Source organism: Megalops cyprinoides, chromosome 7 (assembly GCF_013368585.1).
Source record: "Megalops cyprinoides isolate fMegCyp1 chromosome 7, fMegCyp1.pri, whole genome shotgun sequence".
Taxonomy (NCBI): Eukaryota; Metazoa; Chordata; class Actinopteri; order Elopiformes; family Megalopidae; genus Megalops; species Megalops cyprinoides.
The window spans coordinates 23745690-23888327 of NC_050589.1; the positions used below are offsets into that span (position 1 = coordinate 23745690).

A 142638-nucleotide genomic window follows, 5' to 3' on the forward strand; every position below is an offset into this window, starting at 1 on the left:
CCAGGTCTCAGGCACTGGGTTTTTGGGCTTCATCTGGATCTTTAAGGAAATCAGGTTTTGCTGAAAGGCTTTTTGTATTTGTGTACACAGATCTAACTTTTAAGCTCTTCGTGACTTACAGGCTATTAGGTTGGTTATGTGTTTGTGGCTGATGATTAAGGTGCACATATTGTACTCAAGCACTCTATAATATTGGCTATAATGAAAGACAAGACAGACAACATAAACTCCAAGGCAAAAATAAGTGAGTCAAGCAAAAACATGCAAGCCAAGGGCCTATCCTGCTGCTCAGTCCCAATAACGTGGTGTATATTTTGGACATCTTTTACCCACTCATGGAAAATGTGACCAACATTTGGTTACAGCTGGGAATAAAGCCCCCTGGCACTCAAACTGAGCTCACTGCGTGGGATCTTCCCTTCCGCTGATGCATAGGGTGGCTGAGAGGTTACCAACACCCTGTATCCTGCTGGAAGTGCTTCGGAAACAGTGAAAATGTCAGTTGGCCTTCACAGTTTGTATGTCATGTAATACTATGAATACTATGAATACTACAAAGAGCTGTACAGCCACGCGGAGAAGGGGAAGTGAGACTGCGCTGGTCTCTGTACAGCACAATTTCACCTCGCTGCCAGCAACCAAAACAGTGCTAAACAGGTCCTCTGAGAGAGACGATTCCTCTGTTCAATAAATGGTTCTGTTTTCTGCCTCTGGCAACGCAGGTGTCAGGTTTTGATTCACATGTTATTCATTTGCTTAGCGAATTCCCTTTGTCAGGGTACGTTGACGCCTCTTACTTTTGATGCAATATCCAGTATTACAGCTGGATAGTTACAATGGTTATGGCCCTTGGTTATGAAGTGTTGTCATAACTGAAGAGCTGACATTGCAAACACCCATATCAAACTGAATAAACACGGACTACTCACTATCATTGATCACAGACACACACACACACACACACACACACACACACACACACACACACACACACACAACAAGTCTGGTGATGATACATGTTTCAAAACTCTAGGCCACTCCTTCCTTAACAGCAAAAAGAGGAAGGAAATACAATGAACCACATTCCAATCTCCACTCTGTCTCAAATCAGCCAATGAAAATTCTTGTCTCCTTTATATCAGCCACAAAGAGCTCTGTGCTGTAGAAACCCCCCTCAAAGACAGCAATGAAGAGCTCTGTGATTTTCATACTTTTCCTCTCAGGTAACTATGTAGCTTTTTGTATTACAATCAATTGAATTGGTCCAATTTTATGAGCTGCAAGGTACCTGTGGGATAGAACTTCGTGTATGATTGTTATTTGTACCAATAGAGAAATACTAAATACCATTGAATAATAAGCCAGGGCCTTTTGCTGTGGAGTTGGAAGACTGGCTGATAAAAGGAAGCTATTCACGTTGCCCTGAATTAGGGTGTATAATACGTTGCTTTGTGTCTTCCAACTGTGTGGTTGTTTTCCACATGAAACTTCCAGTTTGTGAAACCATCTTGGGGTCTGCCATTGTGGCTCCACGTGTGGTGACTGGCACGTCGGCAGAGTCTGTCACGGTCCAGTGCCAGTATCAGCAGCGCTACAGGGGCAACACAAAGTACTGGTGCAGAGGGGACGTGTATGAGTTTTGCAAGATTGTGGTGAAGACCACAGGGCCCATCGAGACAGAGACGGCCTCTATCAGAGAGGACAAAGACGCTTGTGTGATCTCCGTGACAATCACTGCACTCCGGCGTGAGGACCAGGGCAAGTACTGGTGTGTCATCAGCAAACAGTGGAGGAATGAATACGCACCTGTGTACCTGCAGGTTCGATATACAGGTAACTCTAACCGGAGGTGCGGGACGTCACTGTATTTCTCTGCTATCAATTAAATATGATGCACACAGCTCAGCACCAAGCTCAGAAGTGATCTCATGTTATACCCATTTCTAAGATGGATACTGGAAGCTATTCAACAGGGGATGGAAACAGCAGTCCCACTGCATTGCAGTTTGAGATGTTCCAGGTCTTCTTTTGTCTACTGGCTGTAAATCGGCTCTGGAATAACTGCAATTAATTTTCATTTTCCAATAAAACCTGTATTGGATCAAACTGCTATGCATCGGGAGTGCTGTTTCCATTCCTGAAGTTCTGGCTGAGTTCCTTTCTCCTTGCCAAAAGGGGATTGAACCTGCAACATTCTGGTTACACGGCCGGCAATCACATCTTGCAACTGATCTTTCTGCTTAACAAATTCTACCAATCTTTGCATTTTGAAGCATTGACAGCTTATTGTCACAGAGGAGGTTGCCTACACAAGCTTAAAACCAGCAGTTTTTGTTTCACTTCAGCATTTTCCTCTCTAACAAAGAACTATAGGATACCTATAGGTTTATATTTCATTCACACATTTTTGGTCAGTATATTCAGTATGCTATTTATTCTGAGGATTAATTATTCACATTTTATTTGTTTTTCCCAATTGCAGTCAAGCTGAAAACAATAGTAGCTGCTTAAAAACATACCTGTCCTTAGTCAGGGACAGGTTGTTCTGTTGCTCTGTCAGAGACAGGTTGTTCTGGTGCTCTGAAGAGTGAAATAGGAATTGCTCTGGTTGTTTCATTGCCATTTTCTTTTCTTGTTGTTCATTTACCACAGCACGTCACCCCACTACCAGAAACAGCTCAGTTTCAAGTAAGTTCAAGATTGGTTATGGTGCATGCATGATACAAACAGCTACGAACACAGGTGGACAGAAACACTCGGCTTTGGGGGGGGGGGCGATGGGGTTATGAAGTTCCACCCAATAGTTGCTTTCAGCCTTGGCAAGCCCACCTCATCAGAACCCATCCCAACAAATACAGACTGCTCACAGGGGACTTGTGATTTGCCAGTTCTCAGCTGGAAAATGTTCTGGACCATTATAACTGCACAAAAAATAACCTGTAGACTAACTAATGTACCACTATTTATTATATATATTATTGTATATGTCAGTACATGGACATTCAAATAAAACTGTTGCAAAAATAAGCATTATCAAAAAATCTCTATATATAATTTACAGAGAAATGATATTAACTTGTTGTTAGACTTGGAGTTTCCTACACCAACCACTTTACCAGTGAGAACCTTTACCACAAGACCACAAGTGGACAGTGGAACACAGTAAGTCATGTGAAAACACCTTAGAAATGACGTAATGACTTTTTTCTATGTTCCCCTTTATTGTAATGTACCATAGAGTGTGGAATCATAGATATGATTATGATAATTATGATGATTAAATTGACAGATGCTTACTGTATGTATAAAAATTCACTGACATTGATATATGTATATGAATTGATACTTTTATCATCTGTTTGATTTGATAAAATATGAAAATTATGCAATTTAACCCTTTGCTGTGTTGCTGCACAAGCTGGTTCATCAATAACATGACACATCCTGTCCCCTCCCTCAGTTCTGATGCGTGGTCCACTCTGCGTTGGGTCCTGCTCTGTGTAATTGTGGTGTGTCCTATTGCTGCCTGTTTGTGGAAGCACTGCACTTGGCAAACCTGCAATACCCACAGAGCAGCCGATCCAGCATCACTACAGCCCCCTTTACCCCACAGAAGGTCTGATTATCCTTAACACACTGCCCAGATCAGAGTCCAGGTGCCCACCTTTTACACTTTGATTTTGTTCTGAGTTAACATGTAGTTGGTTAGTTGGTCAACACCAAGTGAAGGTACTGCCAGATTCAAACAAAATCACATGTGATGTAAGACTGCAACAAAATGACATATATGTATATATCAGTATAACAGGAAACTGTGATGTAAAAAATGCTATTGTCTAGCACACCTTACCTTTTGTGTATTTGTTTGTTCGTCCTTGTTGTGTTTATGGTCACGGTACCAAACCTCCGTTAAATTAAACCAAATCAACTGTATTTACGCTGTCCTGTGTTCATTGACAATAGTGGCACATCTGTGAAAATCTAGTGTTGAGTATTCAATCAAGTGCCAAATATTTCACATGAAATGACTGTGCATCACCTAAAAGCACACATGCTGTGCGTCTGCCTCAATTCAAACAGCTGCAACCACACAAGCAACATTAATAGCACGCTTCTAAATGAGTCAATAAATATTCCAATATTTTATTTAATATCTGCTACATATGTAACACAGAAGTCTAGAAGAACTACAAACAATTGTTTAGCTTTTCACATTGCTGCTGAAAACAAAACAATTAACAAAAAACACATAAATCATATACAAGGGTAGGAGCTGGTCTTCTTTATGTCTGTAGTTAACCCTCTATGACTGCCAGGGTTATGGGGAAGTTCACCATTTTTGACAGTGACTGATGTTGCTTTTCACCAATAACTATACTGAAAATGTGTCCATATGGCTGTACATTGATGCGCCATTTCATACCAATCTCAGTCACATGCCAAGATTACACAGATAACAATCTTGTTGTCAGATAAATAATAATGAATGGCTTTTATTAGAATAATCTGGGGGTTGTCCCTCTCTCTATTCGCAATTTGTCCATTAGAGGATTTGGCTACAAATGATTGCTGTAGTTGGAAAAAAAATACATAAGGAGAAAATCCGTGGCCTCAGGTGAATCCATGTTTTTCCACAGACAAACATCCTTGAAAAATATATAAGTGTACAGAATGAAGCCTTTTGAATTTTGAAGTTCATTCTGAGATTAGAAGCCCGGCTATGAATTTGAAAGACGAAAACATTAACCTCATGGAGCTGCCCAGGTGTTGGAATGAAATTGGTCCCGTGTTTCAGGCTGGCTAGCTCCTCTATGACATCACAATCCCTCTCTGTAGTCACTGAGCCCCTCTCTCCCTCTCTCCTGTGTCTCTCTGTCGCCTCCTTGTGGTCGTCTCCTGTCACAGCAGGCAATGCCTTCCTCACACACGTGAGTCCATGGCATATTTCTTCCCTGCTGCAGTTCTTCCATACTTATATATGGACCTGTGGTACTGTGAAGATCTGGCATCTGTGAAAATGACAGCAATTGAGAGAAATATTTGCCATTTTGGGTTCATCTGGATCTGTGATAGAAAAAGGCATACCGTAATGTGTCTGACATACTTGATCATTAAAATGTGTGACAGTCAACATGTTTCCTCACCTCTAAAAATATACAGGCAGCAAGTTAGTACTATGGAGGCCAGAAAGCATCCAGTAGAACCAGCCATTGCTAGCCAACAGGACCAGCCAAACTCGTAGTGCATTCCTAAATAGACATTCTTAAGAACGAGGGTCGCTCTCTCCACATACACATCAACTGCGTACCATACTGATCCAATCATCCCTGGAATCCCTGCGGGGAGAAAAGCCAAACATTTGTATCCAAACATTCATTTCCACTCAAGAACTAAACATCAAAAATGTATTTTTCATGTACAAGTACAATGCACTTATTAATTCTTTTAAACACACAACCAATCTATACTATAAAGTGTTTGGTGAGACCAGTGCATCAACTCGTCTTGTTCGCCAGCAATCTATAATTAAGTCCGCTGAACTCATTCCATACATTTATTGATAATTATGTAAAAAATACCTACTGATGTCATTTAAAATTTCCACTGATTTCCATCAGTGACCTTGAACTGTCCTCTTGGAATTTAAATTGAAAGTCTCACAGCCCATTGGTGACACTGTATGTTACAGCTTACATCTACATCCCTGAACAAACAGGACTGTACATCTATGAAAGTTAACAGGGCTGTATATCTGTATATATGTATATATTTAGTGCAAATATGTATTCTATGGTATATGTATTTCTTAAAATTGCACATATGGAAGTTTCCATAATTTAAACAATTGAAAATATGATCCATATATTTTGATACTAACTTTAAAATTTCCTATTGGGTGAAATGTTTTACCACACACCAACTGAAAGAAAGCTTTTCATGTCGGCAGCGTGGCAGGTCAGTGATCTTAAGGGAGGTTAAAGGCATCATATTTAATTGACAGAACCTCTCCTGTCTGATGTCTGCTTCACTGGCCATGTGGTATGGCAACCATCTTACCTCCCAGTCCGAAAATAAACCCTGCAAAATAGCATATCCTGAGCTTGATGTGCGGCTCCTCGCGGAGCAGCTTGATGACGTCCAGGCCCAGCACCAGAATGATGAGAGCAAAGCTGGCCAAGATGTCTGCCGTGATCATCAGGGCCCGGGTCAGTACAATCTTCACTGCAAGAGACCAAGAGAGGATCCTTACACAAAGTTCATGACAGCTCCTTCCAGTAACGGGAGGGTGAAGACTTCATAGGCCTTCACAGTATGATCCTTTCATCCATTCTGGGTTTCAAGAGACCTTATATTACCTCGGAGACCTGGAACTTGGAATGCTTATTTATAATTGTTTGTGTTACTGTATTACTGAGTAGAACACAGTAGAGATTTGGCCACATTTTTATTTATCATCGAGGCATGCATTTGAAAAAGTTTTCAAAATTTTGGCCCTCCTTTTTTACACAATTGCTCAGTGGCATTTGATTCTGAGCACTGTGTCAGTTTATATTGTACAAATTTTAAAAAGTGAACACTGAGTTAAAACCATTTTGGGGATAAATAGCTGTAGGCTATTTTTAGGTTTCTGACATTTTGACCACTGTTTCTACTTGGGTATATGCAAACTCCTGCAACAAAATTTGATTTCATTTCACATGAATGCCACTAGAGGATGCTAATGTACATGTTTAACAAACTCAGGGGTTCACTAACTTTCAAAAACCTTACATTCCACTCCATTCCATACCATTCTATTCCATTCCATTACATCACATTCCATCCCATTCCATTTAGTAGACAGTCTTATCCAGAGGGACCTACACAATGCATCTAATAAAGTGGCATGAAACGATGCATAAACTGGACACTATTGACCATACACTAACAGGCTTCAGTGTATAACGTAGTGCTGACGTCAGAAGTGTATGTATAATTTTACACTCCCTGCTGAAAGAAGAAAGAAGATCTAGAGAAGACCCTCCCAACCAACAATACAACTATACTGTACACAACACTAAATGGTTAGCAATGTAACGTGTATAATGTGTATATTACAGAGGCATCTGGCAACATACCAAAATTATTTCCTAAAACAGAAACCTATGCCCACATTTAGTCTAATGATGATGCACCTTATTCACAACTCTAAAGATAAAAATGTGTTACCTCTGTTCTGATTTTTACATAGCATTCTTTAACAACTGCCAAGCTCATGGCAATGCATAAAAATATTGAAATAAGTAACACTCATGCATTGTCTCAACTAAAATGAATAACAAAGGAACGCATTGTGGTAATATTGGTTAAAGCAAGTTGTGTAGTTTGCATATTTAATTTTTTTTTTTTAGAGAATGTAACAAAATGAGGTGCTCGTTATTTGGCTCTTTGTTTGTTGGTATATATGGGTGAGGGGGGAGTGGTGGCTCACATGGGTGTTCTGCAAGGATGGTCTCGTACTGGTCGCAGGTTCGAATGCCATCCTGTGTGTTGGTGACACATTCCCACCACAGTCCCCTGCACTTCTGACTCACCTGTGAGGACACAAAAAGCAGCTACTTGCTAACCTCAACCAATAAGAGTCCTCTCCTACGGAGAAGAATGTGTATTGATTGGTCAGTCTGTGACAGCCCCACCCATTAACAGGGTTGATGAAGCTTGCTGTTCTACCACTAGTAAAGATGTTGAGGATCTCTGTGAAGGTCTGCTCTTTCTCAAAAGAGAAACAGAGGGAGCCTGTTTATGAGATGACCCTTTTATTCTCTTGTGTTTTATAATAAGGGTGAAATGCTAACAATGGTCTTTGTTTTATGTTTTTATTAACCACAATATTACAGAAAATCTTTACAGAGCTATGTGCTTCTATAACCTGGGAAGTAATGTGAGAGCACTACATCACTCTTGTATGTCACAGTGTTGTCATTTGTTATCAATTTACATATATACTATATGCAACTATAGGTTATTTTCTATGACGGCTTAATAATGCACAACATGTATAATAGGTGGTTGCTGTCACTGAATCTAGTGTTGGGGCACCTTGTGAAGGTGTTAATTAATGAGACAGGACAAGCTGTGCCCTTCAGTTTTTAGAAAGAGGGCAGGTGAGCTCACCTCCAGGTCATCATCAGCGTTAACCATCCAGCAGTCTGTCCAGGTAGCCACGATGAGGAAGACTGTGGATACCAGCGCCAAGAGGAAAGCCATGAACTGAAGGACCACGATCATTCTGCACTCTGGAGGACTCCAAAAACAAAACATCTTTTTACCAAACTGTCCTAAACCCAAGATTCAGTTTGCTCATTCCAACTACTCTTGACTAATTTCCTGAGACCCATGGGGCTGCTTTAGCAGAACATCATGTTCCAAACAGACTTATAATACAACACTGGTTATAAATCCATATCATCAATAGAAAAGGCAAATAAATAAATTTTCTTATTGGATGTTAAGTCATGGGCAAAAGCCTTGCATTCTTCAATTTTTGGAGATCTTCCCTAATCCTTCTTAGTTTGTGTTGTTTTAATGTCTGTACAGCATCCGTGGCCTGACCAATACTTTCGATGTCATAGTTTCCTGTTGTGCAGAGTTGTGCCTTGTTTTGGTTGTTTTTGAATGTAAAGTCTATGGAGGAAGCGCAGACTAATCCCAAACATTCATCTCATGTCAATAACTATCATTCAGTGCAGCTGTAAAAATGAGATGGGTGTAAGATTATCCTATTGTGCAAAATCATGCTTTGTTTTGGTTTGGCTGTTTTTTTTTAAATGTAAAGCCTTAGGAGGAAGTGCAAACCACTCTCAAACATCCATTTCATGCCAATAAATATTATTCACTCCAGATGTGAACAACTGAATATTGAAAGATTTTATTATAATATATAAAATATTAAAATATTTCATTGTTTACTTGTAATTTATGATATCTTTACTTACAATAATAAGTAAATAATAATAAAACAAATAATTTATTTCAGCCCTCTGCTTTGTGACACATCAGTTTAATATACAGCCTAACACAAATATCAGCAAACATCTGATATGTTGCTTTTAGAGTGGTTCTCATACGTTTACGAGCTGTAATTTTATTACATGCAGAATTTAGCCTAACACTCTCTCAAATCTGAACTTGTCACAACCATGGTGGTTTTCAGCTGACAGAAATTAACTGAAGTTAAATTGCTTGTTTGTGGTTACATGTACAATATTTAATAGCTTTGGCTTAGGCAATCAGAAATGGTGTAAAGTATAATACAGTGATGACACAGTCAATGCAACATTTCCAAAACACAACATTATTGAGCTTGTTTAGCCAGATTTATTAAATAAAATGATATATGATATATTCAAACAGGTGTCTGATACATCAATTTTAGAAAAACAACCCTAAAATTTTCTCCTTCTAAAAAGATACTTGCTATGTACTATACTATGAAAATGGCATTTCACCACACTGAAAGCAGCCTACTGAACCAAAATGGCCATTCAGAAAACAATGTGACCAAAACAAAGCAAATGTCATTAACCTTCTCAATGTTCTAAAAGAACACAATACCTACACATCAATGACCTTCCCCTGTGAATCTCACGGCCTGTTTTTTGTCACAACATGCTAAAAACATTATGTAAGAGAGAAATCAGACTTACCTCCACTTTGAGCGGCCAGGACTCATGTTTGGATTCTACATGAAGGTTTGCCAATTGATAATTCTTGACCTTCGCGTGGTGAGAGAGGTGAGGAGCTGGAATGTTTCTCTTTTTTTTCTTGGGGGTGGGGGTGGTGGTAAAATGGTGTGGGGGTTCAGAATGTTCAAGCTGGACAGAGCCAAACTGATTCAGGACCTATGCATTCCGAATATGGAGACCTTTTGTGACACCAAGAAATCCAGTAAATAAACCTTGGTTTTTCCATGGCTATTTTTGAACCTCTAAGTGCAGGGGTGTGTGCGCTGAATGCTTATGAGGGTGCAGTTTCAGTGAAGCTAATGACATTAACACTTTCACAGACATGATTACGAAGTCAAGCTAGCATTGCCCGGGGCCTTGCATCCAAGCTCCGTCAACCATTGTTGGGTGGTAATTTTCCTCTGTCTAACATTTTGGAAGCTGTAAAGCAAAAAGCGTCACACAAGCTGCTGATATCTTGCCCAGCTCACAGTCAATGTTTCATAAGAGTTTGTGTTATTTGTCTTCTTTTGGGCAGGTACAGTCCAGGGAAAATAACTATAAATATTATTTATAATGGATTTTCTGTCTCCAATAAACACAAATATTCATACAGTCAAAATGCCATCCATATATACTGTTTTAAAAGCTTGCCTCCAGGAAACTACATTATGCTTAATTCTTTGCTTCTTTATTTTAAGAAAATGTTGTGTTATGTCACAGTTTTGACATAATGTGTACGCAGCTTAAAACACCATAACTTCAAAAGTCATAGAGAAAGACACCAGTAACCCACTTACCTACATCAGTCAAAGGGAGTCAGCAAGTAGTGACTTTGTCCTTTGTATTTTTGGTGTTTCACTTAAAAGACAGACACCGCTTGATCCTATAGGCATAAGGCCTACATTTCCCCAGTCCATTTAAAATCCTACTCTAACAAGACTGAACGGGACAATTTTCTGTCAAGTTTTACTTCAATGTCTGAGATTGCTTAGACACTTGATCAATTATTTCTGCTCCTGCAAGAGTAATTCATAACAGGGTATTGTATTGTGTAGTGTATATTGTTGAATAAACTGTTTTCAAATATTATGGAAGAGAAAGTAACTTTGTCTAATCGATTGCATCGTCATTGTGTATGTAGTCTTGTTTTACACTATTACTGTGGCATATGTATTAGAAATCATCATAACACCAAAGCTGCTTTGGCACCATGGCACTATGGTATATGGTATGAGGTAATGTAGCTCTCATAGATCAATGCCATACTCCGTGTATATTATTATCATGCAGGTATGTTGTTAATAGGGCACAGCGGTAAACACTTACGTCTGTGCTAAAACTAGTACTCACAATTTAGCACTGTCTTTCAGCCCACTGCTAAATCATAGTATCATTGGCTTTTCTGCAACTGTGTTCTTGTTAATCCCACAACACATACAGTACGTAATGTATCTTCCCATGATGGCCTAATGAGTGACTCTGGATACATGCAGCAAGTTATAATGACATTATATTTCAGCATCACTACTGTTTCTCATTTTTAGAATTATTTGTTAATTTTATTAAATGACAGAAAATTACAGACATGTCCCAACCACATTATTGTTTTTTTTTTTTCACAAGCAGCAAAACATTGCGAACAAACCCCATAAAAAAACAGAAGCCATTTGCACATTACATAAATTGGCAATGTAAGCTGTTCACAGATGGATCCATTCATCGAAGCAGGAAATCTATATACAGAAATTTTCATTTTGAATGAATTTGTGTTTTCTTCAGTTACCCAACTATTACATCACTGCATTTGAAAATAATATACAAGTCTTGTGCTGTAAAAGTTGAGTCAACATGGTGTTTAACACTGTATTACTAAGTTAAACTATTTGAAACAAACTAAATCACTAAATCACTGGTAAAGCAAAGTTTATCGCAAAACTTCAGTTCACTAATGAACTACCAACTGCAGTGAAGCTCTGCCTTTCTTGAAATGTACGTATGAAATATTGATATTGCCTGACAGTTTCTGCAGGGACATTTATTTGTATTTGGGTGTGTTGCCATGAATGAGTTTCTGGTCTGCAATAATTTCTAAACAGCTTGTGACCTAAAGACTTCTTTCCTGTATATCCAAAATGTCCTCAAATATCAATCTCCTTATGCCTGGAGGTACACTTAGTCTGTGACGTAAAGGAAAATAATGTGTATGTGGAAATATACAGCTGTGGTTTCAGAAAATAACGAAAACCACAGTGAGGACTAAAATAAAATCCTTTGCACTGTGGGATAAGTGAGAAATTACATACCCCAGGTTTTTTAGAGACATACGTACAACATACGGTGCGGCCAGGATAGTGCTGTCAGTGAAAGTGACTGCAAACCTGTTTCTACAGCCATTCCATTTTCAAACAGATGTCAAAGGGCACAGCAGTAACGTGGAGTGGAGAAACCTTGATCTTGACTCATGGTCTTGTATCAGATGCTGATAGGATACTGTACATCCATTTAAGGAGCAAAACAAAGGCCAAAGGACAGTGATAAGGGTCCACAGTATGAATCAGACTTGACACAGTGAGTTCAACTTGGACAATCCTCAAGACAAGGCTGGGAGTGGTCAGTCAGGGGAACTACTTTCAGTCAACAACTCAATCCTGAATTAGAGAGAGAGAAAAGAGAGAGAGAGAGAGCCAGAGAACAGCATTAGAAGAGAGGGGAATCACATTGATTTACACTTTACTGATTTCTTCTTTTTTAGTAGAATGACAATGGGATGCACACAGTGACACAGACAGAAAATAATGAGAGTGGTGTGAAAATAAAACAGTGTTAAGAGAGAGAGAATTGTGGGACAGTAGTGTGGATGAGGGGTGACAGGAGTGGGTTTTTAACCAGAAAGTTACAGGCTTGAATCCAGGGAGAGGCACCGCAGTTGTGTCCTTGCCAACAGTTCTCAACCTAAATTTATTCAGTAAATATCCAGCTATGTAAAGGCACAAACATGTGGAGAAAATGCTTTACCATGAATAAGGATGTCTGCTCAATAAAGATAGGTACCATATAATATCAGAGGTTTGTTTTTTCTTTTTAGTGTAAAGGTCGTGAAAATAATATTTTGAGAAGACTGAGAATTGTATTTTGAATTGTATTTATTTACCACCAGTCATCTGATTACAGTGGTTTGCAATAAGATTGGTCAGATGTTAAGATCTTAAACAAGCTTTGGCCTTTCTAATGAGCTGTGAACATACGTTTGCTTCTGAGTGAATCTTAAATGAAGTGTACCCTTTGTGTACAATGAAGGAAGTGCCATGTTGGCATGAATCTACTCACATATGTGGCTAACAATGCTCCATAGTACATCTATGATGTGACACCGAGAAGGTTTCGATTCGATTCAAAGAAGACTGGTTTAACTGACGTTACACACTGATTATTTAAAGCATGTGGGTGGTAATAACACAAAAATTCCTTAAATAAACTGTTAATGTTAATCAGCTCAGTCACTCCTTGTGTTTCACGACTCACCATTTTTAATTGAAATATAACTGATAAACAGATTAACTCAAAGGTGCAATCTTTAAATAGTTCTGTCACAAATGACAGGTGTGCCATTTTGATTTTCTGAGACATTGTGAAGGAGAATGCTGGTGTAAAAGTGGTGCATATAGAAATCCCATATTTAATATCATACATATCTTGTTATTTGATTAGAATTGCATTTTATACATAACAGCAAGCTAAGTGCTCAGAGATCCTTTATTTCTCATCATCTTTTCAGAAAACTTTTTCCAGTTGTGTCATGTCTCCATCTTCGTAGTTTACAATATATCTAACATACTGTACATTGGAAAATGACATTGAAACATTGAAAAGTGACCCATAATTCCTGGGTGCATATGGTATTTGCGTAGCATGCACAAAGTAGCTGCAACATTAAAGCAAAAACTACGCGGACAAATCATGAAAAAGGGATCTGAGGATGGGCACACAGAATTCAGTTGCATCACAAGAAATGAAATGTTATTTTCAACCAATTCAACACAATAAGCAGCTGAACACTGAAAATAAACAGACCTGCAACCACAGCTTCAACTGTGAACAGAGGCAAAAAAGGCGATAGCCACTCATTTTATTATTTGTGTCTGTTATCCAAATTTAGGCACTGACTGTCCTTCTGGTAATTACACCACAAGCAACTTCACTTTGCTGCCTGAAATCATGCTGTGCTGTGCTGTCTGTCCTGTACTTGAGATTTGCGGGTTGAGATGTGCGATCACAGATCTGTTTGAGATGTGTAGTTTTGTTTTCACCATTGACATGCTGAGCATCTCTTTATACATGGAGTGCACTCCTATGAAAAAAAATCATTGTTTAATCAACCATCTACAAAGGCATCAAACATGGGATTCAGACAAATCTCTCCTACAACAACTACATTAATGTATATTTGCTTCCCTTTTGAAAATTCCTCAGTAAAAGCTGTTCCTTTAGGAAGCTTTATGAATGTAATAATTGTGGCAAACGGTTAAAGGCTTCTGTTCTTCATGGTGTTTTTGTTGAAAGCAGTAGTGTTTTAACAATAGAAATTACCACATAGGTTAATTATTTGAGGTGAAGATCTCATTTTTTCCATAAAAGTGGCACAAATAATTAAGTGAAATCTAAGATTATGTGCCTTTTTTCTCAAAGAATAATAATAAAAACATTTGAAATGTAATTATGAATAGTATGAAATATCCTCACATTTTTTATTTATATTTAAACTATTTGATGCTGGTTGAACATGTTTACAACAGTAATGCGCATTCATTTGGACTGAAAAGGTATCAGTGGTGAACTGCATACCTAGATAGGAAACCTCATCCAGATGTTTCTGTCTTTATATCTTGCTGATGTCTCACATTACTACCTTAATTTTTATCCCTGCATTGTTTTTACAGTGTATGTGTTGGTTTGCCTGTGTGTGTGTGTTTGTATGTGTTTGTGTGTGTTTGTGGGCGTGAATGTGTGTGCATTCATGAGTGCCTATATGTGTTTGTTTGTGCTTGTGTGTGCATGCATGAATCACTGTCTGTCTGAATGTTTGTGTGCTTGCCCATGTCCGTGGGTACTTCTGTCAACGTGAGAGAGTGCATCAGTGTGTGGGTGTATGTGTGTCAGTGAGTTTGCATGGCACAGCACAAACAGAGTGAACTCCTGGTGAAAGCTGGGGTCTCTGGCTGCCAGTGCCCTCTGGTCTCTGTTTGTCTGGAGCAGACGGGCGTGGTGGAGGTTTACACGTACTCCCTGGTTGTAGAGGGCTGTGATTGGCTGTAGTACTGTTGCCCTCTTCTATCGTCGGTGGGGCAGGAACAACACAGGAAGGATCCCCCCAGCATAGTCAGGCTACCTGATGCCCACCCCACAAACAGAGCTGAGCCAAACTCGAACCTGCAACACAGCGTGACAAAGGGCCACGGGTCACGCGGGATTTCTCTCCTGCAAAGACTGCACAGGTCAATGGGCCTGTCTCATTAGGCCCTAGCGCCACAGTGCCCTCACTTTCCACATGGCTACGCAAATTTAAAATAAAACATTTTTAGACAGTCTTCTGTCATCATTCATCATCAGTGAATTTATCATCTCAAACATGTTTAAAACATTGAAATTTCAGCATGCACTGAGGATGAATATCACAATAACATCTTTTTAGAAGGAACAGAAGTCAGCTTTATTCTATAGATGTCAGAATGTCAGATTTGGTTAATTACACTTCAACCTGAATGAAACGCAGGTACCATTGTTTTTCATGAGTGTACTGGGTCTTTGCTGTTATCAGTATCACCAGGAATGTGCTGTCCATGATAGCAGCACCAAACAAAACCAGCCTATTCCTAATTATTCGTAACCATTATCATAGCTAAAATGGTCAATGAAAGGATATGACTCTTCCATAGTGAAATCAAATACAGTACTTGGCCATGTGTGATCTTAGTAGGCGGTGAGTAATGAGCGAAGAGAAAACAAGTGCTGACCTGGCTACTCTGTCCATCAACCATGAAATAGTTGATAGTTGACATTTAATTAATCATCTTCTCAATTGCCATTTACCCTTGTTCTTTTATGTATGTGTATGACTTCCTACTTCACACTAAATCAAAAAAAAAAAATCACACAGGCAAATGAGATGGAACATACGACTTACCTGGCGTTTACAGGTGTGTTGAGATTAAAGAACTGGTAGGACACCTGTGTGGCATACCAGGAGACAGAGACCAGTGTGCAGACCCCTACAGAGGAGGCAATTTTGAGACTTAGTTTTCCATCAAGCTGCTGAATAATTACTAGTCTGTCCATCTGTCTATCAGAGTAGAACATTATACGCCATCATTTTCATGCTCAGCTGACAGCCTTATCTTACATGTTATCTATTTATATGGATGGATATTTGCTAGAGCAGCTCAGGGTAAGTAGCTTCCCAAGGATACAACAGCAATGCCCCATCCTGAGATCCACATGTTATAGATCTCCAGTTTTCTTACCACTATACTCAAATTAAAGGATTTTAGCAGGAAAAAATACAATGGCATTATTTAAAGTTTTTGTTCTTATTCTCGTTAGCTGTAACCCAGAGCAGTTAGTTAATCTATAAAACACTACTGTGCTCTTATAAGATTTCATGTGTGAGGTCACATGTGGTGTGTGAGCTCATATTTGATGTGTGAGGTCATATTGAGTATGCGAGATCAGGGTTCTGATGTTTGAGGACCTCACCTGCAAGAAGGAAAAGGACGCCTCCAGACACGGCAATGCGGGCCTTGATCTGGGGGTTGTTGTCCCCCACTCTGGTGCACTTCATGCCCACCACACTGACGATGATGGAGATGAAGCCCATCAGCACCGACACCACCATCAGGGCACGGCATGTCTGGATGTGCACTGCAGAAAAAGACAGACCGTTCAGTACAGAGACTACCACGTGATGAGAGCACGTCTGGATGTGCAATGCAGAAAGGGACAGACTACCATCTAGGAGTGGCACATCTGGATGCAGAAAAGTAGACACACAGGTATGGATTCATGGGCACACTGGGTTCACCAAATGGGAAGTTTATTGATGTGCCTCTACTCTACTATATTCCTGTTTAGAGGGGTATAAAACATGGCCACAGCTGATCTGCACAGAAATGTGATTCTAACATTCTAACATGTCTATAAATCAAATCTGTAAATTTAAAGTTTTATTGAAAGTACACAGTACCTAGAACTAATGACTTTCCCATTTGTTCATTTACAAACCCTTGTTGCTTTTTCCCAGAAAATTAGAAATTTGAGTTCAATAAAGAGACATTTTTTTTTACTGCTTCAAAGCCATAAGTGGCTGCTAAAAGCAGCACTGACAGTAACATTTTTCTTTTTTATACCAAAAGTAAATAAATAAAATAAATTGAAATAGTCATTATTCTTGGATGTCTGCTGATAACATAGTTATGAAAGCAACCAATGATACCCAACAAGCTTCATTCTATTTACATGCATATGCCTTCCATGACAGAAACAACAGAACAATAAAATTAACACTTTTAGAAAAGGTGTACTTTGATGATTAGCTTTGACTGCAAGCCAATGCGCACAATGTTTGGTACATCAGCGTGACACTGACATAAATGGGATATGCTCTTGTAAATGTATTAAAGTCATGGCCCCATCCTTGATGTTTTGATTTATTTGATGGAATTGCCTTTGATGGGACATTAAACGGTTTGTAAGTGAATGCGGCCTTATCCTGGTCCCGGAGAATCTCTCTGTTGGTTCAAGTGAAGTCCAGCTTTTGTCCACCGGACTGACTCTCTGATCCTCCCTGTGAGAGACTCTGCAAAGGCAAAAGGTAGCTTGGGGGCACAGTGCCCAGTGTCGCACCCTCTTCAGCGCAGTGCCAACGCTGTCGGTGCCTGGCATGGGTCGGGGACGGACCCACAGGCATGCGCGGTCGCAGACGAGGGCACACTTCCATAGGCCACCCTTTGTGCTCTTAAAATGCAGGGGGCCATTGTTCATTGTGAGAACACTCTTAATGCTGAAACACAGCCTAGGCGTTTTACTGACTGGGTATCACTGTAAAATAAATGGTCCATCCAGAGTTTTGAACAGTAGAGCTACAAGTTTTTTCATGTGGCATTATTTGTGAAGCTCTTCACTCACACTCAGCGCAGTGCTATTAGTTGCTGTCTGCAACAGGCCAAAGGCATGTGGCTCACTGGAACAGCACAGAGCTGCAAACATTGTAACACAAGCAGATGGAAAGGATAACATATTTTTGTCATTACAGAGGGGATGGAGCCAGAGGGAAGACAAAAGAGATTGTGTCCTCTAATGTAGTGAATAATTTAAACAAATACTATCTGTGATGGTTTTGCAAATAAACATGTTATACAATATGCTATAAATCATTGGTTGAAAGATAATGTTTTGCAGATGTGTTTTAAACTGTATTATAAAGAGCTGTGGTTTCAATAATAATCTTGGGAAACATGGTTTGTAGATGTTTGTGCCCTGGCGCATTTCGCTCAGAATAAGCTGTATTGTTGTTTTCCCCATCCATTCCAGATTCCTGCTTTTTTGTCACTCTGAGTTGTCAATGCACAAAAAACAGAAAGACAAACCTCCCTCAGACCACAGCTGGACGCGCTGCCCGGCGCGCTGCCAAAGCCAAAGCCCGAACCCTCAGCGCGCTGCTCAAAGCTCAGCTGGCAGCGCACACAACAATAACTAATCCAGAAAAGACGTCCCGGCTCTCTCCGCGGGGAAACAATGCGGGCTTTGGTGTGTGCCAATACGTAGTACGGGCGAGAACATTGATGGTACTGTCGCAACTGATGACCTTACACGGAGCAACAGAAGCGTAGGGGGAAGAGAACGGCAGGCTCCCGTCACTCTCTTTAAGGGGCTGGGTGGGGTGGGGGTTTCAAATTCCTCCCTCAGAAGAGCTGTCAGAAAGCCTTGTTACCATGGTGACTTTTTTTTTTGATGCCAGTGTGTAAAATGTACAGTTTAAACAGCTGGGATATGTGTTTCACAGCCAAAGACGTATCACAGAGAGTTATACAGATAGTGTAACGAGTGACCTGATCGGGCTTACTTAGCGTAAATCAGCGACTGCAACATGTTTTCCAGGAATGATTGTAGATCATTCCATCCAAGGAAAGAATATTGAGTTCATAATGAACACTCTTCTGCCTCTTACGACGTCTTGCCCTCTTCTCCATGATTCTTGGTTACTTACGTAAATGATAGTAAAAGATTAGCTAGCTTGTGTTCGGAACAAAAGTACAATACAGTACAGGCACTGCACATTGCTGACAGCGTAGTTACACATTCGGGTAAGAACTGTTCATTCAGCACCACAAGTCCAAAGTAAATGAAGGGTGTCATTCTCTGTTCAGGTCGCAATATACGAATATGGAAGAGGTGAATATGCAATAGGACGAATCACAAGATGACACTCAATGAGGAAACAATAATGCTTCAGGTATTTACCCACATGCGTAGTATAACTACCGTATTCAATCAACAGGACTACTACGTTCTAACTGATGTCATTTGGAAAACTTTTTTAATGTTTGGCCCAACGTGTATTTTCAAAGAGGCTGTCATTTTATTGGTGTGGCCTTTTAGTTTATGATGAATTTTCCCGGAAAAAAGGCATTTCTTAACAGGACAATCTTAAATAACAAGATATGAAAACTCGAGAGTAGGACTGATCCAGAGGTTTGAGTTTAAATCGTTTAAATTGCTCAACAGTCTATTATGTTGAAGGGTTCTTAAGAGTCAGGTTTTTTGAGGTGGAGTTCCAAGGACATACTGAAAATTTGGAACTGAAAATATATGTAGTCAATTGTTGATTGTAGGAATACTGTTACAACTATTACTACTAAAACCACTACTAATAATAACAACTGCAGCTACTATTAGAACTAAAACCATTACTACTAATGATAACACCCAGCTCATTTGATGGAAGGCACTACCTCTCCCTTATCCAAAGCGTTGGCCATTTAAACTGTCCTTACAATAATGGAAAATCAAGCAGACAATGGAACACTCAGCAGATGTGATATGAATGGACATAGCAACACTAAGAGATGGCAAAAGAATGTATGAGGAAATACATTTTAAATTCTCTGTGAGGCTTTTCCTCTGCAGGCAACTCCCTCTAATGACTTGAGATAAAGCACTGAACGCCTGAAGCATACTACTGTTGGAGAAACCAGATCCATTCCCCTCAGAGACAGGCAACCATTGAATGATTATGAAAACACATTAAACACTGCCAAGTATTATGTGTTTTTGGAAAAAGCGACTGTGAAACACCAGCAATATTGGGGCACTACAAACAGGCGACTTCATCATGGCTTAAATATTTATTAATTTGATAAATCCAGATGATAATTGAATAATCAGTCTCTTTTTCTCTTCTATATTTTCTAAGAATTTTGGCTGGGTGGGATCATGTCTTCGAAATAAGAGAAAAGATCGATAGCTGCTTTTGAGAAAAATCAAAGAGAGACTACCCACAACACAGGAACGCAGATGAGAGCACCAGCAGAGTTTTATGTGCAGAGGGAAACATTACTGTGAGGCATTACTCCAGAGAGGAAAAACCCAGATAATTATCACTCACTGCGCTTCAGTGTGGTTTGAGAGATTACAGTTAAACATCTGGCATCCCATAACAGGCTCTGTGTTTCAGAACAATGGGTGAACCAGAGCGGTTCACACCATTGAAGGAACAGAATGACTTGTCAAGTGAGCATATGCAAGTTTTGCTAATCAGAACATTTGTGCTTTTTGACAAAGCCAGAGGATCTAGGTGTATAGTACGTCATGAATTCTTTGTCACTGTATGTTTATCATGAACAAAGCTGCATGTTGACCTTGGAAGATCCTGGCAGGCAGAATGCTGTCTGCTATCTGCCATTTTGAGTCTATGGCACTATCTGTTTGCTGTTTGGAAACAGATTGATTTTAAAACACACATGTGAACCAACCAGGGGATGAAAACTAGAATATAGATAATGAATACTGTTGTGTGCAAAATGTATCAAAGTGCCAGATCATTTTGTCTTGTACGCCTTACCAGCTTGCTGGGTTTATGAGAGTCTGTGTGAGTGTGTGTTTTGTGCACGTGAATGAGTGTATACGTACATGTGTGTACTTCTGTGTGTGAGTGAACATGTCTGTGTGTATGTATGTATGTGTGTGTGTGTGTGTGTGTGTGAGAGAGAGAGAGAGAGAGAGAGAGAGAGAGGGAAAGGCAGTGAAATCAACACTGTGGCCAGCCCAGGTGTGTGTGTGTGTGTGCGTGTGTGTGCGTGTGTGTCTCACAAACACTCACCGTCCAGTGACAGCAAGGAGTCAAACACCTTGCACTGCACCTGCCCTGTGCTCTGCGAGGCACAGGACATCCAAAGCCCCTCGTAGAGGCCCACTGCTGTAATGATAGCATCGCCAGCGTATGACGACTGCTTCCACTGTGGCAGAGCTGTGGTCGAAATGATGCCAATCCACCCACCCAGAGCCAAGAAATACCCCAGAAGCTGGAATCCAGAATTGGCCATTTTTCACTTCTTCTTCCTTCTCTTCTTACTTTGTCCCGCCTGGTTATTTTAGAGTAGAGAACAGCTTGAGTCCGCTTCTTCTCACAGACAAAGCAACACACAAAAGAAAACAGACAGCAACAAAAAAAGAGGTCCTCCCTTTTGGCAGAAATATAACGTGTCTCTATAGGAGCGTTTTCACGCCTGCGGAACTGCCCTGTCTCCCGTTTCCTTCGACCTCTGAGCTGAACTGATTTGCACCGAACCCAGAGAGAGCAGAGCGTGGCTCAGTCTGCACAGGCTCTTCTTGCAGCCTCTCTCATTAATGGCCAGTCCCTCTTTGTGTTGCTTGTGGCACCAGAACTCCCTGTCATCTGAAAGTCTCCTCTCTTCCCCCTAATTTCAGCGGGCTGGAGACGTGAGGGCTGGCCTTCATTTAGACCGGAGCAGGCTCTCCCAGCTGCACGTCTGTAAGAGGCCCTCCTACCTGCTGCTTTCTCGGCTCCTCTAGAAGTTCCTCTCAGTGTCCACAGCAGCTGTCTTTCGAAGAAATGCTTTGTAGCAACCACATAGCTTTCTCCTCGGAGTCCAGTGGATGCCTGGATGCCGTTTGCTAGGATGGGTTGGGCGGGGGGGAGTGGGATGGGCTGGACAACAATAAAAACTTCACTGTGGACAAAAATCCTTGACGGGCTTCACAACTGCAGAATGCTAATTGGGTGGAAGGGGCCGACCACTGATTGGCCGACAGAGCTGTAGAGGGACGCCCACTGAAAGAATAAGGAATTCCAGGCAGTACAATAACCGAGCATTTTCAACGGTTAAGCCCCACAAGTGGAGTCAAACGACAGTACAAAGGAGCTTTCACTCTTTCTGTTTAAGCACAACCCAGAAACAGAGCCTGCCAAGCAGAGAGAGAAGAATTACAATTTAAAAAATGCTTTTTTAAAACACTGAAATGTTTTTTTAAGCACTGAAATGGTGTCTTCTGGATAGGAACTAGTTGATGACAGTGTCAGATTTGTACATCTTGCTCTCGTTTCTGTCAAAATAAGCCCCAGTCCTGGTCCCTGGCTGAGCAATGCAAACACAGCATCAGTCAGCCTGTAATCTGTTATGGTTATATATAACCTGTCAAGCACTTGCTATGGTGCTTTTGTGGGGGGATGTGTCATGTGCACACCTCCAATCTGCTCTGAACGAAGATGTACAGCCAGCCCATTAATGATGTTGAGGTCGCCATGGAAATCTGAGCAATTTATTCTTGTCGAGGATCATCTGAACAATGGGAATCAGTGGTGTTTTTCGAAGCAGCAGCAGGAGACATGCTGTTTGTATTGTATAACATAATACTCTGGTTTTTGTCCACACCAGCTGCCCCTTAACTAATATAAGCATTCAAATACTCTGTACTGAATGCATTCTGGATTTTGTGTGGACTATTTCATCACTTAATTATAAATCTGTTGGAAAAACCAGAAGATCTGTGGAATATAAGGGTGAAACTACTGATGTCAGCAAACCTCAACCCTCTCATGCAAAAATGTTATGTCAACTTGACTCTTCAGCTCAGCTCTCATAATTCAGATTCAATAACATCACACTACAGTGACATTATATACTGTACATATGCCTGTGCGGGACTGTAGCTTTTGAAACATGTTAAATCTCTTTATTTGTATATATTCTTATTTACGTAAGATTATATTTATACATTTTATATATTTGTATATAAGCCTGTTTGAATTTGTATTTTTATGAGCCTGTAACAGTATTAGTAACAGTAGTACTGTGGAGGATGTCACCATTTAAGCAACCGTGAGCTCTCAAGACCACAGCTCATATGTCACCTTCTCCCTTAGGACTTACAGTCAGAGAGCACTGGGCTGAGATACTGCCGTGAACCCATTGAAAACAGTGCTTCCTCCTGAATGTATTCAATTGGTCATGTGTCCTGTGCCTGGACAAAGCTGTCTAAGCACAATGTTACAGGGCTGAGGTTGAGGCAGTAGAGGGCGCTTTACCTCTATCTCCACCTGGTCACGAGTCAGAAGCGAGAATAGGCAGAGCAGGTGCGTGGTTCAATAGCAATGAAGGAATTTGGCTTGTAACCACAAGGTTGCAGTTTCCATTCATAGATAGGGACTGCCATTGAACCCAGGATCAGAAGAGAAGGTAGGTGGAGAAAACAGGTTGAGAATGTGACATAGAAATAGTCAAGGAATTGCACTTGTAGCCAGAAGATTCTTGTTTTGATTAAGTGGTGACTTCTGTTGAACCTTTGAGAAACATACATAACCTGAAAGTACTTCAGTAACAGAGCTACACAGATATTTGATATGAACAATCCCCCTGGATAAGGACATCATGCCAAGCAAATAATTAAGCATATAGACCAGCAGACAGCTTGGTTCAGCATCACTGGGTATTGCTTTAATGATGCTGTCATAATTCTGCATCGGCCTTTGATATCTGCACACACTATAATTGTTTCATTTGTGTACTTATTATGCTCTAATGCTGTTTCTCTAATTAGCTTATCCTGGGCATGGTGGGTAAAAGAAGAAAAACAGTATGTACAGCATACAGTACACTGTGTACAAGAACTAGTCAATTTCAAAACTAGAGGTTCTTCTGAGCCTTGTGTCATAGGGTAGTCATTGCTTGGCTTAGATTGTCATTGGCTGCTGCTCTTGCCTGAGAACAGATCTGCATATACATTAGATTGCAAAAAAGGCAAGTAATTAACTCTTGGTGCTGTGACAAGAGTTTCACATGGATTTTGTTTTTTTACATGATTCATCCCGGTTGATCTAGCTGGAGGTACAGATGTAAAGATTGTTCTACCAGAACACACAATGTTGTCAAATCTGCTGTTTGTTTTACACCCAGGTTTAATTGCATTATGCTCCAAACAGGCCAATATTAGGTTCAGAGGCATTCCAAGGCATACTGGATCTTCATCACATCCCCAGAAAAAACAGAGCTCCTGCATTCAGAGTCTCCAGCATTTCCTTCAATTGGTTCCCTTGCTTGTTCAACTGTGAAAGCTGCTATTGGTGCTTGCAAGACCAAAAGTGACCCCCCACGATTAAACACAATCACCACTGCAGTTAGTTTCCCCAGCTATTGGTAAATCATGTTTGAAACTTATGGACAACATATACACAGCAATACAATAGTGTTATTTCAACTCATTTTAACTGCAGAGAAATACAATGATTTCACCAGATTGTGAGCCCTGCTGTTAGGTTTATTATCTTTTTTTATGGAAAACATAAAGTAATATATACCCACATGCTGTTTGAATGGTCCTGTACAATTTTATGGGCAAGACACAAGGGACAGCATTAGAATCATGATAGCCCTTAGCAGGCATCTTGAAGTTTACATCACACCTGTACACATACACCTGTGTATATTGATAGGAGGAATTATTTTTAATATTCAAGATACATTTTTATTTTTCTCATCACCATTCTCACACAATAGAGAGAATTTTGTCTATTGTTGCCATTAAGTTTCCAGACCCTTACATTCACCCCCATCAAAAAAAATAGCCTAGGCTTATGAAATCAGCTGACCTGATCAAAGACACAAAGTCATACTGCCGGGGCAGAGCTGGCAGGACTGTTCCCAACGCATGGATGGGACCACCCAGGGGAAGGACCCTTCTACGCTCAGGGACATGGGAAAGGCAGGCTTATTGTTTCCAACCTTTCGGTGCCCTCATTAAAAGCAGAGTAATTACCGTTCATTCCTGCCATCTCCGTCTCCTTCTCCTCCTGCACTGGGAGATGAGGCCCATGGCATGCCAGGACATTCTCGGTCAGGATGGGGCCTTTTCCGTTGTGTGCCACTCAAGTGTGGGACGTCTCTGCTGTTTAAAAGACTTTGGAGAAAGTGCACTTGACGTTTATGGCCTCGGGGAAAAAAGGGCAGGAGAAAGGGCTTCTAATTCATGCAGCTTTGTCAGAGCCTGAAGGGTCCATTAGGGCCTTGATGCAGGTTTCCCCAGAGCAGAGGGGGGTGCTGTATGAGAGTGCACACAAAGCACCTCCAAAATCCCACTTTGCTGGAGCATCTCCACTGGCCACAGGCCAAAAGTAACTGTGTGCCTTGCTCAAAGGCCCTCTTTCAACAACGAAAGTCAACTGATTTTCCGGTCATTTGACATGATGCATGATGAACACCTGATGGCTTTTATAAGCACCCAGCACAAGCACAACATTTACTGAGGACAAAAATGCTGTGATTTGATATGGTCACTTCAAAGCTCAACACGTTGAAACTCCAGAAATCATTTCAGGGACCACTTTTAGTGCTTGGAACTCTGCCATTACTGGTCACTGGTCTCAATGACCACTCTAGACTGCTGGTCCAGCCACATTCAACACAAGACCTGGAGATGGATGCTATTTGTTTGGCCATTTTTACATGCCTTGCACATTTCAGCTGACCACAACAATGAAAAATACAATTTAAATAGCACATTTCATAATAAAACTGCAGTCCAAAGCACTTCACAGTGAAAGTCAGATCAGCATAACGTTTAAAAATAAATAAATTAGAATTCCAAAATAAAATAAAATCTAAATGACATCACAATGTAAATGAATAAAATACATACCTTAATACTTGAAATTGCCATATTTAGAATTTAATGAGCAAATTCAAACCATAAAATACATCACTGGATACTCCACCTAATTAAGCCTCTCATGTCTGACATTACAGATCTCTAGTGACAGTTTGACCCTTTCTTGACTGCTGTCATGAGATTATGCGGGGATGGAAAGTATTCACACTAATGAATATGTTCAGCATAGGCAGAAAAAACCACCACTTTACATCAGCTTTTACATCTCACAAGCTCATGTGGAAAAATGTCTCAATTTGACCAGCTTTACCCCACAGAAAATGGAGCAGTAATGAAAACTATGTCCTACATTATGCCCAGATCGCTGACCCAGTTGGCACATATCCCAAATCTACGATATGAAATATCTTACTGCACACGTCTGCCCTCTGAACATGACGTTGGTGTATCGCAGGGCTTCTGTCCTTATCTGTGTGTTATGGATAAAAAGGGAGGCAATATGTACCATTTTCTTCGGTGTGACTTGGCAAACCTTTACCTCATGAGATGTTGTTGTGCGCAGTGTAAAATAAATTTGTTGATGAATGCAATGAGAATGGTGAAACTTCAGCATTTCTGGAGAATATAGCCTATATGATCACAGGGCAGAAAGACATTCTTTTTCCAGTTTTCCAGTGCATGGAACTGTGTGGCTTGCAGCCTAAGACAGCCCTTCTGTCCTTGTGCTGTATGAGGTTTACTGTGACAACAACCCGCTGCAGTCCACAGTCTTTGAGCCTGGGGTGCCTCATAACCGTTACCATGGCATCCATTCCTGAGGCTCCATCGTGAGACCTGTGACCCAAGCCACTCACGGAAAGCACTCACTATGCAACAGTAAGCGAGTCAACGTCAATGGGTTTTTAAAGACGGCACATAGCTGAGGGTAATTACCCAGGGATAGTGACTGTGCATGTGGATTTCAACTGTTAGAATAAACTCTTTATTAATGAAACATGTTACTGCACTGACATATACTGCCTTCATCTTATCAAAGAGGATCTCTCTAGTGTAGCTGCTATACATCCTAGTCTGTCAGGAATTTCACAGTGCACAAATAAATGTTTTATTTCTCCTCATACAACTATCCTATTGCGATGTCATTTAATTAAAGGGTGCTTAGATCATTCTCATAAAAATGAACAGCAGTTTATCTCAGTATTAATTAATATACACTAATGTTGAAGGAACTGAGTGGAGCTTGATAGTACATTTCAGGCATGGGTAAAAAGGCAATTACTTTTTGCAGAAGTACTTTTTCTTGGAAGTACTCAGCACACACAAAGCAGAAAGGCCCTCTGTAACAGGTGAATGATGTGGCATTCCTCTACCAAACACATACCCTGCATTTGCTTTTCCCAGAGAACAACCCAGGTCACCCTGAGAGTTTTTGATCAAGCTGAAGTAATGGTTCAGTTGTGTTGTTATTTGAGGCCTGGTGTCCAAGGTCCCATTTAATTGTTAAGATATTTAGAGGTTGTCCCAGCAAAGCCCCAACATTCTGCTCATTGCTGGTTCCTCCCACTCCTCCGACTGTAGGAGTCCACACAGAGAGATCCTGTTTGTGTGGCAAAAACAAGGGCATGGTCTATTCCATTACACTTCAGCCACTTGTGCTCTGATTATCATTGCATTTTGATTTGCTGAATATATTTAAGTTTTATACATAAATTTGAGCTCCTGCTTAGAATAATGACCTCCATATGACTATGTAACAATTTTCAAATGGTTCACAGAGCACATTTTGTATTGAGATGTTTGGAGTAGTTGAGGACACAAACAAGATGCAGGCTATGGGTGAACCACAACCAGCACATTAAATGTTAATAAAAAGCTAATTCTGGACAAGTGGGCATATCGGTTTTTGAAGAGTGTTCATTTGCTTGCTTTGCAAATTAAGGATCCTCACTTGGAGGTATCATAATTAAAGACTTTACTAACAAAACATATTACAGAATATTTAGTGTAATACAGATTTTACATGCTATTGTTTTTAACGTGCTAAATGAAGTAATCTTCTGTGCATCACATTATATGTGCCAGTATAATTTAATTAAACCACAACTCGTTTCTGTGAAATATGACAGAAGTGTGTGTCCCACACACTGGCATTTACTGGATTGTGTAGGCATGACTTCATTCATATGCAAAGCCCACATACATGTGTGCATTACTGAATGACAAACTCTCTTCACAGCAAACTGCTCTCATTTACTGCCTCATATTTAAAAAAATACATAACATAAGGTCATGCAATCAACAGGTATCATGTTTGTAAAAAAGGGCAGATAATGAAGAGGACATATTAATCAAATAATAAAAAAAGATCCAATTCATGAAACCGTTTTTTTTTTAAGCTTATACAGGTGTTGTAATGTACTGAAAGGTCACTTTTGGGTAGTCTTAAGTTTGAACTTAAACAGGTTTGAACTTATCAACATCTACAATTAAACCATAATTGTTTTAATGATTTAATGACAACTTCCTAAAACACACTTTATATCTCCTTGAAATACAAATAATATACTGAGGAATAAGAATTTAGAAGGATTCAATCTTGATCACATTCCTCATATCACCGTATTTTAATATTGGCTCAGCAAGATGTTGAGCAAGGATTTATTGATATCCTATCCCTTGGCGTGAGCATGATGGAATATAGTTTGTAATTCTATACTGCCCTCTATTGTCAGATTTGTGTAATTTCTTTCTTCGTGCCCCTTTCTCTACAAAGCTGTGAAATCAATCTGCTGTACTCATTAGCATTTACATTTAATCATTTTTTGAGACGCTGTTCTTCAGAGCTGTTCTGTTCTTCCAGCTGAGTTAGATTGCATCAAAAATTCAACGGACCAATAATGAAATAGATCACAATTAGGTTCACTAGCTCATCACTGTATGCTACATTTGGATCTGTAGTTTAAAATTTTAAATTAAACTTTAACTGACAACATGCTAAGTTTTATCTTGCTGTATCGTTATAGATTATTATTTTATTATTATTTTAGATTATTAATATATATTAATTTGTAGGGGCAGCATGTCGGCCATATTAAATCTTATATTATAAAAATGTTTTCATATGGGAGATCAAGTGTTGGTTGAAATAACTTGTTTTAATCATGTAAAGAAAATCTTCTAAGGCATTGTGTAAACAGCAAGGAAGAATACATTCTCACCCTGACTCCACTTCACATTCTGAAAAATACATACAAAAATACAACTTTGCACAATGCCCACCAGAAAGAAATGCAAGTCACACAGAGGCTGAGCACTTTAGACCACCAGATTATTACAGAGCGCTGTTTAATAGGAACTATTTAATTGGGAGTAGTTACACAATGACTGTGTAATTTACGTCATTTGTTACGTTACGTGTTTCTTTGTGAAAGAAAAGGCAAAGGTAAATACTATAGTGTATCTTAGGTAGAGAACTTCTTTGCGGCGTGTAAACTACAGCTGTGGTCGCATGTAGAGCGTTGCAGTCAGATATAATCTTAATCTTGCCTCTGCACTGCGATAACACGTTCAGAATTGATTCATAAAACTGTTGCATCTAATCACTTTGTTTTAATCAAACATATGCATAAAAGCATCAGCGCTGACATCAGTGTTTCTCAAGTACACTGCTCGCCCGTCCCATCCTATTTAGCTACGTCACCTAAATATTTGACGTTACGCACTACGTGCCCCTGTGGTTTTGAGTGAGGAACCCCTAGCACGGAGCTGCCAACGCCCGGCATAGACGCTACTATACCGAGAGAGGAAACGGTAAGGGAAAATATGCCAAATAAATTATTTGACCTTTGCAAAAAATGCTACAAGTAGAATTACCTCCATATGATTTGTGGGTAATAACACACCATCCCTTGTCTTAGTTTTCGATGTTTTCCAAAATGCTTGTTTTTGTGGGTGTGAGAGTAGTTTTGTCTCATTCAAGAACAACAGCAGAGAAGACGAAAAAGCCTCCAGCTAAAGAGTCTATGAATTATGGATTATTCCGTCCGCTAGGTAAACGGATCACGGATTCACGTGGTGTAAATCTGGATGTGTTTGTTGAAGATCTTAATTGAAAGGGCAAAATTAATCCTTGTCATGCTTACTCGGGATATCAGACCGGAATGGCGGTATGCGGTGATGCTAGCTGTTTCGCTCGCTAGCCGGCTAGCTTGCCTTGCTAGCAACTAGTGGTGCGAAGAGGAAGGAATGTAGCGAGCTAGCTGTTAGCATTATATTTTTTTGCATCTCGCTAGACTTTTAGTACAGTAACAGCTATAATATACCTTGAACAGAATTGTATGGTAGTTAAATGTTCATAACGACATTGGCAGGATGGGTGTATAAGCATTTAATCAACGTTAAATTGCTGCACCGGAAGCAAGGGAAGTCGGCTACGTTGACAGAGACGCACGGCTCTGCACTGGTAGTACAGACGCGAGCTCATCCTGTGAATGAAGATATCGTGAACATGACTTGGGCAGCATTTAAATTTGTAAAAGTACCGACTCTGTTTAACTTTGAAAACTGGCTAGGTAGTAGTTAGTGTTGAATTTACGGTAGCTGTCCAAATTGCTTAACGTTGGGCTTGCAAGCTGAAGTTACCGATTTGATGCTTGAGCCTTTGAAACTGACGTAGCGTTTCGCTTGCTGTCAGTCTGGATTCTAGATAGAATGACTAGCAGTTAAATTGCATAAACAATCAGCTGTGAAATAGTGCTGTTTATTCTCGATGTTAAATATATAAAACATGAATAGTGAGGTCTACCTTGCTAAGTCTGTCATTAACCAATAGGTTGCCATTTTTTCTTATTCATATTAAGTTTGGTAGCCAGGTGGTCCAAGGAATTGGAAAATAAAATGACGTTAACGCAGTAACATAAGGGTTATTGAGCGCAAAATGACAACTGTCCCATTGCTTTTCACATACCATCTGACTCTCATTTAGCAGGCTTAGTCCTGTAACGAAATAGTATCTAGAAATCGAAATACAGTATCTCCTTTCATTTTGACTGGCTTGTGATAGCATTTTGTTGGTGCATGTGTTGTGATTGTCCCTGAATTGCAACATGACGGCATCTGCCCTCACTGATAGACTGTTTTCTTCTAGTCGGAAAGGGATGGTCCTCGGTTGTTCTGCCAGACAGAGGTCTTTTCATGGTTTTCAACAAGAGCCCAACACTGGCCGTTAGTGTTAAAACTTATCTGCAAAGTAGATTTTCCCATTGCAGGCATATAAATCTTAGCCAAGTTTGGTTCACATCAAGAAATGCTATTGAGTGTAATTTAACCCTAAATGCAATACAGTCTGATACTATGCATGTAATCTGTATGTGTGTCTCCATCACTGTTTTTTTTTCCATATGATCTGTTTATGTACTTCATAGAGATCAGCTGTCATACTATCAGCGTCTGATGAACTAACTGTACAAACTGTCACAATCAGAAAGCAGCCTTTATCATACTTTGTTCACAACTTGAGTTCAAAGTTTCAATGCTTGTTTTAGTTTCAGTGTCATTCAACCATGGCAGCATGTCAGCTCGGTTCATAGGTGACTGTAATATTTCCCACATGGGCACAAACAGATGTGCTTCACCAAAAGTGTTAATGCGAAATATAATGCACTGCAGAAACTGAAGCGCTACAGCCATCAAGAACGCATCAGGCCCTAAGCTCAAAAATATCTGCGTATAAAACTATGTATAACCACAAGATGACATACTGAAATGGAAGACATATATTCTGAGTGCATAGAGCATAATCATTCACTTCATGATCATCCTACTCCAGGAAACCAGCTCTTTACTGCAGCCTCCAGAGACTCTGCCTGGCAGAGAGCATTGTCTGTCTGCAGGACTTCTGAGAGAATTGCATATTATTTTTGTGATATTGATTATTTTCTCAAAATTCAATCAATGATGATATTATAAATAATAAAGGGTTATACTGTTATGATCATTTGTATTTAGGATTTCCAAAATATAGCTCATCATGTGCATTGATCCTAAAAACTTCACAAATAGAAATGGGAATTTTAAAAAAGTGCTATGCTTCCAGTCCTCTGAAATCCCTTTGAATTATTCAGTTGTGTGGACTGCTTATAAATTGTTGGCCTGGGACTTCGGTGTACAAAGAATCCTGTAGCTAATACACTGATATTGTAAATTTGTTGGGAGTTTATTTTAATACCATGGTGAGCTGTGAACATAAATATCATGATATTACTTTGACATCCCTCCCTATAGCTTGAGTTCAGGATTCTTCACCACAGGACTCTGTAGAAATGAAGGCCTGCATATTGTGAAATATCAGATTGTCACTGGCAACCAAGGAAGGAAGGTTGTCTAAACCCGCGAATGAAGATGTGTCACCTCCGCAGTGTTAAGCGTGTGAAAGAGTGACTTCAGCATGAATTATAATTTTAATATGGCGTTCTTGGCTACAGTAGTTCTCTGTTCCTTGCATACCCACTAAACAGTAATGTAAGATACACCACATTCGATTTTAGCTTTTCTGTAAAGTTAACCCTTTAAATGAAAGCTTTGAGCTGTGATACATTGTAGCTTTCCATCAAAACTGGGTAGAGTGAAATTATAGGAAGAAGGCTGACTGGGTTTTTGTTCATTTCAGAATAAAGGCAAAAATGGCCTTTTGATGAGAGACATGAATGCATCTCCGTTTGTTAAAAGAGGCAGCCTGGATGATACCTTGATGTATAGTCACTGTCTAATCTGGAGCAGGTGTTTATAAATGCATGTGCCCTATATGCAAAGCCCTACTGGTAGAGTGTATTCCCAAATGCTTGCAGTCTGTGAAATATGTTAACAGTTAAAAGCCTGGTTTTATAACTAAAACAGTGCTGCCATTTCAGCCCAGATAAGTTAAAAGATGAGAAGTCAGAGGTGTTTTTTCATTTGGGGGGGGGGGGGGGGGGGACACACAATGTGGGTTCTTTAATGTGTGGACAGATTAGTCCACATTTCCTCATCTACAGCCACTCTTTGATGTCTTATAAAAATCCCCCTGAAACGGGTTGCGTTGTGAGGTTGGTGTGGCTGTATATTTTTGAGTTATTCTGGTAGAACTCGGTGCAGTTGGTGTTGTAGTGCAAAGCCGTTAACCCATTCCAGTCTGGCTCTAGGGGTGGTAGTTATACTGGTAGAGCAGTGCTGGAAGCAGGATCTGCTCGGTGTCATTAGCAGCAGTGGCTGTGCTTACTCTGCGGAGACATGCCATCATTGCCACAGCGTGTGCTTAAATTGGCGCAGCAGGACACCTCTGGCGGGTAGCATATGTGCTCGCTCTCCCACTAAGCCTCACTGCAGACAGACCAGACACAGCTTGCCTTAGCAGTACCGGGGCTTAGACCACTACACCACCTCACTGCATTGCAGCTGGGCTGGATCTTCCCAGGTGGAAACCATGTTTAACATCCCCCAGCTTGCTGGAAGTCCACTAGACCATGTCTTACTAATTTAAAAAGAAAGATCTATAGTAAAATTGTCAGTTTAAGACTAATTTCGGGGATCCTGTGTTGGAAACGGAGACGTTTTTCCTGTCCTTCGATTTGTCTCAGAACGTGGGTCCTTGGGTGTGGTTGTGTGTACATGCATTGCGGCCTGTACTCCTGCTGCCATCTGTGCAGTTCATGCCAGGCTGTGCTCATGTGGGGAACAGGGATGCAGATCGTTGCAAGAGTCTCACATGATGAGCTGTTACTTGATAGCGAACCTTGCGATTCTCCTGACACCTGCATTCAGTGCTGTGGTGCGTCTCGAATAGTGCTGAGGGTTGTGGAGGTGTGAAATTCACAAGAGATTTAAACAGTCTGGAAAAGATCTAGAAATCCTAAATTAGTAGGACATCTGTGGTCTGAGTTAATTGAGCCCAGAGGTCAAAGAAGGTGATTACATTTTGATTATTGATTATATTTGCAACCTTTTTTTAAACTTGTATCACTAATATTGTATTATTTTCTTTATAGCATACTTAGTTTTTATTACTGTCTAAATGATGCCAAAGCGCCTCTGTGTTCCAATAAGGTACGCTGGTACTTCAGTCTAAAGGCCAGAAGAACACCTCTCTAATAGCTGAGGCTAAATCGTATGTTTCCCCCCAGATAATCAGGCTGATTTGGGACCACTTCTCCCACAGACAAGCAATAGCAGGCATGTTTTAATAGTCAAAATGGATGAGATCATTTTGCTAACTGAGGGACACAGGAATGCACCAGTTTTCAGAGGAGAGGAAATGCAGAAAACGTCCTTCCTTATTCCTTTATATTATTTCTTGATGGTGTTTTTTTCCCTTAACGCTGGGGGATTTTATGTGGTAGATAGCAGACCTACTGCTCTTCTGTTCTTTTTGAGTAAAGCTAATTCCCTGAACATTGTTGTGCTCGCGGGATGGCTTGAGGGCTGTGTTGTGAATGGTGATACTTTGCATTGTGAAAGGCTGCCCTTTTCCATATGCTTTTCTTCCCTCGAATGGAAGGCGACTCTGCTCGGCTTGCTAGAGATGGGGTTGACTTTTCAGCACCATCTGAAAGCCGTGGCTGACTTTCATTCACGACCAGCATATAAAAAGCAGCAGATGTCTTGCGTTTCCTGGCACAGTGCAAAGTGTCAGACTTTTTTTGCGATTTGTAGAAATGCTAAACTGAAGCACTACAGGTGGTGGTGGTGGTGTGGGTGTTAGCCTGCCTTTAATGCCTGCAGAGCCTTCAGTGGAGCTCCGCTCTTGGCTTCAGTGTATCCAGCGGTTTAGTGCAGTGTGATGCGTTGTTCCAGTTGGGAATTCATCTCAGGCCTAAAATAGTTTGAATCCAAGTTCCCTGTTCCAGAACCCATGGGGGAACAAAAGGTCAACAGTGTCGTTCTGATGGAAAATATCTCGTTGGATGAAGACTTGGGGGTGGGTGCACATAGCCTTTTCCCAGCTTGGCAGCATGGATTTATCAGCTTGATCTGACACAAGTCGGCTCAGAACCCTAAATAATTGAGGAAATCGGTCTACTTGACAGGTGCAGCTCTTGTTTTTGGCTCGGGCTAACCGCAAGCAGGGTTTAAGCAGTCTGGGATATTTCGCCTGCTGTCCATCCTACTGTAGAAGCCGCTTCCAAGAAGCATACAGTATGCACCTTCGTCTTCTCACAAAGCAGCCTCATCAGATGTCTGTGGAGTTCAAAGCTTCGAAACTATGATTGCTGAGTGGTATGTTGGTCACGTGACTTCACAAGGCAGCATGAAAAGAGGGGTGGACCTCATTAGGGCCAATCCTGAGGCAGGAGTTGCTGTTCAAATCATGGGGAGGCTTGTCTCTGTGCTAACCAGCTTCTCTCTCTTCCTCTCCCAGATCTTGAATGAGACCAGTGGATCCTAACAGAGTGCAGCTATGCAGACGATTAAGTGTGTGGTAGTGGGTGATGGTGCTGTGGGTAAAACCTGCCTCTTAATCTCATATACAACCAACAAATTCCCCTCCGAGTATGTACCAACGGTAAGTCCCTTTCTGTGCGGAGAGTAATCTGTCAGTCTGTTAATTCTCAGTCAGTTCTATAGTGGTACACCTCCTCTGAGAGGGCAGGACATGTTTACAATGTCCTGAAGCGTATTGCACAAAGCCAGGCCTACCTCAGACAAAAGTAAGATTTATTGTTCTGCCCAGTCCTTAGCCTTTATTCTTTTATTCCCTGAGCTGAATGTTTGATATGGAAATTGGGGAGGGGGGCTTCGTTGGTTTAATTTATCTGCTGTGACAGGATGTGAGTAGATTTGAAGTCTTTTTCTCTGTTCCACCACAGTTCAGATCCTGGTGATGTGAAAGCATGTCACGGAGAAGGTTCATGTCTAGTTATCGCTTTGATTTTGGCAGTTCTGAGAGCCTTGCAGATACTGAAGGAAAACAGCGTTTAGCCTTTGCACTCAACTTCTTGCTTGTTGATCCCTCTTGCAGGTCTTTGATAATTATGCGGTAACGGTTATGATCGGCGGGGAGCCCTACACCCTAGGACTGTTTGATACAGCCGGTACAGTATGCTGCTGTTCATCTTCTCTCTCCCCTCTGTGTACTTGGGATTTCTAGCACTGTGTTGTGTTTTGTGCAGTAAAACCTTTTCTGGTTGTTGAAAATGCCTGTGTAAAATATGTGGAAGTACACACCCCAGGTTAACCCAGTGCGATGACCCTGACCAAGCAGTTCCTTGGTCAGTTGAGTCACAAATATTATCTTGTAAATGTCTTCGTTATGATTATTATAGTGAAAGGTTGTTGTGTTTGCCACAATGTAGCTTCCCGTTTAATCCAATAACAATTCCTTCTTAGAGTGTGATGATTTGGATTGTAGTGCATGTGATAGATGTGAATCACATGGTGGACTGACATGGCCCTTTGTCTCTTCCCCCCAGGTCAGGAAGATTATGACAGATTACGACCCCTGAGCTACCCCCAGACTGACGTCTTCTTAGTTTGTTTCTCTGTCGTTTCGCCTTCTTCGTTTGAAAACGTTAAAGAAAAGGTGGGTCAGACATCATCTCCGCAGTGTCACACTGTGCCGCGCAGTGTCCCAGGTGCATTTGTCCCATAGTCAGCTCTGATAAAATAAAGATCAGAGTTGCTTTTAGCTGCTGCTGCTGCTGTGTCGGCCCATAATTCATTGCATCCCGCACACTCAGCACATGTGTCGTCATGCTTCATACGTGGGCAGGGAACATGATAAATGTGGAGCGCTTGGTATGAAATTTTCAGAGCTGACGCGGTCTTTTTCCACCCCCTCCTCGCAGTGGGTTCCAGAAATCACTCACCACTGTCCAAAGACTCCCTTCCTGCTGGTTGGAACGCAGATCGATCTGAGAGACGACCCCTCCACCATCGAGAAGCTCGCCAAGAACAAACAGAAGCCCATCACCCCGGAGACGGCCGAGAAGCTGGCCCGCGACCTGAAGGCCGTCAAATACGTTGAGTGCTCCGCCCTCACGCAGGTGAGTGACCCATCTGAAGTGTCTTCACCCCCCCTCCCCCCCCCTCACTGGGTGAGGAAGGCTGACACACAGCCCTCACACTCAATGTCATGTGTTCACATTTGGACACAGGAATGACTGCATCTGGTCAGGCCAGAAAATGCCTCTCACAGTGCTGTCACTGCATGTTCAGGTAGAAAGGGGATCAAATATGTGCTCAGGATGGTGCATTCAGACTCGTTTGCATTGCAAGGTATCCTCTCAGTCACAGGCTCTTTGAGTGAATTCCTTGTCCCAGTTAAAGCTACGTTGCGCAGCGCTACAATTCTCAAAGTAGCTGTGCTCACATCAAAGCATGGTGTTTCACTGAATCTCTCATGGGAATGTAGGCCGCGTTACGCTGGGCAAATGTGCATTTGCATTTGCTGTATTACTGCTTCCCCTAATGGTGAGTGAATATCTTCCTGTTGCCTGTCTGATTTCACCATGGAGATCTTACAAAATGGTGACTATGGAGACAGTGGGCTTGCTCTGAGGCAGAGTTTGATTTTTCATCAGATTGGTAGTAAATATCTTGGTCTAAATGCCCTCACTGTTCTTGATCATTTGCTCCATTCTGTTCAGTATAGTTGCTGTCATTGACAAGTGCATCCCTGGTGCGTACCTTGGCACACCTGTCTGTCCACCAGTGTTTAATTCAGTCCAGGTGACTGAAATCCTCTTTTTGAGGGATTACCTGATTTGGCTGTCCCAGTGGTCATTTTATTTCTGATCCATGCATGAATGCGGTAATCCAAAATAGAAATCTTTTGGTATTCTGCTCAATATCAGCATGATTGTTTTTTGGTTTTGCAGTACTACTTGTAAACCTAGTAAGCAGTGACAAACATATGAAGACATGAGGGTGTTTTCTTCCTAGATTAGCCAACATTCTGGGTCTGGTGCCCGTAAAGCTGTGACCAAAATACAGCTTAAGATGTTGTATGCTCTTTCTGATATTATATCCATCCTCCATCTCTGATTTTGACTTGCTGTTTGTCACATAATTATGATCTGTGACATACTTGAATCGATGTGTTAGTCGTGGGTCATTCTTGCAGCTTGATCTCACGATGGTTTTCATACAGCAAATGCATCTGAACCAAGATGCTTTGCTATGACTGGCTGGTTTCCTGCTAGCAGAGGTGTGAAGGAGAAACTGGGTCCTGATAGAACGCTGCATTCTTAAAGTAGATTTTTTTTGCTCCCTTGAGGCCTTACTAAGTGCAAGTAGAAATTGCATACCCAATGATAACAGGGTGCAGGCTAGCTGAGTAACTGATAGCAAGGAGTGAGGAACACCACAATCTAGTGGCCTGTATTGAGACTAAGGATCGCTGTTACAGCACAACCAGCACCCCCATTAGTCATTTGTCTGATCTGCAGTGGTTTACTGTTGCTTTCACTACGGTTTGTTTGGCTTTTCCGATAACATCTTCAGAAGTGCTGCAGGTTGATTGATGCATCTATAGCACATGTTCCTGGCAGCATGGTCAAAATGCTTTTGAATGGGTCGAACAATCCAGGCTATATTTTCTCAGTAATGACAAATTAATAGCTGTCCAGACGGTATGACAGATTTAACAAATGGCAGGAGGTGTTGAGCTGTGTGGCTACATGAACATATACAGACAGCCATTGGGAGCAGACAAAAACACAGAAAAGGCCCTGCTCTGGCCCTGGTTTCTTTGGTGGATCCTTTTATTGGTAGAATACTAGAGCGCCTTGCCCAAGGGGGAAATAGCAGTGCCCAGTCTGGGACTTAAACTTGCAACCCTCTGCTCATGCACTGAATTTCTTAACCACACCACCAACTGCTGCCTAGTAATTACTTAATAGTTTTCAAGTGTTTAACAGTTAGGCTCTGTAAAGGGTGTGTGAAAAAATTGTGTAGTTAACTCTATAAGTACAGTGTCATTTTTTTCTGATATTTAGTATGTTGCTCTTATCCTGTGAATGAGTGAATAGAGCAGCCTTTTGTATACTTGTAATATCAGTTCTGTCACAGCACTGACTCTGGCCAGAAGGGTTTCTGTATTTATTTTGGATGAATTACTGACAGCTACTTCAGATGAGAGGGGAAAAATGAAAATGTTGAAGATGGAAAAAATTGTCACTCATCTCCAACAGATGTGGAGGTTCTTTTTTATACTATATAAATAATCTTAAATATTGGGCTCTAACCGGTAGAGATCTGCTTGCTATGTCTGTCAGTCTGTTCTGGATTTTGGCGTGCAGAGTCACTTCCCCCCCCCAAATTTTATTTCTTGCCCTTTTATCCTCAGTTTTGCATGTTGAGGCTGACTCTCCTCAAGCTTCCATTTTGTTATCCTAAGTTTTGTTTCTTGTGTCGTCTCTTCCACCTCTTCCAACCTCAAGCTCTTCCTTGCTATTGTGTGCACTGCTGTGGATTGGAGGGTGGGGGGAGTGGAGCGCTTGATTCATTCTCAGAAATGCCATCTGCTGCTTGCTTGCTTGCCTGCTTGCTTCTCTAACCTGTTTGCTGTGACTGCTAACTCTGGTGCTTTTCTCTCTCTCTCTCTCTTCTCTCTCTCTCCCCCCTCCCTCCCTGTGTCTCTGTAGAGAGGTCTGAAGAATGTGTTTGATGAAGCTATCCTAGCTGCGCTCGAGCCTCCCGAAACGCAGCGAAAACGGAAGTGCTGTATATTCTGAAGCCTTTTCCTTTTTATACGGCCCTGTCAGCCCCTCTCATGTCTGCCGCCACCCTCAGTATTCTCCCTGTAAAAAAATGCACATCCGTCCGGCTAAGAGCCCAGCTGCTGTCCTTAAACACGCCTGCTTTCAGAACCTCTGGGAATTTTTTGTTTGCTTTCTGTAGCTCTCTGTGCTGTCATTTCCGTTTCCCCCTCGACCATTATTCTTCCTGTTATGAGTCTGTACTCAGAGGATCAGTGATCCTGTATTGCCTTCAACTTAGGGATGCCATCGAGTGCTGTCCTGTACAGAAGGGCCTTCTTGACGTTTGTTTGCTTGAAGGTATAGATTAGGCTGCTCTTGGAATTTGTTCCTACTTTTTTGTTACAGAATGATTTCTAATACCTCAGAGGTTAGTTTCTTTTTCTTTTTTTTTTTTTTTTTGCAAAATCAAGAAGGAAAGATATTTTTTCCACGGATCAGTGCATTGTGAATTAAGAATCCTCTTTTTTTTTTTTTTTTTTTTAAAGATTTTTCCATTGCTTACATCAGTGTATTTTTTGTACTACAAATGTATCATAAAATGTTAAATCGAAATGTGATCTATGGCCTGAATTTGCCAGTTGGATGTTATTGGTATCAAAATGAAATGTGGAGAATGAAAACCAGTATAAGTCTTGTGAAATGTGAGTTGAATAAAAGGAAAACTGAAATTCATTCTTCCTGTCAGTCTTTGTTGCTCTACGGCTTTGTGAAAAAATATGAACATTTCCCAGGTAATTGTGTCACAAAATGGGTGGTATGTAGGCGTTGGTTTGGAAACTGGGCTTGTCATCCTGTAGTTGTAGCTTCAAATTTGAAGTGGGTCACTGCCGTGCTGAGCGAGATGGTACTGTGCTTTCATATTAGTCATTGGTCTGCATGAGTGTGTACTATGTAAGCTGCATTCTAAATCTCCCTGGTTTTGCAGTGCAAATAAATAATGATGGTAAATATTCAGTCAGGTGTGTGGAAGGTAGACTTTTTGGAACAGTATCACAGGCCTGCAAAGTGGGGTGGGAGCCCCTAGTAGACTTAGCTGCGCAGGGCAGGGGTCAGATGTGACCCAAGTCTCTTAAGCCACAGGTGAATGATACGGGAGGCGGTGCAGTCCCCTGATCAGTTCTGGCCAGTTGTAATGAAAGACCAGTGGGAGTTTAACACAGTGGAGAGCAGAACCAGTAGCTGTGGGACACTGTGTGTGTGTGTGTGTGTGTGTGTGTGTGTGTGTGTGTGTGTGTGTGTGTGTGTTGTGGGGACCAGGTGTCCTGCTTGCTCCATTCCCCCTCTGCCTGCTCCTTCAGTGTGAGTGCAGGCCTGTGTTTCAGCAGATCTGTGTGTTTTACTTGCCCCATCTTTGATCTGCCGTTTCTTTCCACCCATGTCTGGCCTTGTTTGACACAGCTTTGTTTTCTTGTTTCTGTGATATTCATGGATGACTTTGTATAAAGCAGACAGAGCAAAAACTCAGCCGGTAGCGATGACATTATTAGATGCTATATCGTTTTCCCTCCCCTTATGATCTAGGCCAGAGATGGGTATGTCCAGTCCTGGAGGCCTGCTGCAAAATCTGCTGGTTTTCTGACTTGTCTCAAGGAATTAATGCCATTTTCCGGCTCTGGAGTCTTGTGTAAATCAATTGCAGATTGAAAAGATAGCCGACTCCAAGAGGCAAGAAAGGAGTCTTCCAAGATGGGAGTTACTCATCCCTAATGTAGGCTGTTGTGTAATAGACATGTGTGCAGCGGGCAACCAAGTTCTGTTTTCACCTAAATTCTGCTAAGACCTGATCAGACCGTTTTAGCCCTTCCTCAGTCAGTGACACTTGGTGTCGCTCTGGTGTTTCCCTTTGTTTCTAACTGGCTTCATAACCATCAAGCCCAGCTGTGTACAGATTCCACTATCATGTTTGCCGCAGAGTTTCAGACCTGAAAAATTCCCACCAGTTACTATTTGCAAGTCACAAAGTCACAATTTCTTTAATGCATCTGTTGGTTGACGTAAAAAATTTACATGCAGTATTCATGAATATGGTGGATATTTGCTGCAGCAGTCTAGCCAAGGTACACAGCTCAAGGCTACAACAAGCAGTGGAATTGATTCTTTATACTTAATACTGTTAGAAAGCCCACCTACCAAACCATTCCACCTCACTGCTGTTGACTGCCTCACTGTCACTGGCAGTTTCCTCTGGGTGGCAGTTTTGGTATGTATTGAGCGGGCATGCCCCCTGTCTCCTGTTTTGTTTCCACAGAAAGGACTGAAGAACGTTTTCGACGAGGCGATACTGGCAGCCCTGGAGCCTCCAGAGCCCAAGAAGAAGCGCAAATGTGTGCTGCTATGAGCGCCACCCCAACCCCCACCCCCCTCTCCACCCCCCCCTTAATCAGCTAAGGCTGGACTGTCAGCTCTGTTCTCTAAAATACCAGAGTTTCACATTTTTAAAGAAAAAAAAAAATGACCCTGCAAACACCACAGAGGATGAAAAGTAAGAAAAATTACATATGAAATAAAAAAGATCAGCTACCATTTTTATTTTTGTTTTCTCAATAATGTAATGTTGTGGTAGACCTCTCATTTCATTTCAAATGGTTAGTATGATCAGAATCCTGTAATTTGCGGCTGTCTTAAAAGCTGCGATGACTCGGGCCTTTTTTGTGACGTAATTCACCCAGATGTGTTTTGTGATCATAAGTGCCACATTGGACAGCGGATGTGTAGAACTGAGAATAATCGCTTATTACAGGGGTTGGGCCAAGTTGTAATGACAGTCCTCATAGGATTCTGTGAAACAATGAGGGAATTGATTCCTAACGATTGTCAGTTTGATTTTCTTTTTTGTTTTGTTTTTGGTTTAAATATTAAAATATTGAATTCCTTGTATCAGTCCCAATGCCCTGGTCAGGGTGCTTGCCTGTACTGTATGCCGTTATTAATCTTGACTAGTGCAAGCATTTCAACAAATGCCTCGCTCTTCGCTTGAAGGAAGTTTTTTTTTTTTTTTGATGGCTTCTCCTTCCCCTAATTAAAGCAGGCTGCGACCGGAGAGAAGAGCAGACTGTGTGTGACAGAGTCTCAGCGAACACGCGCTCTGTCTGAGCCGCTCTGCAGTTCGCCCCGCGCACGCAAGCGTCTCGGCGAACACGCGCTCCCGTCAAAACCGCTCGGCGCTTCGCCTGCGCATATTAAACCACTTGAAGGAAGTGCACATGGCTAGCGTTTTCATTTTTCTCAGAATGATTGTTTTGTTGTTGTTTAGGCGTATTATTGGTGACGTGGGCGACGGACTGGGCTTCATGAGGGCAGGGTGCTCTGACAGTGTTAGTGGAATGGGAGGTGTGTTATCGAGGTGCCAGGGACCAATCAGGCTTTAAAGCAGATTAAAAAAAAAAAACAAAACGAACATGCACAAATCTCAGATTCCTGTGCGGAGAGTGACACCATTGATAATAATGTAAGCTGGTAAAAAAAAAAAAAAAAAAAAAAAGAAGAGAGAGGTTATAGACTCCAGTGTTATGCATTTTTACCAAGCTTTTTATTGTTATTTTTATTTTGGGCTGTTTTAATTTTATAATGGAGCTTTTCACACCCATCACCAGCCAGATCTTAAAGCCTTTTTTCTTTTTAATTTGGTGCAAAACCAAATGCTTTGTTTGACGTCTGTTTCATTGTATATGCATTATTTTCAAAAAATATTAAACCTTCATTGCCTTTACCACACTTGGAAGACCGCTTTATTTCATGTTTTGGGCTACTGTTTGTGCTGTTATTTTGTTTATAAATTGTGCTGTAAATGCACTTAACTGAATTTGCATCCTTTGAGCTTGTTAGTGTTGCCAGCACACTGCTATGTTTTAACCCTTGTGTGCAAATAACTCTTCATAAAATGCGCAGGGTTTGCCCTTGGAGCCATCAAGAGAAGCCAATGGCATAGAAGACCAAGCCCACTCTTTGCTCCTCTGTGAGGACAGAAATGATGTCATAATCAGCAGTGATGTCATGAAAAGGTTACCACTGACTGAGTCAAAGTATGGGTATAGGAAAAAATGAAATGCGTCAGGCAGCAAAAAGTCAAGTAATTGTCCAGATCTACAGGGATGTGGACTTGTGTATTCTTGCAGCATTGTAGATTTTAACCATGGGGTGTCCTTTATGTAGGAATGTACAGGAAGGAACTGAACACAGTATGATGGTGTATGCATTTTAAATTATTAATAATAGGCCTGTATAACTAAATGAAACAAAACAAATAAGAATATGCATGTTCAGTTTGACAGGTTTAGTACATCATATGCAAGGCATTAAATAGTTTCTCTCTCCCACCCTGGTTCTGTAAGGTTGCTATACTGCAGATTTAAGTGTCGCCACAGTTTCTCAAATTTAGTGGCGACTCCATGGATGAGAAGGCAATTCACATTGTGCAGCTCATCGTAGGTTAAATATATTTCAGTAACATTTATCTCCAGCAGAGGGTGCTGTCTAGCAGAAAAATGTAGCCACCTCAGTCACCACAAATTTCTTGCCTTTAATATGGATTAAATGTAACAGTATTCACTTGCTTTATGTAATATATCAAATATCAGTTATTTACACAGTTATTTCTTAAATTAAAAAAAACAATGTTCTGTCAGGTCCCTGTGAATAACCAGGTTATTGCAAGCTCTATTTTACTGCATGATATGCTTTTGGCTTTGTTGAAATTGTACTGACTATATTGCTTTGTGTGCATATTCTGGACTGAGCCTATGCAAACATCAGGAGTTGACTGATATGCTGTGGTCCAGGTAAGAGCAACACAGTCATCTTAGTTTCAGTAATGTTGTTTAAGGCGGCAGTACATATGACAGCCTGACGGCCTGAACTTTGACATGCTTTTCAACAATATTCCCCTCAGTTTAGGAATGGAGCAAATCATCTAGGCCCTGCATATGCTGGAATACCCTCAGGTGGTTTCAAAGCAAATTCATCTGCTTGTGGGAAAACTGAAAGTTTTGGTTCTAAGAGGAAACGACTCCAGCCGCCTCACTTAAGGCAGGATTACATAGCTCATCCTTTCTGTGGTGCTCTGTATGTTAACAACTAATAACTCATTCAGAGGTGTAAATGGATAATGCCAGACATCCACTGTCTGTGGCTCAGGCTCTCTGCAGCTGTTGTCTGAGTGCCTGCTTCAATTCCAGCCCAACACATGTTCTCAGACCACCGGTCTCTGTAAATCCTGACTCAGCCTGACTTGGAAGTCATCCTTCATCCTCCTCCTTTCCACAGCACTATCTACACAAATCCAACACTGACCACTGGGGGGGGGGGGGGGGGGGGGGCTTTGCATGTGATGGAGATGATATCTAGACCTTTCATTACATCACATTCATTTAGCAAACACTCTTATCCAGAGCAACCTCTAGCACAAAAGAACAGAAGTGTATCCACTCAAGTTTAATGGCCAATGGCTCTACATGGGCTTTGGAATTAAGAGTTAGAAAACAAAAAGACAGGCTTAATCCTTCTCTCCTTCTTTCTTTGCTTCTCTTGAGCATTTTTAAGTTGTGCTGCTTGAGCTCAGATGCCCATGATCTCCTTTGTGTTGTTTTTTCATTCAAAGGCTTTGCAGAATATTTGATTTTTTTAACAATGGTTTTAATCATTAGAGAATCCATTCACACCTCTTGCCAGGTGATTAAATAAAGATGAGAAGGCACATATGTGAATGACTTTGAGTGTGATTTCTGAAGAAGCACTGAAATGCTTTTGTTCACACAAGTGAGCAAATTCCCAAGGGTTACTCTGCTGCAAATGCTGGTGGGCCAAATGGCTACAGGGGAGAAATGCCTCCCATCTACATGCTCACCTACCAAATGCATTTGTGGTTTTTCAGTCATTAGCCACTAATGCTAAGAGCAGCTTTTGCTATAGAGACAGCTGGGTCTTGAATTTGAAATTACAAACTCAAAAAGCAAGTGGAAATGGCACAAGTTGTGAACTTGACCTGCTCTTTGCTACAACCACCAGAGGGTGGTGTTTTAGTGCAAGAACATGTGAGGTGTTGGGTACTCCTACAATGCTGTCTGCGACTGATGGATACACTTCAGAGGCCACATGCATTACTGTTAGTATACAGATGTACAAATTATGAGGAGGAAATTCTGTGGGTGTTTTTTTTTTATTCCAGAAAATTTTCCAGAAACAATTGGTTGCATTCAAGGTCTACCATGGCAACGGAGAGTGCTTGCCCTGACTCTGCATTCCACATAAATTACCCACTGGCCTCTGGCACGCTCCACACAATGGAGCATCTTTGTGCTGTGGAATAACACAGGGAGAACTGGAGGAAAACACTGGGAGACTGGGAGAAAATCACTCAGTGAACAGAAGAAAAACACTGAGGAAATAAGGAGAAATATACTCAGAGAAACAGCTGGAGACTGGGAGAGACAAACTTTGTAATGTGTGGATGGAGCTGTTCATTGATACTTCATTCCCTCCCCTTTAGGATGTAACCGTCAACATTATAAAGCCTCACTCCTGACACACAGCTGAGAGGGTGGCAGACATTGGGGGCTGATGGGTGCTGTTCAGCCTGTAGCGTGGTGTGTGGATGGAGATAACTCGCTTGCTCATACAAAGAGGTGGGTGGTTGTACCAACAGCCTGTCACTGCGCGCCATCCCTTCCTGTCATATAGCCTCTGGAAAATTTTCCCTTCAAGTTCTATTCTCACTCAAGGCCACGTTCTCTAACAGGGTGTTGAATCTATCTCAGAGTAAGGGAGCTGGAATTGAAACTTGTAACTGTTCTTCCAGACAGAAGCCCAAGCCAGCATCTTGTGGCTTTTTGGTGGAGCTATATTCTGCTACAGGAATATGTCTCTAGAGCCTTGGCAGTCACCTGCTCTGACATCTATTCTGACACTTCTATATGAGAGCGTTATACTGTAAGAGTTCACCATTCCTGGCATAATCATTCTTCAGTGCTACATCTTCCTACTGTTTTTTTTCCCAATGGCATCGCATTTTCATAACTTGAAAACTAACCACGAGCCTATTACATCTAATGGTATAACGGTTTAATGTAAAGTCCCGGTTCAGGTCTTTGTAGTCATTCCACTATAATAACAAACCGCATGTGCATCCGGCGTGGGCGGCAATGACAGCTAACAGTTTAAAGTCGCACCGCTTTCATTTTCACATTATTTCTATAAATAGTTATTATTTCTGGCGTGAGGGCAGGGTTTGCTGATTCACGTCCAGGCTGTGCCACCATTCAGTTGCGGGCAGGACCTCCCAGGGCAGTGGCTGAATACCCTGCTGCGGCTTCATGGGTGAGCAGCAGCTCCCGGGTGCCACCCACTCTCAATCAGAGACACACCCTTCCTAAACTGAACAGATGCATCCTGCGTAGACGCTGCATGGGCTTACAGGGCCAGGAGAGCGCTCACACATTCCTCACAGTGAAGGCACACATATTTTTGGAAACGGGCTTTTGCTGCTGTGCACAGCATGCAAGTAAGTTAACGGCTTAATCTCGTAGCCATGGAAACGGGGGAAAGGCTCAAAGCCAGAATCTTTTTTTTTTTCCATTTGCACGTCAGGGGCTCTGATTGATCCTATAGAGTGAAACCACCAGTAAAACGAAGAGGACAGTGCCATCTAAACCACAGGAAAAACGACCTTTAAAGCGCTTTAGAATTGTGTTTGTTTGCTTTCCATTGGTGAGCTTCTGTTGGAGTGTTGGTATTGACAGATAAATATCAGGTGCCATATATTACAGCTGAGTGGCACAATGGGCCATAGAAACAGCCAGGCCCAAACACCTGCAGTTCTCCTTTTCTCAAGAGACACATGTACACTAATGGAAACTGAATAGCGTTCTTTTTTTATTCCAGAGTTCCTCAGCATCTGGCTTTCGTCTGTCATCTCCAGACGAGTCTCTAAAGCAATACTGATCACACCAGGCTACGTGCACTCCTGTCTTATCCACCCCCCCCCCCCCCCCCCCATTCCCCAATGCTATGCAAGTCCACATTTCAGCAGAACTTGTGCCTTGTTCCTTAATAAATAATAGTAAAAAAAAAACAAAACCATGAAAAACTGAAAGTGACCAAAACAAAGAACAAAAAAGAAAAAACAAAATCCTTTGGGACATTAAATTATAAAATATAGCCTTTATTTTTGTTGTTGTTGTGAAAGTCTGCTACCATCTGTGACAGCCGGCGTGTCCTTTGCCGCCCTTGTGCATCACATCTGCGTGTTCGCTCTGTGTCGTGGGGCGGGTCACCGGCAGGTGTGTTGTTCCAGCGTCTTGCGGCACTGTTTGCACTTGACGTAGCAGCACCAGTGGAACTTGCAGCCGCACCTGTCCACCACCTCGGCCTCCTCGGTGTGGAAGCCCCGCCCGCAGCACATCAGCTCGCACCCGTCGATGGCCTTGGACGTCTTGTTGCAGCGGCGTCCCGCCGTGCCCAGCACCCCGTTCCTGGGGTCGCGCTCGCAGAAGTCCGGGCTGGAGTCCAGGTAGACCAGGTCCTCGTCCGTGTGCGGCTTGAACTGTGAGTTCTTGGGCGCCAGCACCTTGGTGGAGCCGACCCGCCGCTGCTCCACCTCCGTCGCCCCGTCGAACTTCTCCTTCAGGACTCCGCCCACCCTGCGGAAGGACGGCATGGCCCTCCAGCACGTCCTCACCTCGCACGATCCCGACACCCCGTGGCACTTACACTCCACGCGCATATGATTCAGGATGGCCTGGGGGGGGGGGGGGCATGGTCAGCCTGTGATCTCCATGGTGACAGAATGTTACTATAATTACGGTTACATTATTGTCATTTAGCAGACGCTATTATTCAGAGTGACTTACATAGGTTACAGTTTTGACATGTTATCCATTTATATCCAGTGGATATGTACTGAGGCAATTCTGGGTTATGTACCTTGCCCAAGGGTACAACAGCAGTGCCCCAGCGTGAAGTCGAAACAGCAACCTTTCGGTTATGAGCCCTGCTCCTTACCACTATCCTACACTGCTGCCCCCCCAAAAGTCACTGGCCAGTAATTGTCTTATTTTAAGAGTTTTATCAGCAGAACAAGAGGACACGTGCAAATTGGTCGTACAGCAAGGAACAATGTACTAGAGTTCATAGCGAAAGCGAAGAAGCTTAGAGTGCTCAAGACTGTGGAAAGGCCTGATCTAATCTCTGCCATACTTCAGTGATAAATAAACTCCTCGAGATAAACGATACCTTCCCACCCCAATCTCTGTGCTTCATCATATCACCAAAAGACAGACAAGCATATGCAAGCTCCTTGTCCTTTCTCTGAGATCATAGTTATTGAATATTTAACAATCTAATTTTCTGAAACAACAGCCAGATTCATATAATCAGTAATCAGGCTCACAGCTGATTGGCTGCGCTCGCCGATGGGCGGTACGCACCTTCCTCCCAGCCTCGTTGTTGTGCAGATTCATCAGAGCCCTCCCGGCGAACGTGCCTTTGCTTCGCTCCCTCGCATCCACAAAGGAGGCAGAGAATGCCACGCCATAGGCGATGTTATCCGAGCAGCCCGACCACTGAAACCCTGTGGGGGAAACCGTTATCTGACCCTGACTCTTCCCACAGTCAAGAGTATATAATAACAAGCTAATGGATTGATGATGTCAATCCCATTTTAAGATCATTTAACCTCCTTTTTATTTTAAAAAGCTTTGATCTCTTTGAATTAGTCTGAAATCTCTATGACAAAGATGATAATATTGTATACACACACATATACATACATTTACTTATCAGATGCCTTTATCCAGGGTGACTTGCATATTTGACATATTACCATTTATTACTCAAAGGTAGAACAGACACGCAGGCTTTGAACCTGATACCCTCTCTAGTTCCACATCCACTATGCTGCACTGCTGCTCTTAAATGACTAAGACGTGGGCTTGACCTGTGTGTGACCCTCTCTTGGGTGACCCCTGACTCACCTTCAGGACTAACCCCGCGGACACTGCGGTCACAGCCACACCTGTCCAGCTCCCCACTGCTGCAGGCCCGAGTCACAGCGAACGCCACACTGGCTGAGGAGATTGCGTACACGAAGGCTGCCTCCCTCGTGCCTGAAACACATGGACATGGTAACTGACTTCAAAGACACCACTTCCCAGGAGCATCCTGGTAGACATACACTATATAGTAAAGGTGATGACTAAAATTAAACTCTTTTGCCCCTCTGATTATATGATGTAGACTTTATAGATATTTGGGAATGCATTACCCAGCCTTCACCAGCAGGTTGTGCTGTTGCCCTACATTCTCTCACTGCTGATATACCAAGAGGAGAGAAGACAACCCCAGAAACAACAGTAGCAGGATATATCTGGAGGCCAAAATTTAGATGCTTCCCTGTCCCTTTGCAAAAAGTAATTTAGAAAGACTGCAGGAAAGGCCAAATGTATTCATGATTCCACACCCCATACTTCAGTACCCTATGCAAGGATAGGCCGATCCTTCACTGATATACCAACAGAAGGATATTAGTCACAGAGACAGTGACTTTGCAGATAGCAGTAAAGACTGCTTGGCTGCAGGATATACTCAGGCTTCATCTCCCTTTGATGTGGGGGCACAGTGTAATGCACTGCCAGTGTAATGCAGGTTGGGGCCATTTTCTTACCCTGGGTGACCACCTTGCCAAAGACGGGCAGCGTCTCCAGGGTGGTGCAGTTCCAGCGGCGGTTGCGGAACTGGTGCTGGCACTCGTCGATGGCAAGCTGGGCGCCGCGGCGCACCGAGTCCATCACCTCCACGTTGCGCTTACAGATCTGCACCTGCCTCTGGACCAGGCCCTTCAGCTTCTCACACGTCTCCTCTTCTGAGATGCTGCCCACGGACGACAGCTTAGCCAGGTACCTGCAGGGGCACGGAGGGCAGGATCAGCAGTGATCACCCAGGGACCCATAGAGCCCTGCATGTACATGCACAAACCACACACACCAATGCACTCACACCTACACACGGACACACTGACACGTGGACATGTACACATGCGCACATGCAAAAACACAGGTACAAGTATAGTCAAACATGAAAATACACATGTGCACACTCTGATGTACTCACACATACACACATAGAACAGAACACCCAAAGGGCCTTATTTTTTAAATTATTTTAAATTATTTTTAAAATGTTTGACGTGTCACCGAAGTAATAAAAAAGTAGGACTTTTTCTTCAGCCTAAAGCCTTAAATTCTGTAAATCAAATTAAGAATAGACTACAAAGCAAGAGGACTTAATTGCTTCCTTTAGTGTCTGTGATAGTGAGGATTCAACCAATTAGCTTCCTCACCACCAGGTCCACGGTCAGAATCACTCCATAATGAGAAAGTTCCTTCCTTATGTCTTGACCCAGCACATCCTCTCTCCACACCACAGCCCCTTTGCAGGGCTGTACAAAAATAGCCCCTTTCATTCCATCATCAAAGACAGTGGTCAGAATGTTTGTTCTCTTTGTTCTGAGGAATGGACTGGTGTTGCTTGTTAAGAGGGGAAATTCTCAAAGTGAAATTCTCCTCTGGAAAGAATGCAGCTTTGTAATGTGGCTCTAATCTGGTTTCTGGAGACACTTGGCGTGATGGTAGTATCTGGTTAAGGAAAGTGGGGTGGAGGGTCACACAAATATGTCCTCAAGATAAGGCATCTGTCAATCAGTACAGTACCAGTACTATTCTGCCACCCTTCCCACTGTTACACAGTGAAACACCCATTCTGGAAACCCTACTGTGAGGTCATGTTTTTCACTATCGTTTTCCCAAGTAGAACATCTGACAAGTTACATCCTCATATCTAGGATTCCCTTGGTCATCCCTTCTATTCCTGGCATCTCTGTGCGGGCATCTTCCACTTCTTGTCACCTTCCTCTCCCTGAGTACATTTCACTACATCAGTCCTACCTAGGTGAAATGTATAAGGAAATGAGGAAGAGATGTGAGGAGAAAATCAGGAGGCAGTGCTTGATTTCACATGATGGATGTCCTGGCACCTATCCACTTCCTGTTACTGAAAACATCAGTCTCCACTATGCACTGAGGAGCTCCATGTGCTTCTGTAGAAATGATCAAACATCACTTTCATCATGTCACTGTAACTTTGTGCCCAGTGACAATGGATTACAGTCTGACTCCAAACACAAGCACTCAGTACTGAAGTAGAAGGGATGTGGAGCTTCCACAAGGTTGAGGAATCCAAAGACTGTAATTTTATATAATTCATAATTAGCCATCTCATACTAATTATGAAATTGGTCAGACGTGTAGAAATCTATTATGTTAATTAGTTTAATATTGATGTTGTTAATGTTGGCTGCCAAGAGTGACTCAGCGGTATCCTCTTTGTTACGACATTGTTATAATAAATGACATTGCTCTCATGTCCCATGGATTGAATGCTGTGTGTTCCTATAGCAACATCTTGTAATCAAATATCCTTAATTTCAAGCACAAATCTATGCCATCAAACATGCAGTGCCTTACTTTAGAAATTCCTTCAGATTTAGATGTGTGTTATTGTCATCAAATATCACTTGAGCTGTTTCACTGATCATGCTTTGAAAACATGTTTTTTCCCAGGAAATTTCTGAAGATATTCCTTGGCTGTAGACAGAACCTCACTCAAACACATTCCCCTTTATTACCATTATTGTTATCAGTTCTCTGACTGCAAAAGGAATAATAATTCACCCAATTGACAAAACTCTCCTCTCAGAAATACTCTGAATCAGAGCATTGTTTTACAGGAACATTCAGGGGGGCTTATAAATAAAATATTGCAGGGTATATCCTGGGCCAGATAAAGCAATTGTAGCTTAATGCAAGATATCAAACCTAAATAATCCATAAATATTAAACAAAAATGTCCAGCTGTACAAATGTCAGATAAGTATACAGTATACATAAATAATGGTATTGTTCAGGTAAGGAGACTGCTGACATTCTGTTGTTTTAGACTGTGAGCTACAGCATGAATTTGACATTGAATAAATAATATTTCCAAACAAAATTGCAGATCTTTATCTGAGTCACTATAAAGTTGGTCATGTTCATTATGATCACATGGCACTCCTCTCCACAAGGGGCAGCCATGCCCCTCTACATGTCTGCTCTTAGAGAGCTCCACATAGAAAAAAAGTTGGCTTTGGATGTATCAAAAACACTATACAACAATAATTAAAATAACAGCAGCCATTACAATCGTTTTATGTTTGATTCAATTAATTGTGAATTATCTTTATATCGTGAAAGCTTTTCAATGCCTTGGTGGATTTTTGGGGGATAAGAATTAGAATGGTACATTGATTTCAGTTATTGTTTCTGATAAATTTAAAAAATGAGAGACATCTTCTCATTCTAACTCATTCTTACAGTTATATCTGATTATTACACTAATACACTATGGAGGATTTACAGGTTGTATTATCCAGCTCTACAAACCAGCTCACAGGACATGCTACACCTGAAGCTATCATCAACAACTGACTGTTTCCATCCATTTGCAGAACAAAGGTCTCTTGATTGAAAAGCTTGTTAGCAAATGCAGTAAAAAGGAAAGCAATCACTTGTGTTGACAGTTGTGAAAACATCTAAAATATTTTTTATTTATTTATTTTATGATGTCACAAGGTTTAAAAAAAGCAATGTGCGTGTGTGGGGGTGATTCCAGAGTTTGTCTTAAGTCCGGCATTAATGGAGTTCATCATATAGAGTCATTCATAAATACATATATGTAACATGTCTTTGAAATGACAAAACATCTCTGTGATATTCATTGAATTGCATACTGAATTTCAGGCTCCTAGCCATAAGCAATTTGAGCACTCATTATCTGGCCATCAGCGTGTTTTTTCTTAGTGATTACATTGTATAGTGGTCTTGAATTTGAATGCCTGCTATGTTAACAGATAGTAATAACAACTATAACAGCACTTGGGAGGTAAATTATTTTTTCAAAAAAGAAAAAAAAAACTGTAGTCAGATTTCCTTCCGTATAACGAGGACAAGCCAAAAAACATTTTTCTTTTTTCAACGTTTATCTTACACAGGGAGGCCAGCGTGTTTTAGGAAAGCGGTGTATGTGTCACACACTGACCTCAAGGTCTCCTCTTCCCAAGTGCCCCTGCCAGAGAGGGGTATGCTGGGAGATTCCGAGTCTCCGCAGAGACACGTCCCAGCTGTGCGAGTGAGATGAGGTCACAGAGAGAGAGGGGACAGACTCAATCCAGTGGGAACCTCAGGTACACCACAGTATAGTTAAATACCCTTATACTGGCTATATTCCCATACTGTCAGTTCAGGGAATCAATGTAGTTGCTCAGTGGTGATGATTGAACAACATGAGAACAACGTAGTCAATTCTGATTCATACTCACTGTTATATTATCATTTACTGTAATAATATCTACCTCCTTAGCTCCTTAGCAACTTGCATTTTACATGTTATCAAGCTGGAAGAGGTTAGTAGGATTTGCGGTAGACAGAGAGATCATTTCAGCACCAGGCCTGTGACAAAGCTAGATACACACTTAAGTGTGGTGAAATGTTGAGTCTAATCTGGGTGAAGTAGCCAGGTCTCATGATTATCATCAAAATGTCATAAAGTTGTTTAGTTGTTTAGATACTCCACTGAAGAAATTCAGGTTCAGCACCTTGATATTGGGTACCATTGCAGCATCTTACCTGGGAATCACACTTGCACCCTTCTGGTTGCAAGAACATTCTCTAAATAACTGTTACAGCTTCTTCCATGTGCTGGCACATTAATTAAAGTTCATTGAAAAAGTGATGTCTTGGCAGATTAGAGAAAAACACATTATAGCCATCAGGAACTATTAAAATAGTATGCCATTGGCAACATTGATATTACAGCAGAAAGGCACTCAGGCTACATGCTCAGATGTGGGTTTTAATGTGAGTGGGTTTTTTATTGCAGTTGAGACACACTATCAGTGCACTGGATCATTTTTACCTGTCGTGGCCTTCTATTGCACGCATAATTACTAACACAAAACTCTGAGTTAAAGCTCTTCTCAAAAGCTTGAAAAAAGCACTTATACCGGATGACCCACACAACCCAAATGACGCTGCATCATCAAGAACCTACTGAGCAGTCTGTATCTATGTCCTGCTACAAGCAGTGTCACAGAAATTAGTTTGCTCAGTGTTACTGTTAATGAACTAATTCTGGGTTGCATACAATGCTTGACCCAACAGTCTCCATGTTCAAAACACTGGTGACTTCAGGATGCACTTAAGGGTTTGTTGAAGATCCCTTTGCTAAGAATAACAGTGGGACTGCGCTGTCAGAAGAAGCACTTTGTTTGCCGCTGCTACACTGCTTTCAACGATGTATTTGCTGAGACGATACCTTCATCCCAAGTAACACACATAGCTTTGCTTTTTATACGTTCTGCACTATACAATAGGGCACTTACTGAAGCAATTTAGATAAGCCTATTCTCTCAAAGGTATGATAGCAGTGTCCAAACTAGGAACCAAATTTGAAATTCTGATCAGAAACCAATTTTATGCCAAACTACTGCCACACATTGGCACACACTATCCTGTATTTGCAGACACAGCTGAGAAATGAAAGCTTACATAGAGCAACATCATATTGTATCATATTCATTGCAAAACCAATAGGCTCATCTGACCTTCCCATCTGCAGATAAACTGTGAGATTCAGCGTGAGAATAAACTGAGTATTTAATGATCCCTGTGCAATGCTCTCAATTTGACACTGGCATTGTGGAACAGCGTCAAGCACCCAGGGGAACTATGTTCTCAGCTCCACAGCTTCTGCTGACAGCACAACACCAGACATCCTTTCTGCTGCCCCACTGTTAAAAGGCCTCTAACAGAGGGGAAACACACGGAAAATGTTTGGTGCTGCACCAATTGTCCGTCAGTATCTATCTTGCACCTGTGCTCGACATGGCCACCTATCCTTGGATAATAACTGTGGATAATTTCAGCGTCCTTTGAGGCCAGTTTACTGTGTTTACTACCTCATTTTATGCATTTGCTTGGCAGACAGCCTAATCCATAGCAACTGCAGCAATTCAGGATTAAGTCCCACCCTGGGACTTGAACCAGCAACCTAAACTGCCACTGGAGTGGCACACAGAACATGGCTTTCACCTCTTTCTCTCTTCGATAAGTTGATCATAAAAAGACATCAAATCCTCATAAAACAGGCAAAATATATAGTTGTCGATTTTAAATTGTACTGGTACGTAACTGACTATCAAAAACCTCCATTTTTTTCATTCAACCGAACAAGCCAAGCAATTTTGGAAAGAATTAGCAAAGGCCGGATTAGTGACGTTACATCGTTACATACAAATTTTTGATCTGTCACAGTTAGGTTACAACAGCTACCATGGACAAGTCAGCGCACAACTGTTCAAGGCTAGCAAAACATCCGACAGTACACAGTTAAATGTGAATACGTGCGAGAGAAAATGGACACATAAAATGTGTTATAATGAGTTCAACGTGATCTAAACGCACGGGGACACATGCACAACGCTTCCTCTCCAAACCTACTGTGGCCCATACGCGTACGCATAACAGAGTCTGATGGCAGAACGTTTTAGTCTGTTTTAGTCCAGGCAAATACTATCCTGAACATGACATACAACAGAAACGCGCATGACAGTTATCACACCATACGTGGGATTTTAACACTGCAGAAAGCAACATATTATCTGTAAGATTTAAGAGAAGGAGCAACTGAGAAACACTAAAGCATCTACTCATTGTAAAGTTATGATTTGATACAACTGATGCATACATTTACAATAATACAACCATTGTCAACAAACAGATAATTAAGGAGTGCCCCATATTCAATTAGCCTTACATTACCTTACGTATTAGGTATGTGAGTTTGCTTTGTTTCTAAAGTGAAATGTAATAGAGTTGATATTTGGTTAACTATATGAATACTTGTTTAACAGTGTGAAACAAAATCAAAATAAAATTAATTCTAAGAATAAAAATGAAGCGTCAAACAGCTTCGTAGACTTACAGCCAGTTGCTAGCATTTGCGGAGAACAGCGCTAGAATTAGCATCAGCAGAGACCTCTGCAAACACTCCGATGTCATCTTGAGCAGAACACCGAACTTCCCGCGTTAAGTGCGCAATCCACAGTTGAGGAGATGTTATCGTGTTTTCTCACGGTGCAGATCTGTTTGATCCCTTGAAAACCCAATTAATCCATCACCAGTAATCCACTTGACAGAGGTGCAAATCTTGCAACCGGAGTTGTCCTTACCTCTCCGCATAAACCAGCCACAAAACTCAATGACACCTCACCACGCGCCGTCTAAATCTGGCACTCCCTAATGAAATCACATATTCACTGCTTATTCTTCTTTTTATCGGACCATTTAGCATCGATGGCATTTATTGTTTTAGGTTCCATTTATGCATCGACATGGGTTTTACTTTTAATCCCATGTCCCTGACTGGTCCCTTAGCCTTGTCTTGGATGAGGGGTGGTTTTACTTCTCGTATCTTCACCTGGTACATTATCTCTGGTCTCACACCCCCCGCAACTCTCAGCACGTCCTGAAACGGCATGTGGTGTCTATGCACTGGAGTAAGGAGGGGCGGTGCGAGTGCGCGAAGAGTCTGCAGTCTATGCCTGGACATGCAGCACAAGTGGTTAAATGCGCGCTACCCCTCGCGACAGCGAATGTGTTTACCCCTAAAACTGTTCTGGCTGTGTTTTTACCTGTCCTAATCCTTTCCCGCAAACCTACGTAACATATGAGTGATAAGATGCATGAAATTTTAATTACTTTAACAAACGCTGTAATCCAGGGTTATGTTAATTATTTGCTTTGGTTGCTGTGTACATTTGTACATATGTTACCTTTGCAAAATGGAAAGAAATTGAACGAAAGAAATGAATAAGTGAAGGCCTGCGCGTTTGCAAACCCCAACTACAAATTAAACTGCAAATCTGATTTAACATAATTAGTTTTTCTTGGCTAAAAATACGTTTACGGTATCCCGTGGAATCCTGTTTCAAAAGCAGGTATTGTGAGGAACGTGCTTTGATGGAAGAGGCTGAAAGTAAAGTTCAGTCCAGTTGATGATCTGTCTCTGAACCCTCTCGCGCTAAACTAAACGTGTCAATTCACTTAAGCGCGAGACAGACTCCACCAAAACTGACCTCCTACGCCTATACAAAAGCGCTTATTTTTCGGGCTGCTGGTGCATGTACAGCAGCTACATCATTCTTGTAGCTGTTTTTGGACACCTAAAAATTTCTGAATCGGGTAGAGGGGGAAAGAATTAGGAAAGACTTTTTTCTGCACTGTCCGGCGTTATAAAATACTCACGACATAATGCTAAATATTTGGGCTGAAGAGGACTTGTATTTAGTGAGAGACATTGTAAATTAGAGGATTGTCACCATTATGTCAATACTTGTTTTGAGTTGGTTTTTTATCAACTACTTTGATACAGTTCAATTTTAAATAAATATAGGATCTTTAATAAACATTGTTATCACTTTCTGCAGCTGCATATCATTCAAATCCAGTGACAGGACTGGACTTTAGTGAAGTAAGGTAAAAACAATAATTTTAGTGACCAACAGAGGGTGACAGAGAGTGGTTTTCATAGGTGGTGGTGTTTGGGCTGAACACAATGAAGGTGGCGGACAGATAGGAGTCACAGGTGCGGTTTTTGCTCATTTGGAACTGTACTGAAGGTCCTCGTTTGGAAGGATCGTGCAAGTGCAAGAAAACTTGTCTGACTGTTTATGCACAGATGTATGTACAGCATCCAGTGGTCATGGGTGTACTATTATAATAGTAATGCAAATGAGGATGAGGAGGAGGAAGATGTTTATTATTATTATCATTTCTTATGTTATCATCATCATCAGCAGCAGCAGCAGCGGCATCATCACAACATCATCATTATCATCATAATCATTCTTAATATTTTTTACAGGAACATAAATGTGGGGAAAATAGAAGGTCATTTCAGTTAAACTTTCTTCACGCTGCTCTGTGCTGCATGCACGCACCTGCTCCTGGGCGAACGTACAGTAACATGCGAACAGCGGGGGGAAGCGCTGACACCTGCTGACAGAGCCTGTGCGGACAGGTTGTGTCACATCACAGAAATCCCATCAGCGCCGCAGTTTCTGCTACGCTGGGCCGGATTAACCCAGAGCGCTGACCCAGGTGAGTCGCACATTTCGACCACAGAGCTGATGGCATTATCTCTCTGGACCAGAACATCTGGCAGGTGAAGCTACCGGAGACAGCTCTCTTATTGGATCAAGATCAAGATCAAGAGATTTTATTGCCATTTGCACAGGTACAGGACAGTACAGGTACACTGGAATTCTTGTACGTAACTCAGCTTTATAAAAAACAGGCAAAGAAAGACAATTAAAATAGCAGCATAAAAAATAAGTAATAAAAACACCCTATATAAAAATACACACTATGAATAAATACACACTATACACACAATATAAAAATACACACTATGAATTACTGCACAATAAGGTATTGCACTATTGAATTGAATTATTGCACAAACAAAAACTCTGTATGACACAGACCCAGAGAGTGAGAGGGGGTGAGGTAGCTGAACACTAAATCCCAGTCTGTCAGGTGTAAGAGTGTTGTGAGGTGTTAAGTGTCCATGGTGTGAATAAGGTGGGGGGTGTGGTATTTCCTTCCCACCTTAATGTACTTTGCAATCATTCTGACAGTGGCTGGAAAAAAGCTGTTGTGGAAGCGTGCCATGTGAGTGGTGATGCTCTCTGGCCTGTGGTGTCTCAGGTTGTATCCTGAGTTCTTCCACCTGAACAGAGAGTGAGCTGGGTGGTGTCGGTCGCTAAGGATGCTCTGTGCTTTTTTCCTACTGCGCTGTGTGTAGAGTGTGTCCATTGAGGGGAGGTCAGAGCCGATGATTATCTCTGCAGTTTTGATGACTCATTGAAGAGATTTCCTCTCTGCCTGGGTGGTGTTTCCAAACCATACAATGATGCCACTGGTGAGAACACTCTCAATGAGTCCTTTGTAGGCCTGAGTGAGGGGCTGACATCTGAGTCCGGCCTTCTTCAGCAGCCTGACAAAGTAAAGCCGCTGCTGTGCTTTCTTCACTGTTGTCACAGTGTTTATGGCCCAGCTCAGGTTTTTTAACATGTGAAGGCCTAGAAACATGTGACTGCCAGCCCGCTACACCTCAGTCCCCTTGATGGTGAGAGGCTGCAGATGGGGGGCTCTTCTCCTGAAGTCCATAATCAGTTCTTTAGTCTTCTCTGTGTTAGGAACAAGGTCATTGTCCTCTCCATAAACAATGATTTTGTTTAGCTGTTCCCTGTATGATGACTCATCCCCACCCTTGATGAGGCCAAAGATGGTTGTGTCATCTGCAGATTTAACAATGATATTGTTGTTCTGGGTGGAAACACAGTCGTAAGTGTACAGGGCATAGAGTTTGGGGCTGAGCCAGCAGCCCTGGGGGGTTCCTGTGCTGACTGTGAGCTCAGTAGAGACCTTATTTCCCATAATCACCACCTGTGGTCTGTCTGTGTGGAAATCCAAAATCCAGTTACAGGTGGATGTTGGCACTCCAAGGTCTGCCAACTTCACAATCAGCTTCATTGGCCGGATTGTGTTGAAAGCAGCGCTGTAATCCAAAAAGAGCATACGTGCATATGTTCTGTTAGTGTCCAAGTGTTCCAGCGTACAGTGAAGCGCCGGGGCTACAGAGTCGTCCACTGATCTGTTGGGGTGGTAGGCAAACTGTAGGGGGTCCACCGTGTCTGGAACCACAGAGTTTATGGATTGGAGAAACAGCCTTTCCAGGCACTTCATGGCAACCGATGTAACTGCTACTGGCTTAAAGTCGTTCATTGTAGATGTGTTTGGTTTTTTAGGGACCGGCACTATAACAGAGGATTTGAAGGAGCATGGGACTGTTTCCTGTGTGAGAGAGGAGTTAAAAATGTCTGTGTATACCCCTGACAGCTGTTCAGCACAGGCCTTCAGAACTCTCAGTGACACTCCATCAGGTCCTGCTGCCTTGCGGGGATTTACCTTCTTCAAAGCCCTAAGAACCTGTGGATGTGTCACCTGGAGTGCAGTCTCCTCAGGGTTACAAGGGGATTTTGAGGGGATGTCTCTGTTCAGTCTGTCGAATCTGGCATAGAGGTTGTCTGGTAGAGTGGTGTCTCGGGTCTCGGTCCCATTCGTGCTTCTCCTGTAGTTGGTGGAGTATGCCCTTTTTGCAGCTCTGATGGAATTTTGTAGCTCATATTGGGCCCGCTTAATTTGTTAGTAGAATGTCCAGCTGTATGGTTGTATAAACTGCAGGCCTGTGTTAGTTTCACTGGTTAAGGGCATTTGTAAAGCTGCTACTGTAAATAATGACATGGAAATCCCTAGCGGGCATTACTGAGAATTATTGTTACCCCACCACATCTTGGAAGAGGTGCCCCAGAGTGTCTCTGGCATGCTGTGTCCTCTCCTGTGATGTTCCAAGCCTTTGTTGAAGGGTGATTTTTGAAAGATGAATTTGCTCAGACCGGCTCCTGGAAGTCTGCCTCCAGAATGAGTGGAGCACCCCCAAAAAGAGTGACAGCGCTCTTTCTGAGCTGAGGAGCCAACCATAGGGTGACAAAGATACTATTACTGAGCTGGGGTGACAGAGACTTACTCACTGGGATTTGCCACCTGACAAGCTCCAGCTTTAATCAGCATGTCATACCTGCCACAACCTTCATCAGCTGCCGCTACAGGAGTGATTTATCCCTGTGTGTGTGCACGTGTGCTAATGGTGTGAACTTTTGTCCGTGCATGTGCGGCTGTATCAGTGGGAGGTGGGGCTGTCAGTAGGTACTTGAAACTGAAACCCATCAAGGGCACAGAGGTCATCTCATACAATACATGCATAATCACCACACACCTGCTGGAGTTGCACGGCCAGATTGCACAGCGGCTGCCCAGGTCACTACACCTCCTACACGCACCTCTGTTTTGACTCATCATCCTGATCATTTGCTCTTATCATCCAGTGACACAAACATTTACAGACTCCACCCCCTGTGCCCATGACTTCTGATTACACTGTGAGTGGGTTCTCAGGCTCTCTCTCTCCCAAGGCCAACAGCTGCACCTGCTTATGCAGGGGATGCTCCCTTACACCCCCCACCCCCATGTGACCTCAGGAAAAAAAAGTTACTCATTGTTATGCCATTCACAAGGAATAAGAACATTACCACTTCAACCCAAATATTGAATGTAAATAATGTGAAAATAATCTGCTTTCATCATCAACTTCTTCTTTAAGAATGAATTTCTCAGTAATAACATTTTTTATGGATCGTTATTAATGGCAATTCATTAAAAAAAGGAAATTTTCAATTAAATTAAACAGGAAATCCTGCAGCAGAGCAGAGCTCTGCCAATCAGACCTTCCTCACTGTTGAAACTCACTGACGGTCTTGTTAGTGCTGGCTGTCATGTTTTAAGTCAGACCATTCCAAGTCTGTTTCATGACTGCAATGCTCTTGTAAAATGTTACAAGATTGTTGTAAACGGTCATGGGCTCTTTACACCATTTCAGATCCAAAATACCTCATTTGTAGTTGACAGGAAAAAGAAAATACACCACGTCAGAGAAAAAAGGCCTTTACTTATTTTACTTTTGCTTAGTAGCAATAATTCATTGGTATTGAACCTCTCTAAATATCCCACACAAAGTCCAAAGGCTTCATATGAGTTCTGATGCACTTTTCCATGTATGGCATTATAAACCTATTCATTGGACCATTCTAAAGTCGCTGTAAATAATATGTTGACTCTGCAAAAAAAGATGTTGACAGTTGCCAAATCGAAGTGGTTGGTCTTCCGGGGTAATATAAATATTTTAGATGAACATTAAATGGGAAGAGCTGTGCATCTCAGCAAGCTGAATTCTCAGCCTATAAATCTTCCTCACAGGACAGTGTTTTAGAAGCTGGCTGGCGATTGTTCAACACCAAAACACTGAGTCAGTGATTCAGCCATGATCTTGGATGTGTCTGTCATTCCTGGAAGAGCAGAGGGTAATTATGTGTGCTTATGCAGGGTTGTAACTCCATCTTTGAGGTCAGAACCGAGCTCATTCATCAGCAAGGCAGGGAGCCTTCTCATGCCCAATGATCAGCTGCAATGAGGAAGAGCCAGTCCCTTTTCACTGGGGTGTTCCATGTCCAAGGTGTGGAAGTCTTTTTAAAGATAAATAAAGGAGCTTTTCTGGTCACTCGTGGGGAGAGGGGGAGACATTTGGTAAGGACAAATATTTTTTATTTTTGGGGATGAATGTATATTTTTGCTCAGGGCCATGGCTTTACCAGTGATTGAGTGAGTGAACACTTGCAATAACTAAGCTGTTTCACATCAGTTTCGCCTTCACAAACCTTTGGCAGTCTATGTGCAAATGGAATATCAGTGCGTTTGAATGTCTCTCAGGCACTTGATTAACTGATGTAAATGAGAAGAAGATTGAGACAGATTTTAAAAAGAGCACAAGGACAGAACTAGGGAGGGATACTTGTACTTCCTTGGTTCAACCATTGTGCCCCTTGTAAGTATGCCTGTTTAAACCTGTCCTTTTTTAATATATTAAAAAAAACATTTTTAATGTCTTCATTCCTTGTTTTTAAAATAAACCCTTGTTATGCAAGAAGCGCTGGCCAGCTTCTTCACACAGATACAGTCGTTCAGATACAAGTTCACTGGGCACAGTGCAGAGGCATTATCTCTGTCAGCAGATCCCAAGGTCAAGTTGGGAGACATAATAAGATATGATATATCTTTATATGTAAACGCACACATATTTGTTGACAGTGTTGATGAAACTATATATCTCAGACTCCAAAAAAGAGGCCTCTGGCCTTAAGAAGCCTTGTTCACAATGAGAGCTTTGATTCTCATGCGCTGCTATCAGGGCATCCATCTTTTTCCCGAAGGAGTCAAGCGTGCTGTATCCCACCATAAGCCTTGCCAAACCGCTCCAAGCATATTCCAAGAATTAACCGCTCGCTGCGTGTGAAAACAACAGCCATCCATCAACATCAGTATGCTTTGGCTGTGTATCTGCTCCATCTCTCTGTTTACTTCCAAGCACTTTGTGCATTTTAAAAACAGCTGAGCATGATTTAGTTTGTTCCCTCTGGGATGTGAAGGACCTCGATCGAATCTGCCCCCTTCTCCACCACCACTCCGAGCAGCGAGAGAATTATTACCCCGTTCCCTCATTTCCAAACTCGGCCAAAGGCCACAGGGTAGCAGACAGAGGATTTAGGAAAGTGTTGAATAGCACTTCCACAAGAGAGGGCTAAAATAAAGAAGACAGATGTCAGAAAAGATCTTTGGAAGGACCCTGTGACATTATTCTTCATCAGTGGCGGCAATCACTTACCTACTGTGCAAGTATCTAATACCTCTCCTTTCTCTCCTGTTCTCCACAAGGAAAAAATTCTGTGTGAACACATCAACGTGACTCCTTATATGGCTTTTTGCTTGTGTTGTACTCTGCCTCACTCCTAAGTTGCTTTTGTGAAAAAGCATCTACCAAGTGAATAAATGTAAATGTAAATGTAACATGTATGGTATCTGTTTCATTGTTTGGAAACTCAGTGACAACATATTTGGCTGAGTTGTTATATATGTTGTTATTGTTACCCAGTTTTATTTTTCAAGTATGGTAAGTTGCCTCCCTTCAGGCCAGGATATTTACAGGAGCAATTCAAGTGAAGTGCCTTTCGCAATCTTACAACTGCAATCTTACAACCCCCCCCACACACACAACATGCAACCTTCTTGTTACAAGCCTAGTTACTTGGTCTGTAGGCCACACTGGCTACAGTTTCTAGTTTTTTTTCCCCAACGGTTCAGCTGAACTATGCCTGGCTCTTCCTGTCTCATTAAACTTTCAGCATCTGTGTCTTGTCTCGAACAGCGACACAAGTTTGACATGTTAGAAAAATCAATCCGAATTTGTGCTTTTACTAAATACAACAGTCGTTTGTTTGTTAGAATGGCGAAGCATGCAGATGGCAGCAGGATTTATTTTATATTAGAAGCAAAAACACAAAGGCACTTAAACGTTATGTTCTGAAGACAAACAGCAAACACCTCAGTACCCTTACACAAACACTGGAAGTGTTTACCAGAACATAATCCTCCAATTCTATGAATTGATGGCATGTTTATCAATATTGTGAGCTCAGCTACATTTTTATCATCAAGATCCCCCCATCCCCAAATACATATCGCCACTACTAAATTATTAGTGTTAGGAAAGTTAGGCTTCATGAACCCTAGAACTGCCAGATCAATCTCTCACTGGTTTTTGTAAATCATAGTGTATGCACTAGAGAGCTAAATGTGTTGATTGGTTGAGCTGAGGCAATGTTATTGACAGCTCAATGTGGGTCTGCCCATTAAAGTGAATCCTCACTCTCCCTTTCACTGCAGTTACCATACTTGCAGTTACCAAACAACATACTGACAATGTTTTGGAAAGCAGTGAAAATGAGTGGAGGAAAAACACAGAAGGCCACTGGGCTATGAGTATTTTATTATATTATACTTTATATACATGAATGGCAGTATAGTAATACATAAGATATAGCACTGTGATAGAAAGGTAAGCAGTCCCCAAATATCACTAGTGAATGCAGAAATTGAATTGAATTGATGTGTCTTGAGTCTTCTGTGCCCTTCCCTCCCCCAGTCATTCTTCACCCGAAAGTTTCCCCACAGTCGCTGCTTACTCCCCTGTGCAGTTAATACAACATTGTCACTACTATCTGTCATAATAGTCATAACAGGTCTGTAAGCTGTGGCAGTCTCTCAAACCACTGCGTCTTGCTTTCTGAACTGATGTCATGATAGTTAATAAGCTGTTGAACCGAGTAGTGTGGTTACTTTCCTGTTTAGTCACTGAGGAAGTGTAAACCACCCTGTCTGAGAGATCCCTCTGACCAATGAGCAAATAGAAGGTAAATTCACAACGGAGCCCAAAATTCTATGTCGGTGAAGCTGCTTCCTGCTCATGACGTTGCCCAAATGCCTGTTTACGGGCAGACAGAACCTACGCAGACACTGCCAATGCAGTATCAGAAAGACAAAAAACTGAGACATAACAAAAACAAACCAGGTTGCACTTGATTATAGGACCTATTAATACTGTTAGAAAACAATAGATGAATAAAATGTTTCTTACTAAAGTTTGAAGTTTGAAGTTTGTTTTTGACATAGATAGACTGTGAGGTAGTAGTGACCAGAACAGTGAATGGTTAATAAAATTAGTCATAGTTTAATTGTTGTGTAAAAAGTATATAATGCACTGCAAAAAATAGAGAAGTCCAACTCACTCTGGACTTGAGTTGTCTTTCTATTATTTGTATGAGGTATGGAGAATTTTTTCCATAATGAAATGTTAGTTTTGATAGTTGGTCACAGAATGGTTTATTTCAGTGGACGTCAAACATTTTTTTTGTGTTCGTGTGTCCTGCAGTGCTGCTAGCACCTGATTAACTGCAAAAAAAGTGAACAGTCTGAAACTGTACTACAAGGTGTTTGCATGCAATCGTTCAAGTCACAGTGTATTCATAACAGTGTGCGCTCTCCACTGTAAATTTCATATAGAGGGACAGACAGGCAAACAGAGAGGTGGACATGCACCCAGACAGATAGATAAATAAATTAAGAAGGCATATTGACTAACATTCACAAGTAAATTATTCATTTTAGACTTCGCACGTACCCCCAATAGTATGACTATCCTATTTCGGGAACCAACAGTTTAAACATTTCTCAAACGATCGTAACATTTCTATCATGGTATGGTGTGGTGTCCAAAGCTAAATATGGGGCATACCGCTTGGATTAATCACAGAAGGGGTCACCGTGGTCAGACAGGGCTTCAAAAGGAAATGTTTGACACCCAGCTATTTGAAAAATCACCTCTATTTACCATTTTGATCCTCGACGACTTGCAAAATTTCATGACTCTGATGAAAGCGAGACATGTCAAAGTGTTGCTGCAACTGGCTGTGCTAGCCCAAAGTAACCCAGCAAGGGTCATAATTTCCGCTGTATATTTACAGTATGCACACAGATAAGTAATGTCAACACAACTTGATAGCAGAGCGTGTCTCTCACCTTATTAATGAGGACTGTTTACTTATAGCACTCAATCCATGGACAGACAGCATTCTTGGCATGGTAACAGACAAAAACAGCAACAACAGAAAAATGTCAAAAAATGTTGTGGGGGGAGAGTTTTAATTGGTTTTAGCAACATTTGTCTTGCACTTCTCTTTTTTTGGTAAAAGAATGAGTGATCAATTGCATAAAGACTGTGTGACAGACAGGCCAAAGTACACTTAAGGATTATGGGGACCAGATGACTAATAGACAGATATTTAAAATATTTATAATCTATGGCAGACTGTGGTTTAAACCTACAACTAGTTCCAGTCTGCAGGGCTAATAATTATTTGTATATTTGTGGCTATCAAATTATTTCCTCTTTTTTGTTAGTATTATTTCACAATCCAGCAGTTCCCTTTCTATGAAAACATATCGTGTGAATGGTGAGAAATAAAGGAACAAAGTGGAATCCACAGTGTAGTGGCACTCCGCAATGATGACTCAGTCTGCCCGTCCCTCTCTGTACTGTCACAAAGGAAGCTTTGGCTCATTGCATCATCTCCCCCTGTAAACGAGTGTCCATAGAAACTCCAGAACCTATAACAACTATTTCAAAGCACAATTATAATGAACCGCATGCAATTGCTTTGAACTGAATTCTGACTGGTTTGGAATGTGGCTGGAGGTGATGGAACTGGAATAAATTGTGGTTCCCTTCAGAGCATGACTGCACCAGAAATACACTCCATTATGTCAGCTATCCAGTGGTCACAGCCAATCACAACCAAGAGTTTGAGAATGAAGCATGCTTTGATAGCAACCTGTCTGAATTCCCAACACCATGCATGCAACAATTTAAACAGTCATGTTCAGAGTTACTATTGCATTATGAATGTGTTATATGTGTTCTTCTTGGAGCTTGGACAAAGAAAACTAAGGTACAAGTGCTGGGACAAGCACTGACAGATTCTGGCCATCAATGTAATTGCTTTTGACAATTCAACAGAAGCTTGTGGCTGCTCTAATCATTCTTTTTTTCTGTTTGCCTGGCAGTTTTAATGTTCTTTGCAGTTCCAAATATGTCCCAGTAAAACCAAAGCAGTGTCATAAATCGTATGCATAATTGCTGTAACATGGATGCATTTTAGCAACACTTCATGTTCTATGAAGAAAAGATTTAAATCACAAACAAATTTCACCAAACCAGGGAACCAGTGCTGGAAGCTAGACCTGCAACATTTTTCAAGAGCAATCAAACTGAAAATATAGCATTGTTCATTACAGGGGCACGAATTACTATGAAGTACAGAGAAAATCAGGGTATCTCTTAGCTGTTGTCTTAATTTTAGAAGAATTATGCTGTTAATTACACATATGCGCTGCCCGACTTTTTTGGTAAACGATCTAATGCAGACATTGCTGAACAATTTACATCTTTTCTTTTTTTTCAAAAAGCCTAAACATTCATCTTGAATACATGTTGAGAGCTGTTGAGACATTTGCTAGAGTGTCTACCACATGTTTCTGTCAGTTTTCATCTAAATCTGAAAATCTGTTGGGAGGGAGAGAATGGTACACAAATTAAACACACATTGCCTGACATACAGTTAGTGAATTTGACTATCAGCAGCCCCTAAATCTAAGTGGCCAGAGCCAGAGCGTACGCTGCTGAAAAGGGATGAATTCTGAAATGATATACATTCTATCTGTGATTAGCAAGGGTTCGAAACTATATTTAATTCAGTGTGTGACTTTTATTTTAAAACCACCAGGTCAACTTAATATGGTACCAGATTAATCTGGAAGGGTTTTTTTCTTAAATAGCATTTTCTCATAAGATGACTTGGTGGTTTGATTGAATCCACTTTCTTTCATACCATAATTAAACAGGTGGGGCCACAGACCAGGCCTCCCAAAAAAAACACCCCAATTCCCTCCTGCGCCCCATCCGGAAGGGGGTCTCATTAAAGTGCCACTTACAATCACATCACCGCTGATGCTTAGGGACCAAAAAGAGGGAGGTGTGAGAGGTGGAGGCCAGAGGAGCGTTGCACACCCCTTTCACTGCAATCTGCAAACCCTGTGGGGAAATGCAGCTTACCTCATGGCTGACCCCTGCCTCCTGCACCACTGAACACCCACTCTCATACCCTATACGGACGGACGGCTGGCCAGCCATGCCTGCATGCAGCCGATGCACACGGAAATATCCATGTATTATTATCATTGTGTGTGGGCAGAGAGGGGGTCCTGAATTCCCTGCTGGTTTTGTTGCCCCCACGGCGGTAAAGAGTTGTTTGAATGTATTCAAAATAGCTGCTGGTTCTGCCATGTAATGCATAAAAATGTTTGGCTTCGAGGACAGAGCAACTGTTGTCACTTGATGGTGGTCGTTCCTGCCCACACAAACAGAGCACTTGAAAATGCTTTAGGCTTTGTAGCATGCCAATTTCTAATTTGCAACATGTTTTTTAAAAAAATAAAACAACCCACTGTCTTGTTTTTAATCTGGTCTGGGCTGTAATTTCCTGGAATGGTAAAACAAGGTTTTTATGTTTGCATTACAGCTGCAACCTCAAGATGAACACAGACTAGATTAGATGCATATAATGCACTTTAAAGGTAATTCTGATACTGTAATCATCTAGTCAGAGGGACCAAAGGTTATACTAAAGCAGAGGAGGGTGAAAGTTTCTCAAGCTAGTAAGAAACCATAGACTGAAAAGTGTGTTTTTGGTTAATTTTTTAAAGCTGTTGTAAATTTTTACCACGCTCTGAACTCTAAAAGCATTATGTGTATCGCCCTATGTCTTTATCTGTATTTTTAACTGGATGTGATATTTACAGAGGTGACTCCAATCAAAATTTGGCCCTTGCATTAAGAGTGAAAGTATATTAGGAGTGTGCTGTAATTTAAACTTTATCATATAATAGATACCACAACTCCGGATCCAAGATACAATATCCGCTAAAGCCCCAAATAAGGCCGCTGTTTAATTTCTGGTGTTGGTACAGTGTGCAGTGTTTTCGTCACATCTGGCATTCCATCAGAGGTAGAAGAAAGAGAGCTGAAATGTACATACAGTTCATTAATGACGTCACACCATTTCCACTCTGTTCAGAGGGATTCTTTAATTGAATCAAGACATTTAAGATTAATATGAACATCAACAGGTTTCATAGTATATATCTTTTTCCCTTTTCTCCCCCCAACTTTGGAATCAGAAACACTTCATGGTTTGCTCAACTGCCAAGTTAATACATGTAAATGTATACTAATGTGTATCAAAAGTTAGAAGGATACCTCAAACTCGAAGTGTTACAGACTTATACCGTGGTCTACATTATTTACAAATTGGTGAAGAATCTTTAGGGGAATCTAGCTCCTCATTCAGCTCTAAATAAGTCAATGAGCAAATACATACTTAATGTCTCTGCCTCGGAACCCTCCAATAGTCCACAAGTGTCCGTTCAGCATAACGTGTGCATTATGGAACACCTCTCTCTTGAAAATTCCCAGGACTTGAATTCTCCTCCTCTCACGTCAAACCGAGTCACGTTAGCGTATAGATGTCGGAACCACCACATCCAGCAACACCTCTGGATTGTATGATACTGCTCAGTGATTTTAAGATCTGATTTTCATTAGCAGACAAGCAGGTGTTTCAGGGAGACTCTGATATGTCCCTGGATTTTAATCTTCATGGAGTGAGCAAAGCTATGTAACAATCTCTCCCACTCCCATGCCTGAGTGCAGCATTGCCTATCCTGTAGATCTTCAGGGAAAGTAATCAAGCCAAGGCTGTTTTTAACCAAGGCATGGCCTGAAGCTTACATAAAATCTTATGATTTTGCTATGCAAGGTGTTTGTTGACAGAAATGACTTTTGACAGCTTTTTTCTCCAAGGGATTAAAATACTGGGATTCAGTCTTGTTCTGCGGTCAATCAATCTGTATTCATACAAGGTCCTTCATCAGTGAAATTGTCTTAATCAGTGTACAAGTTAGTTACACAGGAATTGCCCATCAGTGCTTCTATCCTCTGCCAAAATTGTGACAGCAGATCCAAAAGAAATATACAGTTTTCATGGACGTGGACTGCACCCTTTGTTCAGCCGAAAGTTTAAAACCATAGGTGTGTAGAAGAATTTATGAAACTACGCTCATAAAAAGATCAATATTCAGCTCTGTGTTTTTTTTTTTAAAGATGAGACTAAAGGTTCAAAATTTTCAGCATACTGTCTTGATCAATATGTTGGTGCTATTTTGTCAATCAATCTGGAAATGGATCTAAAAAAAAAAAAAACACAGTCGTGTGAAGCCAGTGAGGGGCAAGTTCAGTTTTATCCTCAGTGCTTTCACTGAGTTAAAGAGACACACTGTTTCTGCCCTCTCGCAGGTGACACCATGCCCCTTTTTTCGGCTCTCAAAATATTTTCTTTGAAAGATCTGAAAAGCATCGCCCCCACAGTAAGACTTGGAAGAGATCCGGCCTCAGCTTGCCAACAGCAACACCATGTCATGCAGGGGAGAGCGATAGGGGCAGGGGCAGGTTGCAGAGCCAGTCCATGTTTTTCCTGAACGCTGAAGCGGCGAGATACAGAGCTTTAGCAAAGGCAGAGGTCTTAATCTAAGGTGTTAGTGGGGCTGTGGGGTGAACTGTGAGCTGAGAAGGAAACACAATCGCAACAGATGTTGCCATGACCAGAAGCTCCAGCAGTGTTCCTCTTTCAGAATAAAAGAGAGGTGGACACACACTCTCACACACATACATGCACGCGTATACACACACATACGCGCTGCCCATGGCCAGAATAGATGTGAACGTCTCCTCATGTTGAGATCTTGTTGAAATCTCTCATAATCTGTGTGCGAGAATACTGGCTTTAAAGACATCGTCCAATGTGTCTGTGTGTTGTCTTGAGCATTACCTTATTGCCTCTCATTTCTGTTTAGACAGTGATAAATGGCTCTAAATAGAAGTAATTTGGCAAGGCCCATGTTTGCTGTCTAGTAACGCAAGCAAACACTGTTCTGTTTCTCACAGATTTACAAAGCGAGGAGGTTACTGTGCCCATTGCTTTCCATATACCTCAACTACCTATACCTAGTCCTTTCCATACACCTCAGCTACATATACTTGCTCCTTTTCTCATATAACAGATATCTATCACTGCTCCTTTCAGTATACCCCAGTTACTTAAAGAAGCTGGTTTCCATATACTGTATCTTTAAATGAACTCAAGCACAAATCCATTGCCAATGATAGCTAACTCTGAAGCCTGCAGCTTTCATGTTGTTAAAGAGCTTATATATCACAGCTACTAAGAGGAAACTCGGAGAATGACAATGAAAGTTTGGATGCACACATCGCTGTCTGTATGATTCCCTCAGACTAAATGGACAAACATTCTCCTTGTTTTAATCTGCGCAATTGTCTACCATTGCACGAACACCTACAATGATACGCAGAGCAGAAATCCGTGCAGAACTGGAACTGGAGTCTAAGACTTGAAGACAGGAATATATCCTTGGAGCTGTTCCATTTAAGAAAAATGAAAGTCAATAACCTCAGGTCTCTAAGTTTCAAAACCACTCTTCAGTACTCCTCTGCTTCCGTTTCAGACTCTAATTGCTCTCAGAGCATGGATCCACCAATGGGCGAGATGTCTAGACTTGCACGAAAAACTACTTAGGGCTGTTGATTTGTAATATACCGCTTTAATAAACTGCTGGCAGGTGGCAGGCTGCTAGAGAGAGTGACCACAATGCACATGTTCTGCAGCTTAGTACACAGGCAGCGGGGAGGCCCAATGAGGAACAGCTGTTCACCATCATCACTACCATCCTCTCCTGCTGCGAGCTGAGCGAAACGCTTACCGGGAGGGGACTAAAGCAACACGCGTCGTTTTACATCTCCGCAAAGTGCCTCTGCTTGATCCTGACATGGGTTTCACTGGGTTAAGCTGCTCTGGGAACAAGCAGAAGTGTATAATTACATAATTTTTCTTTATCAAGGCCGTTGCTTGTCCAGGTGCGCCAAAACATTGATTGCAGGTCTGTCAAAAAAAGGAATGGATTTAGTGTGGGAAAGGCCAAAAGAGAAAGCACCCATTTAGTAGTTATTGATGATTGATGTTGAAACTTTTAGGTACACGTACATGCAGCAAGAACATTTCTGAGAACATTTGGCTGTTATGTTCCAGTAAAATGTGACATTAAACCAACATGAAATTTTGGGTGTAATAGTGTATGAGGAATTGTACTGAAAACCACAGCCTTACCAACTGTGACAAAAAATGAAGGCTATAGCTACAGCAAGCTCCAACATGAAGCCACTCTTTTCTCGACTTTCTCAAAGGGCCACCACATTGTCTGAAATCAAGGGAAAAATTTGAAAAACAGAATGTGAGTTGCTGATCAGAAGGTGATCATGATTTGAAATGGGTATTCATTCTGAATCATGCAAAACAACCAAAAGCAGTCCAGCAGCATGCTCAGATAAAGGTAAACTCCCTACCTCTATCTGTACCTCACCAGCCACCCATGCCACATGCACTTTTCCAACAACAGTGATGTGGGCACATGTTGCTAAGGAGACGGGGTTGTTACGCTCATTTGGAGACGGCAGCACAGATTTTCAAGGTTTCCTGTCTGGTCTCTCCTCCGAGTCAGACGGGAGAGGTCTGGAGAGAGAAGCACGGTCATCACACGTCGTCAATCCATCGTCAGGTCAATTAATGTACAGACAGCGGTGGGAAGGAGGCGGCGGCAGCCAAAGGCCCCACCCCTCTGCGATGGGAAACGGCTCAGCCTCTCTCCTTTCAGCCTAATGAATCGGGAAAGGAAGGGCAACCGTCCTGTTCTGATGATGTCAACATCTGAGAATGCCCCTGTGTCAAGTCTCAGTTCGATTTGTCCTGATCAGGTTTTGAGTGGTTTCATGGTTTTTTATATTATTTTTCTTAAATTAGTCTTGTAATATTTGCTTGTTTTGACTCAATGTCACATCCTTCCTTCAGTCAATGAATTGATTGTTCCTGGCATTACTTCATCCAGTGTGAAACACCTGCAATCACAAATGATTAATGCTTACGTGAAACATTACACTTGAAATTCATTTTAAATATTGATGTGTTCCCTAATAGCTCTACAATGGGGAGTAAAACGTCGCAGAACTGGGAGTGATACCAACACACTCATAGATGCTCATTTTGCTCAGGAATGGGAGTGAAATGAACTTGTGATCATTTCTGTATTCCATGTCTATTCAAAAAAAAAAAGCAGGATTTGGAAGCAGGTGTGACATGGAAAATGGCCCCTATAATAACACAAGCAGACCTGCATGACTGAATAGGTGCAGTTGAAATTTATTAAAGGTTCCAAAAAATTTCAGCTATTCCCTTTTTACAGTAAATGCGCCCTCTGCAGCAGAACACTCTGGGGTCAATGCTTCTGTATAACACTATAAAGTATGTTTTTAAATAATTATTTTGTATCTTTAATGAAGGAATTTCAAGATATGAGACAAGTCGGGGCTTGGTATCCATCCTCAGACTCACTGAATGTCATGGATTTCACCTCCATGTATGTACAGCACAGAATCTTCATCTTGCATACAGTCACATGGTAAAACTTAAAATGTATCCTAATTTAATAACTGTGCCAACAGTAAATTCCAGAGCCGGCAATAACGTCATATCACATGGAATCGCATGTGATTGTTCTTATTGCACAAATTCTGGTCAAATGAAAAATACAAATGGCAGAAGGAGTTCAAAGATTTTCTTTATCTTTCCGTAATCTATCCCAGTTCATTAAAACATGTGTAAGCCATCAAGAATTATGACAAATGCATTCTCTGTCTGTGTTACAGTTCAACTATACAAAGTACATAAAACTGTTTTTAATGAACATGTGGTTCATATTTACTGTAAAACATTTAATATCAATAAAATTAAAATCAATGCATTCCTCTATAATGACATCCTTTACAGGATGTCATAAAAGGGAGTCAATGATATTGTATAGTTCATGTTGGTAATTATTAATATAATATAGAGTGAAATAAATATAAATATAAAAGAATACACAACATGCTGAAAATGACTGTGTTTATTTGTATTTTATGGAAATACGTTTGCTAGCTTATGCACACTATGTGGGCCTAAATTCTTACAGACAACATCTGTATCTTGCACATTCCTTTCTAGGACACACACATTTTGATTGCACATACCACAGCATAATAAGGATCTGTAATCTATACTGAATTGTGCATCTGGTGGTAAAATGTGCCAGATGAAAATATCTTACATTGCTGCCAAAAATATTGCAAAACTTGTAGAAATGGTACTGAAGATTCTTAAACTGCTATTTGTATTCCACTATGGTTGTACTGCAATGAATGATATATCCACATCCATGTGACAATGCACAGCACTATAACCAGCTATACCCAGACTGGTGAAGATTTAAGCAGCATCAAACATACTGCTGTGCATAAAACTGTGATAGACACAAAAATAGAATCCATGCACACTCATGTGCACATACATACACACACACACACACACGCGCACAACAGTTAGCATGTAGTTTTACAGAGGAGGGTTAGGGCAGTGGTCCTGGGGTCAGGTACTGTACACCTGTGGAAATTAAAATACAAACTACCACATTGATTGACCTTGAGCCAAAATTGTGCACTCCATATAGAACTGAACATAGCCAGTGAGAGTAAAGTATATGTTACATCAAACAAAATGCAGCAATTTTAATGCAGCTTTTCCTGGCACAATCTCACTTGACCTCTCCAATGTACCAAGCTACATATATAATTACAGCCTATTAACAGAGTAAGTATTATGCAGTTTCTATGTACGTGCACAGTGTTACATTGTAACTCATTTACACTTAACTAAAAACTAACTTATGTTATTGCTTGTTAGTTTTTGCTCACTTATAGAAAACCACAGTTTATATATATATTTTTCCACTTGAAAAACAGACAAAACTATATTTTAGCATGAATGGTTTTGCCCAACATGAGTGTTGTGAATATATGGATCTGAGGAGCAGAAATTTATTCTCTTCAAATGTGGACATACATAGTTTTTACTCAACAGGGCATTTTCAGCTCACTGCTTGCGATACAAGGAGTTGGACGGCCTCTAGAAAATAGTCTTCATTAACATGAAATGTTGACTTAATGAGTCACATGGAGTCAAAGTACAAATCAGGATGCTGAGGCACTGTTGGCTGGGCCAAACGATTAAAAAATTGATTCAAACAGACTCCTATGGGACAACACACAGGTTACTGGTAAAACATAACAGTGCAACAATTTTGTCAGATCATTGCAGCTGGGAAATCAGTCATTACAGACAGCACACGCTGGTGCCAGCAAGAATTTCTCTCAGGCTGTAGCTATCGTTCAACAAACGTGAATTCATTTTCCCATGCTTTGCCTAACAACACAACATGCGTGGACTCCAACAACACAGCCATTCCATGCTGTGTATCTGTTGTACAGTCTTATTTCTGCAACCCGCTTGTAAACCACTCTGTGGCAATGTCTTTGACAGTGGCATTAACATCTGCAATGTATGTGTGTTCACTGCACATGTGTAATGTTCACATTTTAGTTTTTGGATTTTTTTATGCCTTATGCACTTTTAATGTAAGACAGAAGAGAGGTCAATGAGATTCTATGAAGTTATTAATCATATAGCTACTTTCTCCTTAACCATGTAAAAGACATATACGTTTGGCTACACTACATTATGTAGGATATGTAATATGCTTTGAAATAATAAATATATGCTCATATCCTAAAGACAGCACAATATCTTTGCGGTAAAGTGCAAAAAAACCTGGCTAAGGACTCTGTCTCTTTCTGTCTACCTGTCTTTCTCCCTCACTCCATTGTCCTGTGTCATCCAGGAGTGGGGGTGTTTGGTATTGGTAATGCTTGTATTGCTGACAGGACAAGGGGACATTAAGTGAATTCCTGGCTTCAGGTTCCCTGGGTAGTATCTGATTGCAATCCACAATCCCCACCAGTGGATAACTGCATTTCTGCCCAGTTCCTTCCAAGAGCTAAGGCTTCTCTGTGGGAGAGTAACATGAGGGATGGAAACTCAGAAATGACATCTGTCTTTTAGTCACTTAGGTTCTGAATCATTCAGCATTGACCTTCAGATCCTTGAATATCAAAATGTCTCACACGAAAAATACACTAATTGTCATTAAGTTCTGCAATCATAATGTTCTGAAAGAAGCTAAAAGAAAAAAAAACTGTGGGCAACAGTCCTTAAGTCTTAGAAATCTGTATGAGCATCCTGATTAACATATCCAGGTAGAAGGTGTTTCCAGGCAGGCTCAGAGGTCTTATCCTCTTCCAAGCATGGACAGCTATGAGTACATTTGCCATTATTTTACTGTGGGTGCATTGCATTAACAGAAGGTGCATTACATTACATTCCTAACTGTATTATTGTTTGAAAGTGGTGCACAGCAGTGGCATATGTATTTATTCGTTAAAACTTTGATTATTTGCATATAGTTTTATACTTCAACACAACGCGGCAGATGAATTTAGAAAGGCAATTTGAGTAACCTTGAATAGCTTGAATACGGTGACAATTTCCAAGAATCATATTGGCATTGTGAGTTTCCATGCTGGCACAGCAACATTATCACACACTGAGACCTGCTCAGTTTCTTAAATCCCACACCGAGCTCTGGTCTCACAATGTATACGTAAAACGCATTTCTTTGCAGTCAAAATCAAAATGAATGCAAACAGGGCGTGCATATAAAACATAATGTGCATACCTTTGAAGTGCTGAAAAGCACTTAGCAGTGTTAGAAGACTTAAGACAAAACTTAAAGACCTTTAGAACATGATAATCCATATTATATGTGACCTTCAGATGGTAATATGTCATGTTATTGTCAAATCACTTCTGTTATTTATGGTGAGTAAATGTAGTATGAACTGAAATCTTTCACTTTGCCTCTATATCTTGGTAAAAGCACCACTTTAATACATGAGAAGCAAAATACAATAAAGGAAAATGTACATAATTAAATTCTGAACTTTTTATCCACAGATCCATTAATCTCTCAAACCATTTAATGACATAGAGAATTTTGCAGCAGCTCACTCAGCAAAATGGGAAATAGAAAACACCTGCATTTTCCTGACAAGTCTAAAAACTCGGAGGTCTAGATAAAATTAAAGATGACTCCTGTTGTCTCCATGCCAAAATGGCCCTTATTGGAGCAGCTGGGTTAAATGGCAGTACATTTTTACCTTTTAGGAAGGATCATTATTAATTGTTTGGTGTTTTGTCATCAGACTTCAGGGGGTTTTGCCTCTATCTCTTTTGCACTGTACAGGTTACATCTTCCATGGAAAGTATCTGGGCCAGACCTGACTCCCAGGACACAGGAATTGGACAAACCAATGAAAATCATAAAATAGCTGATTTGCTGAATCTTTCATCCATCTAAAACAGATGACCTTATTTTACATGTGTTGTACAGGGTATACAAACTGCTATGACAACAGATTCATGTTTGTAAAAAAATGTTTCTCAAAAACCAATTCCTTCATATTATGTTTTTAGACTTTAAATAATTTTTATTTTTCTATTTCTTTCCAGTTTGTTGTAAATATAGCCAAAAGTCTCAAAACTAATCTTTAGGAAACCCTGGTGGGTGTCTGTGATGGTCAATAAAAATGCAATTGTTCTCAAAAGGTCTTTAATTTTAATTTAATTTCACTTTTTCAATTTTACAGGCTTTATTTGTAACTGCCAAGCTGTTTGAAGTTGTGAGCCAATAGCTCATACCATCTCGTGCTGCTTTTGTGATGTTCCAGTTCCAGCACTTTATTACTTAACAGCTGGAACTCATCCTTTTATGATTCTGTATAAAACTTTTAAAATAAAAAGGGTAAGAAAAGTAATACTAAAACCAGTTTAATTCTCATGGACTAAACCCATCTCTGTTTTTTTTCTGTTTTACATAACTGATTGGGGACAGGGACACCTCCCATTCCCACAGGGGTAACTTTCAAACACATTTCAGTCCTTAAATCATTAGTTAACAATCTTGGACTCCAAGGCAATTTTTTGCTCAGAAAAACATACACAAACTAATAAAAGAAAGAATAGAAGCAAGGATTTGTAACTGAAGATATTTTTATGAGAGACAGTGTCACAGATGGGGTCTCAACGGTGTCATTGGAATATTTAAACACTTAATATCTGAGTCTGAACATAACAAAATAATCACAGATCACAGCATCACATCTCATATGATGTTGAAATTTCAAATCTTCGTGCAGTTACTGGGGCTTTGTGATGCTACCACAAGAGACTGGCAAACAGACATCTCCCAGAATTGCTTAAACTTCACGTGAACATTTCTGCAATATAACCTTCCACCGGTTAACAATGAACAACTTTACCATGTGGTCATTAGCTAGCAATTCCAAGACCATCGTAGATTGCAGATTTCAGGATTGTTGTAATGTGTTTTCCGCTCAGAAAATTGTTCACATATATAAGCTAATAAAAAAGAGGAACTGAAGCATGCATTTTGTAATTAAACCTGTTTTTATGGCTGTGACACAGTCTGGTTTTAGAGAAATGCATGAAAACATGAAACAGGAATAAATATCACTGAGACTTGGTACTGTAACCAGCGGCTGGCTTGCGAGAATAGCCTAAGCCACCAGTTGAAGCCCTGAACAAGAGGACATGTTTTTTAAATGCATACATGTACAGCTCAAATACAAATAGGCACGTATTGTTTATATAATAATAATAATAATGATAATGGGTGAAATCAAGGGGAGGAATTGGTTGGGTAAGGGTTTACCACAGGGTGAAAAATGTGGAAAGTGTTCCTGTTCGGCTTGGGAAACAAAAGAATGCCACTAAATCTGGCTTGGTGTTGAAATACTGTATGAATTTGCTATGCTATTGCCAATCTCAGTAAACCATCAGAAAAGATGGTAAAGGGACATGTACGTGGTTCTTATGTCTCTTAATGTCACGTAAATATTCCAGCACTGTTTTTGTTGTCTATAACCATTTCATCATGCATCTCTGTTCTATGCCGTCTGCTTGCTTGACATAGCCCTCTGAAACCCTTAAAATTTTTTACATACACTCACAAAACTAGATTAACAAAATAAATGAAAAAGTACCATAGCATCCTCTTCCTTAGCTCCTATATTAATTAGTCCCTCCAAGATGAACTCTCCTGGTTGTCATGGTTTTATAAAGCAAGAAACTCATGGCAGGTGATGATGTCATCACTGAAGAGTAATGGCCTGGGTTCCCTGAAGAACTCCTTGCATACATCAGAGCCACTGTAGCGTTTTCCCCGCAGAGGATAGATTAGGAAATATTGGAAGATTGGCCTGAAAGACGATTGCATTTGCTTTTCTTTTTTCATTTGTTGCTGCTGTGAGACAATAAAAAGTCCTCCATCTGTCAAAATACACAACAGAATAATCTCAAGTGCTAAGCACAAAGGCCTCTGAGCTGGAAGCAGTCGCTTTAATGATCGGAAAACAGCTGTCAGTTTTACTAAATCCAATGTCGTCAGCTTCCTGTGATTTTATAATTGCTCTTGCGTAATTCTGTAAATATTGTTGAAGGTATCAATCTGCTTCCATGTAACTTATGCAGACTGATTCGAATTAATCAGATCTTTGTCGTCCAACCAATTCCATATAACCTTGGAATACTGTTTTGTTGCCGTGTTGTTAAATTACTTTAAAATTTTTGCTACTGTTGATAACCATCATTTGGAATTATTTTAATAATCCTATCACTCTTATCAATGTAGAGTGATAGGATCAATGTAGACTTGAATATGTAGAATTACTTTACTTTACATTGTGCATATATGCTCTATATTTGTCAGAATCCACAAATTCACTGTATAAACCTACTGAGGTATTTTATCCCTGTCAGTAATAATGACTAATGTTCAGTACTGTGCTGTAACAACAACATACATTATACAGATACAGGTCTAATCTACATAAAAAGGGTAAATGTAATGACAGTTTAGGCAAATGGAAGACATTACTGTCCTCATTATTTTCTTTGATCTCCCCACGAGCTGATCGACCTCACTTTGAAATAGCTTGAAGCTCCTCAATCATAACGGATTACTGGCACTACCCAGCAGGATGAAAAAGCACCAGTATTTTGACAGCTTGCCTTGCTGTAGCATACAGGCGGTTCTGCTGTAGCACCGTGAGCCCAGCATCGGTGTGAGTAATTTCCTGGTCTGGTGTAGGAAACAGCTGGGCTGCCTGGTGGAGAGAGCTGTGGGAAGCGCCCCCTTGCTAAGAGATAACACTGTCTCATCGAGCTGACCTCTGGCGTCTGTGATTGATCCGGGGCGGAAAAGGGTTCTCGGCCACTGTCATTGCTAATTCTTTCCGAACCTGACCGTGCACTCAGCCCACAAAGAGAGACAGCGCTGCGTGCCAAACGCACTCGCTCCCCCCTTCACCTTGGCGTGACCAGCAATGCAGCAGGAACAAATAGAAAATCCCAGGCAACAGACAATGACCCATCTTCGCACCGTCAGGCGTATTACATCATTTCCCGATGGCTCCTACATCACACTGTCCAGTTTAACCACTGGACTGAGGGTCGTTGCCACAAACAGGTGAACATGTTCACCATAAAAGCTTCCATAAAGTGTGACCAAGATGCCTGCTGGTAACAGCAACGGGGTCCTACTAACTATGTCCTCTATCATTAAGTGCTGCAAGCAGGGTGGTGACTTTTGAGAGTTGGTTCTGTTCAGAGAGATCCTATTGCGGCCATCGGACTAGGCACAGCTAGTCCAAGTGCACCCGTTGTTCACATGTCATCCAGGCTCAGCATGTTTCTCCAGCACAAGAGCGGCGATTCATTTAGTCCACCCAAAAAAAAAGATGTCAGCAATATTGAATTTTGATATATGAGGCTTTGCAACTCAGCCATTTTACAGTGCACTTGTGAGTGACGTAAACTTTAGGAAATGAAATCTCTGTGTGCTGTGCTGAGCGGATAGCAACATGACAGTAGAAAGGCATGTATCTCAGTAAATTATTCTGGGAAATTATTTTTTAGTATGATGGGGAAAATGCGTTAAGCAAAACGAGCCTTTCTGAATTCCCGATTCACTACTTGACCTGCGTGCCACACTTTATGGATTGAAAAGGCTAGCCCTCACCTCACAGTTACATTCTGCTTCATGTATTGAGATTATATGCCAAACCCCTCTCTCTGCCTCAGGGCAGAGAGGGTTAATCTCCATACTGGAGTGTATCTATGTCAGCCACTTTGTTTCAGGAGCATCACTGGTCTTGTCCATTGTCTAGCATAGCACTTGATTCATCTAATAACTCATCTAATAATAAAACTTAGAAAATCATCTAGCAATCTACTCGAAAACTTGTGATTTCTTCGAGGTACCATTATATTTACTGACATTGTCAGGTGTTAAATGGCATGGAAACATTTTCTTCTGAGCTCCACTAATTATGGTATCCTCCATTTAAGGTGAATATTTCATTGTATCATAAGTTTAACATATACAACAGTTTAACAAATTCCTTGAAATTCAAAGGTTTGTAAGAATCTTATTTATTTAATTTCAATCAATGGAGATTTAGCTGCAAAAAGGAAATATATAGAGTGGTTTATGAAGATAACTTTGGATGTAGTGACATTATGATCCAGTCTGATCATTTGTGTTGCATATTTATCATTAAATGCCTTCTCTCCAAAGAGGGAAAAAAAGCCTTGTAATTAAAATTCCAGAAAGCTAGACCATAAAACATAACTGCTATCATGGCCTAAGCTGTTGTAATGGAAAATTCCATGGCCCTCATTAAGGAAAGTATAAAGCAATGACTCTTCTTTGAAGAGTGGGAGTTTCAGTCTAGGTGCTCCTTTTAGCACTTAGGTAACATTTCAGGCTATTCCTGTACATTTTTATGAAGAGTTTTATGAAGGTTCTCTTGTCCACAGCTGTGACTCAGTGCGCCCCCAGCTGGGTTTCACAGGAGATAGTGTATCATATGAAGGGAACAGATCCGTTTGACCAGTTCTCATGAAAGGGTGGAACCAGGGCTGGTCCTGGGAAGGCGCGTGGACACCAGGCTCCTGAGACACCAGGAAGCTGGGTCACCAGCTCCAGTTACGACATCTACACTGCCAGCTCACCAGTCTTGCAAAGTCATCTCTGCAAAAATGCTGAGTACTGCTAAAAAAGTGGCTGCTTAAGTGACGCTGTAGTAAAAACACTTAATATTTATCCATTCTGATGCAATTAGGATCATTTTAAGTGGAAGCAGCAACAACCAAATGTAGATCTTGTATGTACAGCATACCACATAGTACTCTCATTTAAAGATATTTCATTTAAAGAGTATAAAGATAATATAGGATATAGATAATTTTTATACTTTATACAGATGTAATCATTTTCATCTTTCCCAGAAAGAATATAGTGCCATGTTATTTTTTACGGCCATGGATATATTCGTTTATATATTTTTTTGTCTAAAATGGATATTAAAGTAAAGTACAGTTATTCATTCCACTTAGTACATGACATGTATTTATTTTTCTGTGTTATTACTGTAAAAGCGTTGCTACATACACTGGCACAGTGCATTCATTTCTCCCAAGGTCAGAGACGTCCAGATGTGCTGGTCATGGTTAAGTAACAATACTGTACTCGCACAGACTAACGAGGATAAATGCACGCACCACAAACACAATCTCCTCGCCTGAGTTTCAAAATGAGTCGCAAACAGCAGTTTGTGAAACATCACCTCTGTGACCTGCTGTGAAACTATACGAACTTAATCATTGTCTTCCATGGAAGTATGGGGGATTACGTTCGTATCCTTCTGAACATTTTGCAAGACAAATACGCGTTTGCTGCTGAGAGGTCCTCCTCATGACAATGCGCCGATGATTAAGTGGTGGTTTAGCCGTATCCAGTTGTTTTCTTTATGGTGGAGGCTGCACCTGCTGCATATCTCGGCGCCGTGAGAATGGCCCTGAAAAAGATTTTCCAAGACTCCATAGCAAGCGCGTGTTTTCGAGCACCGCTCACTAGGAAAGCACGACCCGTGCGTCAGCAAGGGTGGGGGAACAGCCGAGGGACTGGAATCAGGCTCTGTTACTGAACCAGATGGCATAATCAGAAGGAGACAGAGCTCCCTCCCTCTCCTATTGATTCTGCAGTCAACACCTGTCACGTCTCGCTTAACTCGAGTTCTAGCTGCATCATCTACTCGGGATAACCATACTGTACTGAGTTTTTACTATTCAAACCCTATGTTCCCTCAGGATCGCTGCGCTCTGCATCCATGGGGCAACTGACTGTCCCTACCTGACGGGGGCGCTCTTCTGTCTGTACTGGTCCCCCGGTGGTGGAATGAACTCCCCACGGGGGTTAGGACTGCGGAATCACTGGCCATCTTCCGACGCAGACTGAAGACACACCTCTTCAGCCTGCATCTCGGTTCCGCTTCTATTCCACCCCTAACACCTGCTACTTCTTGCATTTGATGTTAATTTCATGTGTAGTGTTATGATGTATTACGAATTTATCTATTTAATCTATCTTTTAACTATTGTATCGTAGTATACTTGCCTTTTGTCAGTGCACAAGTTAACTTGTGGTAGGGCTTGAATAGTGTTATGCTCACGCACGCTCACTGTTCTGGGTGAGCTCTGAGCCTCTGTGACAGTGTTGCTCGTTTAAATTGAATGGATACACTTATGTTCCATTGTGATGAAAGTCGTTCTGGATAAGATGGTCTGCTAAATGCATGTAATTTAATGTAAAGAGGGAAGGTCAACATGCAGTAGAAAGCACCTATCTAATCAGACAAGAACTTCTGCTAAACACACTTTTGGAAACCCTTGAGGAAGGGTTACGCGAAGGAGAAGTATTAACAACGTGAGAATTATATTAGAGTACTTGAAAAGTACAACACCGTTTAAACTACCGCATTAATTAAAACAAGGAGGTTAAGAGTCAGCGGCACGGGTCAATACACAACGATCTTAACACTTTTAAATTCAGTATACTTAAAACAGTTCTAGTCTAGAATTTTTATAAGCTATGTCGGTGTACTGAAAAGAAGTCTGGCACAGTTTAACTATATCATAATAAGTCATCTCAGGAGAGTCTAAGGTTATCAGCAGTACTGATGTGTACAGCCAATGTAAGGTACCCAGTCCTGGAGCTCATGAGCTCCAGTGCTCCACTACATTTCATGGTTTTGAGTGGTTTAGTTGCTCATTTTCACCTTTTATTTCACCGTCTAGTGTGTTGAAGGTCAAAAAGGAAAAGTTTTTAATTAGGCAGTTGAAGTCGTAATTTTTTATAATTCATATCGAAATTAATTATGAAACTATTGTGTTTGCAAACAAATTAAAACCATTTAATGAAAGGAAGAGAAAACAGCATAGACAGCATGAACATGAAATGACTGTGTCTGACATCTGAAGTGTCTCAGAAGGCAATGTTTGCCTGCAAACAACACTTCAACAACATTTTTTCAAATTAATTTACAGTATTCACAGTTGATTATATTGTGTTTTTCCACATCAGAATTGCAGAGTTAATGCAAATATGTGGTTTTTAGGGCAGGTACAGGGATTGGTCTGAACACCAAGACCCTCTGCCCCCTAGACACCTCATCAGCGAATATATCAAAGTCCTCTTTGGGCCAAAGTAGGGGGTACAGTACTTTGGTGTAACTGTTTGAGAAACAAATAGCACATTGCACACTCCAGTTAAGCAAACATGAGCTCAAGGGCATAACATTCGTAGGCTGATGCATGACACCCCTCAGATTATCTCCCATCCAGCACCAGTGTGTTTCTGTCACATCTGTTTCAGACACCCCACATCTCCTCTCAGTCACGCGAAGAAATAGCACGTCACAGTGGAGTATATTTACTGCTGATTAGGGACCGGGGGGTGACAGCCTCGTCTGCAACACATTACAGGAAAAGCCTAATGAAGGCATTTTAATTTGCACTCAATGGCTTCTCTGTGAATTATGGCAAAGTAACGTGATGCGGTGTCATTGGATGTGGGCCGTTTATGGCTCAGGGTCCAGGCTGGGGACTGGGGAAATGATTTCATATCACTGTAGATAAATAACAGTTTCTGTATGATTGTTTAGTTTAAAGTTTAAAACTGAGCAGCACACAGGTACTTCTTTAAACCCTACCCCTGCTTAAATGCTTAATTAATTTACTTCATTATTTTGTTTGATCTGGAAAAAATATACTTGAACTTTGTTACATACCATTATCAGATGCATTGTATTCTATTTTAGTAGTGGCTGGTTTCCAAAAACATTCCCCACATGAGGTTTAAAATTAAAAGGAGGAGACACAAGAAAACAAGCAAAAAATGTGATCTTATCTGAGTTTTTTAAATATTACCAAAATCCTAAGGGATTCTGACTTGCATCCAAGTACAGTACGTATATAGGCCATACATGTATTGCTTTTCATGTACTGTTATATAAATATCTCTGTAATCTATCATTTTTCTGTATATGAAATAGTGGGTAAATGAAGATGGCTTATCTTATGTCACCTGTCCTTATGAGTCCATCAGTGGCTGTGACAAAATATCTAATTTGTCTGACATGTCCATCTTGCACCAACAAACCTTTATTGGTGTCAGGTAAAAAAAAAAGGCAGCTAATTCAGAGTTTATGAAAACACTTAACCATGGAGGACTATAATTTAACACATCCTAAGGGGGTTGTCAGAATTACTGCTCTGTACAACTGGTCAACAAAAATACGAGAAATATTTTTCTAAAGGAAATAAAAAATGCTAAATTGGGACTTTGGGAGTTAATTCAATTTACAGTGCGAACTGCTCTAGAAAGCTTCATTTCAAAACACTCATGGTGAAGAATTTTTTTACAACATGTTTTAGTGGTTGCCAGAGAGTGCACACTACAAACTTACTCATTTACAATATGGAATCAGTTCTATTCAAGACAATTGCATTACAGTACATTTTCAAGGTGTATTCATGACATATTTAACTTTACTTTACTGACTTGACAATGGATATAAGTTGGTAGGGATGTGAAAATAAAACTTGAGAAAAACTGATGACATAAATCTGTGTTTATAATAGTCCAGCATTTATAACAGTTCTGATTTTGTGGGGGAAAATAAATGAGTAAAATGTGACATAAAAGGCATTTTTTATATTTTTAAAATTTAAAAAAGGCCCCAAGTCAAATGCATCCTAAACCCTGTCGTATTTGCTCTATGAGATATAATAAACACACAGGATTCCCCTCCAAATTTTTTAACTTATGGTATTTTAATTTCTTATTTGATATTGTCCGCTGTGAAAAATTTATATGAATTTTTTTTAAATTCTGGTTTTATTTACATAAATAGAATTTCATCAGCTGATGTGATATAAACCACACAACTCTCCTTTCCCATCTGACAGTTGTGATAAAGTGAATAAAATATGAGTTAATATTTCTGAGAGGGGCAAACCATGATAAAAAGCCCCTGGAGCTGCCAAAACTAACAGCACACAGAGGGTACTGTGAAGAATTTATAAAAAGCTCAGTACAGAGATGGAAGCACAGCTCAATAAATACAATCAGTGTATTTACCTACAAATCATATTGATATGGGTCATTAGTGTTTAATTATTTAGTTATTTAATTCATCCATCTAGGCATATACAGTACATATGATTAATCTAATGTTCTTTTATCATCTTTCCAGATCAGTGTACCCCACTTTTGTTTAGGTTTGCTTGTTTCTCTATTAACTAGACTTAAATTGTTGACTGTTAATTGAATAAGTATCTCATACATGGCTTGACTATCAACCTAATTATTCCATTCAATTGTCAGTTCCATAAGGCCACAAAACAGTCAATTGAACTGCTAAACAGTTATAATCAGTTCAGCTGGCTAGAGATTTGTCTAGGTAGTTTGTTTAAAGGACACAAGGGAATTGAAATGAGAAAAAGAAAAAAATTACTTATGCCTTTCTATTTGCACAAACATACCTCTAATAATCAATTTCTTTTACAGGGCAGATAATGTTCAAGAAATGTCACATCCAGATCCATATTTATTTGAAAGTACAGTCAATTTAAAAGCTCACCTGTACAGAAAGCCAGAATACATGGTGCAGGCAGTGAGGCAGCTGTGTAGCATAGTGGTTAAGGAGCAGGACTTGTAACTGAAAGGTTGCTGGTTCAATGCCCTGCTGGGGCACTGCTGCTGTACCCTTGGGCAAGGTACTTAACCCACAGTTGCCTCAGTAAATATCCAGCTGTTTAAATGGATAACATTGTGAAAAACTGTAACTCATGTAAATTGCTCTGGATAAAGGCGTCTACTAAATGCCAATAATGTAATGACTGGTAAACTGCTATGCAGGCAAAAATACTGTAAAGAGGACGTCAATGACTGACACTTAAAAAACACCTCACTCTTTCTCAGTAAAGCACTGCAGGTATTCTCCAGAATCAAGATTAATAGGCCACTACCACTGTAAAACATGTTATATGACTACAGTTTTGAAAAAATCAACATATGTTTGGTAACAGTAAATTGCAATCCTTATAGGTACTCTGCATTTATGGTGGGTTAGTCGAAGGCAGGGTTAGTCAAAGGCAGGGTCTGATAAAGAGTTGCCATCAAGCGACAGGGATGTTGTTAATTGCACATGTGCACATTGCACATGTGTTCAAGCATGTGAAAAATACCAGGGTAGCAGCAAAGTAGCAAAACCTAAATGAAATCATTTTATTTCAGAATGTAAAAAACATTCTAACTAACACACATTATCTCCAAAAGAAACACACAGAACAAATGCATGTGTTCAACCCAAAGCCATTTTGCTCTGAATGGTGGCCCTGGAGTGCCAGTTGAAAAGGGGACACCAATGCCATATAACAGAGGCACAGTAATAAGGATTTTTAGCAGCTCTGAACTAACACTCACATTTTCTCAGCTATTGACTCCAGAAATGATTTTGACACAGATTGCAGGCGAGTTATAACCTTGTATTTAGAACTGCACAGATTCCTTCCATATCTGCTGATTTGCTGGCAATGAGTGGCACATTAACAAATTGAATTACTTTCTGCTTTTACATAATTGATGCAGAGGAGCCAATAGGACAAAAAAATACTGACGCAAGAATAATGACGCAATCCTTATAGGTACTCTGCATTTATGGTGGGTTAGTCGAAGGCAGGGTCTGATGAAGAGTTGCCATCAAGCGACAGGGATGTTGTCAATTATTGACTAGAAGAGTGAAGTCTTGATTTCAATCTATTCCTCAGTGTAAGCGAATACTGGAAAAGATTTGCTTTCAAGTTTCATTTGACAGCCTCTTACTTGGCCCTAGACTGCAATAACATTCTGAAAATAATGTCTATTTAAGCTTCCAGTTATGTATTGCATAATTGTTAGTTAGGGCTTTAGATAAATAGAAAGCCCAACATGAGGGGAAAAAAGCTATGTTACACTTTTTATTCAGCATCTCAGCATCCAAAATTAACAGTTGAGAAAAAAAAAAGAAAAAAAAAACAATTATGCTGGTGAAAGAATATTTGATTACAGCAGCTGGGTACAAGCTGGGAGTGAGACATGTTTGCGTTGGCAATGTCAGCCTGCAACAGGACTGGCCGTGACAAAGTTTCAGAGCCAAGCTAACCTCAGACAAACAGCAACCAGAACACACAGACCTGCACATTTTCAGCTCAGCAATGTGATGTCAAAATCCTGCCGCTTGTAATGCAGTGATTGCGCACACAAATGTGCCTATAAACATCATCAACTTAAAGTACATGTTTCCCTCTTTGGTGTCTGGCTAGTGACTTTTCACTGATTCATCAAATTGGGTCATTGCAAGAAGGATGTTGGTTGTTTTATTTACTTATTTATTAATGTCTCTGTTTTTAGCAGGAATGATCTCTTACTATGGTTGTTTCCTCTGTTCCAGCAAGATGGAATAAATAGATTGTATATGATTAAGTCTGTCAGTTGCAATTTGATGTTCAGATATGATGTTTATCATCCTGTATTTTTAGAAATTATCATTTCAGCATTTTATACTCTAAAAATGTGGTAAAAAAAATTGTGCCATCCTAGAAGAATATTGTGTTAGGTCATTTCTTTTCCATATTTCATTCAGCTCATGCGTTCAAAGATGTGAAAAATACCAGGGTAGCAGCAAAGTAGCAAAACCTAAATGAAATCATTTTATTTCAGAATGTAAAAAACATTCTAACTAACACACATTATCTCCAAAAGAAACACACAGAACAAATGCATGTGTTCAACCCAAAGCCGTTTTGCTCTGAATGGTGGCCCTGGAGTGCCAGTTGAAAAGGGGACACCAATGCCATATAACAGAGGCACAGTAATAAGGATTTTTAGCAGCTCTGAACTAACACTCACATTTTCTCAGCTATTGACTCCAGAAATGATTTTGACACAGATTGCAGGCGAGTTATAACCTTGTATTTAGAACTGCACAGATTCCTTCCATATCTGCTGATTTGCTGGCAATGAGTGGCACATTAACAAATTGAATTACTTTCTGCTTTTACATAATTGATGCAGAGGAGCCAATAGGACAAAAAAATAATGACACAAGAAGCCAAAGCGTTGTGCCTGCAAGGCTTTTGGAAAATTGTACGTAGGTCCTAACCTGTAGTGTCCACTGCCACTTCTAGTTTAGTTGTTTATAGAATTATCTTTCTTTTGATTTTGGGACTCTTAAACATTTAGGTTTTCTCAACAGGACCACACTTTCATACCCAGTGTCATGTTCCTGAGTACAGTTATAGTCCTAAGCACATTCCTAGATCAATGCATTTTCATTTAAATATGTGTCTGAATACAGACTTTGATTGCTTCTGCACACACTGAATACTGTATATCCAGCTGAAAAACACACAGCGCCATCTAGCTCTAGGAAACTGGAACAACAGATCCTCTGTGGTCCCTGTCCCATCAGAGCTTCAGACCACAGTGTGTCAACATTTATTTTCTTTGGTTTCTCACTGAGCAGTTGTAATCATTACTCTATTCATTCATTCATGAAACACTGTACCGATCTAAAAATTGTGAGAGAGTGTAGTAAAATGGCACCATAATATAATATTGTACAACACATCAGGGCGGTAATGCAAAGCACATCTTGCTTCCAAATCAAACAGAAGGGGAGGGCAGGCATAGCTGGATTCTCTTGAGTAAATATATATAGAAACAATATGGAGAGCCCTTGCTTATTAACAGGCTAAAGTGGGTCTCCGACACTGATGGTTGTGGGGGTTGTCCTGAAACCTTGTTGGGCCGTAGCCTTGGCCCTTTAAACTAGTAAAGCTGTGTAAACATGACAAAAATGAAGAGTTGCAGGACAGCCATTTGGAACTTATTAGTGGTGCTCTGTACCCTGTGTTTAAAATTACCACAGTCAAACCCAAAAGTTTGGCACTTGTAAGCTACTGTAGCCAAGGTCAGGTGACCTCTCGGGCCAGAGATTGATGTAGGTGCAAGACCACTGTCCCACACAAAGTATACCAGCCTATGTTATGGTTTTTACTGTCTGTGTGGCAGAGATTTAAGGGAATGTAACTTGTTGATGATTCAACTCGTAGGTGGTGCACTGCTGTTGTACCCTTGAGCAAGGTACTTAACCCAAAATACTTCAGTATGTATCCAGCCTTGCTCTGGCTAAGCAATTAATGTAATGTTAAATTATAGGCTGCAGTACTATATTATAGCCTCCTAGCAATGTGACTGGATGTCCTTCACATGGGAAATGCAGTAGACTGTAGAATGGCCTGCAGGGCTGGAGTGGTGAGCTCAGCCTGCAGGCTAGTGGCTGGTGGCAGTGGCACATAGCAGCAATTTACTGTAGGTCTGATCTTGTGGGAGGGGTGGGTTATGGATTTAATTGAGTTGTATCAACGCATTTCTCTGCCAGACTGTAAATGCTATGTAAATTGAGATGTACTGAGATAAATCGGCATATCAACCCAGAAATAATGTTTTCATATTGCCAAGATATGTTGAACCATGCATTTATTCTTAGTAGTTAATGCAGATGTAATTAGATGCAACTCCATCTTCAATGCATCATTTCTGATGTGTTCATGTATTTTATCCCACAAACTAAGAAATCCTAAAAAAAAGTGTCCTAAAATCTAAAATCTTACCACTTCCACAAACCAAAATGAACAAGTAAGGGGCCGCCCACTGTTAAATTAACAGTGGTCTTGCAGGAGGAACTGCCTAGTTTTCATATGTCAAAGAAAATACATCTCTCTGTAGATTTTTGAACTTGGAATAAATACTCTATCATTACATGTTCCACGTTTTAGCTGCACAGCAGAATGGTAAAGACCTTTAACCTTACAGGGCTCCTATAAACTCTATTGCAGTTGAACTAGCACTGAATGTTTTGTTTTAGTGCCTAGTCTTTATTTTACAGTGGTTTTAATCCTGGTATGTCAATTTTCAGTCCAGAACAAGTTACTTTGGATTGGTTTGGATTTCAATTCAAACATAGATAGTACAACTTAACAAACATGTACTTTGCACTACTGCCAGTACACCCCCCCCCCCCCCCCCCCCCACACACACACACACACACACAGGTCACACCGAGTTGGAAAAAAACACACGCAAAGGATTTTTTAATCTGTACGGTTAGATGATCATTTTAGAATCATCATGTTTCAGACTTTCTGTGGATGGCGTTTCCTTCACATATTTGTTTCTACAGATTCATCCATGCTGGCGAGCTCTGATGTATTTCTCTCATTATTCATGGATTTCAGGTTTCCTCAGTTTTGCAAGCACAAAGGGGCGTGTTTTATCATCAGAGCTTAGGAGAAAGTGAAAGTATAGCTATGAGAGTTTGAGAGGGAAGGACTGTGTCTGAGAGAGACAGGGTGTGCCTGAGTCTGTAAAATGGCTGCTAAAGCTTCATTTTTGGAAGAGGAACTCTGTTGTTCTGTGTGCTGTGAAATCTTCAAGGACCCTGTTGTCCTGAAATGCAGCCACAGCTTCTGTAGAGTTTGTCTGCAGCAATGCTGGAAAGAAAAGAGCTCTCGAGTGTGCCCCATCTGCAGGAGGAAGTCCAGTCTGGATCAACCCCCAGTTAGCCTGGCTTTAAAAAACATTGTGGAGTCCTACTTAAGACAGAGGAGTGAAACTGAAGTTTCAGGAAAAAGTGTTTCTCAAGAGAAGAGTGAAAACCACTGCAGTATTCATGGAGAGAAGCTTCTGTTCTTCTGTGAGGAAGACAAGGAAACTCTCTGCTTTGTGTGTCAGACTTCAAAAAAAACACAGAACACACCAACTGTGTCCAGTAGAGGAGGCTGCACAAGACATGAAGGTATTCTGTTTCCTATAGTAGTATATAATCATACAACCTTTGACAATGTGTTGTCAAATGTCACAGAAATATAACAGAAATGTGTAGTGCCATATTTTACAATGGTTAATAATACAAATTATCCTATTGGTTCTTTAAACTTCTTGAAGATATCTAATTGGACTGTTCATGTTCCTGTTGACATAAAGTCTGAATGAATATAACAATGGGTTTCTACAACCATTCCTCTCCTTAAACACAAATTGATATTGAAAAACACGAGATATAAAATGTATACTGCATTGAAAACCTACACTTGTAATATCAGTATGGGTCTCACATATTGAACAACAACCAACTCTGCATTATTTTATACTTAGATATCTCCAGAGAGACAAGCTGTGAGCTCTGTATTTAATATAGTTAATAAAGCATATTTAAAAAGACAGACACACAGTGAGAGAATATTTTAATACAAAGATTATGATGACTTAAGATGTTGGTAGATAGTATAATGCGTAATGATACCCATCAGACATACTGTTCTCATCTGTAAATGACAGCATATATTATATCATTGCAGTTAATAATAACGAAGTATAATAATATAAATTATAGTAACACTTTGCTGAGCCAAATGCTCTAACAATGAAGTGGGCACATGTCACACATTCTAGTCTGAACCAGTTCTTCTCATTCCAGAGGGCACTCAAGACTGCACTGAATTGCATTAAAGAAAAGCTGAAGAGGTTCACTAAAGTTAAAAAAGAGTGTGAGAAAACAGCAAAACACATCAGGGTGAGTAGATCAATCAGAAACAAAGCCAGAAACTTAACATAAATATTGAAATATTATTTATGTTTAAAATGTTTAAAATGTTTTTTAAATTGTTTTTTAATTGCAGAGTCAGGCCCAGTACACAGAGAGGCAGGTAAAGGCAGAGTTTGAGAAGCTCCACCAGTTCCTGCAAGATGAAGAGGAGGCCAGACTGGCTGCACTGAAGGAGGAAGAAGAGTCAGATGATGAAGGAGAGGATAGAAAACATCACAAGACATGTCTCCACCCTTTCAGACCAAATCACAGCTATAGAGAGGGCCATAGACACTGAAGGCACCTCTTTGTTAAAGGTGAGCATTTGATTTACCTGCAGTGTTTGAGGTTTCAACTGACTTGATTCTTTGTTATCACTCGTTGTTGAAAGTAGGAGTTTAATTAATCTGCATTGTGGGAGGTTAACACACACTGCTTCCCTGTTAACTTGTACAGTTTGTACACAAAGTATCACATATTTGTTGTATAATTTACAGATCTCTTTGGCCTCATCTTATGACCTACCCACTGTGGGGATGATACTACCTATAGTAATTCTTTTTAGTTGATGGAATACCCTGATATAGCAGTCATGTCCCTTATTATTCACATTGTCATTCCCTATGGTTTGCCTTATAATGATTCTGGCCACACCCATTTACTGTACACCTGACACTCCCTATCAGGGCCATGTCCACTATCTCTTAATTTCTGCCATCCTTAGTAACATTTTAACACTCTATCTGTTATCAATTAAAGCATGTCCTCACAGGCTTCTGTCATAACATTGGATGCTTGTAGAATATTTTGATCAGAGTCAACAACAGATTTATTCTGTGTTTTTTCAGACCTACAAAGACACAATGAAAAGGTAGGTACACTCACCTAGCTTCTTCCTGTCTATCAAACCCATTCCAAACCCACAGCATGAGTGACTCCTGCTTGTCATTACAGAGCCCAGTGCACACTGCAGAATCCACAGCTGCTTTCAGGGGCACTGATAGATGTGGCCAAACACATAGGAAATCTGAAGTTCAGAGTCTGTGAGAAGATGATGGGAATGGTACAGTACAGTGAGTATCTGGAGGAGAGGGAAAAATTTCTTCATTTCCAGATCTTATAAAAATTAGATTCATAAAACTGTCAAAGCTGTATATTTGTATACCAACCTCACCCTAGAAAATCAATGCAAAATATAAAATCTCCTTTATTAGCATTTGGCTATTATGCTTTTTGAGTTCATATCAGTTTATTTGTGAAGGAATGTGTCAACGTTTTAATATTTTAATGATGGCAATCAATTTTAGATTCAGAATGTCTTTTTAAACATGCTGTAAATAAATACAGTATCTAATATAGCCTATTATGATTTTCAGTATTTCACATATCTACCTATTTTGATTCTTCAGCTCATGTAACTTTGGACCCCAACACTGCATGCGCCACGCTCTCTCTGTCTGATGATCTCACCAGTGTGAGATTCACTGACAGAGTGCAGGAGCTTCCTAACAACCCAGAGAGGTTTAACTCTGGTGTGTGTGTGCTGGGCTCTGAAGGATTTACCTCAGGAAAGCACAGCTGGGAGGTGGAGGTGGGGAGCACACCTGAGTGGGCTGTAGGAGTGGTGAAAGAGTCCATCTGCAGAAAGAAGAAGGCAGCATTCTGCCCTTTGGGCGGATTCTGTATTCGTCTTATGATGAGTGGAGAAATGTATATGGCCTACACCTCACCATCAACGGCAGTGACACTGGAGAGGAAGCCCCAAAGGATCAAAGTGCAGCTGGACTGTGGCAGAGGGGAGGTGTCCTCTTATGACCCCAGTGACATGTCACACATCTACACCTTTAAAGATACATTCACTGAGAGATTCTTTCCATATTTCTCTCCTTGCTTAACAACTGATGGCAGTAAAGCTGGAGCTCTGAAGATCCGGGAAGCAATGGTGTCTATAACAATGTTGCAATCCCAATGAAGGTGTCTGCACCAGTGAGGTCGAGCTGGCGATGATTCAGTTACAAAGTCTTGAGGGAAGTTGTTTCATTACTTTTTTTTCCAATTTTGAGGATCATTTACAATCATTTGCACCTACTCATCCCTTTGCTAATATCAATGCAGCAACGCTCCTGTCATGAAATTATTGCATTATTCTGCATCTGGGGACGATTAGGTCGTAGGTTAAATTAAAGTCTACTTTTTTGCTAGATGGCATGTTTAAGCTGTGGTTCTGAAAAATCAGTCATTTTATGATACCATATTTTCACCTCTATTTCTCTGTCCATTTATTTTGTGTACCTCTGTGTGACAATTGGTTGATCTTCTCACAAACAAAGTGAAACATTCCCTGTTGTAACAGTGATTTGAAATCATATTCTGATTCATCCCCAATTAAAGAGAAACAACACTCAAGCATGTGCTATATCTTGAATATTGGCATGGCTAGGGTGTGGCGTTAGGCATGACATAAAGCAGAAAGGCAGCAAAACCCATAATGCCAATATTCATCTGAAAATTCCATTTATCGGTGGTATATCAGGAAATATTATCACAACTGGTGGGCAAACTGACCAATAGGAACAATGAGTCAGAACTAACCATCTTTTAAAATGCTATTATGTAACTGCCATTACATAACAAACTTCTGTTGGAGCCCTGTGCTATGTAACTAATGCAATCAGAGCACAGTGGGAGGTGTCTTGACTGTTGCTCTGAAATAGAGAGATAGTTATTATGCCAGCACTTCACCATCAACATGCCTCACATTGAGGAGGAAACCCAGCAGGATCAGTGTGCAGTTGGACTATAACAGGGGAGTTCTTCTGCAACTGTGGAGCACTGTGGATCTGTCAAGCCAAGGTAGCTGTAACAGTGATATCTGAGAGATGTCTGTACCAGTGATGCCATCCCATTGAAGGTGTCTGTAGCAGTGATGTCATCCTAGGAAAGGTGAATGTAAGGGTGATGTGACTCCAATGAAGGTGTCTATCACACTGGAACAACTCTGAAGGACACTCAATTACATAGCAATGAAGGAAGTAATTCTGGTTTTGTTCAATTTTGAAGATTTTCATGATTCCTTATTTTCACGTTTTTGTGTTGATGTTTGGCAATACCATGCAGATTTCACTCATGTCTGTATATGAAAGTGCATCAAACACCTGCATTGTAAGGTTATCATGATACATTTAACCATATAGACTGTAACTGAGTTTTTCTAGGTTCCCTGTATAAAGTTACAGTCTGACAGGGATCATTGGCCAGAGCTTCACCACAAGCAACTACAGAAAGTGGGTCCAGTGTGAAAATACTGTGATTAATGGTCTCATTGAAATGTTGGTTAAATAAGAGCACATTGTTTAATTTTGCCCACACATAATATTTCTCTCGGCATTTCAGACAGTTTTTGGAACAGTCCGCCTACTATGGTGTATCCAGTTTTTGAAGGCATTAATGGTCTGTCCAAATTCCTCAAGTTCACTTAGAAAATCCTCTGGGAAATTATGCTGTGCAGTATGTGGCCTGGATAATGAAAATTGTTGCTCTTTTTCAAATGAAAAAATTTGTAAATGGTAGAATCTTTGTAAGAGTCCTCCTGGACTACAGTGAGATGCTCTTATTGTTCAAGGCCAGGTCAAACATAAAATGTTTTATCTCCAAAGTCCTTTGAGTAAACCTGAAATAAGATTAACTTAATTATTGCCCACCAGTGTGAAGATTACCGTGCAAGGATGAGCTGATTTGGTGATAACTGTAAACTCTGCGTATACAGTTTTATGACATTAACATATTTAGCATTGCCTCTGTGTGCTTTGCACATTAGTATTACTATTAGTATTAGCATCACAGTGCCTCGGTTCCATTTGCAGGCAAGCCCACTGTGAGCTATGGCTATACCCTTTTTCTCTCCCCTTAGCTCTACTCATTGAGCTAACTCATGCCTTTCCCTGAGATGGGAAATGTATAAAAGGGGCATTTACACCAGCTCAGATTCAGCTGCACTGGGATTTGTCTTGTTAATGTACTGTAGCAGTTTGGCGGGTGAGGACACAAATGAACACAAGATAAATTCACAACAGGGCACAAAAAGACAGGAAAATAGTGCAAATGCCCAAGGACTTTTATTTTGAAAACTGATGAATGACTGCAGGGGGAAAGGGAAATTCTGTATTGCAGGATTTTTTTTTTAATTGAAACTGAAACAAAACAAGGTTTTGGGGAGTCAGTACTCAACATCACAGTGAAGTAAAAAGGAGGTTCTTGCTTTAGGTTGGAGGTTCTGAAAGCAGGTCATTCACCTTTCAGAGGTGGTCTTACATTGCAAGTGGTTGGTACACAGGTAATGTCAAGGACTTTCTCTTCACAAACCAGGAAACCAGGGACATTTGCATGGACCTCGACTGTTAACCTCTTACTTGCCACCGAAGCCTCAGAGCCAGCTCCTTAAATGTGTCCCTATTCCAAGACCTGATTGTTCATTTTGCCACAGTATACACAAGTACAAGTCTGGGGTCATGTACATCTGCAAAAACTCAATGGAAAAGCACAGCCAGAGCCAGCAAGATACTCTCTATGAATGAATGTGGCCCATGACATCAAAGCAATAGAATGTTTGTCCTTGTCACCTAGGTTGGGCTTGAATTGACTGTTGGACCGACATAGTAGTTAGTGATGGATTTACACAAATACATCAGAGTCCCCCCCCGGTGTTAATTTACCGATAAGCTGTGGACAAGTGACCTGCCAGTTAACCTGGCCAGGGGCTAGAGTCCACATTCCAACACAATACTTACAGACTTCAATAAGCCTACAATTACTTCATGTTGTTTTCTTGTTTTATTTCTTTAAAATTCAGTTTAAGAGCTATCCCTGTCCTGTCGTTCTTGTTTTATTGATTCTTATGGGATAATTTTCAGTAGCTCTTGATTCTACCCTTGCCTACAATGTATTTTTACCCTCACCTGCCAGTAGGCTGCTAAACTGCTACCATTCCTGTTTCCTATTTTCCAGCACATATTACTCTGCCAGTCAAACAGAGGTTCAGCAGAAGTGTCTCCTTCAGTTATTCTTGTTTGGTTTAACAGTACCCCGAACAAAGCCAAACACACCCTCTTTCTGGGACTCCGCAAGAATATTTTCGCTGTGTCAGTGTGTATGAGTCTGGCAGAGATAGGTTGCCCTCCACCCTCCTGGGATAGTAGTCAGTTTTGAGAGCCTCCATCAGACTTTGCAAAACCTGTGTCCTTCTCCAATGGTTCAGACCTTCAGGCAGAGGAGCTCTTTTTTTAAGGTGGCAATTAACCTGTTTAGTTTGATTAAATTCAAACTTAGCTCAAAACATTGGTTGTATTGTGTTCTGTAAAAATAAATAAATAAATAATAAAGTGCTGTGAACGCAGGCAAGCATCAATAGCACAGACCCTGGCCAAACATAATGCAGTTATTCATTGGTTTGGCTAACACCTTTACCCCGAGGGGCTCGCAAATCTCTGGATCCCATTTACACAGCTGTTTTTTTTTCCTAGAGCATTCCAGGTAAAACACCTTCCCCAACTGCGATATGAACCTTTAACCTCGGCTCTGTAATTACCACAAACTGCTACTCCTCCATATTGACCTGAACCAAGGATGTAAGTTTTCACACTGATAGCTTGTCCAAAAGTATTAGCAAAGGCTGAAAACAATCCATCGTGTTCCATTCATAATTGCATTTAAAAAATATATTTTTACAAACACAGTTCATGTTGATGAATATGAACACTCTGGATTGACTGAATAGTCTTATAATACTTAGTCAATACTCTATCATTTACACTCTTTGGCAGCTGTGACAGCAGTAATGTGAGTGATGCCAACGCAAATGGGGAGAGGCAAAAGAAGTCAGTGGGGTATAGTCAGTGCAGCCAGTGACACAAATGTTCTGATATGTCTGTTCAGCTCCCGCTGTATTGACTTTCTTGCCATAAATTGATGAACATTGATTACAACCCATTATTTTAGATACAAATGAAGATTGTTTTTCAAAACTGAGTAAACTGAGTATAAATCATGTTGACAGGTCATGCTGTTTTGTTGATGTTAAAGTCTGGTGTTGAGTTAAGTGCAATGGGTTTTATAACTTCATGAACCCCAGCCAGATTTCAAGAATGCAGGCCCTGTTCTTCACTTGCCTGTTATACATGGAGCGATAGCCACTGTAACGGAATGCTCTGACCCAAGCAGTGTGTCAGAAACATGACAATCCAACAAAAAAAGTCAGGATCTTTTGGAAAACAATTGTTCTCAGAGAGTGTGAATGCAGCCGAACAAACCAACCAGCTCAGATGCGAACCAAACTAGTGTGTGTGCTGTCCAAAGATGAATATGGTGAGGGGGCTTGGATGCCTGCAACGGTCAGTGCTCCCCTGTGCCAGGTAGCCTCTGCCAAAACAAACAGCGCTTAATGAAACACAGCTCCTGGTTAAGAGGCCTGGGACTCGTGAGGGCACAAACACTGAAGGCCCGTCATCCACAGGTAAAAGAGAGTGACTGTTCAGTCCTCTCAATTCACGCAACTGCTGGAGAGAGGTGGGGGGGGGGGGGGGGGGGGGGGGGAGGTCACATCCAACAAGCACACCTCTTACTATATGAACATCAGCTCACAGGAGCAAAACCTGAGGATATAAAACAATGATTTATTACCCAAAGAATGGACTCTATTCTACCCTTTGTATCTGTACCTTGTATATATAATGACAGATTCTTTTTTACTGCAAATGCTTGTGTTTGAAAACTTTGGTTTTTTAAAAAGTAGAAGGGATTTTAGGCTAACTCTCCCATTGTTACAATGTCCTGACTATACTTGTCTATGGATTTTCAGTGGAGTTTTCAGTTCAGTTTGTCATGTGACTTTAAAAATGATGCTTTCAACAGAAAAGCAAAACTGACACATAGACCACAAGCTGGAAGGCAGTGTGACACACATTTGCTGGGTAGCGAAGGCTAATTAGATAATGCTCATATAGCAGGTTGAAAGTAATAGCTATTGTGAGCCCTGCGTAAAGCCGGTATAGTAGCAGGTATCATAGGGCTTTCTGTAGTGATGTCACTGCCTGAGCGTTAGCTTGCATTGTTGCCTATGGAGCTAAGAGGCAAACTGCCTTTAGCTGAACTGGTGATGACATTGGTAGATAGAGTCAATTGTGCGACAAGACCAGCTATAGGGATTTCTCTCATGGAGGTGTGGACCTCTTTCATGTTCATTACACTCACACGATAACCAGGCCATGCAACTCACTGCAACAGTAAATGTTCCCCAGGATGATTTTCAACCTATCAGCTGAATCCACTGAAAGCCAATTCCATTTCCCATCACTGCATCAGGCCTCTCAGCCTTTGCATTCTGTTTCTCCTGCACTACTGCTGTTTAACACTTACTTAACACTGTTGAACATCTATTCTGTGTCTTACTAGTAAGCACACACTATTTGTTTGGGTAGAAATATTAAATAATGTAGCTTTAACTGTATGGCAGAGAGGACTGTCAATGTATATCAGCCAGTGTGAAAAAAGGCATCTACTGGATGTGTTTATGGAAACATGTGACCTTGATTTCTAGACTCTCTTAACACAGAGGGCTTTATTTGGCTGTATGAGTCAGTGTGGCATTTTTGTCTCCCCCCCCCCCCCCCCCAGTCATTCCTACACTTACATATTAAGACTGGACGTAGATAGAGACCTAGGCCACACTATGGTCAAATGAAGACATATTCCATGGAATCCCAAGGATGGGACTCTAGAAACAATGTCAACATTTATCAATTCGGTTAGATAAGACGATTAAGAGGAAAAAATACAGTGCTTAAACTGTTCAGAATTATGTGTATGATCTTCACGTTTGCAATTCCTACGCCTGTGGTTTTCAAAGAATGCCCTTTTCTCCAGGATGTGCCGTTTCAGCCTTCCAGTGGTGTACTGATGACCTCTTGTGGTGAATTTTATAATGCCATACTTCATGTTGGTAAATACATTATATATATTGTAACATACATTTAGTCATTTAGGATATGGTCTCATCCAGTGAAACACAATGTGGAAGAACATAAGTGCATTCACCTGATTAATATTAGCAACAGTGCCAAACCAGACGAGTAGATATGTAAAACCACCAGTTAGCTGTGCTTACCATAGGGCCAAAATACAAATCCTAAGAACAAACAATAAAATAACCACTAAAAAGGAAAACAGAAAACCCTTAGTACCATAACTAAAAGTATAAAATACTATAAGCACAGTATACTGCACAAAAGATAGGAGTGCAAGGGGTTGGAGATGGATAGGGATCCATGATGCAGTCTGAAGAAGCAAATCCATGGGCAGTTGGCCAACGATTGCTATCCTGACCACAATGGGAAGTTCTCTAAACCACTGAGGGCCCAGCACAGATGGGCATCGTGACTGGGAGGTGAGACCATGCGGGGAGGAAGCAGTCAGTCACCTTGAGATTGCTGAATAGAGTGATCTTGCTCGGGTGTATTGTTTGAAGATTAATTGGGGGTACAATGGAGCAATTCCATTCACTGCACTATAGGCTAGCACCAAGGTTTTAAACTTGATGTAAGATGCATCATTACATTACATTATTGTCATTTAGGAGACACTCTTATCCAGAGCAACTTACATAGGTTACAGTTTTTGCATGTTATCTGTTTATACAGCTGGATACTTACTGAGGCAATGCTGGGTTAAGTACCTTGCCCATGGGTATAGCAACAGTGCCCCATCGAACCAGCAACCTTTCAGTTACAAGCCCAGCTTCGTACCACTATGCTACACTGCCACTGTATCAAGTAGCTATGTGAGATGAGCAGGGTTGTGAGATGTACATGCTTAGGAAGACTGAAAACAAGTTGTGCTGCAGTCTTCTGTATTACCTGCAGGGGTTTAAAAGCACAGCGAGACCAGCGAGAAAGGGATTACAGTGGTCCAGACGTGAGGGTTCCAAGAGTGTGGTACATGTTTGTGTTATGTGAGATACATTCTTAGGGATTAGGGATATTATTACTGTTACACCATCAATACTGCCAATGTAACCTCATACAGGTCTTGGTAAAACTTGTACTGAGCTGAAATGTTTTTTTTTAAAGTTAGCTAGTCCAGCATTTAACAAGAAGAACCTACCTACCAACTGCGTGAAACCAATATTGAAATGCTTTATGAATTGTCACAAATATGTCAAATGCCATTTAAATGAGGTAAAGGTTAATTTTTCAACATATATGCTGCACCTACCTCCCTGAATGCTCTACTACAAGCCTATGTTCCCTCCTAACCACTCTGCTTTGCTTCTGAAAGGCATCTGGTGGTCCCGTCACATTGCAGCACAAAATCACTATCCAGAACTTTCTCTGCCATTGTCCCCCAATGGTGGAATGACATTCCATACTTCATCCATTCTGCCGAGTCCCTCACTATTTTTAAGAAACATCTGAAGACACGACTCTTCCACGCTTACCTGAATCACTACCGCCTAAAACAATTTCTTATGTCCTAGACTCTGTTTTCCTTCACATTCAATGGTTTAATGCACTTGTGTCTCTACCAGCTAGCTTGTACCTTGTGTGGCCAACTACTGAAACTTGGTCATGCAGCACTTCTAATATTGTGACTCCTTGCATGGCTTTTGCTTGTGTTGTACTCATTTGTAAGTCATTTGGATAAAAGCATCTGCAAAATGAATAAACGTAAATGTAATGTATAGGACACATCACCATTTCAATATTACCCTGCTCACACAGGCCTGTATTAATCAAGTTATACAGTTTTTAATATTCTCCTTGTTTTAACATATCAGTCCTGCCCTACTGATAACATTCTGCCTGAATTTTGTAATTTAATAATTGGGTGTCATTTGGGTGAGAGTACTACTCTGGGGTGCTTGTGTTGCCTTCTCTAATTCTTACTTTCACGTTTTGAATCAAACTCAGCCTTCTGGACCTGAAGCATGTCAACTTGAAGACAGACAGGTATGTGTATACCAACTGTTCTCAATAATGGGAAACCAGTTCTCCATTTCAGGAGACAGTTTAACATAATGCCTATTCCATCTGTGGCATACAGAGGTTGTCTTTTGAGGTCCAGATGTTGCCTAGACTTGACATTTACTGATCTTTGTGGCGTGAATCCACAAGCACTATTACCTTATGATTAAAGTGCCTAGTGAAAAATCAACAAAAACAGACAAATACAAATGTACAGAAAATAAAAGTACTATATTCACGTTTTTACTAATATTCATAATCAAAGCAGACAGTTATATTAACACATATTCATGAATAGATATATAAGCCATTATATGAGTGCAGTATATCAGTATGTTTCAGGATTTGTGTATATGCATATACAAATATACATAGAGGTATGAATACATGGTTTCTCTTTTGAAAATACCCATGATACTTAAACTGGTTTATCCTTCATACAAACAGGAATAACATTAGAATAAAAAACATTTTCTTAATCAAACATGAGGTGCAACATGAAGCTGTGGAATTAAAGGCACCATGGTCTTGGACGGTTTTAAATTAGATGATGTTACAGTAAATTATCACTTAAGATTGCAGGACCGGGAGGGAGGGGCCAGGAGGTTCCTTCTGATAGCGGCTTACGTGTTGATTCTTGGTCTGATCTCTACACTGCTGTTGGTGACCCGGATCCCGTACCAACCGGCCCAGAACTGTGTGTCTTTCCCACCATGGGTGAATCGTACGTAGCGTACACCTTTCCCATAGTCCCGGAACACGTGGGTCATCTGGAACACAGCACAGGTAAGTTCAGGCCATACTCAGCTAATACATGGAATGCTCCAGCACCCTCTGGGGGATGCACATTGATAGCCTGAATGAGACATTATCAAATAGTTGGTAAGGATGACCAGACTAGAACATTCCAAAGCCTGTGGGACTACAGACTGTGTTTCTGTTTCGTTTTTTTATTATTGATGAGGTTCACACCACACGGAGAAGTGATACACAAGTGACACAGAAGTGACAGGGCTCTGCATGTTTCAACACCAGGGTGACCTGCAGGGTCTTCCACCTGTGTTTCAGTCATTATCCTTCAGGCATCCCTACAGGTCCTCCATTCCCTGCAATCTTTGAACACTCAGCATGAATGTGTTAATAACAAGTAGTAAACTGTATATGTGACATGCATGTGTCCCTTTTATTTATTTCATGTGCTCTTGCTGCAAACAAAGTGTCTGTTTTTCGCTTTATACTACTTTTTATATTCAGGTTAATAGTGTAGGCTTCATTTAGTAACTCCAGTTTTTAAACTGAAATTCTGAATGGTTACAAAGATCAGTAGATCTGGTGAATCCAATTAGTCTGATACAATACTGCTTCACTGAAAGCATTTGGTTTACTGTTACATGTCAGCTAGTGAGCTGAAATTGCAGTAAAAATTTCTGCAGTCATCTTGAAATACTTTGTTACAGTCTGCTACACAAAAGTAACATGTAGTTGACTACCAGAATATACAGAATACATAATAGTAAAGTTTAGTCAACCCCTGCCTTCACTGATGTCAAAAAGCAAATCACTAGCATGATTGCCACCATGATGGCAGCTGTGCCCAAAAGTGAGGGGGCAGTGCATGTAACCAGAGGGTTGCATGTTTCAGTCCCAGCTGGGTCACAGCAGTGCAATCCTTCAACTTGGTGAGGAAAAATGTTCAGATAATATCCAGCTATGCGCATGGAAAATGAACAGAATGAAAGTGAAGCAAATCACCCTTGATAAAGGTCTCTGTGGGGGGAAAAACACAGTGGCTATGGCTGTGTCCATTTTTGTAGCCTCTAGTAAATATTGGTTGATAAGATAAGATCCTCACATGATCATTATCAAAGCTGCATCCGCAACTCAACACAGTTTCATTTTCTGTTAACGTTATGATGTAATTATTGACAATAACCACAACTGTGCCTCACCTGTTGCCACTGCTGGTCATTCCACTGCTCAAAGTAGACTGTATCGGGAGAGAACTTTTGAATCACCTTCTTTCTCTGGTCGAGTAGCTCCACACAAATCTCATACTCACTGCCGCAGTCCCAGCGTGGGGAATACCTGCCACACACATACACACCAGACCGGAGGCTGAGTCTTGGCCTTGTATAAGCACGGAGGAAAAAGGTGAAACTCATCAGGAGCACGGAACCCTTACCAGTCAGAAATCACGATGTCTGGCTGGATCTTATCCATAAACCATGGTCCATATCCTTCCTCTGCCAAGTTAATTAGCTGGCTCTTCCTGCAGAAACTAGGACACAGATACCAACAGAAGGAGTCTTCATATTGAGCGAGCAAGGGTTGAGGTAATGCAAATGCTGATCAGAATTGAGGTTGCATTGTGATCCCTAACATGTGTACACAACGAAAAAAACTTAGCATGTGGAGTGAGTTCAAACATGTGTACCGTGCCATTAAGGAAGGACCATGTTGGGGCAAGAATACTCACTGGTATGAAGTAACAAAGAATTTTTTGACTGTTTCATCAGGGAGAGATGCAGACACGTCTTCTATTTTCCACCTGTCACCCCCGTTCTCCAAAATCTGCCAGCCATTGAATTTATCTTAAGAAAGAGAAACAAAACTTCGGAAATTGGCTGGCATGGAAAGATCATTTTGCAGAGTTTACAATGCACCCTCTCTCTGACTCCATCCTGCCCCTTCACAAAAACAAAACAAAAAAAAAAAAAACACACACACACACACACCCATTCTCTGTCCATCTCTCACCCTCAGCTTTGGGGTTCTTCAGCAGGTTATGTCTCTTTTTGCACAGGAAGTAATACACCCGCCAGTCTTCTGGTTGCTGGGTCACATCGTGAGGCTGAAGGCCCTCCCGCCGACACCTTTCTCTCCACAAGGAGGCGCTGTCCGCCAACTCCTTCCACTCACGGCAGACGAGTCGACAGACGCACACCACCTCTCGGGCTGGAACATTCACAAACACCTCCTCCAGTGCTGCAAGGGGGAGCACGGGCAGCATCACTGAACACTGTGAGAAAGTGAAAGAGAAGGAGAGAGATATCATTTTACTGACCACAAAAACAGGTTGTAGAAACTCAAAAACAAAATAACCTGAAGCGTTCAGCTAAAGGCAACACACACACACACATCACCACTGCCCTATTACATTTCTGCACACCAATTCCTTCCTTCGTGAACTGGCCTTGTGGTATGGCAGAAACCAGTGGGACAACATTTTTTTTTGTATTAGCAACCGTTGAAATAGTAAGTAACACATTCATCTTGTTTGATAAAGAACCGCGCAAATCTGACTGCGACTGGAGCTAACAGTATGTATTAACATTGTCATTCTGGGTATTTCTGTACACAATCACCAGAGGTCCTAATTTTCGGCACTGGATAGGTAGGGGTATGTACCGCCAACCCTTGGCAGATTGCAAACACTTTCGATTGTCTCCACTAGCTCATGTGCTCCGGCTCCTGTTGTCCCTCTAACAGACGGACTAAGACGTCTTCACCCACGCAAAGCCAATAGCTAAAGAATACTCTGTTTTCCGCCAAGTCATGTGAAGGGGTCTCGCTCGCTAATATTCTCCTCAAAGCGAGGCATTCGGACAACAGCTTTGCAAACTAAGTGACGTCACTTCAAACCTTTACATTAGTCTACGTTATTCACCCTTTGTCTTACATTTTCTTCTGCTGTGCAAGAATCGGCGTACGAGGGAGTACTGGATGAATGGCCCATTTCCCGGTTCCTTTCAACATGCGAGTCGGTGCCGGCTGTTCGGATGCGTTTTTTACGGCCTGCTGTCATCTGCAGAATACAAACGCGGAAGTGCTGACACTTACAGTTCTATTTTGTCAAATAACACGTCTGCGAAATAGCCTACATCTTAAGCGCCCTTTGCACGCGTGGTAGAAGTATTCCACGTAGAAAAGGTAACTTACCTATTAAAAGATCTGTCAAATTGTTAAGACTTCTTTCAGGCTTCCCACTCCTATGGAAAGTCCCACCTGCCATCTAGGCTAAAGTCTCCTCAGTGAAGCTCAGAATTGCTACTAGCAACAACGTCAGCTTCCGGTTGGGATTTTTCAAAATAAAAGTATGGATCACTCAAGTTCAGAAACAATTCCTATTCTGAATATTATGAAAATCTCTCTCTCTCTCTCTCTCTCTCTCTCTCTCTCTCTCTCTCTCTCTCGCTCTCTCTCCCTCCCTCCCTCCACACTCCACACACAGATACACACACACACACATACATATATATGAAAATTATTATTTATAATTTGGGGTGGTGTGTGTAGTGCTTCTGAGCATAGATCCAGGCTCAGTTAATCGACTCAGTAATCGACCGTACTCTCAACCACAACAGCTTTTGTCAAAATGAAAATGTTCCTGGATTTACGGAGGCAAAGAGTTAGGGAGGTACCACATATCAAGCAAGGAGATTGCTCGTCGTCGGAAACGTCCGATACAGTCCGAGGAGTACCGAAGGTTGCAGCCATCTTGGCTAAGTTGAATATCAACGCCCACCCCTGGGAACGATAGAAGTTCAGTATATTGGATTTTAAAAACAAAACATACATATTATTTTTATGTTTGCATGGTTGAATGGTTTCTGCTTGGTTCTTAAGGTACATCACCTTTTTACGAACTTGGCGAGCTTTTTCCACATGGCGTGTTTTTTTCGCAAACCTGTTTTTGAGCGACTGAGGGGCGACTGCAGCTAAAAGTGTCCGCCATTTTTGTTCGGGGCAAACAGACCACAAGTGAAAGGATGCCGAAGAGTTGTTCTGCGTACAACTGTACCAATAGATACAGCAGCAAGAATCCGGATCTCACCTTTCATAGGTATGCAGCTACATACGTGTTAATTATCTACATCGTAGATATAGTGTTTGTTCTTTGTAGTGTACGCTTGTCCTCAGTAATTTTAAATTGTTGCATTGCTGCTTGTGACTGCTTGTTCAGTGTTGAAGTGACTCGCCTGATTGCTGTTTTAGAACCACCACTTTATTAAGGCAGTGAACTGATTTGAAAGTCTAAAACATAACTTCAACAACCAGATATTTCAAGGTCCGAAGGGTGCACGTAAAGCGCCGTGGGAGTGGGTTTTGTAGGTGGGTGCAACTTGTGCACTGAAACCACTTGTCAGGAGGTGTTGGGAAAACAAACAAAATGTAGGTACCTACAATATGATTATGATAAAATTAGAAAGCCCATAATCCAGAGATATGAAATAGCTGTGTCGGTGATTCTTAAGCGGCATGTCTCATTAGAATAATCAGATGTAAATTTGTCTTTTAAACATGTATCTCACCGTTTTTGAGCAGTGCCACGTTTTAAATGTATATCCTTGCCAAAAGTTATTTGAGGTGTTACTGTTGTCATACTGACCCCTTCATCTACAGTGTCCTCTATATTGATGCCCCTGACTGAATATGAACACATCACATAAGAGAGAGGCTACGTATTGGTACATTTAATCTTAACAATATTGCACTGGGCAGAGAGATGTTTAGATGTTTGCAAATAATCCAGAAATCATGTCTTGCTCCTGTTTAAAAAGGGGTATGAATAAATATGGATATCTCCATCTGCATATGTATAAAATTCTGCATCTGAATCTCAAGGTTTCCCTTTAGTAAGCCATCAGTACTGAAGCAGTGGCTTGATAACATTGGCCGTGAGGACTTCCAGCCCAAGAGACACATGGTGATCTGCTCACACCATTTCACCTCGGACTGCTTCAGCGGCCTAGGCAACCGCAAGAATCTGCTGTGGAACGCTGTGCCCACCGTCTTTACATTCCCTCCATCCAACACAAAGGTGAGCATTCACCTGCCAACTGCATGAGTTCAGCGTTTACCTGCCACCTGCATGGGTTCAGCTTACTCTCCCCATGCTTGCCGACACGTTCATAATGTCTTGAAGAGATGCAGCCTTAGATGGCAAAAGTGAAAGAGCTGGTCTGTCCTGTTTGTGCCAGTGACTTAAAGAAACATTACGTTATTTCTGAAAAAGGTATTGTTTGAAAAATGCCTTCCATATATAACACATTCAGTACAAATGCATTTTTGTGTGCTGATCCTCAGGTTGCTTGTCAGTCTTCATTAGTCTGGTTCCGTCTGACATATTTTGTTCATAGTTATTTTGCCATGCTGTTCATGGGTATGTTTAACAGATATTGATTGGTGGAATCATGATTCATTGTGACTCTTTCAGAGAAGGAAGTCCAGAAAGAAGTTGAAAAAAGAGTTGTCTCATAGTTTCCCAGAATGGGAGGGACTCCTGTTAGAGAAGGTGGAGTCACAGCGACAGGAGGTGGATCAGGATGTGTGTGTTACATCTGTTTCTGCAGAGGAGATCAAACACAGTGTGGAAAAACACCTAAACCCTGTTTCACAGGTAAAATATTATAACTTCACTTCTTTATGAAGTTATGGATTGCCATAACTCATTAGAGTTCTGTAATGGTATAGTGATTTAGTAGTTGCATTTGAGACCTTACCTACTAGGTAGGTAAATCTGATGAATCTTGATAAAATGCATTGTGTATTACGCTTGTGAACAAAGAAAGAAATTTGCAGAATGCTTACAGCATGTAGTTTATCAAGAAATGTGTCTAAACTTTTCACATAATTCTCAACAAATATATACATTATAATATAATAGTTATATTATTATTTAAACATTGTTGCACCTGTTAAGTTTATTATTACTCAAAGTTCTGTCCCTATTTTGTTAAACCTAAGATCCTGATACTGGAACAAGAATTTTATATTTGTAGCAGGTAGAGGAATTAGTATACCAACCAAAACCCCTTAAACTGTTAAGGAAGGAGTGTAGAGATATGCACCTAGTCTCTGTTCATACTCTCATGTGCCCTATTTGTTGCAGGTTCTTGGGCCCTTTGATCACAGCTATGCGCTCACTGATCCTATTGAGACCAAGGCTCGCCTCTTTAGCACCCTGGATATCAACAGACAGCTTCACAAGAGGTTAAAGATCAAGTGTCAGGTGATCCGGAGGATGAGGCTGAAGCTGTGTGCTGCTCGCCAGGAGCTGGCAAGTCTGCGTGCTGGGAGGAGCATCATGGTCACATGTGGCACTGCCCTGTAGACCACAGGAAGTGACATGCGTGTCACTAAGAACAGGACTCCACACACTGCCCTGGTGTGGATTTTCTGTATACTGTGTTAACTCATGGGCTCAGCTCAGAAATGAGAAGAAATGGTACACAGCACAACAATGCAAAGTTTGAATGCACAATATTTAAAAAATATTGAATTTATGGAGTATATATGATAAAGTACAGTATATGTTCCTTCACAATGGAACATTGTTACAGGATTAAAGGAAACTTTAATTTGATATATCGAAGGCGTTGGTGGATAATGCCAAGTGTAAAATTATTTAATACAAAATCTGTTGAGAATGAACTGAAACCACCTTTTTAATAGAAGATTTAATAGAAGATTTCATCAAATGTGTGCCCATGAAAAAATGGTTACGGCATGAAATATGGACATGAATGACTCATCAATTACGAGTTCTAAAAGGACTATTCTTAAATGAGATATTCATGTGGTTATGATATTTTGTGTTAAAGGATACTTGTTGTGCTAAAGGATACTTGTACTGATGGCTTCTGCCATTCTAATTATAACCAGTAACCTCACTTCAGATACCAAGTCCAAGTACACTACAAATTACTGGAAAAAAACAGCTAAACAACACAAACACAGTAATTTCTCTGTTCACAGTTTCCCAGTTTATTTCACAGCCAACTTCAGCCAAAGCTAATCAGTTGTTCCTAATGTTCTACCAATATAGTACAAGTAAATACTCAATTATATATTCCACTCAAGTAAAGAGACACACCATTTGAGCTCCTGAAAGCTGGGCCATTTAATCCAGTCCTTCTCCATAAGATCAGGACACCATCCTCAGTACAGGTTGCACAGCAAGGATATTCTTTGCTACAGTTCACTGACACACTGACAGAAAAAAGGAAAGGGTTTTTCCCATAAAAGAATAGTTCCATTGTTAGAAAGATGTGGGGAAACACCACTGGACAATAGAGGTGACTGACATACAACACTACATGGCTCTGTAAAGAATCATGGCTTGGCACATGAAGGGGGAGAAATGAACATTAACTAGGACTGAGGACCTTTAGAGAGGCTGTAGAAATGGCCTGGTTTCTTTGTGAAAACTAACCTCAAAGGGCCTTTTCACATCTGACACCTGGACAGGGGAGAAGCCCTAATGTCCTCACTGAAGACTGGCCTGAGCACAGGGCTGAAGCTCTCCCACACAGACTGGAATTGCCAAACTGCTTGAGATGCTTTGCTGGGTCCTGAGTGTGCTGTTTTGCAAGACCCATTTGATGCAACTTCTCTTGCATGCTGAGGCCTACTCAACCCTGGTCCTAGAGGCCCTCAAGATCTGCAGGCTGTCTGACCACCCTGGCACTTACCACTTTGATTAGGAAATTGTGGTCTTTTTTGGATCAATTAAGCTTCTCTCTGTAGTTCTGACACTGCTACTGCTCTTGGAGAGAGCGAGAAGACCTACTGATGCATGCCATGAAATCTAAAGGAGCAGATAAACTGTGCCTTCACCACATATACCCCAGATATTTCAGTGCCTTTTGGAAAAGATAGTTCTGTGAAAACAACCTCATTTACCCTCATTAAAATATTCCTAATTAATGAAGAATTAAGAAAGCTGGATAAATACAATGGGCAGTATCTTCTGGTACATGTACAAACTCAAGAACTTAAAAACTAAGACTTGATGCCATTACTGCATTTTTTAATGTTGTTTTTTTTTCTTATTTTCCATATTGGGAAAGTTGTATAAAATTGTGGAAAATAAAACTAAAGTAACTATTCCTTGTTCCTTTATCATTCCACTTCAATGACTTCACTTAAAAAACAATACCTTACTCAAAGACCCTCTCTAAGGTGTATAAGCATAGCAAAGCTAGAGAATCAATGAAGAACATGCATAGATTCAAACATTCCAACTCTGAAACCCTTTAAAGGCTCAACATTTTATAGTGACAACAGGCAGACATGGCTGACTTACACTGATTGAAAAACAAATGATAGTCGTGGTTTATTTTTGCCTACAGCCCTAGAGTAATACAGTACAGATGGAGCTGGAGCCACTGGATCGCTTTAAACAGTGGTGTCCTCAGCAAATGGCTTTGTGATAAAAAACCTTTACATTGCACTTGACACTTGTTAAAAGTTGGCTGTCACCTTTCCCATAATATACAGCTCTGGTGAGGACTAAGATGATGTTTTGCCTTTAATGTCATTGCTTGCATTATAATTGCATAAACACAAGGAGGCAGCATTGCACCAAAGAAAAAATTAAGGTACAGTTCCCTTTGCCATAGTATCCCAAAGAGGGTATGCCAGAGTTTGAGGGCTGCAGGATCAAATAGTTTTTTGTCTACCTCATCTCTTGTCATTTTGAAGGTATGATAGCAACAGGAAGCCAGCTCACCTGATGCTCCTCCTGTGAACTGGTGGCTAATTGAAAGGTAATTGCAAAACCTGTGGCCCTCTGGTCCCCCCAAGGGCTGACCAACCCTGAAATGAAGTTCCAGCTATCTTCACCCTTAACATCTGACTGATCATGTCAAGTGACAGAGCGTGTAGTGGGCGAGAGGGCATATCTTCGTCCACGAGATTGGCGTTATAACATGCTCATTACTGACTGGGATTGTTACTTCACGTAGAAGTAGGGCACAGAAAAAAATAAGACTGCACACCCCTGGGGGTGGGTGGGTGGGGCAAGGGGAGTCCATATGTCCCCCACCATCATCCTCACTGGTCAAGCAGTGTTGACAGATTCAGACAGCATCTGCATTCATCACAGCCTTTTTATATGGCAATAATACATGGTTCAGAGGACATACCGAGACTTCAAAACACAAGGTCAGGTTGAGGCACTGTAGTGTTCAGTACACCCTCTGTGTACAGCACTGAATGAGGTACAGAGGTAATGCATGGTTTTGCACAGGGAGCCATGGTAAAAGAAGTACATGAGTATGACACTAATTTTATGCAAATATAAAATTGTAGACATTGACAAAGGGGAAACCAGAAGAAATTGACAGAAGCTTTCACAATGCCTGTGCATGCATGTGTGATCATGCACACACAAACATGCGGATCTTCGCAGTAACAGCAGTTTAGTGTGAGACAAGCCTCAGGACTCTTCCAGTAATTAAAAAAATGGCTTCCATTATTGACAACGTTGCCAAAATACACACCTCTGATAAACATAGATATTTCCAATATATATATATGTTGCATATATATATAGACAACAGAAGGAAAGGAACACACATGGATGCCTAAGGGCAAAAGGTCTCTCCAGGTCTCTCGAACTCAATGTCTGTCCATAATACTTTTCCAGCTGTCCATCCGCACCTCTCCATACATGGCAACCCAAAGCCTTGTCCTTTTCAGCCCAGCAGAGGAGGGTCTCTAAGTGTCTGTGTCGATCCTGTGAGCTGGACAAGGAAACAGACGCCAGTGTAAGTTCAATAAGAGCCCTCACACAACATTACATTAAGCTATACAACACCACAAGTTCAACCACAGATTGAGCCCCTTTGATTCAGCATTGACCTCTAGTGTTAAAACGTTGTTACTATGCCCCTTTGATGCAGACAGACAGACATTTTTATCAAGCCAAATGCAGTACCCTCAGGGTTAGGGTAATCATGGTTTCAGATAGAGGAATATTCAATAAAGGATTAATAAGTTTGACAGCAAAGGCTTTTTTTTACAAAAACGTTCTGTGAGCTGAACTAGAGGCTCGTAAGGAAGAATTAGATAAAAGTCAATTTCACACTGACACTAGAAAGAATTTTAGAAATTCTTCACGCACAGAGTTCTAAATGAATAGAACAACATGCTAGGGATTTGCAGTGGAGTGCGAAACTCTGATACCGTTCAAATACCAACACTGACACAGTGATAAATTCCCTCGAGATTACTGGCAAATGATGAGCTGCGACGTCTCAACAGGCTGAATACTGCCACTTTCAATAGATTGTGTACTGATGTACACTGCAGGTTCTATTTCCAATAATTGCCTCCACCACACTGTATATGTGCCCCAGACTCACAGTGATTATGCTCAATGCTCAGAGTCACTATCAAGTATCCACTGTAGCAGGCAGTGAGAGTGGAGAGTGGAGAATGACTGAGAGAAGATATCATAGGAAAAGGAACAGATATCAGAAGAAAATGGGAAATGAAGGAATAGATATCATAAAGGAACAAGAAGTGCAGACACAACATAGGATCCAGAACAGGGACAGCAGATGTCACACAGGGGCAGGAGCAATAGATATCAACAGGACCTTGGAAGATATCAGGATATCACACAGGAACAGAAACGGGGAACAGATATCATGCAGGAACAAAAACAGCACAAACAGATATCGCATAGGAACTAGAGCAGGAGGTGCAGATATCACACAAAAACAGGAGGAACAGATCTCAACAAGTTTCGATATTACACAGGAACGGGAACAGGGAGAACAGACACCACACAGGGACATGAAAATCAGATAATGAACAGACTGAAAGACGGGATGAACTTACATTGCTTTGGTATCCTGAGTGGCTCTGTGTCCCCGGACAGCACCTGGTGCATCACGCCTCGGAACTGATACAGCACCTTCAGGCTCTTCTCCTCGCCCACACATGGGTCGTAGAACCCCGGCAAGCCCGACTACAGACGCACCAATCACAGCATGGAGGCGGGGACAGAAGTTAAGAGAACAGCCACACTCAGTTAATGTCATGAGGCTGTGCTGCTACACTGTTTTCATTGATACGTCTGCGCTGATGAAATATTTTACTGATTAAATAAGGAAGGTGCCATTAAATCAAATGCTACTCAATATATGCTCAAAATGAATTAGCTTCTTAACTGACTTCCTCAAAATCCTGTGAGCACTGTTTCAGATGTGGTCCATGTTGGTGAAGAATTGCAGGTATATGGTCATCACCTTTGTGGCCTCCGTGAGAATGAGCTTGGAGTCCTTCACCAAACACTGCAGGGGCACCGTCACATCGATGACCTTTGCCCTTTCGTGCTTCCTGCTGTTGTCAGTCACAAACTTGCCGTACCAGGCATTAAGAATGATGAGACCTGATAAGACAGTAAAGCGCATTGATGTCCACCATCTCCATAAGCCCCATAACAATGTCTTAACCATTTTTTTTTTTAAATCGCCAGCCATTTCAATCGATCTGTGCTGGCGCACTGAATGAAGGACAATCCAAGCTGCACTCACCCAGCCTGGACTCCTCTGCCTCTATGATTCTGCGCACAGACTCCTGCATCAGCAGAACCTGCAAAGAAAGAGAGAGGGAGAGAGGGGGGGAAAGAGAGAGAGATAAAGGGAGAGTGGGAGATACAGGCTGCCTCATCAGCCCCGTGTGTGCACACTACAGAAAAACACATTCATCACCTTGATAGAAGCACAGATAACGAAAGCTTAAGGCTCTTCTTTTCCCTGATATCACTGGAAAGTATTAAAAGTATCACCTCGCTTATGAGGTCATCATTCATTTGCATACGTGGGTGCCAGCATCTGCCAAACGGTTCTAATACTAATAATAACGATAATGACATTCATAATGAGGGGGGCCCCTGGCCTCCGTGGGACTCACGGCTGACTCCGCCTCCTGCTTCTTCCTCGCGGTTTCCGTGGCGCTGCTCTCCCGCTGTTTCTCCAGGTCACTGTGTGGGAGAGGGGAACACTGTGAGTGAGTGCTCAGACACAGTCACACCATCAGATCATTCTTACGTATAACGGTATGCGTTTATTCCCACCCGCAGCCACAACACAATCACTGGCACTACTTTTTTGATAAGTGGATTGGGTCAGCATTTTTCACATAATTCCAGAATGTTTTTGACGGACTGATATTGTCTAGAAAAATGTGTACCAGACAGACAAGCAGACCATATATGGGACAGACAAGCAGAAAAAAATGACAGACAGACAGAATGTGGATCAGATGGACATACACATTACAGACAGACAGGCAGGCAGGTAGACGGAAAAGATGAGAGAGACAGGGAGAATGTTGTGGGTGAGACAGACACACAAATTATATAAAAAGAGAGATAGGCAGGTAGACAGACTGTATGAAACAGGTAGCCAGAATAGGAAGAAGCAGTATTCAGATGGGGTGTCTCACCTTTCTTTCTGAGCGCGCACGTAGGGCTTGATGACGAGCCTCTGGATGGCCAAGTAGAAGACCAGCGGCCCAACGGTGGCATAGAAGACAGCGCTGGGCAGCACCTGGTCCGTCAGGTGAATGGGGAAGAAGTAGGTCTGACTGGCCCTGTTCAGTCTGCAGAAAAAAGCAGATGAGGAGTGAGCCAAGGGACGGCGAGCGTCACAAATACACACTCGCGCTGAAATCCCATCAGTGCTTCCGCAGCACCAAACTTTAGCTGTGCAGGGGAGGAGGAGTCTGAACGAATGAGCTTGAGGACGTACTTGATTTTGAGGGACACGCCCTGGGGGACTCCTATGCTGACCGTAGCCCCCAGCACGCTGTGCCGACTGATCTTGCGCTCCGCCCCATACTCCACCACTGTGCCGAAAAACCCTGACCTGCCAAGCAAGCAGAGACACAAGGTTATCTAATACCAGAGACAAAGAGGCCAAAGACAGTTTTAAAGAGTTTAAATGTGAAAGCTGATTTAAGCATGTATTCCCTGCTGGACCGGTGGAATGCAGAGGGGCTGGTGATATGTGTTGGTGTCCCCACATTTTTCATGAGTTTTGCAATGGCTTTGTAAAGATAAATGGAACTACTACTTTTTTAAATGGAATGGGCTATTTTTACTAAATACAACAGTCAGAAATGGCACTATGATTTTGGGCTACTCTGAAGGGGAAACTGCAGAGAGATATAATATTATATATGACTGTGGGCACATGCTTGGCAGCGCATGGCAGTCATCCATCACTAACAGCAGTAAGATTAATTAATCTAAAAGTCAGTGGGCTAGCCATTGGTAAGCAAATTCAGCACCCTGAGCTTGTTGGACTTGACATTAAAGACAACCTAACAATTAATGACAAGCTAGGAAGTAATATTTTTTGCCTGCTGTTGAAGCAAAAATAACCTATTTTCTGTTTGGGCAATTTTGTATTGCTTTTCAATATGAAAATTTCAAGACTTTCAAGAACCGTGGGAACTCCTCGGATCTCTACATTGGACCTGGGACCCAGCAAATGAGGTAGCAACTGATATAGTATCTTGGGCCCTGTGGGACAGCAACACATACTTGACGGAGCCTTTGATCTTGGTCTGGTCTTCATCCTGGAATTTGTACTGGTAGCTCATCATCAAGAAGGAGTGCGGAATCCCCAACTAGACACAAATAAGCAAGAGGAGAGATGGAGGATCAGAGACAGCCTGTGACTGCGTTACACACTGCCTCGGAGCGGATTAGAACCACCCTGTTACGGTTCTGTGTCACACACTACTGACTCACAGTACTGGATCACAACCACCCCCCTCACACCCCCTCCCTTGCCCTTCAGGTCTGTAAGCAGCACTCTCCAGTCAGCTCCTCCTGAGCCCAGACTGCATCAGCTCACTTTGTGGAGGTGCTGCTGTCTGTTTTACATGTCTTTTACATATGATAAGGAGTAACTTTAGGTGCTTAGTAACTAAGCTGCTCTGTTCAATTCACAAAAGGCATGAAGTCAACTCCCACATAGCTCTGCTAAAAACATACAACAGGAAACAGCAGCACTTCTGCTGCTGGTTTCACAACACCAAGTCGGCAGATAAAATCTTCCTTAATTCATGAAGGCCACTGCAAAAAAACTGACAGGATAAATATTGGAAAAACACAAATGCGTTTTGGCTGCAGGCCTTCATTAGAGCTTACTATAGCTGAAATAGCTCAGGGTTTTTTAGAATCTGCACAGTTGTTACATTTCGATACAAAACATTTTTCTTTATAGAAGTAAGGTTTATTGAAAAGGACAAGAGGCAACAAACTGTCCAATTTTGTCGAAGAACACAAAACAAAAGCTGTTACATCTGAACTGATACCAAAGTGTTATTCATTACTTGTGTACCAATGCACCAAGACATACAGTATGAAACATATTACTGTGGGACAGATCAATCTCAACAATGAACCTGACCTGCACAGCGAAGGTGAAGTGGCTGCTCTTGGTGTCCCTAACGATGCTGGTGTTCATGGAGGACTGGGTTCCCCAACGCCATTGCAGATAGCCCATGGTATTCTTGTCCAGGTGACGGGCCAACACCGTGGTGACTCCTGGCCGCACCCCCCGGGAGGAGAACTGCATCCCACACTGCGCTGTCAGGAAGCTGCCAAAAACACACTCTCATCTGAAACCAATCAAAAGCCTTGGCTTTCCACAGCAAAACACTGTGATTGGTTAAAACCAGTTACCCACTTATAACACATGATAGCTGAACCCACTTTGCGGGTTCATGAAGCCTCACTCACCCACCACTACACGGTAGGGTGTTTGATAATAATAAAGAAAGCTACACCGTGAACTCTGATAAATGTACCAGAGACCACTATGGAGCAACACAACTTTCCAATTTTCAACAGAAAAAGGGTGAGAATACAAGGGGTTGGGGAATTTGTGAATATTTAATATCTATGGTTGAAAATACATGCTCAATGCAAGTGTCTGCATGTACGCAGATGTACTTCTGCAGACTCTTTCTGAGGTCTCTGTTGACTTTTCTGCCTCCACTTGAATGTTGAATTTCAAATCAATTCTTGGCTCTCTCTGTCCTCCACCTGCCCGGCCAGCTCACAGTGCTCTCCAGAACCCCTGACTCTTCCCAGTGCTCCAATCAGACGAGGCCGAGCTGTGCTCAGCGTGAGAGAGATGGAAGGGAACCAAGCTCTCCATCAACCTCGACCTCGGCAGTCTCCTCCACTCTCCTCCCTCTATTCTTCTCTTCCCTCAGCTAGAAAAAATATCATTACCACAAACTGCTGCTAACAGCCCTGGACAACCGTCCCAGCTCTCACACCTTAGAGAGCTCTGCAAGTCCACCTGGATATGAGTGTCTGCAAAAGCCAGACAGAAATGGGGCTCTGCAATAAAGCATGCTCAACAAGGCTTAATGACCAAAGGACTTATAAGGAAAACATATATATACAATCACGATCAGTAATTTTAGGCTCTCTGTTTTGCTCATTTATTTTCTTATTCATAACCAAAAATAAAAACTAGATACACAGATACTAAGAGGATATATTTCTAACCACAGTGTCTCTGATGCCTGAACAGCATGTTCTCTTTTTAAAAATGCACACCAAAATGGATGGCTGGGTATAAGTATCGCAGCCTCCAGACTCACCAGCGCTGGGTGAGGTTGCGGAATATCTTCAAACCAAAGAGTGGCCCATGCGTGTCTCCTGCACCGAACTCCACCTGTGCAGAAACACAAAGCCCTACTGTTAACTGAGCACCAAGTTATAAGTGCATAGCCATGCTTCATGTCCCTCCTCTGAAAGCCTGTGTATGGGAGGGCCCTAACTAACCTGCACCCATTTGCAAATTTTTCTGCAAAGTACAATATACATTTTTGGTGGTATGTGTTTGGTACATGTTGGATAAGCCATACACTCTCACCTCTCCCCAGCCCTTGGCAGAGGTGACCCTCCGCAGTGCCAGAGTAATGTTGCCCCCTCCATTACCATTGTGCGTGGAGAGAGAGCCAGAGAGGACAGCCGTGTCAGAGGTCGTCAGAGGAGCCTGGGAGATGGGGAGGATCACAGAGAGAGAAGGGGGAGGCAGTGGGAGAGACAGAGATGGAGAGATACACAGTCACACTTGTTTCCTCAAATAGCACTATCACACTCTGTGCAGAATGCTGAGATAACTCCAAAAACCATTCCTCTGAGGTTTAACTCCAGTCTTTTAACTCCATTCTTGTACCAGTTTCTGTATTTTAAGGAGGACGGTTCTATATTTTCAGACAGACCACTGCAGAGAGTAATTCCCATTCATTTTTAACAAAGTTTATGACACTGCACAAAGGTTAACTTGTTTTGCATTCTGAGATATACATGGTGAATGCATAGCGGTTTTAGTGAAAAAAATCAGCATCAACACAGAGTAACAGGTCTGGAGGTCTTACCTCTATTGACTGAGAAATGTGCATTCTGTTGATCTCGATGTGTGGAAAGCCCCCACCTGGCATATCCTCATAGTCTTCTTCATAGCGATCGAAGAGATCTGTGGCATCCACACCTACACTAATCGTACCCTGAGGAGAACACACAGGAAAGTGTTACCGGAAATGGAGGTAACACCCCCAACTGCACCCCAGACACTGTCGGTCTGTCTGAAAACAGTCCCCAAACCTTAGGATTGGTCCTTTGCTGTAGTCTTCTCTCCTCCCTCTCTCGCTGCAAGCGCTCAAACTCCTCCCTGATCTCCGCTGGCGTCCTCTTCCTCTCCACCACCTGAAACACATGAACAGTGAGCTCAATAAGACTGTGAGCCACACGATTTAACTGCGAGAAACAAACCCAGACTGTGATCCAATAAGACTGAGACACTATCTGTGAGTTACTCAATAAAACTGTGAGACACACAATATAACAGAGCTACACATCTAAACTATGAGCTACACAATAAGATGGCTCCCGTCTCTCATGCTTTGATCTCTTCACCATGGATATCACAGATTACTCAACCTTCCTGCCTGCTCTTACCGTAGATATTATACATGACTCTTACCTCCCATCCTTCAATATCCAGCCCTCTCTTCCCATAGATGTCATAGATGGCCCTGGACTGTGGATCACTGAGTACTGTACAGACATGGCGGAGACCGAGCACAGTTAGAGTTAAGTTAAAGTCCAGATGGTAACATGCACAACAGCGTAGTGCTCCGTGTTGTGTTCAGTTTTATTACTGTGTACCTGTATGGAAGATGTACAAAATTCCTTTGACAGATGTCTCTCAACACTCATTTCAACCCCTAACAACTCCCATAGTTTGGGAACCTCTACTCTAAGCAGCAGGTTGTAAGGCAGGGACCCCTCTCACCTTCATAGGCTTGATGCACCAGATTAAACAATTGCTCAGCCTGCCGCTTCAGTTCAGGGTCCCGGTGCTTGTCAGGGTGGTAAAGCATGCACAGTCGCCGGTAAGAGGACTTCAGCTCCTCCTGCGTCGCCTGGCAACAGTGTCACCAGACAGAGGGAGTGAGGGACAAGGAGAAGGAGGTAGGACCCGTTTTTTGGGGGGGAAAAATAGGGGTTTGACTTAAAGTGACAGGGGTTTCAGACGATAGCTAACAACAAACGATTCCATTGGCTAACTAGCTTGCCAGCTATAAAACCTCGACTCGACACTTGACGGGCGACACATGACTACATTTTAGTCAAACTTCAAGTGTGTTATTTAAAACGTGTCAATGCCTGACGAGCTTTTAAATAACAGCCGGAAAGCAAAGTGACAGTAAGAGGTTCTTGCCTGACTGAGAGTATCAGGAATTTCTATTCTGGTTCGAAACTGCTGACTAGCGTTGCTAACGTTATCTTTAACTGACAAAGTGAGCAACAAAGTAACGATGACTAACTACACTAACCAGTTAGACTAACTATCTTATCTTTAAATAATTCAACAAACCATGGCAAGTGAGCTGGCTAGCTAAAACATTCCCCAGAATTGAGATTTCACGTGTTAAAACGAAACTTACAGGAGCATAGCTAGCTAAACACATGAGAAAGTAGAGATACAACAATCTAGGTAAACGAGAACGTGACATCTGCTAACTGCCATCTGTTGATAAAAATAACGTTATTAGATTACTCTTCGGAATAAAATGGCAAGTGGCAAGGTAACGCTTAGGTTATAACAGCAAAATCGCCACGGCCATGCAGCCAAAACTGCTTCCACTAGGTTGCTAAGTTATATGTTTTTTCAGCCAAACTAACGTTTACGTTTCTAAATAGCCAGTAGGAGTTCACCTGTAAATTATGAGTAGTTTGAAAAGCATACTATAACACTGATGTTGGCTAATGTGACATTCATGTTGGTGAATACGTCTGCTCCATCTGGCTACTTCTTTCGATGTGTAGATGCTAGAGTAACTACCTACCAATCTTGATAGTTGCTAGCTAGCAAGCTACCAGCCACCACAGTTCCATACAACTGGAAATGCAGCAAAGAGAATATCTGGATACAGTTAGCCAGTTATACTCAGATGTACGTTAGCTACTGGGGGACCGCCTTAGGAGTGAAATCAATGATAAGCGAGGGTCATCTGCTTATGCGGCTATCTAAATTTGCTTTTAGAAGGGACATTTCATAGACATTGACCACAGATTCTCTTTATACCAAAGGTATGTCAAACCATGAGATCGGGTTCAGGAGATGACTTACCTCTCTTCTGACATTAAGAAGTGAATAATAATCATCATTGTCAATTTCTTCCTCCTCTAAGGCCGCCGCCATGTTTGCAACCTTTCATCACCGCCTCACTGTTTCTGCTAAGATTACATACGAATGCAGGCGTTTCGAAACTGTTACTGCCCTCTTGTGGTTAGGATGTTCGTGTCAATTTTATTTTTGCACTGTCCTTTCCCACGCTGGGCAATGACACCGACTGCCTTCGCGTAGCGAAAATGGGAAGCGCACGTTTTTGTATTGTTTACCTAAGCCTCTCAGGAAGTAACTGTTGTAGCTAATATCGACAAGGGAAGCAAATGGAGACAACTTTAATAAACTCAATATAAATCACCTATCGTGACATATTTAATTGCCGATGGTATTTTGACAGACGTCAAAAGTAACTTGATTAGGCGTTCTAGTCAATGCGAATCGTTCAGTTCAGGCAGCCTACAGTTTATTTTCTCTTTGCAATACGGGTGTAATGATCTAACCTTAGACTGAAACGCAAGAGAAACTGCAGAGGTAATTATCGCGTCCATTCATATTTTAGACGCAACTCGTTGGCCATATTCACATGCAAGTGCTGACTTACTACCCCAAGCACACAGACTCTTGAAATTAATAAATATGCTGAAGTGCAACGGGACCAAGTGCAATGATTTCTGTTCATGACGACGGAGATACAGAAACACGACCTCCATGCGATTTAAAGAAGGGGGTTATCATTCAAGTCTCTGTCATGTTCTCCTTTCACGGGTGAATAATTGATGTGTTTTACATCGAAGGAGTTTTCTCATTTCATTATTTTTTTAATCATTTTTATGACTTGACTTCCAGCGCGGAAAAGGTCACAGTTTTGGAAAGCGCTGCCCTGTTATCAATTGGGCGTGAGCTGTAAAGATCATCACACTTTAATAATGCCAATCGCGTTCAAGCAGTTCGGGGTTCGCTGCGGGCGAAGAAACATTTAATCCATTATCTGCGAATGCATTCCAATTAGCGTATGTTCATTAATCTGCCAATGAATTATACGAATTATGTATTCATAAATGCGGCCTTTGCAGCTAGGTGGGTATTCAACTGGTTGTGCAATTTAGATTTGATAGCCTCTCTGTTCCTAAGTTTCCGTGTGTGAACATCTCAGATATTCACGGGGCATTATTAAGCAGATCATTTCAAACGTTTAGACCATCACACTGGTAAGCATTCTGCATACTAAAATCCATCGATTTTGTATTTACTGTTATTATGTTTGTCGATCATTTCTCAGCAAATGCAAAACAGATTTATATTTTTATATGTATTTATATATTTTTACATATTAAAAACTTGGCTTAATAGTTGTTTTTCCGTCAGCCATCGAAGGCCAAATTCGGACACTTAGCTGTCATATTTGCCACTGAACTTGAATCATTTACAGATCACATGTGATCACATATGATTGATCTATAATGATAAAGTAAACGTGCGCGCACGTAACCCCCAGCCCCCCCCCCCCCCCCCCCCAACCACCATACACACACACACACACACACACACACACACAATTACAAAACTCGCCAACCAGCGTGATTTCGCTCCTAGCTTACATTCAAATAATTATTTTAGCGTTTTTAGAATAACCATTTTCATAACTTAGGCGTTTAATCGTTTCCTTCGACCGACCTATGTGCGCGACCGCACTGTGGAGTCCGCCTCTATCCAGTTGCGCCGTCAAGTTTCCCCCTGGTGCTCGCGGCGCTGTCTCTTCAGCACCAATACCAAGTGAACAGCACCCTGAAAAGACCAGTAGCCTACTCAGGAGCTCATGCGAGATCACAACAAAGGTTTTTTTCCTTAATTTAATTTGGCAAACCATGACTATCCTACTTCGCGGCAATTTCAAGCAATTGAACGATATACAAAATATGATGTATGATATTAAAGGCCCCTTGTTGTCTGTATCAGAAATTTGGTGCTTAATTTTAGAAAAGGGAAAATAATTGAAGAACTCCAATCTCAAAGTTCTTTACAGTGAGGGGGGTAACTCGTTTTATCATTTTAATCTGTGACACTCACCTTGCAATCACCTGGGCAGTTGGGTATGATCAGAATGATTAAACTGAAAGTTTGCAAAAGGCTGATTGGGACATAGCCAAAACCACTACTTTTTCCACTGTACATAATTTCTCCAGTGTCTCTGATGGTCTCAATCAGAACAAAAAAGCTCTCCTCAAATCACACTTTTCTCCAAAAGCCTGCCTCACGTGTCACCACCACAGAGTGCAAATGATTTTCCTGTGGATTGAAGTAGTAAACACTGCATATACACTCCACATGAGAGCGACCATTCCAAATATTCTCTGTAGAAGATCCCAGCCCTGATTGCGAGTAAGTACGACAAGCGCCTCCGCGGCTCTTATTGGCTGAAATCTTTTCAAGGTGTCCCCAAATATTAAGCTTTGACCAATGATATTTTGGGTTGGCCTTAAAGGAGGGCTAATTTTATGAATTCACAAGGCATTTCAGAGTATCCTTGTCAGTCACTGCTTTTCGACCAATGGTAAATGCATTCGTTGGACTTGTCTGCTGCCCCCCACCCCTCCTCGTGCTGTCCTCACCGTGCACGCGCGTGGTCCCCCCGGTCGTGAAGAGGAGGAGGAGGATGTGGCGCGCGGAGGGGAAATGGCTGCCGAAAACAAGCCGGAAGGTAAGAGAGGAATAACGGGATTAATTTTCCATTTTTACCCAAATGTAATTGATATGCTTTTAAATCCAGATGAGGGGAAGACGGAGCTGGAGGCTCTTGCAGCTTTTGATAGTCCGATATTTATCATGATTTAGTCAACGCTGAGGAGATAACGTTAGCTAGCTGGATGTGTCCATGTATTAAAAACAAGGGGATAAAATAGCTGACAGGATTTAAATGGATTTATTATAACATTTCACTTAGCTCTTCAGTACTGCCAAGTGGCTAGCTGACTGCCAACCTGCCGCCGCCTCCACTAACTTCTCTTTTATCCAGTTAGCTACCTAGGTGGCTGATGGTTGATAGCTAGTTAGCTATCTGGCCAGTTAAAATGTAGCTATCTTGCTAGATTGCCAACCTAGCTTGCTCTGTATGAATCTTCCGTTGAGCTAGCTGGCTGTGTGCTTCACGTCAAAATACTACGAACGCACCGCGTTCCCCGTTTGTGATGAGAAAGTGGAATTCCTTTACACTGACACCGCCAGAGATAGCTCGCTGGGTACCGCTGGAGCTAGCCTTTGGAGAGGGAAGCGCAAGAACCTGATGTCTGTAACTGGCTAGCGAGAGATGTGCTCGACGAAGCAGTACGAGACGGCGCGGAGTGTAAGAGCGATTTAATTGTGATGTTAGCTGTACAACTGTGATAGATTTCCTCCCCCAAGATAGTTTGCGAGTGAGTTGGGGTGTTGTTGTACAAGTGAGCATCAGAGCAGCGTATTAAAATGGAGTTGTGCTCTCAAAATATCACATTTTGCCGCTCCTTTGCTAAAGGTTCTTGAACGCGGAGGTGAAAACGTGGTTAAGGATATAGGCTTAGTCCCATTAACACATAGACTCCTTTGAAACTAATTTCAAGGATCATGAAAAGTAGGCTACATGGTGTTTCTGATTGGAAACACTCACGGAATAGGTAAATGTTTCAATTCGGGAAATGTATTCTGGTTCGTAACGTTGAGCGTGGACCGCAAGTTTGACCAGATGAATTGTCAAGGTAACGGAAATTGACTTTTATTATTGGCATATGTTAAAAAAGAAAACCAGTTGTTCTTGCAAGTATGTCAATATATAATGTACACGAAGTATGTAGAAAGAAGTCTGATATGTAGGTCTACGCATTGTTTACAAGTCGCTAGAGATAGATTCCTACAGAGCGAAATATAGTAGGCTACAATTTCAGTTATTAAATGCAAAAACATATAAAAATAAATTTGATTGATGTAATCACGGCTTCTCTTTTATAGGTATTTGAACCAATAAAACATACATAAAAATTCATTTTATAGTTATATATTGAATTGACAGCATTTGCATGCTTAAAGTACTCTGATTGTAAACTTGCATGTAAAATGTTGCTACTAGGTTAGTGTACCATTCGGGTTTCCGTGTATGAATGTGACAGTAGCTTCGTACTGTTGTAAGGGACTCCATGACTTAGGGAGTCGGTCAGTTATAATGTACAGTAATAAATGACACAATTACTTGTGTAAAAAACTGATACGTACAACTGAAGTACTCTTGAGGAATATTATCTGTGACGTTCTTAAAATTTTCAGTTCAAAATATTTGTATTGCTGTAGTTCGTGCATGAGGCCACGAGGTGGAGTCTGAGAGGGTGTATACTAAAATCGTAAGCAAAATCCATTACAGTAATTAAGCGAAATTCAAGGGACGTGGGCAAAGCAGAAATAGTAGTCAGTTTTCATTGATTGATACAGAATTATGCACTCGGTAAGACACAGTTGAGAGAGTGTATATCAAACTGTGTGATAATGCTAAATATTGAAGTACCACTGGCTGAAAAAGGAAGATGCATCTTAATTTTGAGACTCATTTCAATATTTCCTTACGTCAGCATTTAATATTGTAGTTTTTTTTGATGACTTCGTAGACATACGGATCAATTTCAGAAGAGGGTCTAGATTGTTATAAGGTCTAGATTAGGGACGATTTGCATCTTCTAAAATATTTGTGCTTCTAACTCGCAGTGGTGTTGGTTATGTTTCAATGTGAGGCAAAAAAGTTCAACGAAACAGCGTGCGGTCGGAAACGAAATTATCTATAGTCTGTTAACGAAGTTCCACAGGGGGGCGATATTGAGCTATGCATCGGAGCGTCCACCTTAAAAACACCACCACCGAGAGAAGCACGTGTACTTCTGAATTTTAAAACAAAAGACGTCACTCTGTAATTCGATACGTCCTGGTGTATATGGACAATCTTGTATCACAGACACAAAAAGCAGGGTTAGGTTGTCAAACCCAGAATAGTGTCCTGGGATATTTCTCAGAGCCCTACAGAAGCCCTGACTGGAGACTCCCGAGACGAGCAACTGGCCAGAAATTTCTTGCCTCGTGCACAGCTCAGGCAGTAGACTCTAGTGTGCATGTCCACGTGCATGAAAATTAGTAATAATATGCACATTCACATTACCGTTTTAGTGCTGAGTGGAGGATTGGCAATGAAAGCAAAGCACAAGGCTGTGTTGTAGCTTGCTGTCCTAGGTCATGAATTTGCTTTCCATTGGTTTGATTATCGTCATCAGGTCAAAACATTGTCACGTCTTCATCTCACCATACAAACCACAACAGCAACAAAAAAAAGCAGTGTGTCAGCCCTTAAGCTTCCTCACAAACCCTGATGATCACCAGGCGGGGAGCAGCGCCTGTCCCTGATTCGCTCATCCTCAGGAGCTGAATCCCCAGCAGTGCCGTGTTCTGCCTCTCAGTGCAGGCGCGGAGCAGATCACAGACAGCAGCGCCAGCCCGCATGCTGAGCCTTAATGTGGTTCCAGGGGGATCCGTTCTGTTGCTTAAATAATAGATTGCGTTCTTCCCAGGGCCGCGCATCACGAAGGCAGCGCAGACCGCCTCACCTCTCCCGACACTGTGTCCCCTAAGCACTGTATGCTTCAGTGGCGTGGGCTACGCGGCCTCTGTAGCTGAAACAGCTGTGTTTTGCATTAGAGCTGGGGCTTGTACCCCTCCCCATCATCCGCACTCCATGAACACACTGGTTCCCCGGCTTTGAGAAACCTCCTGCAACAAAGCCACCAGATTGTTGTGCAGAACGCTGGGCCCAGATAAACCAGCTTTTGCTTTTAATTGCCCATGCTTTTTGTTGGCAAAAATCACTGCGGATGGGGCTGCAGGTTATTTTTAGTAGGTTAAATGTACTTATTTATTTGTGTAGTCGATTTAGTTGTTGCTTATTTTCTTCATTTTTGGAGACACCCTAGATTAGCAAAAAAGTTCACCTTCGTTATTAAATTAATGTTTTTTTGTTTTTAATTTTTTTAATGACATGCTACAGGAAAAAAAGTCTGGCATAGCTTCTGTGTGCAGACATTTGGAGACACTATAAAAGTCTCAACAAAACAAACAAAACAAACTCTGTTGACGAAATTATGTCTGAAGGAGGGGCTTGGACCCCTCAGCTCCATGGTGAAGTCAGGGGTGTAAAAGTAGCCCTGTGGGCTCACGCTCTGTGGTTAATGATTGAGTCCCCCAGCTACTATGAACATGTATCACAGAGGCGAGCGTTAGGGCTGAGGCGGGCGTCTTGTGCAAGCCGAGGAGCAGTGTGCCACACTCTCCGTGTTCACCCTGTACCTTTACGCTATGGAGCTGTCCCAGGTGCAGTTTCATCCTGTTTTTTGTGTTCTGGATTACACCAATGTTGACACATAGATGCATTCTGTCAGATCATTAGTGAAGGACACAGTCCTTACTGCTGGTATCTAGCCAGCATGTGTAAAGTCTGGTCAAGGTTGTGAGGGAAAAATGTATGAGTCCTTTTCACCATGCAGTAGATAGGCGTTGGAAGAGCTTGAACTTGAGGAAATGACACAAGATGCGGGATGATCCTGCTCATTAGATTTCACCAGGGCTAGCTTTAGCTCCCTTACGCTTGGGGGATGGGCGGGACAGGAGTGTAAACTGGGCCTGTAATCCTGGCTGATTTTTTTCATTTCATTTCATACTGATTGTCCATATTCAGACTATGGCTTCGAATAAGAGATTCTTTACCCTCTGAAAAGAGGGAGACGGCATGTGTAATATAGCTGGTATCGGATGTCGGGCAGAAACTGTTAGGGCAGCACTTTAGGATAGAGCGGGAAATGGAACCGGTCCAAGCACAGAAGCAGAACCCCCCCCGTATGCAATCGATGCCACTCTGCATGCTGAGAAAATGGCTCCACCTATGTCTGCCATTAATCCGTGTACGTGCCATGTGGAAGCAGACATGAGTTTTTACTCTCTTAATTGAATTAGCTAGGCGGAGACAGGTGCAGCCCCGGTCCTGGCCCAGCCCGGTCAAGGCTGTTGAGGCAGGTCAGTGCCGTCACAGGCCTCGCCTTCCTCTGAAGGGCTCAGGCATTGATCTCTTCCATTCATCCATTGTACCAGACATGAAGACAATATGGACCCTGAACAGCCAAACAGCAGGACTCACTGATAGCTGCTCCAGCGAGTTAAGAGTATTCCTGGCCAAATTTACAGTTGCGTCCACACACATACACACTCATATGCACATACACGCACACTGATACACACATGCATGTATGCACACCCTCACCTATGCATGCTTCCCTTATCTCATGAGCCGTGGTTTCTGCCTTGGGGTTCTTTGTAAAGATATAAACTCTACTGTGCGATCCTGTCACCAGATGGGGACTGATGAGAATGGAGCCATTCTAGTAGAGGGAAAGGAGTTAAAATGGGGGCCTTAAATAGCCCTAGCAACTCAACTTGGTTAAAAACAGGATGAAACCCAATATTCCATTATGCCAATATGCAGTCACAATTTCACTAATCGATGACTTGGATCAGCATTCAGATGCCCCTTAATTAACAAAAATTCTGAGGAAAATTCAGAGTTTGACTCAATCTCATCAATATTCATGAGGGAGAGCCTAAGAACCCAGTGTAAAATAACAGCAAATTCATTTCCCTGCCTGAAAGCTTGAATGAGAGATCTCTCTGCAGTGAGTCATTATTTACAAGGAAAGAGCTTTCATACAGTTTCGTGTGGTGCTTGGGGGAAACAAAACAAGGTCCGATTATTCCAAAATTTGATCTGCAAAGCTACAGAATGTTTGAGTATCAGTCTAATAAAAAATCAAATTTGTGCTTGTGGGGGTTGGGTATTTGGTATGTGTTATCCAACCAGACACCCGAGTTTTCATTCTATTTTACTTCTTAAATTGTTCCAGGGAACTTTGGAAACAATGCCAAGCTCCAGCTGATAGGTGGAATAATAGCGGGTAGATGAGGGAATGCTGTTTGCAGGGGTGCTGTTTGGTCTGCTCTGAATGGCTTGCAGATTCTACTAATCACAGATGAAAGACAGCCAGAGTCAGTGGCGGTGTAGGAGCATGATTTTTCCATGCTGAGATTGGGGGTGGGGGGGGGGGGGGGTGTGCGCTCCAGGAATATAGACGTCTGATATGCGCGGCGAGGCGCGCGGTGCAGGAGGCAAAAGCAGGGACACGTCAGGCCTAGCGCTGCTCACGCTGCTCAACTGTTCAGGACGCCTGCTGCTGCCTGCATGCTGGGAAGTTTAAAAAACAAAACTGCAGAGCCACTCTGTGCATGCTTCATTTCCTGGAGTTTTCTCTCTCCTTACTCTCTCCCTTGCCTCCTTAAGGACTGAAGAGAATCCGTAATCCGGATCGAATGTACAGATCAGCTGTGTGTTATGGCGGCCATGCTCCCCCTAAGGGTGCCAGTGATGTCACGGAGATGAACAGTAAGCAATGGTTATTAATATTGCATCCGTGGCGTTGCCCGAAGGAGCCGCTATCACTGGGTGATCAATTATTCATTCATCGATTCATTTATTTACCTCTCGATTTCATCCCCCCACCCCCCTTGTATCCCTCTCTCTCTCTCTCTCTCTCTCTCTCTCTCACTCTCTCTCTCCCTCTCTCCCTCTCTCTCTCTCTCTCTCTTGCTCTCTCTCTCTTGCTCTCTCCCGGACGCTGTTCTCAGAGCGTTGCTCTGCTGATTGAAGTGTCTGCTTTTACAGGGCATTGCTGTCGATATCTGAAGTGTTGTCATTATCTTAGAGTGATCGTCCCCGGCAGCAGCCAGCGGCTCGGGAGCGGATCAGAGCAGGGCTGACGGAGAACGCCGGCCGGTCCTGGCCGAGCCCTGGCCGGCTTCCTGTCGCGTCCCACTTCCTCCCCGCGCAGGAAAGAGGCCCACAAGGGGAATTATGCATTTCCATTTTCCGTGCGAAATTGCTTCCACATTCAGTGTGAATTTACTTTGTAGAGAATGTTCTGATTTGAATCGTTTGCAGAAGCTAGGGGAAAAAAGGGCCACTCAGACTCATTTGCAGCCATTCCAAATCGAGTTTGCTCGCACGGCACCCGTCTTTTTCGTCGTTCGCGCCGCTGTTTGGAAACGACGGCATGTTGCTACGCTTAATTAAGACGCTGTATACTTTAACCATTACAGAAGAATCGGCTGATCTGGATAATTAAGGAAATTCTTGTTGGGTGTAATTCTATGAAGGCAGGAGAATCAAGCAACACTTCTTTGGTGTTATTCTCTCGCTTGCTCGTTATGTTCTTTTTCTGGGGAGAGTTAATCTATGCTGCTTCAAAGCACAGCGTTTTAATGAACATGCTTTAAGATGTAAACAGAGTGGCAGGAGCTGTTGTCATTGGGGGAATTCTTACCCCGGTTTTTTAAAAGCTGTTAGCGGGTCTGCTGGGTGTTCCCACCCCCTTTCCTAGCTGCACACCCATATTGTCATCATATTGTGAATTCGTATAGTGGATTTGGCTTAAGGGTATCAAGGCTCTCAGTCTTTGATAGTGTGTGGCGGCTCCACCCGTTGCGGTGTCCATGAATGCCCACTCTCCCATCGCTTCTCGTCAGTATCACAAGAAGGCAGGAGCCGGTACCCGTCTGTTCATGAGGGGCTGTGAGAGTAGTTAGGGTGAAGACGGAGGACTTTGCCAGCACTCTGGTGGAACAACCTTGCCTATCCTCGGCTCTCCCAGAGCGGGGATATTCACGGGCCAGTGAGCTCGGCGAGCCAGCGCTGGCGTCCTTGTCTTCATGCTTAATGCAGTGCGTTACACGCTGCGTCTGCCCACCCTCCCCGGCGCACACTCGACCGCGCTGCGCTCTTTCCTCGGGGAAAAAACTCCGACGGAGGACTTGGCCACTTTTTGATGTATGGTTTCAGAGTCTCGCAGGCCTGCATGTACTAGAGACCATGATTTTTTAATGCCCTGTCGGCCTATGCACTGGATCCCAGCTTGGCTGCCTGCTGCTTCCGCTAGGCAATTAAACTGGCGCCTCCCTCCCCGTTCTGTAAAAAGCACGCTATATGTTTTTTTTAGTATTCATTCATGTTTCCTGTCAGGAGTCGCTAGGAAAGAGAGGGCCTGCCGCGGGAGACTTTGCAAACTATCCTATTACCTCAGTGGAAACGCGACACAGCTGGATTTGCTCGCACTTGCAGAGTGAACCTAAGATCAAATTTGCAGTTTCACTTTTTAAGATGTGTGGAAAGCGAGAAGGGAACGTTTCCTTCTCTGGTCATTTAATTTTGTGTTGGTGGCTATGGGTTATTTGCTCAGTGAAATCAAATGTGCTGGTTGATTTTGTTAGCGAGGTGAGTCTACATCAAGGATGGCAAGGTGGCCTGGCTGAAGTGTTTCAGAGGTCAGCAGGAGGTTAAGTGAGACTTTTGGTAAAGGTCATTCATTATAAAGTGGATAGTTGTGTTGAATTGCACTGTTAATTTCCACTTTAGTGTTGCATAGGGCTTTCCCATTTCTCTCAATACACCTCCCTCACAACAGACCACCTGATCACCTGTGACTAGCAGCATGTCATTAGCCAGCCATCGCATCCTGGGCTGGGACCAAAGTCTGTGTTGCACTGTTGCTTCATTGATGCCAAGGTTTATTTTTCTGCTTCAGTGGTTAGGATCTTTTCTATACAGGGAGAGTGTGCATGAGGAGGAGAGATAGTCAATCACTAGCAGTCTCTGTGTTCCTTCCTGTCCCGGTTAAAGACTTCCGGTCACTGCGGAAAGACTCCCAGGGGTGGTGCGTATGAATATTCATGAGCAGGCTGTCCTGGAATGTATCTTGGTTTCTGGATGATTGGATGTTACAATTCCATGCACATCCCTGGCAATTACAATCAGAGCAAGGGAAGTCATACTACTACTGAATATTCATTAGCTAACACCCAGTCTCACTGGAACTCCAGGTTAAACAGTGCAGGGACACAACTTTCAGCCTGAAGAAAAGAGTCTGACATCTTAGTTCCAAATATAGTATCTCTGGGGGACTGAGCAGGGGAACATGGGAGCTTTTAACAACTCAGCATCAGGCTTGAATACTCCAAGTGATGGCACATCATGAGAAGTGAGAGGGTGTTCGGGGTTAGGATTGTTGGACACAGCAGAGCTCATTGTAATGGTAAGCCAGTTATCATTTTCCACCAAAGGCTGATTTGTAGCTGATATCGATCTGTAAATTGTCTGGGAAACAAAGAGAAACATTCAAGGTTGAGTCTGATTGATTTTTAAGGCAGTGCAATCCGGGGGGTGGGGCAGGTTTAGAGGAGACCATGGACTCTCCGGTCCTCTGACGGATAGTTTGCTTGGGTCATGTTTGCATGTTTGTATGTCTTCTGGGTTCTACGTTTTCCGGATAATGTTCCTTACGGCCGTCTACTGCAGCACACTGAATGCATGATGTGTGCTGTGCCTCTGCAAGTGAACAGTGTGTTTCTCTGTGTTTGTGCATGCATTGGCATTGTGATTGAGCTCCTGTGTGCAGCTCTCAGATTGTACTCTTATGTATCTTGTGCACTTCTGTGAGCTTGAACCTTATCTTAATGCTTGTTTGGAAATGTATTTGTGTCTGTGCCTTTGTGTGTGTGTGTGTGTGTGTGTGTGTGTGTGTATGCTTGCGTGTATGCTATTTCTGTGTGTGTGTACATGTCTGTGTGTGTTTGTGTATGTCTCCATGTGTGTGTCTGTATATGTGTTAGTGTCTTCATGTGTGTGTTGGGTGTGTGAATCCTCCTCTGTGTGTGCCTGTGTGTACAAGTTTTAGTGTGTGTGCGCGTCTCCCTGTGTGTGTGTGTCTCCCTCTGTATGTCTGTGCGTGTCACCTGCTTCCCTCTCCGCAGCTCGAGCTGAATGGATGCAGGATGCTCTGATGGTGTCTGTCTCCCCCATCATGCTTCATTTGCTGCCAGCCAATGTGCAGGCGTTCCGAAATGCTCTGCAGCATGGCAGATGCGTGCCGCAGATATAATGGAGATCGCTTATGAATTCAGCAGCCGGCGTTCGCTCGGCGACTCGCCCATAAATCAACTGGCCAATTTCACGCAATCACCACCTGATTAGGGGACCTGGAGCTCGGACAGGTCTCGGTCAAATTGAGTCTGTTGAGTTTGGAGCCGGGTCTCAGACCCTTCGCAGAATGGCTCAGTTGCCCCATGGAGGCCATCCTTCAGCCCAGTGGTATCTCCCAGGTCCCAAAATAGAATATCATTCATGACTTTGGATGCTGAAGAGATTAAAACAATGTCATCTGTAGATATCAGGCGCAAGACTTGAACAAGTTTCTGAGCTCTAAGGCTTCTGATTATAAAACATAATGCCTTTATCGTCTATTTGTGCAGTATTGACTTTGCAATGGCCTATTTGTGTCCGGTTGACTTCGCTGTGGTCTATTTTGTAAGAAAAAAAGGAAATATAGCTACCTGCACTCAGAAATCTTGCCGATGCTGCCGCTGATGGTAATGGTAGAAGTGGTCAATAAAGAACCTGTAGTTTTAGCCGTAATAATAGGGCAATTTCTTTTTTTCCCCACCTCGTTACCAGGGGGAGGCCAGTTCAAACTAGACTGGAATCGATTGATCAATTCTAGAATTGGATGTGAAAGTGAAATTGGAAGTAACCGTATTGATGTGGGGGGAATTTGTGTAGTAAATGGAAACAGAAAACACTAGTGTGGCTGTGCTCCATGGATCACAAGCATAGACTACCTACTGTAGGATGGGAGTAGATGGAATTCAGAAAGGATCTGCACTAACTGCTATGGCCGCTGTCACTAAATATCAATATGTGGCCTCACCCATCTATATTTGTCACATTAAAATCATGAGGCCGGCACCCATAGCACCCTGCAGCCTTCTGACAAGTAGCTGAATAAAGATCAGTTTACTTAGTACTTGTACGCAAGACCTTCTGGGCAAACTGGTCCCAGTTGGAAGTGGTCATTAGCCAGTAGGGGGACGTTTGTCTATCAAGTAGAAAAGCAGTTACCCAGTACTGCTGTGGGGACATTGTGCTGTAGGAGGTGTCACCAGGCACTCGCTCCCCAGTGTCCCAGTGAGGCTCAAGGATCTTGACACTGGTCCTCTACTGTAATGATTGACAGCAGTCAAAACAAGGAAACTTGTTATTGTCACGGCCCACGCTGCGGAGGAGCGAGGGAGATGGGGAGAGGAACGGAGGGAGAGTTTGTGGTGTCGGTAGAAGCAATTGATTTTAGATAAGCTTTTTGTCAGTTCTCTCTGGTTTTATGACCGTTTCTGGTCTCTGGGTTGATCCCTGGGCAAGCCGGCGTGACTGATATTGTGAAGGGGGGGAGAAAAAAAAAACAAAACATAACAAGAAATGATCTTAAAAGCTCCGCTTCAAAGAAAGAGCTGGCGATAATCCTGAGATCAGCACTGCTATTCAAACAGAAAATCTATTTCGCCCAGTGGGAAGGGTTGACTGAGGGACATGACACTTTGCTCTCTGCAGCATGCGTAAAAGACATAAATACAGGATGGCTGCTTTCTGCACATCCCAGACAGGTGGTCTCATCTTCACAATGCATTCACCTCGTACCTCTTACCAGCACTGGACACTGTGTTCTCGGAGTCTCTGTCTAATGGATGAGATTTTCAGCCTGACTCACTGTGGTCAGAAAGATCCCATGGTGCTTATCGGAGGCGTATAGGTGTTAACTGTCCTGGTCCATTTTTCAAAACTATCACCCTGGCACACAACCCCTTGCATTCTCTACATACCTTTTCCCCCAAAGTGATCACTGTAACTAAGAAATTAGGTCTTTGTTGACCCTCTTGGTTAAATAGGGATTAATGCATAAATAGTAAGAAACAATTACATAGACTAACCTATGGAAAAATCTCCAGAAACATTTAGTACCTCATTATGTCAAGAGAACTGGAGAGACTATGAATTAAATAAGGCTAGTGGAATGAACCCAAGAAGCAAAATCTGATTTCAGAGATGGGCTTGCAGGTTGTGAGCTGGGGATGGGGGGAGGGCGAATTGGGGGTGGGGTGTCAAGCTTTAATGTCAGTGCTTAGATGAGAGTGAAGGAATCTATTAGGTTATTCCATTAGGAGTTGCGTGCAAAAGGTGGTGACGGGCCGGTTACAGCTGCATTATAAAGCTGGATAGCCCTGTCTGTATTATCCTCTCAGGCTCTGACTGCTAGAGACGCTGTGCTGTTGGGAACAGTGAGGAGCTCTACCTGGCCTCCTAATGAGAGAGACTGAGAGCCTCAAACCCCCCCCCTCCAGCAGAGATTCCTGCTTTCGTACTCCGTCACTGAGATGCTTTCTCCTCATCAGGACCTGCGCGGTAATTGGCAGGCCCCCAGTACAGCCCAGCACAGCACATCTTCTAATATAACAGGCTCCTGATTCAGCCAGACTTGCACTTTACTTTTTGACAGCTAAATTGTTTTTTTTTTCCCTAACGGAAGGAAGACTGAATTATGTTAATGTCTACAGTGTTATAGACATAAAAAAGATCAGGGCTCTGTGTGTGTGTATGTGTGTGTATGTTTGTGTGTGTGTGTGTGTGTGTGTGTGTGTGTGTGTGTGTGTTTGTGTACGTGCGGGTGCGTATTGTGTGTGTGTGTGTGTGTTGACATCCTGAGTAGGAGTAATGGAATCCTTGAGTAACACAGCCAGAGGGAGGGCTCCATCATTGAGAGAAGGCCATTCACTGCTCCCTCTACTCTCTGACTGAATGGACGGCACCCTCTCTGAACAGGATGTCCCAGCCGTCAAAACAGTGTAGTGGAGGAGCATGTCACTCACTTTTTTATACCTGTAATCCTTACAAACCACCACTCCTCAGAGGTGCAACCCCAAACAGTATTCCTCAGTGCCTGGAAACGTTTAGACACAAACCCTTGCTGTAGCTTCATTGTAATTATCACGGCCAGATAAGCTTGTACACAAAAAGATATGTGTTGGTCCCTTCTGGGACGGATTCCTTTAAGAAAGTTTATCAGTGCAGTGATGAATTAGCATGCAGGTCTCTCCCGCTGTACTCCGAACTGTGGCACAGGGAGACGTCACTGCTGCCACATTCATTTTATTTGGAGAAAAAAGGCGGATGGGGGGGGGGGGGGGGTCCCCAAATTTCCCCTGACATCTCGTATTTTCCCCTGACATCTCGTAATGTCTGAACTTGGAGAATTAAATGTAGCCTTCTGAGTGTTTTACTATCTGCATTATGAAACAGGTCTTAATTAACAGACAGACATCTCCCAAGAACATTTTTTTTATCCCGGGGTTGTGTGTTTAATGTGAAAATGACAATTTTACAAGGTTAAAAAAATAAATAACATTTAGTAATGGCAGTACATTCAGGATGGTAATTTGTCATTTGTTCTTCTCATCTGTGAAACGGGTGTCCTTTGGGGATTTTTGAACCGTTATTTTGATTTTTCGTCTTCAGCAAATTTCTCTGGGGCCAGATTTTGATCCTCACTGTATATCTCAGTAATATGACAGCTGTACATGATTAAATAGCGGAATTAAAGTGAGAAAAGTACATAAAAAGTGCCTTGTGCTTCATAAAGGTTGTTAAAGGCAAATTTGATGCCCATAATTTGCTGTGAGGATGGCGGCTCGTCAGATACAGGGTCACTATTGGGATTTATTTTATGTCCGTCGCCATGCGCATTCTCACTGGAGTGATATGCCTCAGAGCCTCGGGCTCTATTTATGCGCAACATGACAAAGGGAGGGTACTGGTGGTATTTGGGCCAGGCTCTCTGATCCCAGTTGGATCTCCTCATAGTGGTCCTTTTGACCCATTCTGGTCAGGCCGCATATGCACACCCACTGCATTGGAATGGATCAGTAATGATTCATGAACCAGCGAATGAAAGGATGAAAGACAAGGCGTTAACTAATCCCTGCATTCTGTATTGCGATGATATAGTAATGTAATATAGTCTGTATTTTTTTTTCTCTATAGCTCTCTCTGTCTTTTAATCAGAGGAGGTCCAGTGTGCCATCAGTGACACGCTGATTGGGACCAATCAGAATGCTTTGCTTTCAAAAGAAGTGCATTTCAAAGGTCATTTCTGAGGGTCATGCAGAACACCTGGTAGAGCAAGTGATTAAATAAAAAGTCTTTGACCGATCGCTGCCCCATCTGATGTTGTCCCAGTCAGGCTTCCCATGTTGTTTTGTAGTGTTCACGTTCATAGCAGTTTGCGTCAGCTCTGCCTCCACTTGTGGAAGAGCACAATGACTGACATCATGAATCTGCTAAAAAAAAATAAATAAAAGCTGAAAGAAGTTTGGAAAAGGTTACAGTAAAGAACTAAACAAAATCATTAGATTGAGTAGTTCCAGGCCAGCGAATCTCGCAGCGCGTAAACAAAATGCAAAAAGATGTGTTCAATGGTCACTCAGCCACAGACAGGTAGCACCAGATAATGCATAACAAAATAGATTGCTTAGCACCATTTACCTCTGCAGCACTTTTGTAAGCACGAGTGAAATGGCAGAATGCAAAGGCAGGGCTTACGACAGGATTTAAAAACACATATAGAGACTGCGAGTCTCATTGACCTTGCCAAAACCAGAAATCGAGCCCGGAAACTCAGCGTTAGATGACCAGCAAGGGCCAGGACAGGGCCCTCGGTCCCCTGATCTGAGCCTGTGGAAGGGAACCCGGCTTGGGTTGCTGTCAGCCCGTGAGAAGTCTGCCAGAGGAGAGTTATGGGTTTGCTGACGGAGCCAGGGATGATGTCATTCCCGGGAGTTTCATGGCGGGAGTGTCAGCGTGCATTGATCAGCGCCGGCGGTTTATTACGCGGCCTTCGCCGGGGTGAGCATGTACCGTGCACAGGAGCGATCGCGGCGGGCGGGCGGCGGAAGGAGAGACGCACACCGGCCTAGAGCCGAAACGCGGCGAAAGCGTGGCGCGATCTGTGAGAGTGATTGTCTGCAAACGTCAAGAGCCCACCCCGATTCCCCCCCACCCCGATTCCCCCTCACCCCGATTCCCCCCTCCCTGATTCCCCCCTCCCTCACTCATCATTGATGCGTGGTTTCTCCCCGTAATCCCAAGATTACGGGCATGATCTGCTTCCCGTTGAAAGAAGCACTCACTATGAAAAATTCAAAAGGGGAGGCGGGACGGTGCATATGCGCATCACGCCGCTGTCAACAAAACGCTTACTCCAAAAACGGCCAATAAACTTGCGGCAACATTTCGTCGATGGGAGATGTTTAATATAATAAGCACGGGCTTTGATTGACATGAAAGTATGATAAGGTGCAAAAGCCTGAAATGTTATGTGGTACGAGGGGGTAAAACTTTTTTCAATTTAACAACAAAAATGCATTTGCTGAAGAAAGCACCTCTGCATTCACCACAAATCTGCTTGCAATATAATGGTAATAACAGCATAAACCACATTTATGGTGCAGTAACCCAGCAGAGGCTATTGAAGGGAATGTGCAACTTTTATGCCTGTTACAGTGGCACTTTTGCTCAAAATAGTTTGAATTTTTCTTGTCAGTTTTTTTTCCAAACTTCAAACGCTTAAAAAGTAAAATGGAAAAGAATTCCTGGAGAAAAACAAACCCAGAGCTGTCTTCTCATCCCAGTATTCCCTGGGTCCAATAAAAGCCACTTTGCTCAGTCCATTAATGTCTTTTTTGGGTGAAAAAAGACTGGTATTTTTTCTAAGTCAAACAAATCTACCCTTTGCTTGGCTTTTCTCTCCAAGTCCCTTTTTCCCTTTTCTTTTTCTTTTGTACATGAACAGCTCTATAACAGGTGACTCTCTATCTGAAATGAATCTCTAGGAGTCTGTACTGTGGCTTTATTCCCTCCATTTTTGTCATCACCCCCCCCCCCCCCCCCCCTCCTCCCCACCCCCACCCCCACCCCAACACACGCACACACACCTCATTCTCTTCAGATTAAATCTCTTTAGTGACTTTTTCTTTGTTTGCACACAAATGCGCCCCCCCCCCTTCCACGGCCATGTCTGTCTCCTCCTCTTCTCCGCTCCAGAATCTTTCTCTCTTCTCTCTTATCTTTCTCCCACACCTCTCTTTTCTCTCCCTCTGTTTGTCACAGATGCCCCAGATCAGCTTGTGTCTGCCCTTGTTTGTTTCTGGAGATAATAACACTTTTTTGCTGCTCGTGAGCAGGTGCTGCATAGGAATTTTAATTGGGCGAGGCGAACGATCACGGATACCCGTGCCGCGGCGGCGGTGGCGAGGCACGTGTTTGAACAGTTTACGCCGCCTGCATTTCCATTACACCCGCACGCCGCGTACGGCTCCCAGCTGTGTCTGGCTGCATCTCCAAACGCTGTTTCAGCTGTCCTTATGGGAGAGGTGCAGCGTGTGTCTGAGGCCTTTCATTCCCTAATCTGGCACCTGCGAACTCTGAGTACCTTGCTGCTGGGCATGATTACATATTTTATGTATTGTACCTTTTTTCCCCCCTTCCTGCCTCCTTTAGGTATTGGAGGACTTTTTCTTGCTGTCCGCACCCTCCCTGACTCGCCCGTAAATCACCCTCCATGTTCCTCTCGCCCTCGGCACCCCCATTCCTGACCCTGTGCCGACTCGTTGAGAAAATGTCATGCTATTGATTCCCAGCAGCTCCTTCGCTGCTTGTGTTTGATGGGGAGAGCTTTCCTTCCATCTGCCCCAGCAGTCAGAAGCAGAGGGCGTGACTCCACCAACCTTTACAGGTGTCAGAGCAGCGAGACTGTAATTCCCCAGACAACCATTTGGCCAAGTTTCATCTGAATCTGTCCGTTGGTGTTTGGTGATACATTTGGTGATAAAAGACAGGCAGACAAACAAACAAACAAGGTTGTGGTGTATTGATGACAAAGTGAGGTGTCAAGGGCAGGGGGGCGGGGTATACCATATGCAGTCAATCACTCACTTGTTTGAACCAATCAAAAGACTTAATTCTTCCTGGCAAAATATTTCAGGTTGATAAATCGCGATAGCATGCAGTAGCTCCACC

The 142638-nt window shown here is 41.8% G+C and overlaps 9 protein-coding genes, 1 long non-coding RNA gene and 1 pseudogene across 21 annotated transcripts in view; 5 read left to right on the forward strand and 6 right to left on the reverse strand.

Moving 5' to 3' along the window:
- Nucleotides 1–1186: 1186 nt before the first annotated feature.
- On the forward strand, nt 1187–3796 carry LOC118781397 (CMRF35-like molecule 5). The gene is made up of 5 exons (XM_036534418.1): nt 1187–1223; nt 1495–1833; nt 2653–2688; nt 3087–3162; nt 3461–3796. The coding sequence occupies exons 1-5, from the start codon at nt 1187–1189 to the stop codon at nt 3630–3632; spliced, it is 660 nt and encodes a 219-aa protein (XP_036390311.1). The 3' UTR covers nt 3633–3796.
- A 1331-nt stretch (nt 3797–5127) lies between these two features.
- LOC118780376 (claudin-16-like) lies at nt 5128–8268 on the reverse strand. Its single transcript, XM_036532825.1, has 4 exons — nt 8155–8268; nt 7472–7574; nt 6058–6222; nt 5128–5336 (listed from the first exon to the last, which is right to left on the reverse strand). Exons 1-4 carry the CDS (start codon nt 8266–8268, stop codon nt 5128–5130), a joined length of 591 nt encoding a protein of 196 aa, XP_036388718.1.
- A 3420-nt stretch (nt 8269–11688) lies between these two features.
- Nucleotides 11689–21868, reverse strand: LOC118780673 (claudin-19-like). Its single transcript, XM_036533302.1, has 5 exons — nt 21079–21868; nt 16458–16622; nt 15889–15973; nt 14988–15134; nt 11689–12355 (listed from the first exon to the last, which is right to left on the reverse strand). Exons 1-5 carry the CDS (start codon nt 21299–21301, stop codon nt 12319–12321), a joined length of 657 nt encoding a protein of 218 aa, XP_036389195.1. The 5' UTR covers nt 21302–21868; the 3' UTR covers nt 11689–12318.
- A 7745-nt stretch (nt 21869–29613) lies between these two features.
- Nucleotides 29614–43094, forward strand: LOC118780187 (cell division control protein 42 homolog). 3 transcript variants are annotated; one of them, XM_036532552.1, is made up of 6 exons: nt 29614–29690; nt 35272–35415; nt 35872–35944; nt 36323–36432; nt 36698–36895; nt 41862–43094. In XM_036532552.1, exons 2-6 carry the CDS (start codon nt 35311–35313, stop codon nt 41949–41951), a joined length of 576 nt encoding a protein of 191 aa, XP_036388445.1. In that variant the 5' UTR covers nt 29614–29690; nt 35272–35310; the 3' UTR covers nt 41952–43094. The 3 variants fall into 3 exon arrangements, with proteins under 3 accessions (XP_036388445.1, XP_036388446.1, XP_036388447.1); XM_036532553.1 differs by lacking the exon at nt 41862–43094 and adding an exon at nt 39497–39951; XM_036532554.1 differs by lacking the exons at nt 29614–29690; nt 41862–43094 and adding an exon at nt 39497–39954 and having other exon boundaries at nt 35303–35415.
- A 4694-nt stretch (nt 43095–47788) lies between these two features.
- On the reverse strand, nt 47789–57222 carry LOC118780219 (protein Wnt-4a-like). Its single transcript, XM_036532625.1, has 5 exons — nt 56681–57222; nt 50268–50503; nt 49579–49710; nt 49033–49175; nt 47789–48344 (listed from the first exon to the last, which is right to left on the reverse strand). Exons 1-5 carry the CDS (start codon nt 56755–56757, stop codon nt 47877–47879), a joined length of 1056 nt encoding a protein of 351 aa, XP_036388518.1. The 5' UTR covers nt 56758–57222; the 3' UTR covers nt 47789–47876.
- Nucleotides 57223–70080: 12858 nt separating this feature from the next.
- On the reverse strand, nt 70081–88159 carry LOC118780111. Its single transcript, XR_005005065.1, has 4 exons — nt 88061–88159; nt 73358–73906; nt 73122–73212; nt 70081–72896 (listed from the first exon to the last, which is right to left on the reverse strand). It is a non-coding gene; the product is annotated as an uncharacterized LOC118780111 (long non-coding RNA).
- Nucleotides 88160–92606: 4447 nt separating this feature from the next.
- Nucleotides 92607–96080, forward strand: LOC118780379 (annotated as a pseudogene).
- An 8369-nt stretch (nt 96081–104449) lies between these two features.
- On the reverse strand, nt 104450–108207 carry LOC118780675 (F-box only protein 6-like). 2 transcript variants are annotated; one of them, XM_036533304.1, is made up of 7 exons: nt 108061–108202; nt 107801–107926; nt 106879–107140; nt 106598–106712; nt 106304–106399; nt 106071–106206; nt 104450–104891 (listed from the first exon to the last, which is right to left on the reverse strand). In XM_036533304.1, the coding sequence occupies exons 2-7, from the start codon at nt 107924–107926 to the stop codon at nt 104745–104747; spliced, it is 882 nt and encodes a 293-aa protein (XP_036389197.1). In that variant the 5' UTR covers nt 108061–108202; the 3' UTR covers nt 104450–104744. The 2 variants fall into 2 exon arrangements, with proteins under 2 accessions (XP_036389197.1, XP_036389198.1); XM_036533305.1 differs by lacking the exon at nt 107801–107926 and having other exon boundaries at nt 108061–108207.
- A 683-nt stretch (nt 108208–108890) lies between these two features.
- thap3 (THAP domain containing, apoptosis associated protein 3) lies at nt 108891–111303 on the forward strand. Its single transcript, XM_036532830.1, has 3 exons — nt 108891–108964; nt 109747–109942; nt 111014–111303. The coding sequence occupies exons 1-3, from the start codon at nt 108891–108893 to the stop codon at nt 111233–111235; spliced, it is 492 nt and encodes a 163-aa protein (XP_036388723.1). The 3' UTR covers nt 111236–111303.
- A 1732-nt stretch (nt 111304–113035) lies between these two features.
- Nucleotides 113036–123659, reverse strand: dnajc11a (DnaJ (Hsp40) homolog, subfamily C, member 11a). Its single transcript, XM_036533303.1, has 16 exons — nt 123588–123659; nt 122247–122376; nt 121935–122008; nt 121556–121657; nt 121330–121458; nt 120822–120944; nt 120547–120620; nt 119340–119529; nt 118466–118551; nt 117669–117785; nt 117364–117519; nt 116830–116899; nt 116451–116508; nt 116163–116305; nt 115753–115882; nt 113036–114650 (listed from the first exon to the last, which is right to left on the reverse strand). The coding sequence occupies exons 1-16, from the start codon at nt 123657–123659 to the stop codon at nt 114625–114627; spliced, it is 1680 nt and encodes a 559-aa protein (XP_036389196.1). The 3' UTR covers nt 113036–114624.
- Nucleotides 123660–126221: 2562 nt separating this feature from the next.
- The window catches only part of camta1a (calmodulin binding transcription activator 1a), a 309841-nt gene continuing 293424 nt past the window's right edge, over nt 126222–142638 (forward strand). For 8 of the 9 annotated variants that reach the window (XM_036532715.1, XM_036532709.1, XM_036532711.1 and 5 more), the window contains exons 1-2: nt 126222–126285; nt 131971–132072. In XM_036532715.1, coding sequence (XP_036388608.1) covers nt 126261–126285; nt 131971–132072 — 127 coding nt within the window. In that variant the 5' untranslated portion in view covers nt 126222–126260. The remainder of the gene's footprint in view (nt 126286–131970; nt 132073–142638) is intronic. The other variant, XM_036532708.1, reaches the window with a different exon arrangement.

What these genes read in the sequence shown, in the direction of transcription:
- LOC118781397 (XM_036534418.1), top strand. Translation starts at nt 1,187, where the DNA reads ATGAAGAGCTCTGTGATTTTCATACTTTTCCTCTCAG. An exon ending in TTTCATACTTTTCCTCTCAG is followed by an intron (nt 1,224 to 1,494) that starts GTAACTATGTAG and finishes TGAAACTTCCAG; the next exon opens with TTTGTGAAACCATCTTGGGG. An exon ending in CCTGCAGGTTCGATATACAG is followed by an intron (nt 1,834 to 2,652) that starts GTAACTCTAACC and finishes CATTTACCACAG; the next exon opens with CACGTCACCCCACTACCAGA.
- LOC118780376 (XM_036532825.1), bottom strand. Translation starts at nt 8,268, where the DNA reads ATGATCGTGGTCCTTCAGTTCATGGCTTTCCTCTTGGCGCTGGTATCC. An exon ending in ACGCTGATGATGACCTGGAG is followed by an intron (nt 7,575 to 8,154) that starts GTGAGCTCACCT and finishes GTGTCCTCACAG; the next exon opens with GTGAGTCAGAAGTGCAGGGG. An exon ending in GTTTATTTTCGGACTGGGAG is followed by an intron (nt 5,337 to 6,057) that starts GTAAGATGGTTG and finishes TTCTCCCCGCAG; the next exon opens with GGATTCCAGGGATGATTGGA.
- LOC118780673 (XM_036533302.1), bottom strand. Translation starts at nt 21,301, where the DNA reads ATGGCCAATTCTGGATTCCAGCTTCTGGGGTATTTCTTGGCTCTGGGT. An exon ending in CGTCCTTTTCCTTCTTGCAG is followed by an intron (nt 15,974 to 16,457) that starts GTGAGGTCCTCA and finishes CCTCCTCTGTAG; the next exon opens with GGGTCTGCACACTGGTCTCT. An exon ending in AACACACCTGTAAACGCCAG is followed by an intron (nt 15,135 to 15,888) that starts GTAAGTCGTATG and finishes GCTGTGTTGCAG; the next exon opens with GTTCGAGTTTGGCTCAGCTC.
- LOC118780187 (XM_036532552.1), top strand. Translation starts at nt 35,311, where the DNA reads ATGCAGACGATTAAGTGTGTGGTAGTGGGTGATGGTGCTGTGGGTAAA. An exon ending in CCTCCGAGTATGTACCAACG is followed by an intron (nt 35,416 to 35,871) that starts GTAAGTCCCTTT and finishes TCCCTCTTGCAG; the next exon opens with GTCTTTGATAATTATGCGGT. An exon ending in AGTGCTCCGCCCTCACGCAG is followed by an intron (nt 36,896 to 41,861) that starts GTGAGTGACCCA and finishes TTGTTTCCACAG; the next exon opens with AAAGGACTGAAGAACGTTTT.
- LOC118780219 (XM_036532625.1), bottom strand. Translation starts at nt 56,757, where the DNA reads ATGACATCGGAGTGTTTGCAGAGGTCTCTGCTGATGCTAATTCTAGCG. An exon ending in GCAAATGCTAGCAACTGGCT is followed by an intron (nt 50,504 to 56,680) that starts GTAAGTCTACGA and finishes GTGCCCCTGCAG; the next exon opens with GTACCTGGCTAAGCTGTCGT. An exon ending in ACAACGAGGCTGGGAGGAAG is followed by an intron (nt 48,345 to 49,032) that starts GTGCGTACCGCC and finishes CCCCCCCCCCAG; the next exon opens with GCCATCCTGAATCATATGCG.
- LOC118780675 (XM_036533304.1), bottom strand. Translation starts at nt 107,926, where the DNA reads ATGACAGCAGGCCGTAAAAAACGCATCCGAACAGCCGGCACCGACTCG. An exon ending in GAAGAACCCCAAAGCTGAGG is followed by an intron (nt 106,713 to 106,878) that starts GTGAGAGATGGA and finishes CTCTTTCTTAAG; the next exon opens with ATAAATTCAATGGCTGGCAG. An exon ending in GACATCGTGATTTCTGACTG is followed by an intron (nt 106,207 to 106,303) that starts GTAAGGGTTCCG and finishes TGTGTGTGGCAG; the next exon opens with GTATTCCCCACGCTGGGACT.
- thap3 (XM_036532830.1), top strand. Translation starts at nt 108,891, where the DNA reads ATGCCGAAGAGTTGTTCTGCGTACAACTGTACCAATAGATACAGCAGC. An exon ending in CCGGATCTCACCTTTCATAG is followed by an intron (nt 108,965 to 109,746) that starts GTATGCAGCTAC and finishes CTGAATCTCAAG; the next exon opens with GTTTCCCTTTAGTAAGCCAT. An exon ending in TCCCTCCATCCAACACAAAG is followed by an intron (nt 109,943 to 111,013) that starts GTGAGCATTCAC and finishes TATTTGTTGCAG; the next exon opens with GTTCTTGGGCCCTTTGATCA.
- dnajc11a (XM_036533303.1), bottom strand. Translation starts at nt 123,659, where the DNA reads ATGGCGGCGGCCTTAGAGGAGGAAGAAATTGACAATGATGATTATTAT. An exon ending in ACTTCACCTTCGCTGTGCAG is followed by an intron (nt 118,552 to 119,339) that starts GTCAGGTTCATT and finishes ATTTGTGTCTAG; the next exon opens with TTGGGGATTCCGCACTCCTT. An exon ending in TTCTCACGGAGGCCACAAAG is followed by an intron (nt 115,883 to 116,162) that starts GTGATGACCATA and finishes GTGCGTCTGTAG; the next exon opens with TCGGGCTTGCCGGGGTTCTA.